This window comes from Erinaceus europaeus, chromosome 13 (assembly GCF_950295315.1).
Source record: "Erinaceus europaeus chromosome 13, mEriEur2.1, whole genome shotgun sequence".
Taxonomy (NCBI): domain Eukaryota; kingdom Metazoa; phylum Chordata; class Mammalia; order Eulipotyphla; family Erinaceidae; genus Erinaceus; species Erinaceus europaeus.
The window spans coordinates 41,338,694-41,464,610 of NC_080174.1; the positions used below are offsets into that span (position 1 = coordinate 41,338,694).

The following is a 125,917-nucleotide window of genomic DNA, read 5'->3' on the forward strand; positions in this document are numbered from 1 at the left end:
AGTGTAAGGATCCCGGTTTGAGACCTCGTTCCCCACCTGCAGGGAGTCGCTTCACAAGTGGTCTTTCTCTCTCTGACTTCCCCTCCTCTCTCCATTTCTCTCTGTCCTATCCAACAACAACAACAGCAACATCAGTAACAACAACAATAACTGCAACAATAAAACAACAAGGGCAACAAAATTGAATAAATAAATATTTTATATATATGAACCTAAGGCCTGGGAGGTAGCACAATGGATAAAGTGTTAGATTCTCTGACATGAGATTCTGAGTTCAATCTCAGGCAACACATACACCAGAGTGATTCTCTGGTTCTTCCTCAAATAAGTAAATAAGAGGACTGAGCGGTGATGCCTGTCCCATTAAGTACACATATTACCAACTGCAAGGACCTGGGTTTGAGCCCCAACTCCCCACCTGCAGGGGGTCTGATTCAGGAGTGGTGAAGCAGGTCTGTAGGTGTCTTTCTCCCCTTCTATCTCCCTGTCTTCTCTCAATTTCTCTCTGTCCTATCTAATAAAAATTAGAAAGAAAGAAAAACAAGAAGTGCTCTGCACTGGCTCTCTCATTAAAATAAAATAAATGGGCTTCTGGCAGTGGGTTAAGCGCTGGTAGTGCAGTGAGTTAAGCGCTGGTGGCACAAAGCACAAGGACCAGAGGAAGGATCCCGGTTCAAGCCCCTGGCTCCCCACCTGCAGGGGAGTTGCTCCATAGGAGATGAAGCAGGTGTCTGTCTTTCTCTCTCCCTCTCTGTCTTCCCCTCCTCTCTCCATTTCTCTCTGTCCTATCCAACAATGACATCAACAACAACAATAACTACAACAACAATAAAAAAACCAGGGCAACAAAAAGGGAAAAAAGAAAAAAAGTTAAAAAATAAAATAAATAAAAATGTTTATCCCAGGCATCTACAGTGAACTGAGAATAAATGACTTTCAAGGCTTCATCCGAGTTCTCAGTTTTCACTGAAAGAGGCTTAGTAGCATAAAGCATCAGCATGAAGGACAGGTATCTAATTGAATATTTATTAATCTAGCAACTACTCGGGTCCTCTCCAAGGAAAGAGACTGGCAGGTACCACTTTGTATTTGCCCTCTACCTCACTCTATCTCATAAAATCTCCCAGAAAATAACTTACACTCTCTACAAGAACCTCAGTTATTGCAGTTGACATGAGAGCACCATTTTAAGTTGGCAACCGAGCTAACTAGTAGGGCTGATGCCTTCTTTTCCATAACATTGTAACCATGAGAGAGAAAAAAATTAATAAATAGTTCTTAAAAAGGAAAAAAATGTTTATAAATACATTTTTTAAAGTATTTATTTATTCCCTTTTTTTGCCCTTGTTATAGTTATTATTGTTGTTGTTGTTGGATAGGACAGAGAAAAATGGAGAGAGATAGGGAGACAGAGTGGAGGAAATAAAGCTAGACACCTGCAAACCTGCTTCACCACTTGTGAAGCTACTCCCCTGCAGGTGGGGAGCTGGGGGTTAGAACCAGGATCCTTAAGCCAGTCCTTGTGCTTTGCACCACTTGTGCTTAACCTGCTGCGCTACTGCCCAACTCCCAAATAAATACATTTTAAATGTTTTAAAGATATTGAACCAAAGTGGAGCAATAGCTCATCCAGTAGAGCATGCACCTGACCATGCACGGGACCCTGGGTTCAGACGTGCCGTTACATGTGCCAGGAACCCTGCCAAGCACTTGAACATCCTTTGCTTCATGCATGGGCACAATGACCTCCAAATGGACTCTATTCCCATTTTACAGGTGAGGAAAATGAACCTCAGAAGTCTTGGTGGCTGGCTGGAGGTCACATGACCCAAACTGGATCTGTGACACCTTGCAAGGGAAGGAGAGTTGGGGGAGAATTGTTGGAGGGACACCAACGAAGAGATAATAAAAGCAACAAATGTAGTAGAGTCAGCATTCCATCAGGGATCAAAGGATCAAGATGGACAGAAATTCAAATTAAAGACTGTGGGAATGAGTTGAAAAATGATGCATCCTGCATGCACCCCCAAGAAGCTGGCATTGATTCATTCACTTAGTTATCCACGTGTTATTTTATTTTGCTTTTCTTTTTTCTAAATTTTTATATTTATTTTTTCCCCTTTGTTGCCCTTGTTTTTTATTATTGTTGTAGTTATTGTTGTAGTTATTTATGTCATTGTTAGGACAGAGAGAAATGGAGAGAGGAGGGAAGACAGAGAGGGGGAGAGAAAGATAGACACCTGCAGACCTGCTTCACTGCCTGTGAAGTGACTCCTCTGCAGGTGGGGAGCCAGGGGCTCCAACTGGGATCCTCCCACTGGTCCTTGTGCTTTGCGCCACGTGCACTTAACCCACTGCGCTACCGCCCAACTCCCCTGTTTTTCTTTTCTTATTATGGTGCAAGGGATTGAACCTGGGACTTCAGAGCCTCAGGCATGAGAGTCTCTTTGTACAAACATTATGCTATCTACCTCTGCCCACTTTATTTTCCTTATATTTGACAGGACAGAGACATTGTGAGGGGAAGGGTGGATAGAGAGGAAGAGAGACAAAGAAACACCTACAGCACTGTTTGACCACTTGTGAAACTTGGCCACTGCACATGGTAACCAAGTGCTCCACCTCCAGCCACTTCATCCACACTTTTATGGATTGTCAACACTGTATCAGACATTGGACCAGTTGCAGGGAATATGAACTGCTGGAATATAGCACAGGCCTTGACATTAACAGGCTGGTTATCAGACTTGCACGTTATCAGGGAAATAGAAAGTGATATGCAATGATCAGGCTTATTACTCTCAGGATAGGTAGGGGTTCATGGAGCAAAGTAGAGTGGGGCATTGGGAAGACTGGTGGAGGAAGAAAAAGAAGCAATGAAACCAGACAGAACCCTACTTCCTCTTTGAAAACTTCAAAAACTTCTCCAGTCTGTGCTACCGCCAACATTGAAGCCAACCAACATTGAAGCCGACCCAATCAACTCTACATGTAGGTTCAGGGGCTGTGTTGTGGAGATACTTTGGAGGGGCTCTGGGAGCACCATTGGTTCAGATGAGTTAATCAGCTGTGTGATGTGTGACTCAGGGCTGAGCTGAGGGTAGGGAGTTCAGCCTAGCCCCTATGCTGTCTCTCTCTCTCTGCTGTGTGGTTGACACCTCCCTCCCTTCTGCCTGACACCCACTTATCTCATCTCACAGGACAGCCCTGTATCAGTCTGTCAGATGCAATAAGTTGGCCTTTGGCTTCACACCTCTAGGTGGGGAGATCCTGAGATAGGGGCACCAGCCGTCACATTTGCAGCAGGGGCCTCGAGATCCTTGCATCTTCCCCTAGCCACCTGTGACCTTCTATGTCCTGTGGACAGAATTTCCAGTTATATCTTCAAATGACATCTGAGGTTATTATTCTACTTAGACATTTATCTCAGCTATTCCAAGAGAAGGAAAACAAAAGCCACACATCTTAGATTGAAATTCAGTAGAGATAATATATAAATATATTGTTAATATATTATGTTAATGTATTCCTATTAATACAATATTGAGGGAGTTGGGCTGTAGCACAGCGGGTTAAGCGCAGGTGGTGCTAAGCTCAAGGACCGGCGTCAGGATCCCGGTTCGAGCCCCCGGCTCCCCACCTGCAGGCAGGTCCCTTCACAGGCGGTGAAGCAGGTCTGCAGGTGTCTGTCTTTCTCTCCCCCTCTCTGTCTTCCCCTCCTCTCTCCATTTCTCTCTGTCCTATCTAACAACAACGACATAAGTGATAACTACAACAATAAAACAACAAGGGCAACAAAAGGGAATAAATAAATAAAATAAATTAAAAAAAAATACAATATTGATACATTATACTAATATAACATATTTGATATGTTGTAAATACTATATATTTTTTAAATTTTTTATTTTATATTTATTTAAAATTATCATTTTTATTTTTTTATTTTATCTTTTTTATTACACACATGTTACAATATGCAAGGACCTGGATTCAAGACGCTGGTCCCCATGTGCAGGGCAAGAGCTTCATAAGCAGTGGAGCTGTGCTGCAGGTGTCTCTCTCCGTCTATTTACTCCCCTTCCTCTATTGCTCTGTCTCTATCAAAAAAGAAAGAACAGGGGAGGAGATGGCCATTAGGAGCAATAGATTCATCATTCAGGCACTGAGCCCCAGCAATAACCCCAGTGACAAAAAAATTAAAAGGCAAAACTTACAAGGTTTATTTGTTTGTTTTTCCAGAGCACTGCTAAATTCTGGCTTATGGTGGTATGGAGAATTAAACATGTGGCCTTAGAGCCTCAGGCATGAGAGTCTCTTTGTGTTGTCATTATGCTATCCCTCCCACCTTTACAACGGTTAGAATTTATTTTATTTTATTTTACTTTATTTTATTTATTAATGAGAAAGGAGGAGAGAGAGGAAGAACTAGACATCACTGGGGTACATGTGTTGCTGGGGGTTGAACTCAGGACCTCATCCTTGAGAGTACAGTGCTTTATCCACTGCGCCACCTCCGGGACCATGAATTTATTTATTGTTTATTTTTTAATATATTATTTTATTTATTTATTATTGGATAGAGACAGACAGAAATTGAAAGGGGAGGGAGAGATAGAGAGGGAGAGAGACAGAGAGACACCTATAGCCCTGCTTCACCACTTATGAAGCTTCCCTCCTGCAGGTGGGGACCAGGGGCTTGAATCCAGATCCTGGGTTCAAACTCAGTACTGCACGTGCCAGAGTGATGCTCTGATTCTCTGCCTCTCTCTCTCCCCTCTCTCTTTCTCTCATTAATAAATAACTAAACCTTTTTTAAAAAATAATATTTTTGATTTTTTTTTTTTTACTTTAGGACAGAGAAATTGAGAGAGGGAGGGGAGATAAAGAGAGAGAAAAAGAAAGAGAGAGAGAGACCTTCAGCACTGCTTCACTGCCCATGAAATTCTCCCCCAACCTGTAGGTGAGGACCAGGGGCTTAAACCAGGGTGCTTGCAGATTGGAACTTGCATGCTCTACCAGGTACACCACTGTCCAGCTCTCTTTCCTCTTTCTTTCTTTTTCTTTTCTTTTTTTTATTTTTAAGTATTTTATTTATTTTTTTATTTTTGAGTGAAGTGAAGAGAGAGAAAGACACAGAGAGAAACACCAGAGTACTATTCAGCTCTGGCTTATGGTGGTGTGCGGGATTGAACCCAGGACTTCGCAGCCTCAGGCATGAGAGTCTCATTGCATAACCATTATGCTATCTACCCCCACCCTCCTCTTTCTTTCTATAGATACAGATGCAAATGTCTCTCCTAATATAGACACCGATTAAAGGTATGAATAGTTCAAATTTCATCAGCAGATAAATGGATAATTTTATACTTATAGCAATTTATTTATTATTGAGAGAGAACTAACCAGAGTATCTCTCTGGCATATGTGATGCCAGGAATCAAACTCAGATATTGGTACAGTGCTCTGATGTTTCTTCATTTCTTTGGTTCTCTCTTTCTCTGTATATCTGAAATTAAAAAGCATGGAATTTTTTTTATCATGAGCAGTAGAACTCTGCATGCTTCAGGCCCCAGTGTCGAAAAATAAAGAAAGGGGAGAGAAAGAGAAGGGCAGGGGAATCCGGGAGGTGGCACAATGGATAAAGCACAGGCCTCTCAAGCATGAGGTCCCAAGTTCAATCCCCGGAAGCACGTGTAGCAGAGTGATGTCTGGTTCTTTCTATCTCTTTGCCTATCTTCTTCATGAATAAGGTATTTTGGGAGTCAAATGGTAGTGCCGTGGGTTAGGTGCAGGTGGCACAAAGCGCAAGGACTGGCATAAGGATCCTGGTTCAAGCCCCTGGCTCCCCATCTGCAGGGCAGTCACTTCACAGGTAGTGAAGCAGGTCTGCAGGTGTCTGTCTTTCTCTCCCCCTCTCTGTCTTCCTATCCTCTCTCCTTTTCTCTCTGTCCTATCCAACAACGACAGCAATAATAACTACAACAATAAAACAACAAGGGCAACAAAAGGGGATAAATAAATAAATATTTTTAAAAGATATTTTTAAAGGGGGGATAGTGTAATTGTTATGCAAAAACCTTTCAAGCCTGAGGCTCTGAGGTTCCCAGTTTCAATCCCTGGCCCCACCATAAACCAGACCTGTGCAGTTTTCTGGCCCCTTTTTCTTTCTCAGTATCTTTCTCTGTATCTACTCTTTCTCATTAAAATAAACTAAATAAAATTAAAGAAAGAAAGAAAGAGAGAGAGGAGAAACAGAGAGAGAAAGAAAATGGCAGAGCATCCTATGGCAATGAAAGCTGCTTTTGTGATATCAGAGCCTGCTGATACTGCACCCATACCTTATGCCTACTTGGGTATGCCAGGTAAGAGCCTGTTCCCCACCATCTTCTACCACGGGCTCTTCCTGAGCATTGGTTGAACTTCTGGTTTTGTGGTTTCCCTCAGTTAGCTGTCACAGCAATTGGGGGTGCTCAAAGGCAGGAAGGCTTTAGAAGGGCCCTGGTAGGCACGGAGGAAGGTGTCACCTTCCAAAATAACCCGAGGAGACCAGTGACCACTTTGAAGTTGACTCTCATAACACCACCTAATTTCCAGGAAGCCCTCAGTGGCTGAATGAAGGGGGGTGGGAGGGGTGGCAGGGTTAGGAAATGTTGCCTAAGGGAGCCGGAAGGAGGAGCAGCATTGATTGGGCTCTCAAGCATAAGGTCCTGAGTTCAATCTCTGGCGTTGCATGTGCCAGAGTGATTGTCTGGTTCTCTCTCCTAAATAAATAAAATAAGTCTAAAAAAAAACAAGAAGGAAAAGAAAGTAAAAAGGTAGACTCTGGTATTGGTACTTTGGTAGTAAGCATGGTATGGCAACAAGCATCAGGAAGAGGTATGAAATTATAGCCTTAAAACACAAAGGATTATAAACCATTACTTAAAAAAAAAAATTGAGAGGGGTCAGTTGGGTGGTGGTGCACTTAGTTGAGCACATGTGTTGCTATACACAAAGACGCGGGTTCAGGAGTCCAGCAGTAGCACAGCGGGTTAAGCGCAGGTGGCACAAAGTGGAAGGACCGACCCCAGCATAAGGATCGGGGTTCGAGCCCCTGGCTCCCCACCTGCAGGGCAGTCGCTTCACAAGCGGTGAAGCAGGTCTGCAGGTGTCTTTCTATCCCCCTCTCTGTCTTCCCCTCTTCTCTCCATTTCTTTCTGTCTTACCCAACACGACATCAATAACAACAACAATAATAACTACAACAATAGAACAAGGGCAACAAAAGGGAATAAATAAATATTTTTTTTTAAAAAGTGGTGGGGGGAGGGTCGGGCGGTGGCGCAGTGGGTTAAGCGCATGTGGCGCAAAGCGCAGGGACCTGAGTAAGGATCCGGGTTGGAGCCGCTGGCTCCCCACCTGCAGGGAAGTCGCTTCACAGGCGGTGAAGCAGGTCTGCAGGTGTCTTTCTCTTCCCCTCTCTGCCTTCCCCTCCTCTCTCCATTTCTCTCTGTCCTATCCAACAACGAACAACATCAACAATGGCAATAATAACCACAACGAGGCTACAACAACAAGGGCAACAAAAAGGGGGGGGGGGGAAATGGCCTCCAAGAGCGGTGGATTCATGGTGCAGGCACTGAGCCCAGCAATAAGCCTGGAGGGGAAAGAAAAATAAATAAATAAAAAGGTGGTCCGGGAGGGGGTGCAGTGGCTAAGGCACTAGACTCTCAATCTCAAGCATGAGGTCCTGAGTTCGATCCCCGGCAGCACATGTACCAGAGTGATGTCTGATTCTTTCTCTCTCTCCTATCTTTCTCATTAATAAATAAAATCTTTAAAAAAAAAAAAAAAAAAGATTGAGGTTCAAGCCCTCAGTCTCCACCTGTAGGGAGGAGGCTTTACAATTGGTGGAGCAGTGCTACAGGTCTAGATCATAATGCTGGGGTGTCCCAGGAGGTGGCACAAAGTAGAGCTATGAGTCTACAAGCAGGAGGTTCTGAGTTCAATCCATTGTGCCACATATGTTATAGTACAAGTACTACTCCAGCCAATCTAGGTCAGTCAAATCTTAACTCAGGACCTCATGCTTGAGAGTCCAATGCTTCATCCTCTGCACCCCCTCCCAGACCATGCTCAGTCAAATCTTTAAAAAAAAATTATAATGTTGAGGACTGGAAAGATAGTTCACATTGTACAGAGACCTGGTTTCAAGCCCCTAGCCCCCAACTACAGGAGGAAAGCTTCATGAGTGGTGAAGCAGGGCTGCAGATATCTCTCCATCTTTTCCCCTCTCTTTTACCCCTGCCCCTCTCAATTTCTCTCTGTCTCTATCCAATAACCAATAAATAAAATATTTAAAATTTTACTTAAAAAATAAAAGATAAGGGGAATCATGCTAGCATGAGCGGTAGCGCAGCAGGTTAAGCAAACGTGGCACTAAGAGCAAGGACTGGCGGAAGGATCCCAATTCAAGCCCCGGGTTCCCCACCTGCAGAGGAGTCGCTTCATAGGCCTTTCTCTCCCCCTGTCTTCCCCTCCCCTCTCCATTTGTCTCTATCCTATCCAACAATGACGACATCAACAACAACAAAAAAGGGCAACAACACGGAAAATAAATAAATGTTAAAATTTTTTTTAAATAAATAAATAAAAGATAAGCAAAGAGACTCTCATGCCTGAGGCTCCAAAGTCCCAGGTTCAATCCCCTGCACCACCATAAGCCACAGCAGAGTAGTGATTTGGTTAAAAAAATAATAATAATAGTTCACATGGTAAAGAGTCAGTAATGCCATGTGCTCCTGGCACCACATGGGAGTGTTATAGTCCCAGAGGACTCTCTGGTGCCTGATGCTATGGTGTCTCTGCCTCTCTGTCTCTATGTCTTTGTCTGAAAAACTCAACCCAGTACAGATGTACTTGTATCCATAAGCAAGGGGCAATCATATACCTCAAAGTAAAAGTGCTAAATAGCCCTCCATTATTAGACTTAGACTTAATAAACCTGGGATTCTAATAGAATAACATAAAGAAAGCATCATAAATTCTCTAACCAATTAGACTTAGATCTAATAAGCTTGGCAATCTAGTAGAAAAACTCAAAAGAAGGCAGATGCCATAAACCTAATACCCTTTGGATACAACTGGTGACATTCAACACTTTAACAACCAAGCTCAGATAAAGAAAGAACTACTAAAGCTGGATAAGGGCAAGAGACTGGATCACTTAGTGATAGCCATTTTGGTCAATACCAGACCACCCCATCATCTGGGGCCTTCATCAGGGAATCCTTGGATTCCCACACAGATATGATAGGCCTAGACCTCTAAAAGATCCTTCTGGGGGGGCATTTAGCATAATGGTTATGCAAAGAGACTCTCATGCCTGAGGCTCAAAGTCCCAGGTTCAATCCCCCACCACACCACCATAAGCCAGAGCTGAGCAGTGTGTTGGTGTAAAAAAAGGGAAAAAATCCTTCTCTCTGCTATCACTGATCACTTTCATCAAGAACACCATCATAAGCTCTGTGTGGGCACTCCAGGAACATACCCTCAGTATAAAATAGCAATAGTAACCCCACTGGACCTTGCCCTCAACTTGGATCAACAAGGCTAGAGAATGTTCTATCCTCTAAAGGGAGGCTGGACAACATACTCTATGCTCCACCTGAGGAAGATGGGTCCTGATATTGGGGCAGCTTGGAATGTTCCTGCTGATGACCACAGAATGTGAGCTCAGATCTACAGGGATGCAGAGGTCACATACACTCCTAAGCTGAATATGGGCCCCAGATCTCATCAAATCGATGGGGTTTACAGTCAACAATATTTATACACCTTTCCCATATTTGGGAGCTAATCTCTTCCCTAATGCAGTTTTCTGGTCCTTTTTCCAGCCATGACATCATCTCCCCAGACAATAACTACCATCCACCTGCATATCAGGCTCAACGGGGAAAAAAAAAACTAGTATAGCCACAGGCCCTTTGGAATATAACTAAAATATGCCTACTAGCTATCTACAAAATGGAAGACACCCCCCCCAACTTTTCATCTGCACTATTCCAGCCGTTAGGTCCATGATTGCTCAACAATTTTTTTGGCTTTGTATGTTAACTCTCTTTTCAACCACCAGGTTCCAGATGCTAGCATGATGCCAACCAGACTTCTCTGGAGAGACAACCCTACCAATGTGTCCTAGAGCTCCACTTCCCCAGAACCCCGCCCCACTGGGGAAAGAGAAAGGCAGGCTGGGAGTATGAATTGACCTGTCAATGCCCATGTTGAGCAGGGAAGCCAGATCTTCCACCTTCTGCATCCCATAATGACCTTGGGGTCCCAGAGGGTTAAAGAATAGGAAAGTGAGGAGTCGGGCAGTAGCACAGTGGGTTAAGCACAGGTGGTGCAAAGTGCAAGGACCAGCATAAGGATCCCTGTTCCAGCCTTTGGCTCCCCACCTACAGGGGAGTCGCTTCACAAGCGGTGAAGCAGGTCTGCAGGTGTCTATCTTTCTTTCCCCCTCTCCATCTTCCCTTCCTCTCTACATTTCTCTCTGTCTTATCCAACAACAATGACATCAATAACAACAATAATAACTACAACAATAAAACAACAAGGGCAACAAAAGAATAGGAAAGCTGTCAAGGGAGGGGATGGGATACGGAGTTCTGGTGGTGGCAATTGTGTGAAATTGTACCCCTTTTATCCTATGGTTTTGTCAGTGTTTCCTTTTTATAAATAAATAATAATAACAAAATAAATAAAAAGAAAAAAATAGCAATGGTAGGGACTGCCCCATTCTCTGAAGGGAGGCTGGGTCATCCTACTCTGCCACTCAAGGAACACTGGTCTGAAATGAGTGCAGCCTAGAATGTTCCCAGCTGTGACCATGATCTGTGAGTTCACATCTACAGGGACTCAGAGGTTACACAAGACTCCTGTGCTAATTATGAATACATATGGGCCCTAGTTTAAGTTAATGGGATAAATAGTTAATTTTATTCATACACTTACTTTTTTAGTATTTTATTTATTTATTCCCTTTTGTTGCCCTTGTTGTTTTATTGTGGTAGTTATTATTGTTGTTGTTATTGATGTCGTCATTGTTGGATAGGACAGAGAGAAATGGAGACAGGAGGAGAAGACAGAGAGGGAGAGAGAAAGATAAATACCTGCAGACCTGCTTCACCGCTTGTGAAGTGACTCCCCTGCAGGTGGGGATCCAGGGACTCGAACCAGGATCCTTACACTGGTCCTTGCGCTTTGCACCACCTGCGCTTAACCTGCTGCACTACCACCTGACTCCCTATACTTACTTTTTTAAAAAAATATTTTATTTATTTATTAATGAGAAAGATAGGAAGAGAGAAGAAAAAGAACCAGACATCACTCTGGTACATGTGCTGCCAGTAATTGAACTCAGAACCTCATGCTTGAGAGTCCATTGCTTTATCCACTATGCTACCTCCCAGACCACTTCATACACGTTCTTCAAGTTTGGGAGCTACTCTATGCTGTAATCCAACTTTCTAGCCTTATTCTCTTTTTTTTTTTTTTAATTTTTTTACATTTATTTTCCCTTTTGTTGCCCTTGTTGTTTTTCATTGTTGTTATAGTTATTATTGTTGTTGTTATTGATGTCGTCGGTGTTGGATAGGACAAAGAGAAATGGAGAGAAGAGGGAAGACAGAGAAGAGGACAGAAAGACACCTGCAGACCTGCTTCACCGCCTGTGAAGCGACTCCCCTGCAGGTGGGGAGCCGGGGACTCAAACTGGGATCCTTATGCTGCTCTTTGAGCTTTGTGCCACGTGCATTTAACCCACTTCAATATCACCCAACTCCCCCCCTATTCTCTACTCTGATACCATCTTCCGAAACAACACTTTTGTACACCTCCATGTTAGCTATCAAACTCAAGCAAAACCTACAAAAGTCAGGGGCACCTAGGAACAGACCTAAAATAGACTCCCTATTCTCCTCTCTCTATTCCTACTTTTTGATTCCTGTGCATTAGTCCTTTTGTCCTGTTTTATATCTTACTGCCTTTCAGCCATCAAATTGCAGATGCTATCATGATTCCATCCTGACTTTCGTGAGCAAATGATCCCGCCAGTGTGTCCTGGAACCTCACCTCTCCAGAGTCCTACCTCACTAGGGAAAGATAGAAACAGGATGGGGGTGTGGATCAACCTGCCAATGCCCATGTCCAGCAGAGAAGCAATTACAGAAGCCAAAACTCTCACCTTCGGCAACCCATAAAGAATTTTGGTCCAGAGCCAGGTGGTGATGCACCTGGTTAAGCACTCACATTACAGTGCATAAGGATTCTGGTTCAAGACCCTGGTCCCCACCTGCAGGGGAAAAGCTTCACAAGTGGTGAAGCAGGGCTACAGGTGTCTCTCTGTCTCTCTCCCTCACTATCTCCTCCTCCTCTCTCAATTTCTCTCTGTCCCTATCCAATGAATAAATAATTTTTAAATCTTTTTTTTAACTATTTACTTATTAGTGAGAAAGATAGGAGGAGAGAGAGAAAGAACTAGACATCTTTCTGGTACATGTGCTGCCAGGGATCAAACCTAGGACCTTGAGAGTCCAATGTTTGATCCATCTGCGCCATCTCCCGGACCACAATAATATATATATATATATATATATATATATATATATATATATATATATATATATATATATAGAAAGGGGTAGAGATATAGAGAGCCACCTGCAGCACTGCTTCACCACTTGCAAAGCTTTCCCCCCTGCAGGTGGAGACTGGGGTTCAAACCTAGGTCCTTGCACATTGTAACATGTGTACTCAACCAGGTGAGCCACCACCTGGCCCCAAAAATGCATAATTTGAATCAATTATGAGGAAATACCAGACAAACTTTAATTGGAGGATAGTCTACAGAATAACTCACCTATTTCTTAATTTATATTTAATATTAAAAAGCAACAGGTCATAAAGGAAACTAAACCAATAAACCAACCCAGATGAAAGAGACTTGAGAAATTAATGGATGAATGATAGGGGGTTGATTCTAGATGAGAAAGGATATTAGAACCTTAATAAGACAATTGGAAGACTCAAGGCTCTCTTTGTGCATGTTTTACCAGAGAGAGGGCTATAAAGTTCAGGCTAAAGTTGAATGTACCTTTATGTAACCTTCTTCTATTCCCTCTGATAGGTCCCTAGTCTTTCCTGTTTCAGGGTCTTTACTTTTTTTTTTTTTTTGCCTCCAAGTTTATGGCTGGGGCTGGGGCTGGGGCTGGGTGCCTGCACTATGAATTCACTGCTCCTGGAGGCCATCTTTTTGCTGCTGCTGTTGTTATTGGATAGGACAGAGAGAAACTGAGAGAGGAGGGGAAGACAGAGATGGGGAGAAAAAGAGAGACACTTGCAGACCTGCCTCACAGTTTGTGAAGCAATCTGCTGGAGGTCAGGAGCCAGGGGCTCAAACCTGGATCCTAGAGCTTCATACTACGTGCACTGAACTCATTGTGCTACACACACACACACACACACACACACACACACATGAATACACACACACACACAAATACATACACACACACACCTCATTAAAATGTAGGCACCTCTAAAGTCTCCTTTTTTAAAAAGTCTAATTTCTCTTGAAAGCTTTGCTTGATTCATTTTCCCCTCGATTAAATTCTTACTACTATTCACTCACAAAGTCTGATTACCTATTTGCGTGTTTTTCTCGCTTGTGTCTGCACTTTTCCAGTCTGTAGCACAGTGCCTTGCACACAGTGCCACCGGACAACATTTGCCAGTAAATGAAATAAACAGAAATTTATGGTTGGTGAGGAAGAGAAATGTGGGCGTAGAGCGCCCCCTGTTGGACTCTGGGAGTACCGGGGCTTCCCAGGGCTGGGAAGATTAAAGAAATGGTTAAAAAATAATAATAATATTATTATTAACTTATTTTCCCTTTCCCTATTTTCCCTTTCCTTTTTAATATTTATTTATTTTCCCTTTTTTAATATTTATTTATTTATTTGTCCTTGGGTTTTTTTTTTTAATTGTTGTAGTTATTATTGTTGTTATTGATAGACAGGACAGAGAAAAGGAGAGAGGAGGGAAGACAGAGAGGAGGAGAGAAAGACAGACATACAGACCAGTTTCACCGCCTGTGGAGCGACTCCCCTACAGGTGGGGAGCCGTGGGCTCGAACCGGGATCCTTATGAAGGTCCTTGTGCTTTGCGCCACGTGCGCTTAATCCACTGCGCTACTGCCCCACTCCCGGTTAAATTTATTTTTTATTTATTTTATTTATTTATTATTTTTAACCTGTGGGTTAGTATTAGAGACCCCAATCACATAGCAAGATTCTTACCGATTGTTTATTTTATTTATTTATTTTCCCTTTTGTTGCCCTGTTGTCTTTTTATTGTTGTAGTTATTATTGTTGTTGTTATTGATGTCGTCGTTGTTAGATAGGACAAAAAGAAATGGAAAGAGGAGGGAAAGACAAAGACACCTACAGACCTGCTTCACCGCCTGTGAAGCAACTCCCCTACAGGTGCGGGGCCAGGGGCTCGAACCGGGATCCTTAATCCAGTCCTTGTGCTTTGCACCACGTGCGCTTAACCCACTGAGCTACCACCTGACTCCATTCTTACCGTTTTTTACCTTCTCACCTCCCTCAGTTGTATCAATTCTCCCTCTAACCTTCAGAGCACAGTCAGCGCCCTACACTTGTCCTCCCCCACACCATGGACCATTTCACCCCAAGCTCTGCAGTGACCGACAGAAGCTCCTTTCTACAATTAATATCCCTATCCAGACCTTCAGCTTTGAATAGAATAGGCTCAGATTCCTCCATCGATCCTCCCTCTTCCCTGCCAATCAGTCAATCAGAAGTCACTATCTGGGGCAGTGAGATGGGTGTGGGGAAAGCCTGGTGGTCAGAAGTATAGAAAGTTGGTGGGGTGGGGGTGGGGGTGGGGTGGAGGAGCATGCTCTGGCCTGAACAGGATATTTGCTTTTGGTGGGGACAGGGAACAAGAAGAGATCTGAGATGGGATTTTTTTTTTTTTAAATTAATTAAGGATTTGATAGTAATTTGCAAAATTAAAAGATTATGGGGTATAATTCCACACCACATCTGATACCAAAGTTCTGTGTCCCCACCATCTCTGTGATAACATTTTAGAAAATAGTTAATAAGGAGTTCCTTTCCACTGCCTTAACTGTAGAAAGAAAGAAAGAAAGAAAGAAAGAAAGAAAGAAAGAAAGAAAGAAAGAAAGAAAGAAAGAAGGAAGAAAGGAAGGGAGGGAGGAAGGAAGATTGTATCCAGATTATACAAGGCCAGCATATGAGAAGGGGGCTGAAAGAAATACAGTTCAGTGAGGGAGGGCAGAACTCAGCACACAGAATGGAGGCAGCGGAGAGGTTAGGGCTTGGGTGAGGGATTCGCTAAGTCTGGATACCAGACAATGTGGAAGGGGATAGTGAGGGGGAAGGTACACAAAGCTGATGTGGGCTCAGGGAGAACTAGAGGTTGCTCCTCCACTGGCAGGGAGCCCCAAACCCACCACACCTGTGTCTCTCCACCAACAGTCCCCAGTCCTGACCCTCCCCCATCCAAGCCCCCAGTGGGGCTGGTGAAGAGTGACAGTTACTTAATGACCCTGAGTCCTGCTAGCTCTCCCCAGCAGCCTGTGGTCATTGGAAGACTAAAGGGAGTTGAAGCCAAAGTCCAGGTTACTGATCTTTGGCCCCAAAGGTCAGCTGCAGGGACAGAGTTAGTGATATTGCCACACTGGGATCCTCAAGGGGCCCCACAGCATAACGTTGTGCTGCACAGCCTGGTTTTCATGCCTGCATCCTTGGCTTCCTGTGGGTGGTGTAAGCGTGCACACTTTATGCATCCATCCATCCCTCCTATCCCACTGAAACTTCTGCCTGTAAGATATTTTGAGTACATTCCTGGTGTCAGAAAAACTAAGAAACTAGAGAGCTGGAAAACAGGGATTTGGATACAATTGCTTAGGGCTATACCACCACCACCACCATCACAACAAAGCCCTGGGCCTCCATGAACTCATCAGGAAACTCTGGGAAAACTTCAGTCTGGTAGTCAAGAAGGACAGCCACAACTCTCTGTGTGGCCTCTGGCAAACGGCTTCACCCCTGTAACTCTTGGTTTTCTTATCTATAAAATGTAGGGGGTGACTCAGATGAGTGCTAATGTCCCTGACAGACAAGTCATCTAAGATTCTAAGGAATTTAGTCATGATAGGACCTGATGGTCAGGATTAGGGGCAGGAATTAGATTAGATTCAGGAGATGATAAAAAGAATTCTTGGAAACAGATTTTCATTCCTGAGACATCAGAGGTCCCAGGTTCAACCTCTTACACCACCATAAATCCAAGCTGATTAGGGCTCTGGTTTTAAGACAAAATAAAATAAAATAAAATGGGGTATCTAGACATGTGCTAGAGTGATGTCCTGATTCTCTATCTTTAAAATTATAAATAAATAATATATAATTAATAAAGCACTTCATATAATTTATTGCATACAAATAGTATTATGTATAATAAATTGCAATAATAAATTATAAATAAAATGGGGCTGACATAATAGCTCACTTGGATAGTGTGATGCTTTGCCATGTGCAGGACCCGGGTTCAAGCCCCCGTCCCCACCTGCATCCAGTAAAAAAAAAAAAAAAAACTTAATTCTAATAACCGCATAAGACCAGTTATACTAAAGGCTTGATCTGATCAAGGTCAGGAGTAGATAACATAATAGTTATGCAAAGAAACTCTCATGCCTGAGGCTCAGAAGTTCCAGGTTCAACCCCCCTGCACCACTATAAGCCAGAGCTGAGCAGTGCTCTGGTAAAAAAATAAAAAAAGGTAGATACAATGGAAATTATGTTTTTCTGAAATGTTGCAGAACTGTTACAACAAACAGAACAGGGACCTTCAAGGAAAAATGTCACTGTGGGCTCCTTTTTGACCACAGCTGCTAAATGGAAGCAGCTGCAGCTTCATAAGGGCCACAGTGAAACAGTTTTAAAAAAAAAAAAAAAAAAAGTCTCTTTGCAGAATCATTATGCTGTCTCCCCTGTGCCATTATGCAATCTACTCCCACCCCATTTCACATTTATTAAGTATCAACTTTAATCTAGGATTTGTTTTATGCTTTTTTTTTTTTTTTTTTTTTTTTTAACCAGAGCACTGCTCAGTTCTGGTTTATCATGGTGTGGAGGACTGAACCTGGGACTTCGGAGCCTCAGGCATGAGAGAGCCTCTTTGCATAACCATTATGCTATCTGCCCCAGCACTCTGGAATTTGTTTTATATGTCAGGCACACAGTGAACAAGACTCTAGTCTCTTGGCATTTTTTATTCCAGTGGCTGCTGGGAAAGAAAGACAAACATATATAATAAAGCAGGGCAATTATCTTATCAGAGAAGAGCTGGGTGTGGGCACTAGAGAAGGGGTGTTGGATAGACAAGTATCAATAGTTGGTAACAAAGACATATCTAGACAAAATGTCATCTATGTCGAAGTCTAAAAAATGAAGAGAGTTAGGGAGTTAGCATAGTGGTTATACAAAAAGACTTTCAGGGGGCCGGGTGGTAGCACATAGAGTTGATCGCACATAGTGCTAAGCACAAGGACTGGCATACTTAACCCTCTTCGATCCCCTAGCTCCCCTGCAGGGGGGGTCACTTCACAGGCGGTGAAGCAGGTCTGCAGGTGTCTATCTTTCTCTCCCCCTTTTTGTCTTCCCCTCCTCTCTTGATTTCTCTCTGTCCTATCCAACAACAAGAGCTGCAATGGCAACAATAACAACAAGGGCAACAAAATGGAGAAAATGACCTCCAGAGCAGTGAATTTGTAGTGTAGGCACATAGCCCCAGCAATAACCCTGAAAGCAAAAACAAACAAACAAACAAAAATCAGCAATTTCAATAACACTGAAATCATCCCAAGCACCTTCTCAGACCACAGTGGAATTAAACTAACGTTTAATAATAAACAAGGGCAGCGGGTTAAATGCACATGGCACAAAGTGCAAAGACCGGCACAAGGATCCCGTTTTGAGACCCTGGCTCCCCGCCTGTGGGGGAGGAGGAGTTGCTTCACAAGCAGTGAAGCAGGTCTGCAGGTGTCTATCTTTCTCTCCCCCTCTCTGTCTTCCCTTCCTCTCTCTATTTCTCTCTGTCTTATCCAACAATGATGACATCAATAATAACAATAATAATAACTGCAACAACAATAAGACAACAAGGGCAATAAAAGGGGTAAAGAAGCAAATTAAAAAAATAAGAAAACCATACAAAAGATCAATGACAGTAAATGCTGACTCTTCAAAAGAGTAACCAAAATCGACAAACCTTTAGCCAGACTCACAAAACAAAAAGAATACCCAAATAAATCGAATTGTAAATGGAAGAGGAGATATCACAACAGATACCATAGAAATTCAACATATCATGTGAGGCTTCTATGAACAACTATATGCCACCGAGCTAGAGAACCTGGAAGAAATGGACGAGTTCCTAGATGCCTACCAACTTCCAAAACTAAGTAAAGAGGAAGTAGATAACATGAACAGGTCCATCACAGTTAATGAAATTGAAACAGTTATCAAAAACCTTCCCAAGAATAAAAGTCCTAAACCAGATCGTTTTACAATTGAATTCTACAAAACCTTCAAGACGAGTTAATACCTCTATTATTACAACTTTTCCAAAAGATTGAAGACACAGGAATACTCCCTTCTAGCTTCTATGAAGCCACATCACTCTGATACCAAAAGCAGACAGGAACAAAACCAAAAAAGAAAACTATAGACCAATCAATATCTCTGATGAACATAGATGAGAAATTATTGAACAAAATTCTGGCCAACCGGATACAGCAGTATATCAAAAAGATTGTTCATCATGACCAAGTGGGGTTTATCCCAGGCATACAAGGTTGGTTTAATATATGTAAATCAATCAAAGTGATCCATCACATCAATAAATGCAAGACCAAAGACCACATTGTTATATCAATAGATGCAGAGAAAGCCTTTGACAAGATCCAACATCCCTTTATGATCAAAACACTACAAAAATGGGAATAGATGGAAAATTCCTGAAGATAGTGGAGTCTATATATAGCAAACCTACAGCCAACGATACTCAATGGTGAAAAACTAGAAGCATTTCCCCTCAGAACAGGTACTAGACAGGGCTGCCCACTATCACCATTATTATTCAACATAGTGTTAGAAGTTCTAGCAATAGCAATCAGGCAGGAGCAAGGAATTAAAGGGATACAGATTAGAAGAGAAGAAGTCAAACACTCCCTATTTGCAGATGACATGATAGTATACATAGAAAAACCTAAAGAGGGGCCAGGTGGTGGTGCACCTGTTTGAGCAGAGATGTTACAATGTGCAAGGACCCAGGTTGGAGACCCTGGTCCCCACCTGCAGGGGGAAAGCTTTGCAAGTGGTGAAGCAGGACTGCAGGTGTCTCTCTATCTCTCTCCCTCTCTATCTCCCCCTACCCTCTTGATTTCTGACTGTCTCTAATCAATAAATAAAGATAATTAAAAAATTAAAAAATTTAAAAACCTTAAGAATCCAGCAAGAAACTTTTGGAAATTAGCAGGCAATACAGTAAGGTGTCAGTCTAAAAAATTAACATACAAAAGTCAGTGGCAGGAGTCCAGAGGTAGTGCAGTGGGTTAAGTGCACGTGGATGGCAAGGACCAGGGGAAGGATCCAGGTTGGGCCCAGGCTCCTCACTTGCGGGGGAGTTGCTTCACAGGCAGTGAAACAGGTCTGCAGGTCTATCTTTCACTCCCCCTCTCTGTCTTCCCCTCCTCTCTCCATTTCTCTCTGTCCTATCCAACAACGACAACATCAATAACTACAACAATAATGACCCAACAATAAAACAAGGGCAACAAAAGGGAATAAATAAATAAATATTTTTTTTAAAAAGTGGCATTCCTTTATGCAAACACTAAGTTAGAAGAAGAAATCCAGAAATCAATACCTTTTACTATAGCAACAAAAACAATAAGATATATTAGCATTAAACTAAGCAAAGAAGTGAAAGACTTGTATACTGAAAATTCTGAGTCACTATTCAAGGAAATAGAAAAAGATACAAAGAAGTGGAAAGATATTCCATGTTCATGGGTTGGAAGAATTAACATCATTAAAATGAATATACTGGCAGGGGTAGATAGCATAATGGTTATACAAACAGGCTCTCATGCCTGAGGCTCCGAAGTCCCAGGTTCAATCTCCCACACCACCATAAACCAGAGCCGAGCAGTGCTCTGATAAAAATAAATAAATAAATAAATAAATAAATAAATAAATAAATAAATATAGTGGTCCAGAAGGTGGCGCAGTGGATAAAGCATCAGACTCTCAAGCATGGGGTCCTGAATTCAATCCCCAGCAGCACATGTACCAGAGTGATGTCTGTTTATTTCTCTCTCTCTTCCTATCTTTCTCATTAATAAATAAATAAAATATTTTTAAAGTAAATTAAATAAATAAAATAAAATGAATATACTACTCAGAGCCATATACAAACTTAATGCAATCCCCATCAAGATCTCAACCACATTTTTTAGGAGAATAGAGCAAATGCTACAAGTCTTTATCTAGAACCAGAAAAGACCTAGAATTACCATAACAATGTTGAGAAGCAAGAACAGAACTGGAGGCATCACACTCCCAGATCTCAAATTGTATTATAGGGCCATTGTCATCAAAACTGCTTGGTACTGGAACATGAACAGACACACTGACCAGTGGAATACAGTTGAGAGCCCAGAAGTAATCCCCCACACCTATGGACATCTAATCTTTGACAAAGGTGCCCAGAATATTAAATGGGGAAAGAGAAGTCTTTTCAACAAATGGTGTTAGAAAAATGGGTTTGAAACATGCAGAAGAATGAAACTGAACCACTATACTTCATCAAACACAAAAGTAAATTGCAAGTGAATCAAGGACTTGGATGTTAGTCCAGAAACTCAAATACGTAGAGGAAAATATTGGCAGAACTCTTTTCCACATAAATTTTAGAGACATCTTCAGTGAAATGAATCCAATTACAAAGACTAGGGAGTCGAGCAGTAGCGCAGAGGGTTAAGCGCATGTGATGCAAAGTACAAGGACCAGCATAAAGATCCCAATTTGAGCCCTGGCTCCCCACCTACAGGACAGTTGCTTCATAGGCAGTGAAGCAGGTCTGCAGGTGTCTATCTTTCTCTCCCCTTCTCTGTGTTCCCCTCCTCTCTCCATTTCTCTCTGTCCTATTCAACAACAACAACAACAATAATGACTACAACAATAAAACAAGGACAACAAAAGGGAATAGATAAATATTGAAAAAAAAAACAAAGAATACTGAAAAACAAACAAATGGCACTACATCAAATTAAAAGAATCTGCACAGCAAAAGAAACCACTACCCAAAGAGACCCCTCACAGAATGGGAGAAGATGCCATACATCAGACAAGAGGTGAATAACCAAAATATAAAGAGCTTGCCAAACTCAACAAAAAGAAAACAAATGACCCCACCCAAAACTGCGGAGAGAACATGGACAAAATATTCATCATAGAAGAAACCCAAAAGGCCAATAAACATATGAAAAAATGCTTCAAGTCATTGATTGTCAGAGAAATACAAATAAAGACAGCAGTGAGATGCCACTTCACTACTGTGAGAATGTCATACATCAGAAAAAGTAGCAGCAACAAATGCTAGAGAGAGTGTGGGGACAAAGGAACCCTCCTGCACTGCTAGTGGGAATGTCAATTGGTCCAACCCCTATAGAGAGCAGTCTGGAGAACTCTCAGAAGGCTAGAAGTTTACCTACCCTATGATCCTGCAATTCCTCTCCTGGGAATATATCCTAAGGAACCCAACACACCCATCCAAAAAGATTTGTGTATATCCATGTTCATAGAAGCACAATTTGTAATAGCCAACACCTGGAAGCAACCCAGGTGTCCAACAACAGATGAGTGGCTGAGCAAGTTGTGGTATATACACAGTGAAATACTACTCAGCTATTAAAAATGGTGAATTCACCTTTGTTACTCTATCTTGGATGAAGCTTGAAGAAATAATGTTAAGTGAGATAAGTCAGAAGGATGAATATGGGATGATCTCATTCACAGGCAGTAGTTGAAAAACAAGATCAGAAGAGAAAACACAAGTAGAACCTGAACTGGAATTGGCGTTTTGCACCAAAGTGAAAGACTCTGGAGTGGGGGGTGAGGGGTGGGAGAGAATACAGGTCCAAAAAGGATGACAGAGGACCTAGTGGGGGTTGTATTGTTATGTGGAAAACTGGGAAATGTAATGCATGTACAAACTTGTTGTGCGCAGGCCGCGGAGAAGAGAGAGAGGGGGTCCGGAGCGAAGAGGAAACACGAATCTTTATTTGCACTGGCATCTCAGAGTTGAGTGCTAGAGAGGCAGGTTGGGCCACGTGGAGGTAGCCATAATGGTCGCCTCATGCAGTAACCTTTCCTGCATCTGAACAATGGAGTGAAGCGCTGGCAAGAGAGTGAGGTGCGGAAGAAGAAGGGCTTTTATAGAAGTAGCTTTCGCGAGAATGGGAAGGGGGAGGAGTAACCATAGCACTCCAGGATAGGATAATAACTCTCGTGAGAATGGGAGGGGGGAGGAGTAACCAAAACACTCCAGATATCGGGGATATAGACAATGCCCTGAGGGCACAACATGGCTGAACAGGCACTCCGAGAATGTCCCAACTCTCGCGGGAACTAGCAGTAGCCTGAGGGGACAACATGGCAGATGTGACTGCATCTGCACAATTTCCCAGCACAAACTATTGTATTTACTGTCAAATGTAAAATACTAATAATAATTCCTCAATAAAGAAATTTTAAAAAGTGGTGATTTCGGCAGTAGCACAACGGGTTAAGTGCATGTGGCACAAAGCACAAGGACCAGTGTAAGGATCCCAGTTTGAGCCCCTAGCTCCCCACCTGCAGAGGAGTTGCTTCACAAGTAATGAAGCAGGTCTGCAGGTGTCTATCTTTCTCTCCCCCTCTCTGTCTTCCCTTCCTCTCTCCATTTCTCTCTGTCCTATCCAACAACAATGACAACAATAATAACTACAACAGGAAGACAACTAGGGAAACAAAAGGGAATAAATAAATATTTTTTAAATGGTGATTTCACTGTTTTCAGCCTATCTTGGATGGAGCTTGAAGAATCATGCTAAGTGAAATAAGTCAGAAACAAGGATGAATATGGGATGATCTCATTCACAGGCAGAAGTTGAAAAACAAGATCGGAAGAGAAAACACTAGGCAGAATCGGGACTGGAGTTGGAGTACTGCACCAAAGTAAAAGACTCTGGGGGGGGGGGGATGGGTGGTGATACACCTGGTTAAGTGCTCACATTACAGTATGCAAAGACCTGGGTTCAAGCTACCCAGCCCCACCTGTGGTGGGAAAGCTTCACAAGTGGTGAAGCAGGGCTGCAGGTGTCTCTCTGTTTCTCTCTCTCTTGCTGTTTCCTTCTTCCCTTTATACTGCTCTCTGTTCCATCAAACAAAATAAATAAAATTAAAAAATATTTTTTTTAAAGATTCAGGAGGGGGGCTACAGGTCCTGGAAAAGGATGACAGAGGACCTAGTGGGGGTTGTATTGTTATGTGGAAAACTGATAAATGTTACCCATGTACAAACTATTGTATTTACTGGTGACTGTAAAACATTAATCCCCCAATAAAGGGTATCTTTTTGATGTACTGCTGTATCCGGTTGGCTAGAATTTTGTTCAATATTTTCGCATCTATGTTCATCAGAGATATTGGTCTGTAGTTTTCTTTTTTGGTTGTGTCCCTGTCTGCTTTTGGTATCAGGGTGATGTTGGCTTCATAGAAGCTGGCAGGGAGTATTCCAGTGTCTTCAATCTTCTGGAAGACTTTTAAAAGTAGAGGTATTAGTTCTTTGAAGGTTTTGTAGAATTCATTTGTAAAACCATCTGGTCCAGGACTTTTATTTTTGGGGAGATTTTTGATAACTGTTTAAATTTCGTTAGCTGTGATGGGCCTGTTCATGTTATCCACTTCCTCTTTACTTAGTTTTGGAAGCTGGTAGGTATCTAGGAAATGGTCCATTTCTTCCAGGTTCTCTAGCTTGGTGGCATATAGTTGTTCATAGAAACCTCGCATGATATGTTGAATTTCTGCAGTGTCTGTTGTGATATCTCCTCTTTCATTTACTATCTGATTTATTTGGGTCTTCTTCCTTTTTTGTTTTGTAAGTCTGGCTAAAGGTTTGTCGATTTTGTTTACTCTTTCGAAGAAGCAACATTTACTTTTGTTGATCTTTTGTATGGTTTTCCTATTCTCAATGTTATTTATTTCTGCCCTAACTTTAGTGATTTCTGTCCTTCTGGTTGCTTTAGGGTTCCTTTGTTGTTCTTCTTCTAGGTCTTTAAGATGTGCAATCAGGCTGTTTATTTGTGCTTTTTCTTGTTTCCTAATGTGTGCTTGTATAGCTATGAACTTCCCTCTTAGGACTGCTTTAGCTGTGTCCCAAATATTTTGATAGCTTGTGTCTTCATTTTCATTGAACTCTCGAAACATTTTGATTTCTTCCTTGATTTCCTCTTTGACCCAGAAGTTGTTAAGAAGTGTACTGTCCCAACACAACGATTGCCACCTCAACATGCTTCACTTCAGACTGTGTCCAGAGACTTCACGTGTGGAATGACAACCCTTCAGCTTCAGGTCTCAGGTGAGACCTTTCCTTTCATAGTATACTCTAATTCTATCTCAGGTGGTTCACTTTCTAACAAAGTCCCAAAACCTAGATATACACCAGTTTCTGTGAGAGAGAGCATATGTTCATACATATCTGTAAACTACTGCAAAATATATACCTGAAAGTAGAAGTACACTAGAGTTTGCAGTGAGTACCCCCCTAACACTTCCTCTCCACTATTCCAACCTTTGGGTCCATGATTGCTCAACAATTTGTTTGGCTTCGCATGTTAACTCTCTTTTCAGTCACCAGGTTCCAGATGTCATCAGGATGCCGGCCAGGCTTCCCTAGACTGAAGACCCCACCAATGTGTCCTGGAGCTCCGCTTCCCCTGAGACCCATCCTACTAGAGAAAGAGAGAGGCAGACTGGGAGTATGGACCGACCAGTCAATGCCCATGTTCAGCGGGGAAGCAATTACAGAAGCCAGACCTTCTACCTTCTGCAACCCACAATGACCCTGGGTCCATGCTCCCAGAGGAATAGAGAATGGGAAAGCTATCAGGGGAGGGGGTGGGATATGGAGATTGGGTGGTGGGAATTGTGTGGAATTGTACCCCTCCTACCCTATGGTTTTGTTAATTAATCCTTTCTTAAATAAAAAAATGATGAATGAAATAGTGGGGGTTGTATTGTTAAATTGGAATCTGGGGAATGTTATGCATGTACAAACTATTGTATTTACTGTTGAATGTAAAGCATTATTTCCCCAATAAAGAAATAAATTATTTTAAAAAATTTAAAAAATAAATAAATAAAATAAATATTTTTAAAAAATTAGAAAAAAAAAAAAGAAGTATACTGTTGAGCTTCCACATTTTGGGACTGTTACTAATCTTTTGTTGATTGTTAAGTGTTAGTTTAATTCCACTGTGGTCTGATAAGATGCTTGGGATGATTTCAATGCTCTTGAACTGGCTGATGCTGTCTTTGTGGCCTAACATATGGTCTATCCTTGAGAATGACCCATGTGGATTTGAGTAAAATGTGTATTCCAGTTTCTTGGGATGAATGACTCTGAAAATGTCCAATATTTCTAGTTTATCTATCTCTTCATTTAACTCCCTTATGTCTTTATTGATTTTCTGCCTGGATGATCTGTCAAGTTGAGAGAGTGGGGTGTTGAAGTCCCCTACTATGATTGTGTTACTGTTAATATATTGCTGTAGCTCTTTCAGTAGAAGTTTGATATATTTAGATGGCTTCTCATGGGGTGCATAGATGTTAATAATTGTTAAGTCCTCTTGATTGACTGATCTTCTGATCATTAAGTAGTGTCCATTCCTATCTTTTATTTATTTATTTATTTATTTTTTTAATTTACTTATTCCCTTTTGTTGCCTTTGTTGTTTTATTGTTGTAGTTATTATTGTTGTTGGATAGGACAGAGAGAAATGGAAAGAGGAGGGGAAGACAGAGAGGGGCAGAGAAAGATAGACACCTGCAGACCTGCTTCACCACCTGTGAAGCGACTCCCCTGCAGGTGGGGAGCCAGGGGCTCGAACCAGGATCATTATTTGGTCCTTGCGCTTTGCGCCACATGCTTAACCTGCTGTGCTACCGCCTGACTCCCCCATTCCTATCTTTTTTAATCTTATCTATTTTAAAGTCTATCATGTCAGATATGAGAATAGCTGCTCCTGCCCTTTTTTGTGGGCCATTGGCTTGTATGATAGTTTTCCATCCTTTCACTTTAAGTCTGTGTTTGTCTTGTTGAGTTAGGTGGGTTTCCTGTAGACAACATATTGTTGGGTTGTGTTTTCTGATCCATCTTCCTACTCTGTGTCTTTTAATAGGTGAATTCAGGCCATTGACATTTATTGATATTAAAGATTGAAGATATTTTAACGCCATTCTTGTAGAGTTTAGAGTGTTTTGATATATGTCCTATTTGTGGTGGTCTGAATGTTTATAGGAGACCTTTCAGAACTTCTTTCAGGGCAGGCTTAGTGATAGTTGATTCCTTCAACTGTTGCTTGTCTGAGAAGGTTTTGATGCCTCCATCTAGTCTGAATGACAGTCTAGCAGGATATAGTATTCTTGGCTGAAAGCCTTTCTCATTGAGCACTTGATAGATATCTTGCCATTCTCTTCTGGCCTGTAGTGTTTGTATGGAGAAGTCTGCTGTTAATCTTATGGGTTTTCTTTTGTAGGTGACTGTTTTTCTCTTGCAGCCTTGAGGATCCTTTCTTTATCCTTATTCCTTTCCGTTCTAAGTATGATATGTCTTGGTGTCTTTAGGTCTGGGTTAATTCTGTTTGGGACCCTCTGGGCTTCTTGAATCTTTATGTCTTTGATGTTGTCTAGACTAGAGAAGTTTTCGGCTATTATGGCCTGGAAAATGCTTTCTTCCTCTCCTTCTCTTTCTTCCTCTGGTATGCCAATAATGCGTATATTGTTTCTTTTGAAGTCATCCCATAGGACTCTGTTGTTGTTTTCAGCATCTCTTAATCTCATTTTAAGATCTCTTACTTCTTTTTTAGTTGTCTCTAATTCATCCTCAATCTTGCTAATTCTGTCTTCAGCCTCATAGATTCTATTCTCTCTGCCCTCTACTGTTTTCTGGAGTTCATCTATTTTGTTTCCCTGTTCTGATACTGTTTTAGCTTGTTCAACTAGTTGCATTCTTAGCTCAGCGATTTCAGCTTTCAGCTCTCTAATAACCATGAGATAATTAGTATTTTCTTCCATATTCTCATTTGTTGTTCCTGTATTTCTAATTACAATTTTTTCAAATTCTTTACTCACTCCTGTTATTATTTCCTTAGCTAATGTTTGGATGTTGAACTCATTATTTTGTGCTTACCCTCTGGAGGACTTTTAGCTGGACTCTTGTCCTGGTTCGAGTCTCCAATATTTTTTCTTGTTGTTCTAACCATTTTATATATTATGTTATGAGTTCCCTTTATCAGTACTTTTCAAATTATTGGTCACTATTGCCTGGATTGACTTGTGTCTAAGTAAGTTAATTAAAGGGTTCACAGTAGTGGAAGTTAACAGTTTTTTCAGTCCCTGAGTTGGAGCTCAGTGGTTTAAAAGCCTCTTTTTTTTCTTCCCTGTAGGCTATGGGAGTCTGAGGGCTTTTAAACTATCAGTAGGATTCTTAGCTTAATCACTGATTCCTGACCAATAGATAAAGCAGGGTGTGGCAGAGATAATCCAGTGGTTATGCAAAGAGACTTTCACAGCCCCTCAGCTATGCCACTGAGGTATAGGTCTTCTCCTGAGTTTCCTGGTTAGATCTCTGTCCCCTGGTGTCCCTCCCTGTCGCTGCTCCAGATTCCGAGAGTAGTAGCAACAGAGACTCAGAGTTGCACTTGGTGAGTCTCTGGGGAGTCCTCTCCTCCCTTAAACTGTCTCCTTATTGTGAGGAGCAGACTGAAGGTGGTGTCTCAACCCATAAACTGCTGAACTGTTAGCAGTCACTTAATCTCTCCTTAGGCTCCTCTCTCCTCTCTGTCACAGCCACACGTGTTTGTACTCACCGGTGATTTACTGGGTTCCTGTGGTCATTCTAGTCCTGTCTTGTTTCAGTCCTGGGTGTTCTCCTTTGGTATTCCTAGTTGATCCGGGAGAGGAGAGGAGAGAGAGCGATCTGCTGCTCGTAGCTCTGCCTCTGGAAGTCTGATGTCTGGTTCTTTCTCTCTCTCTCTCTCTCTCTCCTCCTATCTTTCTCATTAATAAATAATTAAAATATTTAAAAAAATAAAATATCTGTTTTCTCTATTTTGATAACAGGGGTATACTTCCATACAATTTCTTTATTTTTAAAAAATTTATTTATTGGGGCTGAGTGGTGGTGCACCTGGTTGAGCGCACATGTTACAATGTGTAGGGACCCGGGTTCAAGTCCCCTGTCTCCATCTGCAGGGGGGAAGCTTCATGAGTTGTGAAACATGGCTGCAGGTATCTCTCTCTTTCTCTCCATCTCTATCCCCCCTTCCTCTCAATATTTGGTTGTCTCTATCTAATAAATACATAAAGATTTTAAAAAAATTAAATGCATTTATTTTGTTTGATGAGACAGAAAGAATTTTAGAGGGAAGAAGGAGATAGGGAGGGAGAGAGACAGAGAGACAACAGCAGCAGTGCTTTACTGCTTGTGAAACTTTTTCTCTGCAAATGGGCAACAGGGGATTGAACCCAGTTTTTTTTTTTTATCAGAGCACTGCTCAGCTCTGGTTATGGTGGTGTGGGGCAATTAAACCTGGGACCTGAGAGCCTCAAGCATTAGAATCTGTTTTCATAACCATTATGCTATCTCCCCCACCCTGAACCCAGATTCTTCTTGCACACTGTAATGTGTGCACTTAACCAGGTGTACTGCCACCCATTCTTTTTGAAAAATAATCTTTCTCTCACAATACAAAAATGGGGGCATCTTTTCTCTGAACCTCAGGAGACTGTTTTTGTTTGTTTGCTTGCTTTAGAATAGCAGCCCAGAAGGTGGCACATTGGATAAAGCATTAGATTCCCAAGCATGAGCTCCCGAGTTAGATCCTCAGCATCACATATCCCCCTGCCCTGTCCTCTCTCATTAATAAATAAATAAATCTAAAAAAAGAATAATCAGGATGGAACTTTAGGAAAAAGGTTCTGGGGCAGGGGTAGATAACATAATGGTGATTCGAAGAATCTCTCATGCCTGAGTCTCCCAAATCCCAGGTTCAACTAGCTTTACCACCATAAGCCAGAGTTGAGCAGTGCTCTGGTGTAAAAAGAAAAAGGAAGGAAGGAAGGAAGGAAGGAAGGAAGGAAGGAAGGAAGGAAGGAAGGAGAAAGGAAAGAAAGAAGAGAAATCTCAGGCTGAGGAGATAGCATAATGGTTATGCAAAAGATGTTCATTGCTCAGACTTTGAGATCCTAGGCTCAATTTCCCATACCATCCTAAACCAGAGCCAAAGAATGAGGAATGGTCTGGAAGAGGAAAAAAGAAAGAAAGAAAGAAAGAAAGAAAGGAAGAAAGAGAGAAAGAAAGAAAGACAGAAAGAGAGAAAGAGAGACAGATTCTATCCTAGAATACTACTTGGAAACATAGCAGGCATTTCCATAATTATGATAGTGCTAGCATTGGTTATTGATGTTGTTGAGAATGATGATTTAACTGTGCTGAAAGGAAAAGGGAAAGGGAAGTTGGGTCCTGAAAGAGGTAAGTCCTCATCCTCTGTAACAGGAAATCAATAGATAATATCTAAAATTGGTAAATCAAGGAACAGAGGTACATGCATGTTATGCAGAGATACAGAACTATCCCCCAGAAGTAATGATTTAAAGAGTGGTTACCCATGGGAGAAAAGGGGGTAGGGTGGTCAGGGAACTGTTGTTTTTCATTATAATTCTCTCAATACTAATTGATTTTTTTAACCACATGCATTAATTACTTCAACTGTTTTTTTTTAAGTAAAAAAAAAAAAAAGAACATTGGGAAAGATAGATCTGAGATGCATTCTTTGTGATCAAGCCTAGGTCATTTAATCCCATTAAGTCTCAGTGTCCTGTCCCATAAAATGGGGATTGCATCAAGTCAGTTAAGTAGAAAACTATATAGTCACAAATTACTTAATTTGCACTTGGTATATAACCAATTCCCAATAAACAGTAACTCAGACAGGGAAAAGCAAGTTAGATGACAGCATTTTGCTAGATACCCTTTTTCCTGTGTTCCTGCTATGTGACATTGATTGGACACATACAAATGGATACCAGGTAAATGACAGCTGGATGAATTGTGACCCACAGGCCAGTCTAGTGTTACAATGCAGATCACTGAAAAGACTGGCTGTCATGAGGGAAAATGCAGTTGGTCATACAAGTTTCCCTGCAAGAGGACACCAGGTGAGTTACAGTTGCTGGACAGGGGCTACAGCAAGCTCATAATTTCCTCCTCTTGCCTATACCTTGTGGGGGATGTGTCAGAAGGAAAAGATTTAGAGGCTGTCAGGGTGAGGGTCAGAGGTCAGCTGGGGTCAGGAAGTCTATTTCACTGAGGTCACTCTCGTCTCCTTTCAATGTAATGAAGCCATTATTGGTGAAAGCAAGTGCCTGGCGTCTTGCTCTGTGAAGCAAGGCCCTCATGGGGAGCAGGACTGAAAGAAGGAAGGAGACTCCCTTGGCTCATCCTCCTTCTGCCAATTCAACAGGCCAAAGAGGTGAAAGGTGCACAATCCTGCTAGATGTAGGAAGCCCTGGTCCCTGGAGGAGGATGAAGATGACAGCATGGGGTGAAAACAGATTGTTTTTCAGTGTAATTAGGAATGGAGAATCTCGCTCTCTCTCTCTCTCTCTCTCACCCACACACCATCTTCTTCGGATTGTCTAACCTGGAAGAAATACTTATCTAAAAACTAACTCTCTCATTTTACTTTTAAATATTTTTATTTACTTTATTTATTTGGGATAGGGTCAGAGTCATCAAGAGAGAAGGGGGGATATTGAAATGGAGGGAGGGAGAGAGAATTGCAGCACTGCTTCACTACTTAGGAAGCTTCCCCCCTGCAGGTGGGGACCAGATGCTTGAACACAGGTTCTTGAACATGGTTGAGTATAAAGCTTCAGTGATGTAGTGTGTCTGTCATTCTCTCTGTCTCTATTTGAATACAAAAAAGAAAAAAAAAAAAAGATTCAGGATTGTAAAACTGCATATGTGCAAGGTCCTGGAGCCTAAAATATTTCTAAATGATACAAATGTAGGAACTTTGTTAAAACAATAAACTGGAGGCCAGGAGGTGGGTCAGTGGTATAGCATCTGTCTTCCTATGTGTGGGGTCTTGGGTTCAATTTCTGGCACCAACTAAGGGCAATAAAGTGAGTGAACTCCATGGATTCTGGAGCAGTGCTTTGTGCTTCCTCTCTCTTAGGGAATAAATGAACAGGTCCTGAAAAATGCAAGGTGGTAGTGCACCTGGCTGAGCACACAGTGCACAAGCACTGGGGTTCAAACCCCTATTTCCCACCTGTGGGGACCTACCTCTCTATCTCCCCCATCCCTCTCTACCCATTTTCTTTGTCTCAAACCATAATAAATAAAAATGTAAAAAAAATATTTAAAAGAAAAGAAATAACTGGGAAAGGAAGATTGTTCTGTGGTAGTCATGCACATATGAAACCCTGAGTTCACTCTCTGGCAATGCATTAAAAGAGGTACCAGGTAATCTACCTCTCAGGACTCAGTAACTAAATGACATAAAATGTTAAGATGTATTGATTATTCCAGATTAGTGTCCTCAGGGGTACATTGCAGGAAATCTAGTTTAAAATTTTTTTATCAGTGAGTGAGTGAATGAATAAAAGGATAAAGAGAGAAAGAAAAGTTCAGCTCTGGGTGATGGTGCACCTAGTTGAGCACACATGTCACAGTGTGCAGTGACTGCAGTTCAAGCCCCTGGTTCCCACTTGCAGGGGGAGAGCTTCACAAGTGGTGAAGCAGGGCTGCAGGTGTCTTTGTCTTTCTCCCTCTTTTTCTCCCCCTTTCCTCTCAATTTCTGCCTGGTTCTATCCAATAGATAAATAAAGATAATTAAAAAAAATTTTTTTTAAGTGAAAAAATTCAGATCATCATTCTGGCACCTGCAATGCAGGGAACTGAACTTAAGACCTTATACTTGAGTGAGAGTTTAGCATTTCATCCACTAGCCAAATCATGGGCCAGGTAATATACTGAGAAAGCCGTGGTATATATACATAATGGAATACTATGTAGCTATTAAGAACAATGAACTCAACTTCTCTGACCTATCTTGAATGGAGCTAGAAGGAATTACATTAAGTGAGCTAAGTCAGAAAGAATATGGGATGATCCCATTCATAAAGAGAAGTTGAAAAAGAAGAACAGAAAAGGAAACTCAAAGCAGGATTTGACTGAATTTGGAGTAGGGGGTTCCGAAATAAAAACACTGAGGTGAGGGTGAGGGTGGATGTTCGCTTCCCAGGGCAGAGGGTGGGGTGGGGGTGGGAGGAGGTGGTGGTGGTGGATGGGATGGGACACAGTCTTTTGGTGGTGGTAATGGTGTTTATGTACTCTCCTATTAATTTGTAGTCATATAAATCACTATTTAATTAATATGAGAGGGGAAAATTGATTGTACGTCTCAAACTTTTTAAAGCACATACCGAGTCTTTTTAATACATAGGCTGAGTCTTTGATATGTTGACTCTCTCAAAAGCCTAGACCAGGGGAGTCAGGCGGTAGGTAGCACAGCAGCTTAAGTGCAGGTGGCACAAAGTGCAAGGACCGGTGTAAGGATCCCTGTTCGAGCCCCCGGCTCCCTACCTGCAGAAGAGTCACTTCACAGGCGGTGAAGTAGATCTGCAGGTGTCTCTCTTTCTCTCCCCCTTTCTGTCTTCCCCTCCTCTCTCCATTTCTCTCTGTCCTATCCAACAATGATGACAACAATAATAATTGCAACAAAGGCAACAAAAGGGAATAAATAAATTAACTAATTAATTAAAAAAAAAAGCCTAGACCAGGGAGAACAGAACCAACCAGTGGCACAGCTATATACAAATAATGTCAAAGGACATAAATTATGGTGACATTGTGTATGATATAGTAAATCCTAACAAAGGGATTTTTCAAAGTTAACCCAATTGCTAAATAATTATAGCAATAACTATCTATTGTCTTCTTAACCCTAAGACAGCAGGAACCTCCCACTTCCTCAATAGAGCCTATATTTCCCCCAGTCCTGGAACCTCCATGGTGGGGCTCACTTTCCTGCATGCTTCTGTCAATTCATACCAAATGATATTGCATCCGCTGATCCCAACCTAATCAATGCAACAAGTACCACCTCAGCATGCTTCACTTCAGACTGTGTCCAGATACATCAGGTATGGAATGTCAACCCTTCACCCTCATTACTTGGGTGAGACATTTCCTTTCATAGCATTCTCTAATTCCATTCCAGGAGGTTCACTTCCTAACAAAGTCCCAAAACCTAGATATAGACCAAGTCCCGTGAGATAGAACATATGTTCACATAAATCAGGGCAAAATATATACCTGAAAATAAAAGTACACAATAGTCTGCAGTGAGTCAATATAAAGTTCCTAATGAAATAGTGTCTACTTAGACTTAGATACCCTCCTCACCTACTTCCTATTACAGTTCTCTCACTCTCTCCAAAGCTAACCTTATCATAGCAAGGACTGCAAAAGCTGAATAAGGGCAAGAGACTGGCATACTTTAATGATGATTCTTTAGTCAGAATCAGGCCACCCCATCAGCTTGGGCCTTATTCAGAGAGTCCTGAAATTCCTGAACAAACATGATGGACCTAGACCTCAAATAAATCCCTTTCACGTTGTTACTGGTCATCTCTATCAGGAACAACAAAATAGACTCCTTTGTGGGCCTCCCATAGGATTTGCCCTCAACTTGTATCAACAAGGATAGAGAATGTTCCATCCTCTGAAGGTGGGATGGACAACATACTCTATGCTCCACCTGAGGAAGATGGGTCCTGATATTGGGGCAGCTTGGAATGTTCCTGCTGATGACCACAGAATGTGAGCTCAGATCTACAGGGATGCAGAGGTCACATACACTCCTAAGCTGAATATGGGCCCCAGATCTCATCAAATCGATGGGGTTTACAGTCAACAATATTTATACATCTTTCCCATATTTGAGAGCTAATCTCTTCCCTGATCTAGTTTTCTGGTCCTTTTTCCAGCCATGACATCATCTCCCCAGGCAATAACTACCATCCACCTGCATATCAGATTTCAGGCTCAAGGGGAAAAAAATAGTATATCCACAAGCCCTTTGGAATATAACTAAAATATGACTATTAGCTATCTACAGAACAGAGAGCTCCCCCACCCCAACTCTTCATCTGCTCTACTCCAGCCTTTAGGTTCATGATTAGTCAACAACTTGTTTGACTTTATATGTTAACTCTCTGTTCAGCCACCAGGTTCCAGGTGCCAGCGTGATGCCAACCATACTTCCCTGGACAGACAACCCCACTAATGTGTCCTAGAGCTCCACTTCCCCAGAACCCCGCCCCACTAGGGAAAGAGAAAGGCAGGCTGGGAGTATGGATAGACCTGTCAACGCCCATTTCAAGGCCGATCTTCCTTGAGTGGCAGAGTAGTATAACCTAGCTTCCCTTCATAAAGTGAGGCAGTCCCTACTATTGCTACTTTATTTTTTAAATATTTATTCCCTTTTGTTGCCCTTATTGTTTTATTATTGTAGTTATCATTATTGCTTTTATTGATGTTGTTGTTGGATAGGACAGAGAGAAATGGAGAGAGCAGGGGAAGACAGATAGGGTGAGAGAAAGACACCTGCAGACCTGCTCCACTGCTTGTGAATCGACTCCCTTGAAGGTGGGGAGTCAGGGGCCCAAACCAGGATCCTTATGCCTGTCTTTGTGTTATGCTCCACATGTGCTCCATGCTGCACTGCCCATTATTGCTATCTTATAGTGAAGGCATGGTCCTGGAGAAGTCCTCAAAAGGGTTTATGATGATGTTCCTGGTGGATGTGACCAGTGATATTGGAGAGAGGGGTCTATTAGAGGTCTAGGGCAATCATATCTAAGGGAGATTCCTAGGATTCCCTGAAGTGGAATCCTAGGATTCCCTCAAGTGATGGAGTGGCCTGGTTGTGACCAAAACAGCCATCATTAAATGAGCCAGTCTCTGGCCCTTTTCCTAGTTCCTTATCTGATAAGCCTAGATTTTCTCCCAGCTATTGAAGCGTTGAGTGTCATCTGTTCATAAACTCTTTAAAAAAAAAAAAAGAGAGAGAGAGAGAGTTACCTGAGTTGGTTGGTGGCATACTCAGTAGAATACACAGTGCTCAAGAACTTGAGTTCAAGCCCCTGGTCCACATTTGTGAGGAAGAAACATCAGGAGTGGTGAAGCAATATTGCAGGTATCTCTTTCTCTCTTCTCCTATCTTGCTCTTCCCTCTTAATTTATCTCTGTCTTTATCCAAAACCAGTTAGTAAGTAAAAAAATAAAATGATTTAAAAACTAAAGCATTCCCAGTGGTCTGGGAGGTGTCACAGTGGATAAAGCACTGGACTCTCAAGCATGAGGTCCTGAGATCAATCCCCCAGCAGCACATGTACTAGAGTGATGTCTGGTCCTTTCTCTCTCTTCTCCTATCTTTCTCATTAATAAATAAAATATTAAAAAAAAAACTAGAGCACTCCCCTTTTTCACTTTTGACCTAGATATTATTATTCCCAGAAACCAAAAGATAAGAAATTTACAAGTCTTATCCATGCAAGATCTTATCTCCCTAGCTAGATTATCTCCCTAACTCCTCTAACTTCTTAGAAGTTACAGGGAATATTTAGAAATTTAGAGAATGTTTCTTCTTTACTTTTGGGGGGTACTTTTTTTTGGTGCTTCTTAGTAAATATTCCTTAATTAGCCAAAATTATAAATTAGCAAAATGACTGAATTATAGTAGGAATTTAAAAACTTTTTACTAAGACTAGGAATCAAGAGAAAAAAGTTTGATCAGGAGTCCCCATTCCACATATGGAAATAACCCATAGGTGAGGAGGAATTAGTTATGTTGGGAGTCATGTGTCCTACCCATTCTGAGATTCCTCTGTCTCCGTGTACAAGATATTAGTGAGGTGCAGAACCCCTGCTGGATTTGTTTAGACTAAAAAGAGGCAGTCTAGGAGATTAAGTATTATGGCATTTGTAATAATATTCATTACTCAAGAAACTGGTTCTGCATATTTTCTATGGCCCAAGTACTTTAAATTTTTTTAAATTTATTATTATCTTTATTTATTGGATGGAGACAGTCAGAAATCAAGAGGGAGGAGGGTGATAGAGAAAGAGAGAGAGACAAAGAGACACCTGCAGCCCTGCTTTACCACTCGTAAAGCTTTCCCTCTGCAGGTGGGGACCAGGGGCTCAAACCCGAGTCCTTGTGCATTGTAATACATGCGCTCAACCAGGTGTGCCACCTGGGTCCCTGGCCCAAGCACTTTACCACCTAGTGGTAAGAACGTGGAAGAAGATGCAGGAAAAAAAAAAAAACACATAAATGGTCCCAGTACATGGGGGAGCAAATGATTCAGCAGAGTCTAGATGATGAAAAATAAGCATGAGTAGTAGCCATACTAATTAGTGATCTACACTATTAAGTGTAATTACACTATTAAGTGATTTACACTATTAATATGATGGGAACTATTTTAAAAACTTTACTTATATAACCTCTTTATTTATTTATTTAGGCCAGAGTTATTACTGGAGCTCAGTTCCAGCACTACAAATCCACTGCTCCTGGCAGCCTTTCCCCTCCTCCTCCCCCCCCCCCCCAGTTTATTGAATAGGACAGACAGTAATTGAGAGAGGAGGGGAAGACAGAAGAGAGGAAGAGATAGAGACATCTGTAGACCTGCTTCACTGCTTGTGAGGCGGACCCCCTGAAGGTGGGGCATTACCTTCATAATACTCCTGACAGCTAGAGATTTTATTGTTTTTTTAGAGGAGTAAATTAGGTGCAAAGTGATCCAGAAGGTGGTGCAGTGAATAAAGTTAATAAAGTTTTGAACGTTCAAGCATGAAGTCCCAACTTTGATCCCCAGCAGTGCATATACCAAAGTGATTTCTGGTTCTCTTTCTTTCATTCTACTACATAAACAAACAAAAATAATTTTTTAAAAAAGAAAAAAACAACACCGAGTTTGTTAAAATTTATAGAATGAAAATCTCAAACGAACAGGGCTTACCATGTCGAATTAGTCAGTCACAGAACTTAGCTAGTACAGAGGAGAGTAAAGCCAAATGACGGAAACATTTCACTCTTGAAGAGAAAATTCTGTGCCCCTGGATCCAGCTGTGCCTGAAGCTAATATATCCCCTGGACTTTTTAGTTATGTGAACCAATAAATACTTTTTTTGCTTAAGTTAAAAAAAAGAAAAAAAATCAAATATAGAGAGGTTAAAGAAATTACCCAGTTCATAGAAGTGTATGTAGCGGAGATGATAATCATTGGGCAAGCTGATTCCTACACCTGTGTTCCTATGAAAAGTGCTAATAATCGGGAGTTGGGTCGTAGCGCAGCGGATTAAGCACACGTGGTGCCAAGCGCAAACCAGTGTAAGGATCTGGGTTCGAGCCCCCAACTCTCCAACTGCAGGGTAGTCGCTTCACAGGTAGTGAAGCAAGTTTGCAGGTGTCTATCTTTCTCTCCCGCTCTCTGTCCTCCCTTTCTCTCTGTCCTATCTAACGACGACGACAACAATAGTAACTACAACAACAGTAAAAACAACAAGGGCAACAAAAGAGAAAATAAAATTAAAAAAAGAAAAAAAAGAAAAGTGCTATAATTAGGGAAGTAATTTGAAAGCAGAGGTTAGCCTCTTTTCTACTGTTTATTTATTTATTTTTATTTTTACCATTGCTAGGGCTTCTCTACTAGGAGCTGACTTTTTCACATATAAAGAGAGAGAAAGTAAGACAGAGGAAGGAGAAAAATATGCCACAGCACTGTAGCTCCCTTTAGTGCGATAAAGGCCAGACTTGAATCTGGGTTGTGTGCAAGACAAAACAGGTGTGCTAGCCAGGCGAGCTAACTTATTTATTTATTCATTTTCCCTTTCTGTTGCCCTTTTTTAAATTGTTGTAATTATTATTGTTGTTATTGATGTCTTTGTTGTTGGGTAGGACAGAGACATGGAGAGAGGAAGGGAAGAGAAAGATAGACACCTGCAGACCTGCTTCACCACTTGTGAACCGACACCCCTGCTGGTGTGGAGCGGAAGGATCCTTACGCCAGCCCTTGGCGCTTTGTGCCGCTGCGCTACCGCCCGACTCCCCAGGCAAGCTAACTTACTGACTCTGATCTTCTTTGAATCAGAAATTATTCCTATTTATTCAATTCTATATGACCATACCCTCCCCCCACACACACACATATTTACTTATCAGAGCAGTTTTCAGCTCTGGCATATGGTGGTACTGACGACTGAATCTGGGACCTTGTAGCCTCAGTCATGAAAGTCTTCTTGAATAACCATTATGCTATCTCCCCAACCCAGCCTTTATAATTTTAATAAACTTTATTTATTTATTTATTCATTTATTTATTTTATCAGAGCACTGTTCAGCTTTGTGACTTTGGAGCCTCAGGCATGGGAGTCTCTTTGCATAACCATTATGCTACCTACCTTCACCCTATAATTTTTATTAAGAAATGTTTCAAGGGCAACAAGGGCAACAAAACTGGGGAGGAAAAAAATGGCTTCCAGGAGCAGTGGATTCTTTTTTTTTTAATTTTATTTATTTATTTACTATTGGACAGAGACAGAGAGAAATTGAAAGGAGAGGGGGGAGGCAGAGAGGAAGAGAGACAGAGAGACACCTGCAGCCCTGCTTCACCACTCATGAAGTGTTCCCCATGCAGGTGGGGACCAGGGGTTTGAACGCTGGTCCTTGCACATCGTAGTGTGTGCGCTTAATCAGGTGCTCCACCGCCTGGCCCCTGAGCAGTGGATTCTTAGTGCAGGCACTGAGCCCCAGCGATGACCCTGGAGGCAAAAAAAAAAAAAAAAGTTTGAGAGGAGCCAGGCAGTGGTGCACCTGGCTAAGTGCTCATATTGTAGTGTGCAAGGACCCAGGTTAAAGCCCCTGATCCCCACCTGCAGAGGGAAAGCTTTGCAAATGGTGAAGCAGGGTTGCAAGTGTCTCTCTGTCTTTTTCCCTCTCTATCTCCCTCTCTCTTATCAATTTATCTGTCTCTATCCAATAATAAGTAAATTAAATTTTAAAAAGAAGGGCTTGTTACACTTGATATAGTACATCAAATGCTTGATGTAGTTCTCACAGAATTATGTTAAGTTGTAAATACCCCCCTCCTTCTCTTTAACCAGAGCACTGCTCATCTCTGGTTTATGGTATTGCAAGTACCTAGTAACCTGATAGCCTCAGGCATAAAAGTCTTTTTCATAAATACTGTTTTTTCTATGTTGTTATTGCTGTTCTTTAGCGTTAAAGAAAGTCCCTTCATTTGTCTCATTTGTCACTGCACAGGTGGCAGCGGTGGCGGTGGTGATGGTGGTAAGGATAACCAGGTTTTCTGGGAAAAACTTGGGGAAGGAAATCTCAAAGATGGGAAACAGGAATCTGAAAAGAAAGGCTTTTTTCAGCACCGTGGACAGAGCTTGAGGCACACTCAGGACCCTGGACAGAGAAACTTGTATCTCCTGTTGGGCAAACAAATCTCCCTGGAAAGCAAACCAAGCAAAACAGCGCAACACTCCCCCCCCCCCCTTTTCTCTAGTCAGACTTTGCTCACCCGTCCTTGAATCTTAGAAACAAAAATACAGGGAATGGATATATTTTAAGGGCGCTAGTAATATGGGGGAACAAGCCTCTTTGATGAGGAAGGTTGTGGTTAAAATGGCTTTCACTGATTTAATTAGAGAACAATTGGGAGATCTAAATTAGGGTCTTCAAATAAGAGTAGGGCATTGTTAATATTTGTTAATGATATGTTTTTCTTTTAGGTTAAGTAGCAATGGGTCACAGTTACCTCTTTCGTTACTGTCTTATCCCCGCATCCCTTGCACTCAAGATTTAGTTTCTTGCAGAATGCGGCATGTAGGAAAGAAGCAATCTCTTCACAACCTCTTTCATTCCTCCCCATCTCTATTTCCCCCACCCCACCCTCATTCCTCCTCTTTCTTTTTTGTTTTTCTTCCTCATATACAAACGTGTACACACAGAGACAGATGCAGGGTGACAGTCACGAAAGGTTCTGCACACTTGATGGAAAAAGACTGAATTCAGAGCAAGCCTATGCCCCCGAAAGCAGACTCTGTCCCTTTAAATGGGTTGTTGCTGTAGGGGGAGGGGAACTGGCCGGAGCTGGCATTGTCCAGTTTGAACTGAGCACCGGAAGTGAAGGGGCAGGGCTAGGGCCCGTGCTCTGAGCCCCGGGCCATTGTCCATCTCCGACCAGGGCACTAGCCATCCATCCCCTTGGCCAGCCCTCTTTATCTCCTAGAAGGGGAGGCTACCTCCATAAATGAGAAGACCCCCTACTCCACTCCCCTCATCAGCTCAGACGTGGGGAATGACCTCCAGCGCACTTTAGGAAGGAGACTGTCCGGAGAACTAGGGAACATGCCTCCATCCACCTACTCACCTAGTCTCTCTTCCAGCAATGGAGGGGGACAGGGTGGGGATGGGATGGGGGCAGGAGGAGAGGGCAGCTAGGGAAAAGGATCACACTTCTCAAGGATCACTTTCTTCCTGCTTTCTCGGGGAGCTCCATTAGGGTCACTTGTGGACACAGATTTGGAAGGAAAGAAGGAAGAATTCCTTACACAAAATCCATGAGGGTCCCTTTGAGAGATTAAGAAAAACAGTTGAAAAGTCTGGGAGGCGGAGAGAGTCAGAGACCAACTTTGAGTGGTGGTGTCCTGGCCAGGACTGGAGATCAACATTGCTGGGTCTCCAGCCTCCCCCCAACCGCTCCCCCACCACAGGCTTCCTAATGTCCTGAACTCCAGGTCTGTCCCGGTGGCGGTAGTGGGAGGGGGTGTGTGTGAGAGCGGGTCAGCGCCTAGCAGCCTGGTCAGCGCGGAGGCCTGAAGGGGAAGGGAGGGGGAGGGGAGGGGAGCTCAGGGCTGGGGGAGGGGGAGGGCTCATCCATTTCTCCCTTGACAGGTGGTTTGTGTCTCTGATTGGCCAGCGCTGCCAGGCTCACACCTCCCTCCCCCAACTCTCTGGAATGTATAATTATCTGCACGGGGGGTGGGGGTGGCGTGTGAGTGTGTGTGGGAGCAGTCACGTGGTTTTAAAACTACAAGCCCCCGGAGCCCCCCACCTGTACGCTGCTTTGGGGAGCCCCACGGAGTCCCTTAAAGTGCAGGGTACCAAATCTGGGGGTACTCAAGACTTGTAAGGCTGACGGACCCATCTCCAGATGTGTGTGTGTGGAGGGGGGGTGTCAAATCTCCAGGTTCTGAGAAGGGACACCCCAGAGGTGTCAGAGACGGCAAGGGTGGGGGAGGGCCGGAGCAGGATCTGGAAGGGAGGGGAGGGAAAAGAGAGGCAGGGGAGGGGAGGGGGCTGCCCGTGGGGGGTTGGGTCATTGTCTTTTAGAATTTGGGAGCCTTTGAAAAGCCGTGGGCCCTCCCACCGCTATTGTGCTGGGGAAGATGTAGCAGCCTCTTCTCCTAGCCACCCCTTTGCCTCCGGACTTCTCTGGGGCCAGCAGCCGCCGGACCAGGGGCCCGGGGCCGCGGGCTCAACAGACTACCATGGGCTCTGTGTCAAACCAGCAGTTTGCAGGTTCGAGCTCGGGACTTGCTGGGACACCTTAGGCTGCAGGGGTGCCCAGGAGACACATAAAAAGGGAGGTGGGGAACAGTCCTGCAGGCTGGCGGAAGGACCCTGGGTCTGTGCGACCTCCTGCTTCAGGGGACCGTCTCTGGAACCAGGAATCCTGGTGTCCCAGCGGCGCTCACGCCGAGGCTACAGGGGCGGGGGTCGGGGGGAGAGAAGAGGAGGGGCCTGCCTGCCCGTCTGTCCCCGGGCAACGTGTTGTGGGAAGAGGAGCAAAACTTTCGGGGCACCGCTGACCTTAGTATAAGCTTGGGGAGCCGGGGAGGCGGGCCAGATAGGTCTCCTCGCAGCTGCTTAGTGGCTGCAGCCTCCTGGGTGTCCGCCCGCCCTCCCTCCAGTCCGCGGGCTGGGCGCTCGGGTCTCCAGCAGGGTGCGGAGCGGCCCCTCCGAGCCGGTGCCCCCCACCCCCAGCTGAACGGCCTCTTATCTCCAGGTGGCTGCGCCAAGGCGCCGGAGGAGGCGCGGGAGGACGCGGCCCGGGCTGCCGAGGAGCCGCAGCTGCTGCACGGAGCCGGCATCTGTAAGTGGTTCAACGTGCGCATGGGGTTCGGCTTCCTGTCCATGACCGCCCGCGCCGGGGTCGCACTCGATCCCCCAGTGGATGTCTTTGTGCACCAGGTGAGACATTCCCGTAACTTTACCAGGGAAAAGGGCGGGAGGGGGTTAGCTGGCACGCGTTCCCAAAGGTGGGCCAACGGACAGCGCTTGGGCGGAGGGAGGTCAGCGGCTCGGTGTGCTTTGCCATCTTGCGTGCACCCCGCTTGAGTCCCCGTTAGCTCCTGTGGGAGCGGAGCGGTGGTGCGGCGCTAGTTATATCGGCACCCCCACCTCCTGCCAGGAGCCCCTCTGGCTTACCACGTGTCTGTTACCTCTTTCCCCTGGGAAGGGGGCAGGGGAGGTGACCCCATGTGGCAGAAACTAAGGTTGTATTGTGCTTGCCGGTGGGGGGAGGGCGAGCAGGCCCGCCGGGGAAGCGCATGCCTGGCCTGAGCAGGGCCCTGAGCGCCCAACGCCTCTCACCAAGTGAATGGAGTTCTCTGGTGGGGAGAGGGAGGGGTGCAGCTCCGGGACTCATGGGTGGTAGCTCAGCCCAGCATTCCTACCTAGGTGGTCACTAAAAACGTTGGGGGCCCATAGATATATTGGGGTGTGTGTGTTTGTGGAGAATGTTTACAAATCCCCCCCCCCCCCGGAGGTCCCATGTAGAGCACTGCAGTTAACTGGCCAGGCTATTGCTGTTCCTTTTCTACCAGAAAGGAAAAACTAGGAAGCTAGATTTTAGACCTGGGCCAGCCTGGGAGGAAGTTCGGCGCAAACCCAAGTTCTCCGTTAAAGCAAGGCAGCGCAGTGGGGGTGAAATTCAGTGTCGCAGGGCAGGGGGTGGAGGGAGGCCAAACTCTAGACCTATTCTCAGCTTGGCATTTATGGCCCCAGACAACCATTGATTGCTCTACTAACATTCCCGGCCTCCAACAAGAAGCCCAAGACTTCTGGTTTCCCCCTCCCTTGGCCTCCCCTTCCTCTGGCCACTTCCTGAAAGTCTTAGAAATACTGCGGTGGGCCTGGAACTGGGCCTGGAACTCTGGCCACCCATAACAACCACGCAAAGGACTTCCCTGCTGACACCCCTTCCACCTTTGGAGATTGGGTGCTGGGCCTGGGAAGAAGAAATTACTAATACCAGCCCAATCAGTTGACACCCTCGCCGGACAGGGAGGGGTTACTTCAGGGAGGTTGGCTTTTGGAGCTGTGGGGGAGGGGTGAGGAGGATGTGGGGATTAAGGGTTGGAGCCTGAGGGATGGTATTCTAGAGGGGGAGGGGTAGGAAAGGGAGATGTTGGGTAGACTGGTTGCAGGCTGCAGGGAAGTCTTTGAGCATTGCCCTCCCTGAGGGAGGAACTAGAGAGAAGATGCAGTGCAATGGGGATTCCTCGGTAGGTAAAGTTTGGGGCACTGGGTGCCTAGTTACCCCCTTGCTGTGCCCAGTCCCTCCCCCAATTCCCTCCAACAGACATCTAGTTCTGGCTGGTGGCTTTGCCCCCTCCCTGTCTCATTTACATATGTGAATGATAACCCACAGGAAGTAGTTGTGGGAGAAAGAAGGGAATTGTCCTCTTTAGATCTATTAAATCACTTTATTACAGGAACCAGCTTTGAATGGCCCTCCTCAGCAGGGTGGCGAGCTCCCCCACTTTCCCATTTATCTGATCACAAAGAGATTAAAATCTCTCCTGGTCTGGAGATGGACTAGACAGCTTCCCCAATTTGAGAAGACTTAATATAAAAGTTAGACCCCAAATTTTCTTGTCTCCCTGCTGAAGGCCATTTAAATAAGAAGACTTTATGGATTGTGGTCCCTCATCATCTTGCTTCTTTGGTGATAATCAAACCCCAACAAAGTTTTTCTGGAACAAATTCACGTAGCCATAGGTTCATAAGCAGCTGGAAAACTTGGATGGCATAGAGGAGAGCAGAGACCTCTCTGTTTGGGCAATGAAGTCTGAATCATGTTGTTTCAGATGAGTCATCTGGTCACGATCTGAACTTAGGGGTCTTGGAATGTCCAGGCAGTTTCTGCAGTTGAGTAAGTCATCAGGAGGTTGTTGAGCTGGAATAAGAATCAAGAATTTGTCTTAACACCACTCAGTCTGTCATAGAGGACAATGACTGGGGTAAATTCCTTGAACTTTAATTTTGTAGTTGCCAAGACTTGGGCTGACTTTCAAAGTCGACTTCAGCAGTAAATTAGACTAGTGATTTCCAGTTCTTGTGCTTTCAGAGATTTTGAACTATTTGGGGATCCAGTAGAAGGAAGTTTAGTAGATGCATGATCCCTAAAAGTTGACCTAGAAGAAGAAAATGTTCTTAAGGTAGAGACTAAGACATTTCTCTTTAATAAGAAAAATGGCTGCTGTCGGTAGAGTTGGGATGGGGGTGGTGAGAAGGATAATTGTCTTAAGATAACATCTGCCAGGGAAGGGGTCAGAAAACTCCTTCCCAGGCAAAGGAGTGGGTAGCAATTTAACATTTTATTTTCCATTCCAAGGTGGGTCTATTTGCTTTCCAAACACACTCATCACAGCTGTTGTGGTGGTATTTCCATAAATCCAGGAGTGAAGGAATGGGGGGAACATCACTTTGTATAAGGATTATGCAAAAAAACTACTCAGGTTCCAGAGTCCCGATTAACCCTCCCCCATGACACCCTAAGCCAAAGCTGAGAAGTGCTCTAGAAAAAATAACAACTTTACTATAATTTTTTCAATAATTTTTACTCAGTGATGGGTTTTTGCCCCTAGGGATTGGGAAATTTAAGAATCTTAATAATGTCCATCCATCCCTTAAGTCAAGGTTTCTCAACCTCAGCATTGTTGGCATATTTTGACCAGGAAAATCTCTCCTCTTGAGGATCCCTCTGTTGGGACAATAAAATATTTCCAAAAATAGAAAGAAAAAAAAAAAGCAAGGTGAGGGTAGATTGCAGAATGGTTATGCAAAGAGACTCTCAAATCTGAGACTCTTATAGTCCAGGTTCAATTCCTTGGCACCATACGCCAGAGCTGAGCAGTGCTCTGGCTAAAAAAAAAAAAAAAAAAAATTCCAGTTGAGAATCAGGAAAAACGGAAGCCAGAAATAATTAAAACTCTCCTGTTTTCCTGAAATTCACCAGGAATTCTTAAATTCCCATGGTCATTTAAATTTTTGACTTAATGTTTTCTGTGGTTCAACTTCCAAACCCCCAAGATGGTAACAATAGTTTTCTTTCATAGCTCTCAGGATCCAGACTTATTTAAAGTGGTATTTTGGTTAAAATGCTACATTTGAAAACTTGGAAGCAAAAGCAGAGCCCTGATTTGACCTAAGAAAAAAGTAAGAATAGAAGGGTGATTGAGGGTGGTATGAGCAACTGCTGGAGGGGATGTGTGTGAGTAAATGGGTCTTTACAACTTGGTTTCTAAACTCTTATTACTTACCTCTTGGTCTACTTCTGTGTACATGTCATCTCCTCTCCTAAATAACTTGTAATCTCTTTGAAAAGTAGGACTAGTATCTGTTGGTTAGTTTTCTGTTGTCTTGACACTTAGGGGCTAAAGGAAAGACTATGAAGAAAAAACCAGAAGGTGTCTTCACAGTGAATAAAGCTATAAAATTTTTTAAGGACTCATATATTCTTTTCTTAAAAAAATTTTTATTATCTTTATTTTTATTGGATAGAGACAACCAGAAATTGAAATGAGAGGCGGAGATGGAAAAGGAGAGACAGAGAGATACCTGCAGCCCTGCTTCACCACTTCTGCAGGTGGGGACTTGTGGCTGGAACCCGGGTTGCACACTGTAACACGCGCTTAACCTGGTGCGTCACCACCTGGCCCCCAAAGCTATGAATTGTAGACATACCTTCCTAAGTTTGATCCCTGGCAGCACTCAAAAATGATGCTCTGGCTCTCCTTCATCTCTTATAAGTTTAGAGAAAAGGGGGGGGGGCAGAATAAAGGGCTCCCAAGCAACCAAAAGTAGGCTCTTAGTTTGGTCTTTGGCAGCAGAGATCTTTTTCTAGAAAGCATAGTGATAAGGAATGCTAACTTTTTTTTTTTTGGACTGTTGCCTAGAATAGGGCCTGACATTTAGCTTACCATGAAAGTTTGGAGAGTGAGTATCAGTGAACCAAATGTGTTGAACCTCTTGTTTTATTTCATTGTCATTATAACAGTGATTAACAGGGAGAGAAATGAAGGGGTTAGTTTTGAGCCTTGTGAGATCTTCTGGGAACATCACTAAGGAGACATGATTTCCAGACAATGTGCCAAATAAAGACTGTTACTACCATCCAGAGCAAAATCCACCACTGCGAGAAACTTCTGGAGGACACTACTGCCTGCCTCGCAGTAAATTTTTTTTTCTGGGGCACATTCCCTAGGACAAGATTGATTCAAGAGCATTCCTAATCAAGTTATCACACTTCACCCTACTGGAATTCTTAAGTTTTTAAAAGAAATCTCCCTAGGCAAAATATATACCCTAACCCCTTTCCTGAAAGCTGGATTAACAACTACAATTACTATCTGTTAAAGCCCTCTGAGGTCAAAGAGGGTTAGAGGAGAAAACTTAGAGAATCGTACATAATTAGTACAGGCTTAAAGTTAACTCAGTTTTGAGTTACTTAATTCCAACTGGAGTTCAAAGTCCAAGGAAAGTAAATTCTTTTGTAAACAATAGAGAAAGAGGGTTTCTGGGTTAAAACTATCCTCCATACTGGGCAGTGCCTGGTGAGAAATTAGCTCCTTATCCTTAGAGGACCTATTGGGGCGGGGGATGGTGGTGGTGGTGGTCTCTTCACAAGAATTAAGTTCCTGCAGCCCTGGAGGTGGCTCAGTTGATTAAGCATTGGATTCTTAAGCATGATGTCCTGAGTTCAATCCTTGAAGTTGCATGTACTAGGTTCCTTCTCTCTCTCCTTCTCCCCTACTCTCTCACATTAGATTAAATATTTTGTTTTTAAGAAGTTAAGTCCTCTTGAAATTCCATCTTCCTGAAGACAAGAATATGCTTGCCCCAGGGGAAGAACTGAACACTTCTGCTCACAGTTCTGAACAAGACAGCCTTACTTCCAACTAGCTGTCTTGTGCAGAAAGGCTGATGAGCAGCGCCATCTGGTGGCAAACTCTAGACAGGAGCTGGTAGTTCTGGCTGAGCAGAGATAAGCCGAGAACCAGGGCTGGGGAGGTTACCAGCCCCTACCGAACTCTAGCTTCAGAAGCACAGTTCAAAACTGAGGGCACCTTGGAAATGAGCCAATAAAATTAAATCCACGTGCTTTTTACTTTTTTTATTTTAAAGGAACAAATATTGATTTTCTTTTTTTTTTTTTTTCTGTATTAATGAGAAACAAGAGGAGAAAGAGCCAGACATCACTCTGGTACATGTGCTACTGGGGATTGAACTGAGAACCTCGTGCTTGAGAGTCCGATACTTTATTCACTGCGCCACCTCCCAGACCACTGCTTTTTACTTTTTTTTTTTTTTTAAGTGGCTACCAGGCCCGCAAAGTAGCTTATTTGAATAGTGTGTTCCTTTGCTTTGTATACAACCCAGGTTTGATCCTGTACTCCGCTACATTGATAGAAGCTTTAGTGCTTTGGTCTCTCCAACTCTTTCTCATTACTTGTCTCTATTTAAACAAGGGAGGTGGGGGCTACTGCAAAAAGCTTTTAAATGTCTATGTGGCTCACATCATGCTGCATAGCCATTGTCATAGAATCAGTCTACTTTAAAAGGTGCTACATCGGGGCCAGGTGGTGGCGCACCTGGTTAAGCACACATTACACTGAGCAAGGACCCAGGTTCAAGCACCTGGTCCCCACCTGCAGGGGGAAAGCTTCACAAGTGGTCTAGCAGGACTGTGTCTCTCTGTCTCTCTACCTCCCCTTCCCTCTCAATTTCTGTCTCTATCTCTCCAATAATAAATAAATTTTTTAAAAGGTGCTACATCAATGCAGTTCTGCCTCATCATCTCACCATGACTTTAAGCAAAGTAATTATCTATGCTGCCTCCATGGCTTCAGCTATCACAGGGAGGTCATAGTAAGGCCAACCTCACAGGCTAGACATGAGATTTAAGATTTATTTTACTTATTTCATGAAAGATAGTGGGGAAGAAAGGTCAGATATACTGCTTAGCATATAGTAAATATCTATAAAAAGGTATCATGCTGGGGACACAGCATATTAGTTATGCAAAAAAGACTTTTCTGAAGCTCTGAGATCCTAGATTTAATCCTCAACACCACCATAAGCCAGAGCTGTGCAGTGCTCTGGTGTGTAGTGTGTGTGTGTATGTGTGTCATTAAAAAATAAATAGCCATTTAGTGATTGTAGAGAACTTAGTTTCTTCCACAAATGTTTCTATACTACAAGGCACTTCAGTACTTAGTGGTGGATTGTCTTCAGCTGGACTGGCTTTAGGTGTTATAGAAAAGATGGGAAATGCTAGCTTTAATCCCTGGGCAATGGGGCCAGCAAAACAGATCCTTTGGATAGTACACTATTTTGCCATGTGTATAACCCAGGAGTTGGAAGGAACTCACTCATTAATCTGAAACTCTGCTTTTGCAAATGATTGAGAAACCTCTTGCCCAGCTTTCAGAGAGTATGTAGAGGAAGCTGAGTTTTCACTCTATCTTATTATCCTAAGTGATTCCTAAGTCCCTTTCTATCTGTAAACAAACACACATATATATGTGTGTATGTGTGTTCAGATATTAGGATATGAAATACTTGATATGTGGGAAGGCTGAAATAAGCAGCAGTGAGGTATTAAGAGAACAGAATTATTAAATGTTTTTATTATATTTTATTTTTAATTTAGTAATTTACAATATTTGAAGATTATAGGGATATAGCTCCACATGGTACCCATCATGAAAGTTCTGTGCCCCCCCTTACTTCTCAAATGCTTAACAGGTCCTCAATCTTAACCACAAAAGAAACAAAGCAGAAATACCTTTTGCAACTATTTTCTGTCTGATTAAATGCCACCTTCCACTATCCAGTTGGGGTCCCCTAACAGTAGGCTGCCTTGAGCAAATCAGGAAAGGGGACTGGAAAGCGTTGTCCCCAAACCCCCTTTCATCTTTAAAACAATCTGACTGAATAACCCTAATGCAGGTTCCTACATAAAGGGTCCAACTGAAGGACTGATCTTATACATCTCCATCTCTGGAAGGGTAGGATGGAGGGTCAGAGGGGGGAAGATGGCTGCTTGCCATGACTTTAGCAAATCCTGCAAGCTTGACTTGGGGAATAAAGGTGTTTCTCTATCCATTTTTGTCACCATGACCATAACCCCTACATAAAGAGGAAGGAAGGAACTGATGATGGAGGGGGCAGGGGCAGTGTGTGTGTGTGTGTGTGTGTGTGTGTGTGTGTGTGTGTGTGTGTGAAAGGGGGGGGTGTGTGGAATCTGCAACCTCTGGAACTCCAGGAATCTGACCACCAGAACCTAGCAGTGTCAATTCTTTGTTTCCAGGAGCTGGTCTCTATTGGGGAAGCTCAAACCTTGCCCCTCCCCCCAGGCCTTTTCTTTCTGTAGGGGATGGGGAGAGGGGCGGGCCCTGCTTTGTGTGTGGTGGGGGTGGTAGCCAGAATTTCAGGCTTTTTCTGATGCTCTCCCTGTGAGGCTGGCTCTGTGGGGCTGCATGCTGATTACCTATCTGATAAGAGAGGAATTCAAACTATGTGTTTTGGAGAGGGGGGTGGGGAGCAGGGTGCCACCCCTGGAGACCACCAGGCTAAATCTTGACCCCTACCATAAGGTGACTTGTGTAGGATTTTAACTGTGTTTTTCTTTTCTGTTTTTTTTTTTTTTTTTTGACTCTTTAGGATTGAAATTTGTAAACAGACCACAAATCCTTCTATGAAGGAGTAGCTGATAGAGGATTGTGTGTGTGTGCGCACACGCGAGTGAGTGTGTCCTTCCCCCCCCCCCCCAAACCAGAGCACTGCACATCTCCAGCTTAAAAGCTTGTAGTAAGGCTGGGGATTGAACCTACGCCTCAGGCATGTAAACTCTTGAATAACCACTATGCTATCTCCCTAGCCCTGTTCCCATTATATTTTCAGCATATAAGGTGTGGAGGAGCATTCCAGTTTCTTGACACTTTGGTTCTCACAGTTAAGATGAAGGGCTAGCAGATAAGATGAAAGACTACCACCCATTAGGCCCAGGGGTGGGGGATGGATCCCCCACACTGCATGTGACAGAAGTGTTCTGCTTTATCTAATGAAAAAACAAACTGTGACTCTCCCCCCTCCCCCAAATAGCTCAGCTGTCAGAGCTGGAATTCCTGAGGCTCTGTTTGTTCCTTGCTTCCACCTTATATTTCATATAGAATAAGTATATCTCCAAAATACTGACAACATATAGCATCAACATAAAATTTGGTTTTGCTCCATTTGATGGTTCATGCAGAAAGAAAGGAACAGATGTTCAGGCTTTAAGCCCAGCTCGGAATCACAGCAGAAACTGGGGGTGTCCAGCAGCCTGAGTCCACTGGGCAAATGCAAAGCCTAGGCTACTTAGATGGAGAATGTTCTTGGTCTCTTTCCTGTAGCACCTCTTGCCTCTGAATGAATTCTTCTATCTCCCGTCCTGCTTAGAAAGAAAATGTCAGATCTTAACTTCAAATTCAGTGTAGTCTTTGTGCAAAAGGAGAGCAAAAATCCTTCATCACTCTGCAGTGTTTTAGTGTTCTGTTTATCTGATGTTCTACTCCTCTTCCACATCAAAATTGAGGAGTCCAAGCCCTGGCTGCGCCCATGGGTATCAAAAGAAGTGAGATGCTCTGCCATTATAATATTTCTATGGATGGATACAAGTAATATGGAACATTTGCTAACCACATTTTCATGCCCACATAATCTTCACTAAGAGCTACAGTTACCCCATTTTCTGAAGATAAAGGTGAGTAGATAGTGAATAAAAACAGTGACTAAGGAGGCTGGATGGCAGTGTACCAAGCTGAGCATACATAGTGAAGACCATAAGGATCCTAGTTGGAACCCCCTGGTTCCCCATCTGCAGGGGGGTTGCTCTTCTGCAGGTGTCTTTCTCTTCCCCCCTGTCTTCCCCTCTTCTCTCAAATTCTCTCTGTTCTATCCAACAACAATGGGAAAATGATGGCCTCTAGGAGCAGTGGATTTGTAGTGCAGGCACTGGGCTCCAGTGATAACCTTGGAAGCAAAATAAATAAATAAATATGACTAAATAGTGAATAAATGATCGCTCAAGGTCATGCAACCAGAAAATGATAGAAGCAGTATTTTCCTGAACCAGGTTGTATCTGACACTTGAGCCTGTACTCATAACCTATAATGCCTAAATAAAAACATTACATTAATTAAGAGATTGAGAGTCTCATCTGGCTAAGGAGCCTATTTTATCCAAGTTCCAATTTGATTTATTTTAATTTTTTAATGCCCCCCAAGTTCCAATTTGAAATATGCGTACATGCACTGAATAAGATGTTAATATTGTGACCTGGGAGGTGTAAAAGTGCAAAAGGCCTTAGACTCAGACAGGAAGCACCCCAAGTGCCAGAGTCTACTGTTGGTTCTCTCTCTGCTTCCCTCTTTCTCCTTCACAAACAACACTTTAATGTTACTGATGTTCCCTCAAGCCAGGTCTAGGCACACAATGACCCCTTTTGCATCTCTGAATCCCATTTTCTATGATGACTGTATGACTGCAACTGTTGACTTGACATGCTCTTTGGATATTTTAGTAAATTAGTGGAAACAATATAATGACTTTAACTTTTTCTTTAAAAACTTACTTGTTACAAGAGAGGAAGAAGGAACTAGACTATTAAATTAAGCTCTGGGATAAGGTGGTGTCTAGGGTTGAACCAGTGTCCTGGAACCTTCAGCATGTAAGTTGGTGCTCCCCCTCTGGGAATATGGACCAGAATTCTTTATGGGGTGCAGAAGGTTGGACTTCTGGCTTCTGTAATTGCTTCTCTGCTGGACATGGGCATTGGCAGGTTGATAAAATACCCCAACCTGTTTCTATCTTTCCCTAGTGGGGTAAGGCTCTAGAGAGATGAGTTCCAGGACACATTGGTGAAGTCATCTGCCCAGGGAAGCCTGCAACTTGGTGGGTGAGAGACAGCAAGAAATAAAGCAAGGGTCGGACAGTAGTACAGTGGTTTAAGCACACATGGTGCAAAGCATAGGGATCCTGGTTCAAGCCCCCGGCTCCCCACCTGTGTGTGGGGGGGTCACTTCACAAGTGGCGAAGCAGATCTGCAGGTGTCTTTCTTTTCTTTTTTCTTTTTTTAAGATTTTATTTATTAATGAGAATGATAGGAGGAGAGAGAAAGAACCAGACATCACTCTGGCACATGTGCTACCAGGGATCGAACTCAAGACCTCATGCTTGAGAGTCCAAAGCTTTATCACTGCGCCACATCCTGGACCACAGATGCCTATCTTTCTCTTCCCCTTCTCTGTCCTACCCAACAACAATGACACTAATAACAACAATAATGATAACCACAACAACGATAAAATAACAAAGGGAACTAAAGGGGGAAAAAAATAGCCTCCAGGAGCAGTGGATTCGTGGTGCAGGCACCTAGTCCCAGCAATAACCCTGGAGGTGAAAGAAAGAAAGGAAGAGAGACAGAGAGAGAGAGAAAGAGAGAGAGAGAGAAAGAGAAGAAGGAGAAGAAGAAAATGATTAATGAATAGAAACTAAAAAAATAGGAATAGAGTAGATGAGAATAGAAATTTTAGGGTTCAGAGAAGCTGGGGAAACTATTTTAGGTATGTTTTGGGGCCAATGACTTTAGCAGCTTTTGCTTGAGCTTGATAGTTCACATACAGGTGACCTAAAAATACTGTCTGGGAAGATGGTGTCAAAAGTGAGATTAGGGCTAGCAAGTGGATTAAGGCAAAGCACTGCTCAGCTCTGGCTTATGGTGGGGTGGAGGATTGAACCTGGGACTTTGGATCCTTAGGCATGAGAGTCTCTTTGTATATCCATTATGCTATGCCTCTGAGAGGGAAAATAAACCAGAACAGTATTAGAGATTCCATTAACACTTTACCCAAATTCATCAACGTGTGTGTGATATATATATTACAATTAATTGTTTGCCCCATCAAACTGACCAGGGGCTCATATATATTCATATTTAGCACAAGAACCTATATAACTCCAGAGTCCCTGTCAGTCTTAAGCTCACGGTTCATGGTCTCAGCTGGAAACATTCTACGTACATTCATTTCAGGACCAGTCTTCAAGTGGCAGAGTAGGCTGACCCGGCCTCCCTTTGGAGGGTAGCAGCCCTTATCATTGTTAGTCATGATTTTCAAGCCTCCCTCAAATATCTTATTTATTTTAATGAAAGAGAGAGAGCACTACTCAGTTCTGCTTTATGATGGTACTGGGGATTGAACATGGGACCTCAGCCTTGGGCATGAATGTCTTTTGCATAACCATCCTGTCTCCCCATAACCTCTTCCTCAGACTACTTTATTTCCGTGTGTGTGTGTGTGTGTGTGTGTGTGTGTGTGTGTGTGTGTGTGTGTGTGTGTTTTATGAGGTTTTATGAGGAGGAGAGAGAAAGGAAGAATTAGAGCATCACTCTGGCACATACAATGCCACAAATCAAACTCAGCACCTAATGCTTGAGAGCCCAATGTTGTGCTATCTTTCAGGTCACTTCAGTCTATGTTGTCTCAAACAGGCTCACTCATTTACGTAATTTTCACTCCAGTGCTTATCAGTGCTGACTGTCAGATAGAGGGGATTAGACACCACAAGACAAGGAGTCGGGTGGTGGTGCAGTGGGTTAAGCGCATGTGGCGCAAAGTGCAAGGACGGGCATAAGAATCCCGGCATAAGAATCCCGGTTGGAGCCCCTGGATCCCCACCTGCAGAGGGAGTCGCTCCACAGGCGGTGAAGCAGGTCTGCAGGTGTCTGTCATTCTCTCCTCCTCTCTGTCATCCCCTCCTCTCCTCATTTCTCTTTGTCCTATCCAATAATGACATCAACAACAATGACATCAATAATAACTACAACAAGGGCAACAAAAGGGAATAAATAAATAAATATTTTTTTAAAAGACACCACAAGACAGAAGCTTCCCCCTGTGTGATGGAGGCTGAGCTGTATGCATGGCGAAGCAGGCACCTTCCCATGTGAACTATCTCATTGGCCATGGTGCTGTTTTCTTCGTATTACACAACCCATTATGTTCATTACTCCATCGAGCTTTGCCTTTCCTGATCTTGACATTTGGAGGTAAATGAGACTATTAAATTTTGTCATTTTTATTGCTCTCTTATAATTGATGTGTTTAAGTCTACCTCTGCCAACCAAGCCTGGGACTGGCAACATGTGAGTATATGACTTTCAGGCACTCTCTTTCTCTCTCACTGTGCACATGTACTCCGACATGAGGGTGTTCTCAATTTTCCTGAATAAAGTTTAAAATTCCTCAAAATAAATAAATAAATAAATGCTATGTTTGAGTAAAAAAATATCAAGTCATCTATTATAGTTATCTTTGAATAATTATGTTTTTGAATGAACTTGGTCTGCCAGCAAGTTCATTTTCTTATTTTCTATTATTGGGGTAAGAGGGAAGCAGGGGGTCGGGCGGTAGCACAGTAGGTTAAGAGCACGTGGCGCAAAGCACAAGGACCAGAGTAAGGATCCTGGTTTGAGCCCCCAGCTCCCCACCTGCAGAGGAGTCACTTCACAAGCAGTGAAGCAGGTCTGCAGGTGTCTATCTTTCTCTCCCCCCTCTCTGTCTTCCCCTCCTCTCTCTATTTCTCTGTCTGTCCAACAACAACATCATCAGTGACAACAATAATAACCACAATAGTGATGGAACAACAAGGGCAGCAAAGGGGAAGAAAAAAACAGTCTCCGGGAGTCGGGCTGTAGCGCAGTGGGTTAAGCGCAGGTGGCACAAAGCACAAGGCATAAGGATCCCGGTTCAAACCCCGGCTCCCCACCTGCAGGGGAGTCACTTCACAGGCAGTGAAGCAGGTCTGCAGGTGTCTATCTTTCTCTCCTCCTCTCTGTCTTCCCCTCCTCTCTCCATTTCTCTCTGTCCTATCCAACAACGACTACAACAATAAAAACAAGGGCAACAAAAGGGAATAAATAAATAAAATAAATATTTTTAAAAAATAGCCTCCAGGAGCAGTGGATTCGTGCACCAAACTCCAGCGATAACCCTGGAGGCCAAAAAAAAAAAAAAGAAAATATGGAAGGAGGCAGGAGAAAGACAGAAAGGAGATTTCAAAGAGTAGAGACACCACAACACTGCTCCATCATCCCCAGACTGCTGCCCTCCATAGTTCGTGCATGTGGGGCAGGGCCTTGTGCATGGTAAGAACTGTGCATTACTGGCTGGGCTGTCATCTATTACTTCTTTTTATTTCATGAGAGTCCTGAGCTTGTTCCATTCAGTTTTCTTGACCTACTTGTCTTAATTTTTAAAATTCTTTACTTTATGAGAGACAAGCCAGAGCACTGGTCTACTCTGGCACATATGCTCGGGATCCAATTCAAGTTCTCTACAATGTAAGCCCTGTGCTCTACTCACTGGGCCGCCTTCTTGGCCACTACTTGCTGTGGTCTTTTGAGTAATGATTGCTTTTTTGCTCAGTGGAGCTTCACTGCTCTGAGCTGATTTTTTCCGGCAGAGAGAGAGAGAGTGAAAGAACAATATCATAGTATCAGAGCTTCCTCCAGCTCAAACATGGGTTGTGTGAATGACAAAGCAGATGCACTATACAAGTGAGCTACCATACAGGCCATGATGGTTTCTTTATTAATAAATTAGAAATGCATTTCTCAATTTTTGTGGGGTTTTTTTATATTTGTTTATTTTCCTTTTTGTTGCCCTTGTCGTTTTATCATTGTTGTGGTTATTATTATTGTTGTTGCTGTCGTTGGATAGGACAGAGAGAAATGGAGGAGGAGAGAAAGATAGACACCTGTAGACCTGCTTCACCACCTGTGAAGCGACTCCCCTGCAGGTGGGGAGTAGGGAGCTTGAACCAGGATCCTTAGACCAGTCCTTGCGCTTTGCACCACATGCCTTTAACCCGCTGCCTTACCGCCCGATTCTCACAATTCTCAATTTACAGAAATACATAAGTACAATTTTTGTTTGGGTTATAATGAAAGACTGATGTTGCAATCTACCATGTCTCCTTCCTCTAGAGTAAGCTGCACATGGAGGGCTTCCGGAGCCTGAAGGAGGGTGAGGCCGTGGAGTTCACCTTTAAGAAGTCTGCCAAGGGTCTGGAGTCCATCCGAGTCACTGGCCCTGGTGGAGTGTTCTGCATTGGGAGTGAGAGACGGCCAAAAGGGAAGAACATGCAGAAGCGCAGATCAAAAGGAGACAGGTACAGATCGAAAGAAATTGCTTATTGGGATGGTGGTAAGGGGAGTGCTCTCCCCAAACTTGACCCTTTCTTGGACCAGGCTACCATAGATAAATTGAAGCCTTGTTCCTTGGCAACATCTTCAGGTGCCTTCTAGAGATGTGGGAGATGGTAAGGGTACGTATATGATGAAGGCCCTTGAACAGCATCTTTTTTTTTATAGTGTATGTTTTGTTTTTTATTTTATTTATTTATTTTTGCCTCCAGGGTTATCGCTGGGGCTCGGTGCCTGTACTATGAATCCACTGCTCATGGAGGCCATTTTTTCCATTTTGTTCCCCTTGTTCATTGTTGCTCTTGTTATTGCTGTTATTACTGTTATTGTTGGATAAGACAGAGAGAAATCAAGAGAGGAGGGGAAGACAGAGGGGGAAAGAAAGATACCTGCAGACCTGCTTCACCGCTTCTAAAGCGACCCCCTGTAGATGGGGAGCTGGGGGGCTCGCAGCGGGATCCTTACTCCAGTCCTTGTACTTTGCACCATGTGCACTTAACCCGCTGCACTACTGCCTGGCCCCCAAACAACCTCTTTTTATAAGTAATTGCCTCTGTTACATGAACATAATAATAAGTCCTCACAAGAGTTTCAACCTTAAAGGAAACCACAGATGTAGAAGTGCAAGTGGAGCTTTCTCCCTACAAGTGGGGCCCAGAGGCTTGAACCCAGGTCCTTGAGCACTGTAATGTGTGCACTTAACTGGTATACCATCCACTATCTTTTTTTTTTTTTTAAGATTTCACTTATTAATGAAAGGTAGGAGAACATGAGAAAGAAACATGACTCTGGACCGCATGCTTTATCCAGCTCCCAGATGGATTTTTTTTTTTTTTTTGTCATGGTGACTCAGTGGCTTTTTTTTCTCCTTTTTTCCCTATTCTTTTTATTTATTATTATTATTATTATTGGTGCTTGTTACCTGCGCTACAAATCCACTGCTCCTGGAGGCCATTTTTCCCCATTTTATTGCCCTTGTTGCACTTGTTGTTATTGTTGCCACTGCTGTTGTTGGATAGGATAGAGAGAAATCAAGAGAGGGAGAGAGAAAGACAGATACCTGCAGACCTGCTTTACCACCGGTGAAGCAACCCCCACCCCTGCAGGTGGGGAGCCTGGGACTTGAACCGGGATCCTTACTCTAGTGCTTGGGCTTTGCGCCATGTGCGCTTAACCCATTGTGGTACCTCCCAGCACCACCACCCCACCACCCCTTTTCCTATTCTGTTTTTTTTTTTTTTTAAGATTTTATTTATTGATTGATGAGGAAGGAGGAGAGAGAGAAAGAACCAAGCATCACTCTGGTACATGTGCTGCCAGGGCTTGAACTCAGGACCTCATGCTTGAGAGTCAAGCGCTTTTTCCACTCTACCACCTCCTGGACACCCTTTTTCATATTCTTTTTTTTTTTTTAATATTTATTTTCCCTTTTGTTGCCCTTGTTGTTGTATTGTTGTTATTGATGTCATTGTTGTTGGATAGGACAGAGAAAAATGGAGAGAGATGGGGAAGACAGAGAGGGAAGGAGAAAGACACCTGCAGACCTGCTTCACTGCTTCCCCCTGCAGGTGGGAAGCCAGGGGCTTGAACCGGGATTCTTACGCTGATCCTTGCACTTTGCACCATGTGTGCTTAACCCACTGTGCTACCACCTGACTCCCTTTCCTATTCTTATAGAGACAGAAAAACAGGCAAGGAGGGAGAGAGACTTGCACCAGCATACTCCACTGGTGGTGAGGCTTTTCCCCTAGAAGTCCAGGGACTTCTAGGCCTAATTCCTCAAATATGGTAATGTGCATACTCTACTGTTTGTGTTACTGATTAGATTTATTTTTTTCAAGATTTATTTAATTTTTTTAATTAATTGAGAAAGAAGGCGGGAGGGAGAGAACACACACCAGAGTATCATTGAGGCATAAAAGATGCCAGGGATTTAAATGGTGTGTGTGTGTGTGTGTAAATTAATTATATATTCTGTGTTTTTAATGAATGACAGGTTTTTTTTTTTAAGGATTTGTTTTTAATTAACATATAAAAAGAATTTCACATGAGAAATAGGAGAGGGAAAGATGCCAAAGTACACTCTGGTATACATGGTGCTGGGGACTGAACTGAAACATCTAGCATTCAAACCAGTTGAACCATTTAGATTTATTTATTATTCCATAATAAAAGGAGAGAGAAAAACAACCAAAGCATCACTCTAGCACATGCAATGCTAAGTTTAAACTCGGGACTTCATGCTTAAGAGTCCAATGTTTTGGGGTTTTTAAAAATAATAATTATTATTATTACTTTTACCTCCAGGATTATCACTGGGGCTCGGTACCTATTCCAGGAATCCACTGCTCCTGGAGGCCAAGAGTCCAACTTTTTAATCTACTAAACTGCCTCCTGGGCCAGAAGAGATACATTAAAAAAAAAAAATTGGGGGCGGGAGATTAATGGTTTATAGTAAATATAGTTATTGATACATGTGTAAAGTTTCTAATTTTTTTTTTTTTTTTTTTTTTTTTTTTTTTTGCAAAACACTCTCAGTTCCAGCCTGGTCTTTCTCACTAGCATGTACCAAAAACTGAAAGCCTCCACCCCCCAGAGTTCTTTACATTGGTGCAATATATATATATATATATATATATAATTTTTATTTATTAGATAAAGATGGAGAGGAATTGAGACAGAGACACCTACAGCCCAGCTTTACCACTGATGAAGCTTTCACCTTGCAGGTGGGGACCAGGGGCAGGGTTATGGTAGAGTGTAGACAAACAGTAGGTTTGAAAAGAACTTAGATCATTTAGTCAGAGTCCACTCTGTTTAAAAACTGGGAAACTGGTGTCCAGGAAGGTTAACTAAGTATAAGATTCACAAGACATCAAGTAGAGACCAGCTATACTCATTCAAGGGGAGACTTGACTTCTGATCTCTTCTTTTTTTCAACTTCACTTTTTTTTTCCCTTTTACCAGAGAACTGTTCAGCTCTTGCATACAGGGGGGTTGAACCTGGGACTTCCGGAACCTCAGGCATGAAAGTCTCGTTGCATAACCATTATGTTATCCCCCACCACCAACCACCACCTCAACTTTACTATCTTGTGTATTAGGTGCTACAACTGCGGCGGTCTAGACCATCATGCCAAAGAATGTAAGCTGCCACCCCAACCCAAGAAGTGCCACTTCTGCCAGAGTATCAGCCATATGGTGGCTTCCTGTCCACTGAAGGCTCAGCAGGTGCCCAGCTCACAGGGAAAACCAGCTTACTTTCGGGAAGAAGAGGAAGAGATCCATTCCCCTGTGCTGCTCCCAGAGGCCCAGAATTGAGCCACATTGGATGGGGGCTATTCATTTGTGATCAGGAAGTTTTGAGGAGCAGGCATCAATCGGCAGAGTGGAGAAAGTGGGGACAGGGTGGGTAGGGGGCAGCTGGCACTGCCATGTTTCTCAGGTTTCAGTCCATAGCTTCATCCCCTCTTCCCTCTTGGTGGGGGGATGGAGTGAGGCAAAGGAACTCCCAACCCTGCTCTATCCAAATGCATGTGAGGGCTTTGAAGGAAGCCCTGTATGCTTTATCAGAGTCACTATCCCCAGAATCACCAGCTTTGGAAAATGCCTTAGAATGGGAAGTTGGTTTCCTTTTAAAGAAGGACATGCAACTATGTCTCATGCTAGAGCGCAAAGGGTAAACCTGAAACCACTACATTCTGTGGGAAGGCATCTCTTTAGGGATAAGCAGGGTTTTTCCACACCTCCTCTCTTCATGCCCCCATTCTTGGGTTAGGGTGCTGAGAACTGTCCCAAGTAATGGCTTGTGCTGACAGGCAAAAGAGGTGATTAGGGGAACAGCTGCACATCTGCTGCTTCTAAACTCACTCTCCAATTCTAGACAATATGATTTTATTTATTTGCTCCCTTGGACAACTGCACCTTGGGTCCCACTTTCTCCAGGATGCCAACTGCACTAGCTGTGTGCGAATGACGTATCTTGAGCATTTTGACTTTTTTGTTGTTGTTGTTATATAAATATTCTGGTTTTGTATTTTTGTGTGTTTTAATCTAAGGCCCTCATTCCTGCACTGTGTTCTCAGGTACATGAGCAATCTCAGGGATAAGTCAGCAGCAGCTCCAGGTCTGCACAGCAGGAATACTTTTTCTTATTTTATCACTAGGGAGATCAACTATTTGGATTGTATAGCCTATTGAACTACCTCATTTTTGCCAACTAGAGCTGGCTTTTCTGTCACAGTGTAGTCTTAACCCTTCCACCTTCAATGGATTGATAGAAGACTTAATTTTAACTAGATTTCCACATGACTTGATCTACTAGCTTATTGGAAATTGGTCGGAACAGAGAAGGTGGTACAGATGGGTTAGGAGAGGCTGGGCCAGGTGAAAGGCACTAGGAGGAGCAACTGAAGATTGATGAGGTTGTCTAGAGGTGTGATAAAGAATTCCTGTTCCAGACCTTCAAATCCCAGGGCATGGGACTCCCTTTACATGTCAGATCCATCCTTCACTGGATTGGGCTAGGCCTACCATGCACAACAGAGGGTGTGTGTGTGTGTGTGTGTGTGTGTGTGTGTGTGTGTGTGTGTGAGATGTGGGTTGTTAAGGATAAGTTTTAAGACAATTTTTCTGTCCACCTTGAGCTGCCCAGGTATTTGAGACAGGGACTAAAATCCTTAACCATTTAACAATTCTGGGATTTTCCTCCTTGGCTTCCAAAGACACCATAAGAGATGGCTTCCTCTGGTGCCCAGAGCCAGTGTATCCTGTCCTGTGGCACCAGTGATTCATCATAGTAGCCAAAGGAGAAAGGGGGTTTCGTTTACATGCTGTGAGATCACTGCTAACTTACCTCACTGTATTGAGACGGGGCAAATGCAATAAAACGCATTGGGTGATATGTGTCTGATCCTGAGTTGTCTCCCTCAACTGCTGCCCCCCTCTAGTTATTGTATTTGTCTGGCTTTTGTAGGTCTTCATGAGTAGCTGATTTGGTGATTGCTAGGTGGCCTAGTTAGTGTAAATATAATGTCCGTTGGTCTTCTCCATGTTGTTTTGGGGTTTTATTGTTTACAAACTTTTTTGTATGAGAAAAAAATAGCCAAAGCATCTTTGACAAAAAGTTCTGCACCAAACAAAAGGATCTGAAACAATCTTGGGGACTCTTCTGGGGGTGAGGGGGCTTGAATCATGCTTTTGTGTTCCCCTGCCCCTACTATTTTGATAGGATCTTCCATTTCCCAAACTTCTGCTCCTCCCCCTCCACCTTTTAACATCCCAAAAAGACTTCTACACAGTAAATTTTTGGCTTGTCACCATAATTCTTAATTGAATTGGGGGAGAGGGGACCCACTCTCATTTACTCCCAGTCTCTTGAGTCAAGACTATTTCTTGGTGTGATTCATGCCAAAATACACACTGCCATATCAATTAAGTCCTAAGGTGGAGAGAAGCAATGAAGGGTTTTTCCATGAAGAAAGTGGGGTCAGGAGACCAAGAGAGGGAACATGAATGTATATCCAAGTCACTCAGGAACTTTTAAGCAGGTGCAAGAAACTTAAAGTCAAAGTGGCCACAAGATTGTTTAATAGGAGACGAACGAATGTAACTCCATGTTTACTGCTAGAAACCAAAGTTTTGTGTGAAACCTTGAATTTATGGGGAGTGAGGGAAAGTAGGAAAGCATGTACCTGTTCTTTCCCTGATCCATTCCCCTCATTCCTGAACTGCAGGAGAATTGAGCCCTGTTGGGCTTTGGTGACCCCATTACTGGGAAATGTTTATTTGATGACTTTGCTGTGCCGGGTACTTCCTTTTCCATTTGCTATCATTTTGTTACACAATGCTAACCTTCTCCCCATCCCTTCTCTTTTCCTTGGGAAAATACAATGAATAAATAAAGAGTTATTGGTATTGAAATTGTCATTTCCTTGTTAGATGTTTAGGGTGCTTTCTCCCATAATTCCCACATTCATTAAAGTTTTCTGTTCAGACATTTTGTTTGGAATGAATCTTGAAAGTGCAGTTCTCTTAGCACCCCATTACAGTGCATTTTTGTTTCTAGTTAATGCTTCTTGTCCTTCCCTTGGAAGCTGCCACATTCAAGAGGGGATTAGGAGCTTGGCATGCATAAGAATGGGGTTGCCTGTGCCACTAGCTGGGATGAAAGGAAGAGGCCATGACTTGGGGCATGCGACCCTAGTACTCTGTCCCTTGGTCCTCAAAGCCCTTAACAAAATCTTAATTAATTAACCATTGTAGCTTTCTAGGGAGGGAAATATGTGGAGCTGGGGAAAAACAAAGGCCATAAACATGTTAACAGTTTATTTGCTAATCTTATGATCATTGTATTTAAAAATCTAGCTCTCCCTAAGGATAGGAGGGTTTAAGAAGGAAAAATCTTGATTGGAGACATACCAATTATTACACAAGGGAAGCAAACAACAGAACAAGAGTAATATGTTTCACATTTCCAGGCCAGGAACTTTGTACCAAAAAGTCAAAAGCTGAACATGAGAACTGTTAAAAGCAAACAGTCTTAATGATCTTCCTGCAAAATTTAGTCACTGATCAGAAACTTCCCAGTACACAAGAAGGATAAACATTTTTTTAATTTTATTTATTAATGAGAAAGAGCCAGACATCAGTCTGGTACATGTGCTGCCAGGGATTGAACTCAGGACCTCATCCTTGAGAGTCTAGTTCCTTAGCCACTGTGCCACCTCCTGGACCACAAAGGATTTTTAAAGATTATTGGGTTACTCATTTCCAGGGTTTTCTTTTATTACAATACTGGGTTAAAAGTTATATATATACATACATATATATATAAATTTTTTTGCTAGAGAGGAAGAGAGACACCTGTGGCACTGCTTCACCAATTGTGAAGCTTTCCCCTTGCAGGTGGGGACCAGGGGCTTGAACTTGGATCTTTGTTCATTGTAACACATGCATTCAAACAGGTGCACCACCACCTGGCCCCAAAAGTTTTTTTTGTTGTGTAAGTACCGCAGGCTAACATTGGGCCGCTGAAGCTCTTTTTTTTTTTCACCAGAGCACTACTCAGCTCTGGCTTGTGGTGGGGCAGGTGATTGAACCTGGGACTTTGGAGCCTCAAGCATGAGAGTCTGTTTGCATAACCATTATGCTATCTACCCTGACCAGGCTCGCAGTAGTAGCACAGCAGGTTAAGTGCACTTGGCCCAAAGCGTAAGGACCAATGTAAGGATCCTGGTTTGAGCCCCTGGCTCCCCACCTGCAGGGGAGTTGCTTCACAGGTGGTGAAGCAGGTCTGCAAGTGTTTTCTCTCCCCCTCTGTCTCCCCTTTTCTCTCTGTCCTAACAATGACAACATCAGTAACAACAATAGTAACACCAACAAAAAAAACAAGGGGAAAAAAGGGCAACAAAAGGGAAAATAAATATATAAAATAAAAATTTTTTGCTTTTTCTTTATATTTTTATTCCCTTTTGTTTCCCTTGTTGTTTTATTGTGGTAGTTATTGTCGTAAAAAGGTTTTTTTGTTGTTGTTGTGTTGGCCTTTCAGACTTTTTTTTTTTTTTGCCTCTAGGGTTATTGCTGGGGCTCGGTGGCTGCACTAGAAATCCACTGCTCTGGAGGCCATTTTTCCCATTTTTGTTGCCCTTATTGTTGTTGTTGTTGTATAAGACAAACAGAGGAAAGGAAAACAGACACCTGCAGACCAGCTTCACCGCTTGTGGGGCGACCCGCGCTTCAGGTGGGGAGACAGGGACTTGAACCCAGATCCTTCCGCTGGTCCTTGCGCTTCGCACCATGTGCACTTAACCCGCTGCGCATGGAAGCTTCCCCCAGTGTAGTAGAGGCCAGACTCAAACCTGGGTAGCAGTACAAGACAAAGCACTACCCTCCCAGATTAAAAATAGCTTGCTAGTTGGAATTACCAGTGTAGCATCTCTTCCTTTTCCTGGTTTACTTGAAATCACAATCCAAAGTCAAAAACACAGTAACAGTGGTCCAGGAGGTGGCGCAGTGGATAAAGCATTGGCCTCTAAGGGGAGTCAGGCGGTGGCGCGGCAGGTTAGCCGCACATGGGGCAAAGCACAAGGACCCCTGTAAGGACCCTGGTTCCAGCCGCGCTCCCCACCTGCAGGGGAGTCGCTTCACAGGCGGTGAAGCAGGTCCGTAGGTGTCTATCATTCTCTCCCCTTATCTGTCTTACCCTCCTCTTTCCATTTCTCTCTGTCCTCTCCAACAACAACATCAGTAACCACAAGGGCAGCAAAAGGGGAAATAAATAAATATTAAAAAAAAAAAAGCATTGGCCTATCAAGCGTAAGATCCTGAGTTCAATCCCCTGCAGCACATGTGCCAGAGTAATGTCTGTGGTTCTTTCTCCTCCTATCTTTCTCATGAGTGAATAAATGAAATCTTTAAAAAACATATAGCATTCTTGTAAATTATAGTTTTATTTATTTTTTATTTATTTTCCCTTTTGTTACCCTTGTTTTTTATTGTTGTAGTTATTGTTGTTATTGATGTCGTTGTTGTTAGGACAGAGAAATGGAGAGAGGAGGGGAAGGCAGAGAGGGGGAGAGAAAGGCCTGCAGACCTGCTTTACCGCCTGTGAAGCGACTCCCCTGCAGGTGGGGATCCGGGGGCTCGATCGATCGGGGATCATTAGACCAGTCCTTGCGCTTTGCACCATGTGCGCTTAACCCGCTGCGCTACTGCCCAACTTCCTTATAAAAGATTTTTTTTAATGCTTTCCTTAAAATACTTTGAAAATGGGCCACTAAAATAGCTTATGTGATAGTGTACAGCTTTTGTCATGCCTTCTACCCAGGTTTGAGCTTGGTTCCCACTGCATTGAAACTTTGCTGCTGTAGTCACTTGCACTCGTGTCTCAAAAAAAACTCATTTTCATTTTTATAAACATTTATTATCTTTATTTATTTATTGGATAGAAACAGCCAGAAATCGTGAAAGAAGGTGGGGATAGGGAGAGAGACAGAGACACCTGCATCACTGCTTCACTGCAAAGCTTTCCTCCTGTAGGTAGGGACTGGGGGCTTGAACCCAGGTCCTTGCTCATTGTAACATGCACTCAACCAGGTGTGCCACCACCCAGCCCCCAAAAAAAACTTTTTAACTTGAAAATACCATCCTCCCCTTTATGATAGACCACTCACTACATTGTTCAATTCTTGCATACAGTGGTGAGATAGGAAATGGACTGAATCTGAGACCTCTGGCATGAAAGTTTGGTGTGCAACAAATAAACAAATTCCAAGCACGTTAGTGTTTGTTTTTTTTTTTTCTTTTAAAGAGTCATGAAAAATTCAACATGAGAACCAGAGCATCTCTGGCATATGTGTTGCCAGCAATTGAACTCCAGACTTCAGGTTTTTGTTTGTGTTGTTAAATTTTGCCGCCAAAAGCTATTACTGGGTCTCACTGCTCACACAACTCCTCCACTGTTAACAGTGGCTGTTTTTATTTTATTTTTCCTTTTTCTCATAGACAGAAACACTCCTTAAGCACTGTTCTATTGTTCTTGAAGCTTCCCCTCCCCTCTTCTGGTGGACCTGGGGCTTGACCCTGAGTACATGCCCATGGTGTGCACTCTACCTGGTGCACTATCTCCTGAGCTCAGGATCTCATGCTTTTAAGTCCAACGCTTTGTCCACAGTGCCACCTCCCAGTAGGCTTTACTGCTCTTTTCAATCTTGAGAGAAGTTCACAATTTCTTTTGTGTCAGTGCTTCTAATTCCAGCAACAGGGAGTCAAGTGGTAGCACAGCAGCTTAAGCTGAAAGGATCCCAGCGAAAGGATCCTGGTTCGAGCCCCCGCTCCCCACCTGCAGGGGAGTCGCTTCACAAGCAGTGAAGTAGGTTTACAGGTGTCTATCTTTCTTCTCCCCCCCACCCCACCCCCCGTCTTCCCCTCCTCTCTCCATTTCTCTCTGGCCTATCCAACAGCGACGACATCAATAACAACAATAACTACAACAAGGGTACCAAAAGGGAATAAATAAATATTTTTTTAAATAAATTAAAAAAAAATTCCAGCAACAGTTTGCCTTACAGGCTTGGTAAAGAACTAATGTCCCTATTTTTATTTTCTACCAGTTATTTAATGACTTTTCTGTGTTTCAGAAGTCATTCTTAAAACAGTTTTTCTGCCTCGTTTTGAGCCCTTTAGTTCCAGAGGATTTACAAACCCTAAAAGCTGAATGCTGTAAATCTGCACAAATTGGGCTGACATTAAATATATCTGTTAGATTGCCTGGAGCTAGAAACTTTCCAAAGCGATTAAAACTACCAGATAAGACAAACAATGGGGAATATATATATTTTAAAAAAAAAAAAAAAAAACCCAGCACAACTCAACTCTGGGTCATGGTGGTCGAACTTGGGACCTTTGGTGCCTCAGCCATAAGTCTTTTTGTATAACCATTATGCTATTCCTCGGGCCTAGGAATATAATTTTTAAGATATTAGGGTTCTAAAGTCACGTTCTGAGATTTTTCTCGCTAGCAGGGCACTCACTGCCTATTACATTTCAAAGCAGTTCTAAACTGCCAGCAGCAACCTTTGCATTTCTGAGGTGGGATTCCCCGCATTCTTGCTCTGTAATGTACATCCCTGCCCCCCAGGTCTCCCTAACATTGAATCTGCAGAGCTCTCGGCTACAGGGTCCAGCCTCGCCCAGCCAGCGTCTCCGCTCTCCAGCCGCCCAAGCTCCTCAGTTACCGCCCCTTCTCCCAGCCACTACAGGCCCCGCCCACCAATGACCCGGGGGCGTGTCGCAGCGCCCAATGATGACGTGTTCTCCTAGCGCCACGTCGTGAGGAAGTGTGGGCCCATTGGGCCAACAGTTTTGTGAGCTTTGACAGAGCTGATCAGGTACGGTCCTGGGTTCAAAGGGTGGACGAGAAGAGAGATAAATGGACGTGAAACAGCTCTAGGAGAGAAAAGGGGACAGTGTGAGAGTCGAGTCAGGAAATATCTGGGAAGCACTGAGGCAGGAGGTAACGGGTGCGGCCACCGCAGGGGTTAGTGACCTGGAGCGCACTGCGGAGTGAGAGACGGCGGCGGGGGGAGGGGGGAGGGGGAGCCGTGGAGATGGAGAAACGGGGAAGAAATACAATATAGGCATAATGGTGTGGCGGGGTGCCTACTATGATATTTATTTAAAAATCAGTGCAAATACTTAGGCAAAGAATGGAAGCAAGATCCAAGCCAGGAGAACCAAGGAAAGGCCTCAGTCCCCCAAAGGTCCCATTGGCTATAAACTGGATGGCGAAAGGTTCGAGGTTTATACCATTGTCTTTGGATTCTAATGCTGGCTACTCTCCACGGGTCAGATGTGTTTCTAGAAATTAGCTCTAGCTTTTTCCAAGTCCTGGCAGCATCTGATTTTCTTTCTTGTTTATCCAGGGTTATTGGTATCTTCTTGTTCTGACCTCATCGTCTGCCAGGGCAAGAATTATGTCATGGATCAAGGAGGGAGAGCTGTCCCTTTGGGAGCGCTTCTGTGCCTACATCTTAAAGGTGAGGAGTGAGTGGCCTATATAGCACCAGTTGGTCTTCTGGTCACCTCTCAGTGATCAGATACAAGGCCTATGTTCTTGTATCAAAACCTGTTATTGGGACACAGGTAGTGGCGCGCCCGGTTGAACACACGTTACCATGCTCAAGGACCTGGGTTCAAGCCCCAGCTCCCCTCCTGTAGTGGGGGGGGGGGAAAGACCCATGGGAGCCGTGGATTCATAGTGCCAGCAATGGCCCCAGCAGTCACTGGTGGCAATAAAAAATTAAATAATTTCAAAAAACCTGTTATTAAAGATAAACATTTCATAACCTGCGAGGTGATTCTGTGGATGAAGCTTTGCCCTCACAAGTATGAGTTCCTAAGTTCTATCGCAGGCATAAACATGCACTTGTGTGGTGCTCTGGTTCTTTCTCCCTCTTGCTCATTTACAAATTAAGCCTTAATAAAATGAATACTCCATGAAAGTTAGTAATGGAATCAGTGAATATATTTATCTATTTACTTAATTTATTTATTCCCTTTTGTTGCCCTTGTTATTTTATTGTTGTAGGTATTATTGTTGTTGTGATTGATGCCATTGTTAGATAGGACAGAGAGAAATGGAGAGAGGAGGGAAAGACAGAGGTGGGGAGAGAAAGATAGACACCTGCAGACCTGCTTCACTGCCTGTGAAGCGACTCCCCTGCAGTTGGGGAGCCGGGGGCTGGAACCGGGATCCTTACTTGGCCCTTTTGCTTTGAGCCACTTGTGCTTAACCCGCTTTGCTACCACCCGACTCCAGGAATCAATGAATCTTAAAATGGCAAGATACTGTCCAGGTCTCCATTTCTGGCAGATTACTATCCTGTCACATTCTTAGGGAGTGCAGGACTCCCAGTATCACTAAGCAACACATATTGTTAGGTTTTCCTTATAAAGAACTGAAATTTGTTTTCCTTTTTTTAAATACTTAATTATTGAATAGAAACAGAAATTGAGAAGGGAGAGGAAGATAGAGAGGGAGAGAGACACAGATACCTGCAGATTTGTTTCAACACTCAAAGCTTTTCCCCTGCATGTGGGAACCAGAGGCTTGAACCTGGGTCCTTGCACACTGTAGTGTATGTACTTAACCAGGTGTGCCACTTCCTGGCCCTCTGAAATTTGTTTTCCTGAACTTTGATCTAGTATTGCTAATACTATTTTCTGGGATTTAGATAAAACAATTTTAACCATTTAAAGCATGATGACTAAGAGTTTGGACTCTGGAGGTAAGCAAACATGAATCAAAGTCTTACTCTATTGTTTCATAAACATATCTTTATATGGTTGTTTCTGGAAATATACAAAAAGCACTTAGCAAGGGGTAGATAACATAATGGTTATGCAAAGAGACTCTCATTCCTGAGGCTTCAAAGTCCCAGGTTCAATCCCTCCAGGCCATCATAAGCCAGAGCTGAGTAGTGCTCTGGTAAAACAAACAAACAAAAAACTAGAAAGCACTTAGCAAATGTCTAGCATTTTTTCGTTGTTATTAATATAAGGGCTGCCATGTTTAGCAGGGAAGCAATTACAGAAGCCAGACCTTCCACCTTCTGCACCCCATAATGATCCTGGGTCCATACTTCCAGAGGGATAAAGAATAGGAAAGCTTGGGAGTCAGGCAATAGCACAGCTGGTTAAGTGCACATGGAGGAAAGCTCAAGGACTGGCGTAAGGATTCTGTTATTTATTAATGAGAAAGATAGGAGAGAGAGAAAGAACCAGACATCACTCTGGTACATGTGCTGCCAGGGATTGAACTGAGGACCTCATGCTTGAGAGTCCGATGCTTTATCCACTGTGCCACCTCCTGGACCACTATTTTTTATTTTTTAAGATATCTTTTTTATATTTATTTATTCCCTTTTGTTGCCCTTGTTTTATTGTTGTAGTTATTGATGTCATTGTTGTTGGATAGGACAGACAGAAATGGAGAGAGGAGGAGAAGACACCTGGAGACCTGCTTCACCACCTGTGAAATGATTCCCCTGCAGGTGGGGAGCCGGGGGCTCGAACTGGAATTCTTAAGCTGGTCCTTGCACTTTGCGCCATGTGTGCTTAACCCGCTACACTACCACCCGACTCCCAGATTTTTTTTTCTTTCTTAGTTTACCTGTGGATGACAAAAGTAGAAAATTTTGGAAGCAGTCAGAGAAGAGCTCTTCAGTAAGCTACACAAGATTGCTCTAAGCAATCCCCAGTACCACCATAAGCTAGAGCTGAGTAATGCTCTAAGTGGGATATGTTTGTTTTTGCACTCAAAATTTCTTTTTTCTTTTTTCCTCTTTTGTTGTTTCTTCTTTTTTGGTGTATATATATATATTATTAGGGGGGTTAATGGTTTACAGTAAATTCAGTTGTTGGTACATATGTAAAATTACTCAGTTTTCTGCAAAACACTCACCCCCAGCCTAGGTCCTCCTCCATCATCATGCACCAGGACCTGAAAGCCTCCACAACTTTCTTAGCCACTCATCTGTTTTTGGACATGTAGATTGCTTTGTGCTGTTTGAACATAGGTATACATAGACCGTTTTGGATGGGTGTGTCAAAAATATCTTTTACTGTTTTCTTTGAAATGGCTTTTTTTAGGTCTGGATAGTGTTGCAGTGGATTAAATGTTGGACTATCAACCATGAGGTCCCAGCATTTCATATATTAGAGAAATGCTTTTGATTTCTCTCTCTCTCTCTTTTTTTTTTTTTTAGACAAAGAGTGAAAAATGGTGTATTGCACCAAAGTAAAAGACTCTGGGGTGGGGGAGAGTACAGGTCCTGGAAAAGGATGACAGAGGACCTAGTGGGGGTTGTATTGTTATGTGGAAAACTGAGAAATGTTATGCTTGTACAAACTGTTTTATTTACTGTCAGCTGTAAAACATTAATTCCCCCAATAAAGAAATTAAAAAATTAAAAAAATAAAATATAACCCTTCTATAAGAGTTTTTCTTTAGATATTTTTTTGTATTTATCTTTCCTTTTGTTGCCCTCATTTTTAAAAATTATTATTATTGTTGCAGTTATTGTAATTGATGTCATCACTGTTGGATAGGACAGAGAGAAATGGAGAGAGGAGGGGAAGACAGAGAGGGGAAGAGAAAGACAGACACCTGCAGACCTGCTTCACCGCCTGTGAAGTGATTCCCTTGCAGGTGGGGAGCCAGGGGCTCAAACTAGGATCCTTACGCAGGTCCTTGCACTTTGCGCCACCTGCGCTTAACCCACTGCGCTACCACCGAACTCCCTACAAGAGTTTTTTTAATTAGGATCTATCTCATCGCAAAGAAAGACATTCCAAAATAAAAAAATAAAAAAGAGAGAGAGAGTGAAAGAGACCATAGTACTGAAGCTCAGACTTGGTTCGTGTACATGGTAAAAGCAGCATACTACCCAAGTGAGCTATTTTGCCAGCCCAATAGATCCTAAAATGGCTTTTTTTTCTTTCTTTCTTTCTTTCTTTCTTTCTTTCTTTCTTTCTTTCTTTCTTTTTCTTTTTTTTTTTTTTTGTCATTGCCAGGGCTTTATCATTCTGGGCCAACTTTTTCAGCTAGGAGATAGAGAAAGAGAGGGAAGGATATTACAGTGGCAAAACATCCTCCAGTGCTATAGGGGCTTGGCTTGAACCTGGGTCTCATGCATGGCAAAGCAAAGCACACTATCCAGGTGAGCTATTTTGGCAATCCTGAAATGGGTCTTTTTTATATATATATATACTTAAATTATTCTCTTTTTTCCAAAATATTTATTTATTCTCTTGTTGCCCTGTTTTTTTCACTGTTGTAGTTATTACTGTTGTTGTCATTGTTGGATAGGACAGAGAGAAATGGTGAAAGGAGGGGAAGACAGGGGGAGAGAAAGATAGACACCTGCAGACCTGCTTCACTGCTTGTGAAGTGACTCCCCTGCAGGTGGGGAGCCAGGGGGCTTGAACCAGAATCCTTGTACCAGTCCTTGCATTTTGCGTCATGTGCACTTAACCCGCTGCGCTACCTCCCCTACTTATTCATTTTTAACCAGAGCACTACTGAGCTGTGGCTTATTGGTGGTGCTTTGTATTGATTCTGAGACCTTGGTTCTGAGGCTCTACCATCCCATCTTATCTATATCTGGGACCTTAGAGCCTCAGGCAGGAAAATCTTTTTCTATCTCCCTGACATCTTGAAATGGCTCTTGAGATTTAAATTTTTATAATTTTTTCTTCTTTCTCTTTTGCTCTCTTTCTTTCTCCTTCCTCCTCCATTCCTTCCTTTGCTTCCTTCTTTCCTTCCTTCTATCCTCCCTCCCTCCCTTCCTTCCTTCCTTCCTTCATTCTTTTTTTTTTTTTAATCTTTATTTATTTATTGGATAGAGACAGTCAGAAATCGAGAGGAAGGGGGAGACAGAGAGGGAAAGAGACAGAAGGACACCTGCAACCCTGCTTCACCACTCACAAAGCTTTCCCCCTGCAGGTGGGGGCCAGGGGCTTGAACCTGGGTCCTTGTGCATTGCAACATGTGCGCTCAGCCAGGTGCACCACTGCCCGGCCCCCCTTCCTTCATTCTTTTACCCAGAGCTCTGATTATTAGTAGTACAGGGTTCTGTGGGCTGCTGCTGCCTATCTCCCCAGCCTCAGTATTTTCTTTAAAAAAATTAGATAGTAGTCCGGGAGGTGGCGCAGTGAAAAAGCTTTGGACTCTCAAGCATGAGGTCCTGAGTTTGATCCCCGGTAGCACATGTGCCAGAGTGATGTCTGGTCCTTTCTCTCTCTTCCTATCTTTCTCATAAATAAATAAAAATATTTTTTTTAAAAATTAGATGATCTGGGGCCAAGTGGTGGCACACCTGGCTAAGTGCACACATTCCAGTGCACAAGGACCCGGGTTCAAGCCTCTGGTCCCCACCTGCAGAGGGAAAGCTTCATGAGTGGTGAAGTAGGGCCACAGGTGTCTCTGTCTCACTCCCTCTCTTTTTTTTTTTTCTCCTAACTTACCCTCTTTCTTTTTTTTTTTTTTTTTTTATTTTAAACTTTTTTTTTCTTTTTTATTTAAGAAAGGATTAATTAGCAAAACCATAGGGTAGGAGGGGTACAACCCCACACAATTCCCACCGCCCAATCTCCATATCCCACCCCCTCCCCCGATAGCTTTCCCATTCTCTATCCCTCTGGGAGCATGGACCCAGGGTCATTGTGGGTTGCAGAAGGTAGAATCACTCCCTCTCTATCTCCCCCTCCTCTCTCAATTTCTCTGTTTCTCTCCAATAATAAATAAATAAATAAATAAAATTAAAAAATTAAATGATCCAAGTATCACTCCCCTTTTTACGTGATACTGATTGAATAAAACTAAGGAGTGGACTAAAACCTTTTATGTGGATGATGCCCTCTGCATCTGACTAACACATAGGTATCCAGTCTTTCCCTTCCATTGGGGACTAATGAAATCAAGGTGATGATCAAGAAAAGATACACTCTAAAAGCACACAGACCTCGGTTTGAATTTCCATTTGCCTCTTAGCCATGTTACTTTGCAAGCCACCTAGCTTTTCTGAGACCAAGTGCTTTGATATATAGAGATAGGTTAAGAAGCACACAATAAAGAAGGTAATATTGTTGACTGACTATTTTTATAATTGAAAAGATGAACTACAAAAAGCTGAGCATAATAGTTGATACATAGTAAGTACTGAATAAAAATGTTTAATACCAAGGTCAGGCACACCTGTTTAAGCACACACATTACAGAGCACAAAGATCTGGGTTCAGGCTCCCTGTCCCTACCTGCAGAGGGGAAGCTTCACAAGTGGTAAAACAGTACTTTCTGCGAGTGTCTTTTTCCCTCCCCATTTTCCTCTTCTTTTTTTTTTTTTTTGCCTCCAAGGTTATCACTTGGGCTTGGTGCCTACACTGTGAATCCACTGCTCCTTCAGCCATTGTTGTTTGTTGTTTTCTTTTCTTTTCTTTTTTTTTGAATAGGACAGAAAGAAATTGAGAGGGGAAGGGAAGATAGATACCTGCAGACCTGCTTCACCACTTATAAGCTACCCCCCAGCAGGTGGAGAGCCAGGAGCTCAAGCCAGGATCCTTGCATAGTTTCTTCTGTTTGCTACTATGTGTGCTTGACCTGGTGTAACACCACCCAGCCCCCTCTTCTTTTTTTATTATGATTTTTTAATATTTTATTTATTTTCCCTTTTGTTGCCCTTGCTGTTTATTGTTGTTGTTATTGATGTTGTCATTGTTAGATAGGACAGAGAGAAATGGAGAGAGGAGGGGAAGACAGAGAGGAGGAGATAGACACCTGTAAACCTGCTTCACCACCTGTGAAGTGACTCCCCTGCAGGTGGGGATCCCTATGCCAGTCCCTGAGCTTTACGCCATGTGCACTTAATCTACTGCACTACCACCCGACTCCCCTTCTTTTTTTTAACTAAATTTTTTTTCTTTTTAATTATCTTTATTTATGTATTGGCTAGAGACACCCAGAAATTGAGAGGGAAGAGGGAGATAAAGAGGGAGAAAGGCAGAGAGATACCTGCAGCATTGCCTCACCACTCACAAAGCTTTCCTCCTGCAGGTGGGAACTGGGGGCTTGAACCCTGGTCCTTGTACATTATAATGTGTACAGTCAGTCAGGTGCACTACCACCCGTCCCCACCCGCCCTATTTTCCCTTCCCTTTCAGTTCCTCTTCATCTCTATCCAAAATTTTAAAAATATTTTTTAAAAATGATAATATTTTAAAGTGCTTAATAACCATTTATTGAGGACAAGATACTCAACTGTCTTCCTCAAGATTTTTATCATAAGTGCAAGCTTGTCAGTTTGGAATATAATGTCTTCCTTTATCCCTGTAGAATATGCAATGTATTAATCACTTGTCTCCTTGCTTCACAGGCAAGCCCAATGCCCAAACACATTGCATTTATAATGGACGGGAACCGTCGCTATGCCAGAAAGTGCCAAGTAGAACGGCAAGAGGGCCACTCACAGGGCTTCAACAAGCTGGCTGAGGTAGGTGTATGTGGCCAGAATGATGGTGAACATTCTGTAGACAATTAGATTACAGCTAGAAAATTAGGCACTGTGTTTGCTATGATTTATGGGTGTTTTTAATAGCTATCTGTTTTATTGCCTTGCCAGCTTACTAGCTGTAGGTCTCATATCAGTATTAACAAAAATTAAAAATTAGAAATAATAGAGAATTGGCTGGTAGTGCAGTGGGTTATGCACACGTGGCGCAAAGCACAAGGACCAGCATAAGGATCCCGGTTCGAGCCCCTGGCTCCCCACCTGCAGGGGAGTCGCTTCATAAGCGGTGAAGCAGGTCTGCAGGTGTCTGTCTTTCTCTCCCCCTCTCTATTTTCCCCTCCTCTCTCCATTTCTCTCTGTCCTATCCAACAACGACAAAGACAATAGTAACTACAATAATAAAAAACAACAAGGGCAACAAAAGGGAATAAATAAATTAAATAAATCTATATTAAAAAAAAAAAAAGAATCCCTGTTCCAGTCCCCAGCACCCCAACTACAGGAGAGTTGCAGGTCTGCAGGTGTCTGTTTTTCTCTTCCCCCTCCCTGTCTTCCCCTCCTCTCTCCATGTCTCTCTGTCCTATCCAACAACGATGACAACAATAGTAACTACAACAATAAAACAACAGGGCAACAAAATGGAATAAATAAATATTAAAAAAGAAATAATAAAATTGTCTTAATAAATCAACAGTTCATATATTTTTCTGTGCCTCACCCCATCCTTGTAATATGTTCCAGTATGACTTAGCATTATAAAATGACATTTATAGCTTTGGCAACCTTTTTTTACTAGAAGTTCTGGCAGATACTGGTTTATCAGAAAAATCATTTATTTTTTCTGCTTTTTAAAAAATTATTATTATCTTTATTTATTTATTGGATAGAGACAGCCAGAAATTGAGGAGAAAGGGAAAGAGGCAAGAGAGACACCTGCAACACTGCTTCACCATTTGTGAAGCTTTCCCCCTGCAGGTAGGCACTGTGGTCTTGAACCTGGGTCCTTCAGCATTGTAACCAGGTGCAGTACCACCCAGCCTCTTTTAAATAGTCTGTTATTCTATGTAAAAATGCATCATGATTTTTCTGACAACCTAATATTTTTGTAGGTTGATATAACCTTTCTAACAATATTTTTCCTTAATTTAGTTATAGTTTTATTTATTTATTTTTGGATAGAGATAAATTGAGAGGAGGCAGTCATATCTCTTTATTTGTTAATTATTTGTTTAATAATTAACAAATAAAGAGATATACCTACAGCACTGTTTCATTGCTCATGAAGCTTGCCTCCTGTGGGTGGGGACCAGGGTCTTGAACCTGTGTCCTTGCACATTGTCATGTATTCTCTACCTGGATCACCTCTGATTGGCCCCAACATTTTTAAGTTTCTCAGAGTGAAATTTGGTTCATCGTTAGGGCATAAGCACTGATGTTATTGTAGTTTTACCAGAGTTTGTTGAGTGAAGTCTGTCTTCTACCTTCAGCACAGAGTTGAGGCTGAGGCATTTCTTGTTTTCCTTCCCGCCTCTTCCTTGTACACTAGCTCCTTGCCTTCTCCCCTCTCAGACCCTGCGCTGGTGTTTGAACCTGGGCATCCTAGAGGTGACGGTCTACGCATTCAGCATTGAGAACTTCAAACGCTCCAAGAGTGAGGTAGACGGGCTAATGGATCTGGCCCGGCAGAAGTTCAGCCGCTTGTTGGAAGAACAGTAAGCTACTGTCGGAGGGGAGAGTGTGTTCTTCCACAACCTCCATTCTTACCCTGGCCCTCAGCTCTCTCCTATGACACTTATTTATATCCATTACACCCTTCTGTTGCTGGTTAGATCTGTTTTGGCAAGCTACTTTTCCTTTTCTTCTTCTTCTTTTTTTTTTTTAAAGAAGGGCCTTTTATTGACTAGATAGAGATATTTCACAGAATTTGACAACAAGCAAAACTGAAAACAGAAATTAAAATCCATTAAGGTGAGTTTCTTCACATACTTCCTTTTCTCTCTAGACCAAATTTCTCTGCTTCATGAGAACAACCCAAAATACGGCAGATCCCTTAATTGGCATACTTTAGTATCAGCTTTCTGCCCCAGAAACAATAAATTGATAGCAAGGAAGTAGAGTGAGGAAAAATGTTGAAAAAGTCATTTAATAGTACGTAGTCAGTTATTCCTGGGAAGTTATTATACTTCCTCTGCATACCCTCTAGGAAGGGACAGAATGATGCATGAGGAGCCTTGATAGGGAAGAGCCAGACCAGGCTTAGCTGTAGTTTCAGGCCCCTTCTGAGCTGTCATTAAATTCAATTTAGTTAGCAAACCCAGAAGAGGTCAAAGAAGACATTTGATAAAGATTGTTTGCTTCAAAGGGTGGAACTTAATTCCAGTCAGGACTGCCCAAGCTTCATTGAAACTATTCTCTGCCCACCTGTTGCTTGAAGTATGACCAAAAAAGATGAGAAAACAGAATATAAAGCTCCAGTTAAGCTAGAGCTGGGCCTAGATCAGTTCCATCATCTCCTTCTTCTTCTCCTCTCCCTCCACCTCCCCCTCCTCACGGCCTTTCTCCCCCTCCCCCACTAGAGACAACCAGAGCATTATTCTGGCATATGTATTGTTGGGGGATTGAGATGACATATTTGCAAGTTGGGCATTCTGCCTGCTATACCACCTGCTAGGCTGTCAATTCTGTCATTTTGTCCATTTTTTAAAAAATATTTTTATTGGAAGTCGGGTGGTGTTGCAGCGGGTTAAGCGCACGTGGCGCAGAGTGCAAGGACTGGCATAAGGATTCTGGTTTGAGGACCTGGCTTCCTACCTGCAGGGGCGGTCGCTTTATAAGCAGTGAAGCAGGTCTGCAGGTGTGTCTTTTTCTCCCCCTCTTTGTCTCTTCTTCTCTCTCAATTTCTCTCTGTCCTATCCAACAACAACAACATCAGTGGCAACAATAGCAATAATAATGACAACAACAAGGGCAACAAAATGGGAAAAAATTGGCCTCCAGGAGCAGTGGATTCATAGTGCAGGCACCGAGGCACAGCAGTAACCTTGGAGGAAATGCGAAAAAAAAGAAAAATATAGTCGGGCAGTAGCACAGCGGGTTAATCGCACGTGGTGCAAAGAACAAGGGTCGGCATAAGGATGCCGGTTCAAGCCCCCAGCTCTCCACCTGCAGGGGAGTCACTTCACAAGTGGTGAAGCAGGTCTGCAGGTGTCTGTCTTTCCTCCTCTCTGTCTTCCCCTCCTCTCTCCATTTCTCTCTGGCCTTTCCAACAACGACATCAATAATAACTACAACAATAAAACAAGGGCAACAAAAAGGGAATAAAGAAAAAGATATATATATTTATTATTGGATAGAAACAGAGGAGTTGAGAGGGGAGAAGAGAAACAGAGAGACACCTGCAGCCCAGCTTCACCACTCATGAAGTTTTTCCCCCTGAAGGTGGGGACCAGGGGATTGAACCTGGGTCCTTGCACACTATAATGTTTTTGCTTAACCAGGTGCGCCACCACCTGGCCCTTTGTCTTTTTTTTTTTTTTTTAAGTATTTTATTTATTTTACTTTTGAGAGAGATGCAGAGAGAGAAAGACACAGAGGGAAACACCAGAGCACTGCACAGGTCTGGCTTATTGTGCGGGCGATTGAACCTGGGACTGGGAGCCTCAGGCATGAGAGTCTCTGCATAACCATTATGCTATCTATCTCCTGTCTTTTTTTTTTTTTTTTTAACCAGAGCACTGTTCAGCTCTGGTTTATGGTGGTGCAAGGGGATTGAACCTGGGACTTTGGAGCTTCAGGCATGAGAGTCTGTTTGCATAACCATTAAGAAATAGAGAGGAGGGGAAGACAGAGAGGGAGAGAGAAAGAGAGACACCTGCAGACCTTCACTGCCTGTGAAACCACTCCCCTGCAGGAGGGGAGCCAGGGGCTCGAGCCGGGATCCTTACACGGGTACTTGTGCTTTGTGCCACCTGTGCTCAACCCGCTGTGCTACCGCCTGACTCCCTATTTATTTATTTTTTAAAAGAATTTATTTATTGGGGCCAGGTAGTGGCACACCTGGTTAAGCACACATAGTATGAAGTGCAGAGACCCAGGTTCAAGCCCCTGCTCCCCACCTGCAGGGGGGACACTTCACAATGAGGAAGCAGATTTGCAGGTGTCTTTCTCCCTCTCAGTCTTGCCTCCCCCTCTTAATTTCTCTCTGTCTCTATCTAATAAATAAAATGTTTAAAAAAATTATTTAGTGGTCTAGGAGGTATAGCACAGTGGGTGAAGCATTGGACTCCAAAGCATGAGGTCCCTCCCGAGTTTAATCCCCGGCATCACGTGTACCAGAGAGATGTCTGATTATTTCTTTCCTTCCTCCTATGTTTCTCATGAATAAATAAACTTTAAAAATTATTTATTTATTCATGAGAAAGATAGGTGGAGAAAGAGAAAGAATCAGACATCACTCTGGTACATGTGTGCCAGGGATTGAACTTGGGACCTCATGGTTACGAATCCTATGCTTTTATCCACTGCGCCACCTCCTGGATCATGGTTTAAACTCTCTTCAGTTTTATTATTATTGTTATTATTATTATTATTATTATTTTACCTCCAGGGTTATTTTTGGGGCTTAGTGTCTGCACCATGAATCCACTGCTCCTGGAGGCCATTTTTTTTCCTCCTTTTGTTGCCCTTGTTATTGTAGCGTTGTTGTGGTTATTATTGTTGTTTATATCGCTCATTGTTGGATATGACAGAAATCGAGAGGAGAGGGGGAGAGAAAGACAGACAGCTGCAGACCTGCTTCACCACCTATGAAGCGACTCCCCTTGCAAGTGGGGAGCCGGGGGCTCGAACCGGGATCCGTACTCTGGTCCTTGTGCTTTGCACCACGTGCACTTAACCCACTGTGCTACTGCCCAACCTCCCAGTTTTATTTTTTATAAATAATATATATTATCTTTATTTATTGGAATAGAAACAGCCAGAAATTGAAAAGGCAGGGGGAGACAGGGAAAGAGAAAGAGAAACAGACACCTGTAGCACTGCTTGATCACTTGCAGAGCTTTCTTCTGGGGGGGGGGGGGGAGGTGGTGGCACACCAGGATAAGCACACATAGTACAAAGCAAGGATCCTGGTTCAAACCCCTGGTTCCCTACCTGCAGGGGTTGCTTCACAATTTCTCTCTGTCCTATCCTATAAAAAAGTAGAAAAAATGGCCTCCAGGAGCAGTAGATTCATAGTGCAGGCACCAAGCTCCAGCAATAACCCTGGAGGCAAAAAGAAGAAAAGCTTTCTCCCTGCAGGTGGGGACCCAGGGCCTCTGCATTAAAACATGTGCACTCGACCAGATGTTCTACCACCCTGCCCCCTAAACATATATTTACATTAGATTTCACTATTATATTTCACTAGGAGATACAGAGTAACTAATTATGCAGCTCTTGGTCTACCACCCTAAACACACCAGTTCTTGTCTGATCTAAGAAACAACTCTTACCCTTAAGGTGTTTGTTCACTTGTCAGAATAGGACAAACATTACAGAATTTAAATTGCTGGCAAGGACACATGGGGTGATATAGTGTTTGGCAGTTTGAGTTCTCGAGTCATGCAGACCTGGGTTTCATTCCTGACACACTACTTGATGACTGACATTGGACAGTCCCTCTCTGACTGTTGTAGCTCAGTTTCCTGCAGTAGTATGGGGGATGTAATATATTCTTTCAGAATTGTTGGGATGCAGTGACAGTTCCTGACACACAGAAAAGCACTCAGAAACTCATAGCTTCGGATTTAAGCCCCTTGCTCTCTTCAGCTCATGGTTCTATATGATGACCTTATGTCCTTTCCTCCAATCAGGGAGAAGCTGCAAAAGCATGGAGTATGTATTCGAGTTCTGGGTGATCTACATTTGCTGCCTCTAGATCTCCAGGAGCTAATTGCACAAGCTGTACAGGCCACCAAGAATTACAACAAGTAAGTCTTCAGATTTCTTCTTAGGGACATGGACCAGTCTTTGACTCTCTCTGATCTGCATTTGGTGTAGGAGGCAATGAGAGCTGATGAAACAGCTCACGTGGATAGTGTATTTCTTTGCCATGTATTAAATTCAGGGTCAAGCCCAGCCCCCATCACACTGAAGGAAGCTTTAGTGCTATGGTCTCTTTCACTCTTTGTCCCTACCCTAATAACAACAACAAAAAAGAGGCAATGGTAGAATGATATGGATGCTTGCAGATTTCTTCTTTTTTTTTTTTTAATTTTTAAAATTATCTTTATTTATTTATTTATTGGATAGAGAAAGCCAGAAATCAAGAGGGGAGGGGGAGATAGAGACGGAGAGAGACAGAAAGACACCTGCAACACTGCTTAACCACTCGCAAAGCTTTCCCCTTGCAGATGGGGACCAGGGGCTTGAACCTGGGTCCTCCTTGTGCACTATAATATGTGCGCTCAACCAGGTGCGCCACCAACTGGCCCCGAGATTTCTTCTTCTAATCTGCAGGAAAGGCCAGAGAGGCAATGCAATATTACATATGTGAACATTACACATGGAATTTCTCATCCTCAGTGATAGAGGGAAGATGGCCAGAGGGCTCAGAACTCCAATTTCATCACCCAGAGAGAAAAGAGGGAAAAATAAAGGGCATTCAGAAGTAGTGGGTATAGGTGTAACTTAGAAAAGAAGAGAAGCCGGGACCATAGGAAAAAAAAATGGGCAAAAATATATAAATATAGATAGTTATAGAAATAATAGTCAACTCACATCTGTGACCTTGGGAAAACTACTGCAGCTTCCAATGGAGGGAATGGGGACACAGAACTCTGGTGGTGGGAATGGTGTGAAATTATACCCCTGTTATCTCATAATTCTTAAAATCAATATTAAATCACTAATAAAAAATAAATTTAATTAAAAAAACAAGAATTTTTTATCATCTTTGTTCTTCATATACCTACTCTCATGCACCTAGCCCATTACAGTCTTTTCATTTGACAGAGAATGGGGTGAGAATTTAACAGGCATTATCTTATGTCTGAAGGTAGTTTCTTCAAGAAATTATTTTCCTGTTACACTTCTTTCACCTGTGGGAAGTCATACAGACCATAACAGAGTTCCGTCTTCCACATTTCATTATATGTGTATCACCTGTGGGAAGTCATACAGACCATAACAGAGTTCCGTCTTCCACATTTCATTATATGTGTATTTGGAATACAATATATATTTGGTAATGGATTTGTTTCACATCAAATTTCCATTCCTAGTTTTCTTTGCTTATGTGAATATCACAGCGAGTGAATTCACATTCTCTGAATGTTGTTGACTGTAAAAATGGAGAGGATTAGGAAAATAATAATGTCACTTTTTGCTTCATTATAAAGCTAACACCATGTTGACTCAAAAAAAAAAAAAACTTAAAAAACAAACTCAGTCTCACCTTTCAGAGACATCCTTGGTTAACAGTTGGTATGAATTTCTTCAAAGGAAGAAGTCTAATTCCAATTCATATATATATATTTTTTTTTCCCTTTTGTTGCCCTTGTTGTTTTAACATTGTTGTAGTTATTATTTTTTTTGTTATTGATGTCATTGTTGTTGGATAGGACAGAGAGAAGTGGAGAGAGGAGGGGAAGACAGAGGGGGAGAGAAAGATAAACACCTGCACACCTGCTTCACCACCTGTGAAGCGACTCCCCTGCGGGTGGAGAGCTGGGGGCTCAAACCGGGGATCCTTCTGCTGGTCCTTGCGCTTTGCGCTATGTGTGCTTAACCCACTGCGTCACCGCCCGACTCCCAGTTCCAATTCTTGATCCCTGCATTGCTTTAGTAAATTATTGTTCTTTTCATTTCAGGTGCTTCCTGAATGTCTGCTTTGCATACACATCTCGTCACGAGATCAGCAATGCTGTAAGAGAGATGGCCTGGGGAGTGGAGCAAGGTCTACTGGAGCCCAGGTATTCCTAGTTATTCAGCTTGGTAACTGATGGAGAAAAATAGGAACACAGTAAACTGTGAAATCTTTCCCAAGCTATGTATTTAGGCCAACAGTTAAGTCCGAAACACAGATGGAAAGAGTAGGAGGGATGTCCCCTCATTTAGAATTTAAGATTGCTTACAGCTTGCCACAGAATTTCTCTGTGTGCCACACACCATGAAAGCCCAGGAAAATAGCACAACAGATAGCAAAACTGGCATTCAATAACAATGCCATGATGGTGGAGGAGAACTTAAGTTGGTTATAGGAGTGGTATGAAGACATCTATCATGCAGAGTTAAGAAATTGTACTCCACAACAAAGCGCAAGGACCGGCATAAGGATCCCGGTTTGATCCCCCTGCTCCCCACCTGCAGGGGAGTCGCTTCACAAGTGGTAAAGCAGGTCTGCAGGTGTCTATCTTTCTCCCCCCCGTCTGTCTTCCCCTCCTCTCTCCATTTCTCTCTGTCCTATCCAACAATAATAACTACAACAATAAAACAGTAAGGGCAACAAAAGGGAATAAATAAATATTTTAAAAATATATATTTAAAAAAATAAGAAATTGCACTCCAATAACAACAACCGTCTTCTAAATTATTATTTCCTTAATAAAATGATGGTTTAAATACCCTTCTTGGCCCTTTTTGCAGTATTTCCTTAAACTGAAATTTTAGGAATATAGCTCATTGGATGAATTAGCCATTAAGTTTCATGTTCCAGTTTCATTAAAAAAAATTAGATATTTTCAGGGTCTGGGTGGTGGTGCACCTAATTGAGTGCACATGTTACATTGTGCAAGAACCCGGGTTTAAGCCCCTGGTCCCCACCTGCAGGGGGAAAGCTTTGCGAGTGGTAAAGCAGTGCTGCAGGTATCTCTCTGTCTCTCTCCCTCTCTATCACCTCTCCCCTCTCCATTTCTGACTGCCTCTATCCAATAAATAAAGATAATAAAAAAAAATTCTAAAAATTAGATATTTTCAAAAAAAATTTAATCACCATTAGCAACATAATGGAGTTCTAGTAAGTAGAGCTGAGAGTGAGTGACCTTTCCTGTTATTAATGTAACCTTCAGTAATATTAGTAAATTAAGGAAATTTAACTGAACTAAGAAAACAAAAAATATAATAGGGGAGTCGGGTGGTGCAAAGCGCAAGGACCAGCCTAAGGATCTCAGTTCAAGCCCCCGGCTCTCCACCAGCAGGGGAGTCACTTCACAGGTAGTGAAGCAGGTCTGCAGATGTCTTTGTCTCCCCTTCTGTCTTCCCCTCCTGTCTCCATTTCTATCCTATCCAATAATGATGACATCTATAACAACAACAATAACTACAACAACAATGAAAAACAAGGGCAACAAAAGGGAAAATAAAATAAATAAGTAAATATATTTTTTAAAAAATAGGAGTGCTGGGTGATAGCACAGCAGGTTAAGTGCACACGGCGCAAAGCACAAGGGCTGGCTCAAGGATGTGGATTTGAGCCCCCACCTCCCCACCTGCAGGGGGTTGCTTCACAAGTGTTGGAGCAGGTATGCAGGTATCTGTCTTTCTCTCCTCCTCTGTCTTCCCCTCCTCTCTCAATTTCTCTCTGTCCTATCCAACAAGAACAGCAGCTATGGCAACAATAACAACTACAACAAATGCAACAACAAGGGCAACAAAATGGGAAAAATCGCCTCCAGGAGCAGTGGATTCGTAGTGCAGGCACTGAGCCCCAACGATAACCCTGGAGGCAATAATAATAAGAGTAAAAAGTAAACCATGTAATGTGGCCTATGTTTTAAATCATTAATCTCATATGTGTGGTATCCCAGTCTTTTCTCCATTTTATGAGAAAACTGAATTCACCAATAAAATGACTTTCCCAAGGTTATGCTGCTAGTAAGTACCACAGATGGAGCTTAAATCTAAAATTTCCTGATTCCGGAATACGTATCATTTATGTAGGAAACAAAGTTAAGGACTTCAATAGATAACATAATGGTTATGCAAACAGAATCTCATTCCTGAGGCTCTAGAGTCCTAGATCCTAGTCCCCTATACCACCATAAGCTACAGAGCCAAGCAGTGTTCTGGTAAAAAAAATAAAAATAAAAACAAATCTTAAAAAGAAAGAAAAAAGAAAACAAAGCTAAGTATCATGAAGTTGCTTGCTGAGCATGAAATTAGATAAGGAAAGTGAGAAAGGGTTTTATGTTGGTAGTGTTTTTCTTTTCTTTCTCTTCTTTTTTTGCCAACAGACCCCACTGCTCCCAAATTACTGTGTGTGTGCGCGTGAGTGCAGGGTTATCACTGGGGCTCCCTGTGTGCACCACTTTACTGTTCCTGTTGACTTTTGTTTTCTGGATAGAAATTTAGAAGGAAGGGAAATATGGAGGGAGAGACACCTGCAACACTGCTTCACCATTTGTGAAGTACTCCCTTTGCAGGTGGCTTTTTTATTTTTATGTTTGTAAGAGAGGAAGAAAGAAGGATCTACAGTACTACTTCACTACTTGTGAAGCTTTCTTGCTGTTGGTGGGACCTGGGGTCCTGAACCTGGGTTGCTGTGCACAGTAGTATGTATGTTATATCAAGTACACTACCACCTGACTCCAAACTATTTTTCTTTATATTATTATTATTATTATTATTGGATAGAGAGAGAAATTGAGAGGGGAAAGTGAGATAGAGAGGGAAAGAGAGAGATACCTGCAGCCCTACTTTATTTTACTTTACTTGAGAAGCTTTCTCCCTACAGGTGGGGACTAGGGGCTTGAACCTGGGTCCTTGCGCACCATAATGTGGTAATGTGTGTGCTTAACCAGGTGCACCACAGCCTGGCCCTTCCAAACTTTTTTTTTAAGCATACTGCTCAGCTATGGGTAATTGTGATAGTGATCTACTTGCAAACATGAAGACCTGAGCTCAATTTCTCTCTCTCTCTGTCATCCTGTGTCAAAAAGAAGGAAAAGATGACCCCTGGGAACAGTGAAAGTAGAGTCCTGAGCCTCTAGAAATCTTTTTTTTTTTTTTTTTTACCAGAGCACTGCTCAACCATGGCTTATAGTGATGCAGAGGATTAAACCTGGGACCTCAGGCATGAGAGTCTGTTTGCATAACCATTAGGCTATCTACCCCTGCCCTAGGAATCTGCTTTTTAAGATTTATTTTATAAGGGTCATATGAGAAGCCACAGTACCAGTTTCTTACACATAGCATTGGGGATCCATACAACTCTTAACCACTTAGAGATTCCAAAGTCTGCCACTCTTCTTTAGGCACCTTTGGGTAAAACAGATAAACAGAATCTTTTTTTTTTCTCTAGCAGACACTAGCTTTACACATACCCTTTCTATAGGGAAGAAAGCTAAGTGTCTGTCTGCTTTGGAAGGTTTGTATCAAAACCGGAAGGGCTGGTCATTAGAATTTCATGCCTAAGGCTCTATGATATCCCAGGTTCAGTTCTAAGCACCACTACAAACCATAGCTGAACAGTGCTCTGATGTGTGTACATTTCATTAAATTAAAAAAAAAGAAAGAAATTCTTAGAAGTTGGTGAGTGGGGAGACAGCATAATGGTTATGCAAGACTTCCATGCCTAAGACTCCAAACTCCTGGGTTCAAACACCAGCACCACCATAAGCCAGAAATGAGCAGGACTCTGATAAAAAATAATAATAATACTTTTTAAAAGATTTACATGTAGGGGGCCATGCAGTGGCATACCCAATTGAGTACTGTAGGCAAAAATCCAGGTTTAAATGCCCGGTCCCCACATAAAAGGAGGATGCTTCACAAGCAGTGCTACAGGTCTCTCTCTCCCTCTCTCATCTCCTCCTTCTCTCTCAACTTCTCTCTATCCTATCAAAAAAAAAAAAAAAAAGATTCACCCATTAATAAGAGAGAAATAAAACATTACTCTGGCATGCAAGATGCCAGGGGTCAAACCAGGGATCCCATGCTTGAGAGTCCAACATTTTTATTCACTGTGCTACCTCCAGGGCCACAAAAATCAAACTGTTTTAAAAAAATGAAAACATTTTTCAAAGTGTGCATTTAATATATGCAAGTTTTTGATCTGTTTTTAAATGACTTTGCGAAAGTTATTCCTCTTGGGGGTAGAGAGCATAATGCTTATACAAAGAGACTCACACCTGAGGCTCCAAAGTCCCAGGTTCAGTCCCCCACACCATAAAAAAACCAGCAGATTAGTGCTCTGGTTAAAAAAAAAAAAGAAAAAGAAAAAGAAGGGTGGAGATAGATAGCATAATGGTTATGCAAAGAGCCTCTCAGGCCTGAGACTTTGAAGTCCCAGGCTTAATCCCCTGCACCACCATAAGCCAGAGCTGAACAGTGCTCTAGTTAAAAGAGAAAAGAAATGAAAGAAAATTACTTCTCTTCTCTAAAGCTCAGTTTTCTTATCTACAAGATGAGGCTAGGAATAGCATATGTAGTTGTGAGGGTTAAAATCATTAATTTAGCAAACTTTTGTTGAGGACTTGTGTATCAGGTAGTGTTAACTAATGCATTTAATGGTGTTCTATAAGCCATGGGGAGTCACTGTGCAATGAAATAGAAATGCTTATCTTGTCTCTTCCTCACTCTAGTGATATCTCTGAGTCTCTGCTTGACAAATGTCTCTATACCAACCATTCTCCTCACCCTGACATCTTAATACGGACTTCTGGAGAAGTAAGGCTTAGTGACTTCCTGCTGTGGCAGGTATGTAGTTTCAAACCACCATTCTGTTTGTGTTAACCAAAAAGTTGTAACCATACCTACAACGGGACTTTGAGGAACTTGTCTTGCTCTCTGCCACTCTGGCACCAGATAGCTTGGCTGGGAGAGGGGTCATGTCTACAGTCCAGAGGAATGTCTTCTGACTGTGCCTGATAATATTTGTCTTCCCTTCCTCATTGGTCAATGACTTAGGGGCTTGTGGGTCACTCTCTAAAATTCAGGCTTTCCATCTAGAGGAAAAATAAAGACTGTCCAGTTACATGAGAACACCCCTTTTCAAGTACCTGGATTTCTCCCATCCAAGTATTAACCAGGCCCGACCCTGCTTAGCTTCTGAGATCAGCTGAGATCGGGCATGTTCAGGGCTGTATGGCTATAGACAAGTAACTGGATTTCTTTTTATTTATTATTTATTATTTATTTATTTAGTAACTGGGTTTCTATCTTTTCTTCCCTAACATAAACTCATATCCTGAAGGCAGGAACTTGGCCTTCAGTTACTAGTGTCCCTTTTTCAGAATAAAAGGCCATATCTATAGAAGCACATTCTGCATGCTATTATGTAAATTAAATGCAAATTCTTCTTTAGGAGCCAGACATTGCCTCTCAGTTAACTTGTAGTCTGCCCCTAAACTCAGATCCAAGTAAGTTTTTTTCTTCCAACTTATGAGTCTACTTAGGTGGAACTAGGGCTTTTTTCATTCAGACAGAAAGCCAAAGAGAAGGAGGGACACCACAGCCCCAGAATGTCCTCCATTGCCATAACACCTCCCATGTGGTGCCAGGCTTTGGACATGGGTCATACAATACAGACACCCTGCCTGGTAGGCTTATCTCTCTGGCCCCAAATATCAATAACTTTGTTTGCATTGAAAATTTCCCATCTGTTAACTTGGCACCTCTATAATACATGACTTGGTAAAAGTCCTTGTTCAGGGAGTCCGGCGGTAGCACAGCGGGTTAAGCGCACGTGGCGCAAAGTGCAAGGACCAGCGTAAGGATCCTGGTTCGAGCCCCCTGCTCCCCACCTGCAGGGGAGTCGCTTTACAAGCAGTGAAGCAGGTCTGCAGATGTCTATCTTTCCCTCCCCCTTTCTGTCTTCCCTCCTCTCTCCATTTCTCTCTGTCCTATCTAACAGTGACATCAGTTACAACAACAATAAAAAAACAAGGGCAACAAAAGGGAAAATAAATAAATAAATATAAAAAATATATTTTTTTTAAAAAGTAAGCACAATCCAGCTACTGAGGACACTCAGTTTTGAGCTAATGGTTCTGTAGCTCACTCTGCTGGTCAGATCATGTTTGGGAAATTTACTCTGGATACTGATGTGGCTCAGTATTTTTTGTTTGGTTTTTTGTTTGTTTTGTTCTTTTTTTTTTTTTCTCCCCTAGGAACAGAAATTGAGAAGGAAGGAGCAAATAGAGAGGGAAACAGTGCTGCTTCATGCTCATGAACTTTCACCTTGTGGGTGGGAACTGGGGCCTTGAACTTGTGTCCTTGCACAGTTTAACAAGTACATTGCGTTGGGTATATGCAATCACCCAGTCCCTGGGTACTGAGTTTTAAGAGACTATGAGACCATCTGGAATGGCAAGGAATCTGGAATTTATAATCTGCAAGGAATGAATGAAAGGCAGTAGTGTGGTAAAGGGGACCATGATTGTAGTTTATTTTCAGAGAAGTATGTTGTATTCCTTCTTTGTGCTAGGAATACAGAAGTGACCACATTGGAACGAAGGCTTCAGTCTTAAAAAGTTATAGCTTACTGGCTGATACAAGCCATTAAAACCTTGGAAATAGATAAGAATAAGCTCTAATTGGGAGTCGGGCTGTAGCGCAGCGGGTTAAGCGCAGGTGGCGCAAAGCACAAGGACTGGCATAAGGAACCCGGTTCAAACCCTGGCTCCCCACCTGCAGGGGAGTCGCTTCACAGGCGGTGAAGCAGGTCTGCAGGTGTCTATCTTTCTCTCCTCCTCTCTGTCTTCCCCTCCTCTCTCCATTTCTCTCTGTCCTATCCAACAATGACAACAACAATAATAACTACAACAATAAAACAACAAGGGCAACAAAAGGGAATAAATAAATAAAATAAATATTAAAAAAATTAAAAAAAAAAAAAAAGAATAAGCTGTAATCTAGCCCTCAGACATTTAAAAGAATTCCACTTTGAAAAAGAAACAAACTTGTTCCATAGAAAGATTTGAGACCTATGTAGACCTTCTGGGAACTTAACATAACAGACTATCTGGTAAATTAAAGTTATCCCCCATGAGACACTGAATTTCCCACCACAAATGTTATATCAAGCAATAGCTGTCAAGAATGTTCCAAAAGGTTACATCAGTGTTTATTATTAAATTTCACCTGACTCTGCCCTGACTGCTATGGATACATTATTGTGTTTAACTTTCACAGCCCCCCCCAAAAAAAAAAAAAAAAAAAAAGCTCAGCATTCTTATCACCTAGCTATTATAATTGAGGAAATTGAAGCCCAAGGAAGTTAAGTAATGCCTCAGGTCAAGTAGATGGTAACTGGTGGAGTCAGAATTCAAAGGCAGCAAGTCTGGCCCCAGAGCTCATGCTCTTAACCACTGTGCTATAATTCTGCGACTTAAAAATAACATTGGCAACTACCACTTGTTCATTGGTGACTTTTATCAGACAGTGTGTCTCCTTGATGACCTCTAAAGGCCAAGTGCCATTAACATAATCCAGATGTTAATTCATCATCCTAAAATTGGCTCTTGGGAAATCCTGATGGAAATGTTGATCTAGTGTCTCTTTAGAGCTGCCTTATTGCCGGCAGGTGATCTAACTGCCTCAAATGACCCCACCCCTCATTAGTGAATAAATCAGAGCTAGCAGCAGCTGCTGCTGCTGCTTAGAATGCCTATGTCATCTCATCTCTGGGCTCTGGGTCCTGCTCAGCCTGCTCCTTTGGACGCCTGGCCAGGGATGTGTCCTAGCAACATGTTACTTAACCTGACTCTTCCTCCCTGCTTTTCCTAGACCTCTCACTCCTGCCTGGTGTTTCAACCCACTTTGTGGCCAGAGTACACATTTTGGAACCTTTGTGAGGCCATCCTGCAGTTCCAGATGAGTCATAACATGCTTCAGGTAAGAGTTCAGTACTGGCCTGAATAAATGGGATGGAAGGAAAGGTTAGCATTAGTTTACCACTTAGGATGGACTACACACTTGCTAATAAGCATGCTAGTGATGATAATAATAGCCACCACTTACTATTTACTATGTGTCAGCACTATGAACATTTACATGCACTATTTCATTTAATGTGCCCAAGAGCTCAGTGAGGTAGGTATTATTAGCCTCACTTGGGCAAGTGAACAAATAGAAGAGAAATTATTGGGTTGTCAGAAAAGTCATGTTGCATTTTTTGCATAGAAAAATATAGATATTTGGGGGTCAGGTGGTAGCGCACCTGGTTGAGTGCACATGTTACAGGGTTGAGTGCACAAGGACTTGGGTTCAAGCCCCTGGACCCCACCTGCAGGGGGAAAGCTTCACAAGTGGTGAAGCAGAGCTGCAGGTGACTCTCTGTCTCTCTCACTCTCTATTGCCCCCTTCCCTTTCAAGTTCTGGTTGTCTCTACCCATGAAATAAAGATAATGTTTTAAAAAAAGGTGTCTTAAAGAAAAATATAGACATTTAAGAACATACAACCAATAAAAATTGGGATTCAAGTTACAAGTCTTTAATCTCTTTACTACAAAAACCCAGGAAAGAAGAAGGCCGAGAAAAAACGAAATGATCGAGAGACTAGTCATTTTTCATTGAAGGCATTAGCTTAATAAAAGGTTTCTAGGAGTAAAAGTATACAAATTCCAAACCTCTCCAGAAGGAATTAAGATAAAAGACAAAAGCAATACTGTAGGGCCAGGAGGTGGTGCACCTGGTTGAGCACACATGTTACAATGTGCAAGGATCCAGGTTCAAGCCCCAAGTCCCCACCTGCAGGGGAAAGCTCTGCGAGTGGTGAAGCTGTGTTGCAGATGTCTCTCTGTCTCTCTCCCTCTATCACCCCCTTCCCTCTTGGCTTCTGGCTGTCACCAGGAACCCCTTGTAGAATCTGATAATAAATAAAGATAATTTTTTTAATTGGGGGGGAAAGACTTAAAAAAAATAAAAACAGTACTGTCTTTCCACTGTATAAAACTATATTCAGAACCAGCAAGATAGCTCACGGGGAAGGTGCCTGCTTTGTCATGCTTGCAATGCAGGTTCATGCCCAGCCCTACCACATTAGTGGAAGTTTCTTTATGTGCCTTTCCCTCTGTCTGTCTGTGTCTCTTATCTGTCTCTGTCTCACTCTTTTTTTTTAATATTTATTTTATTTATTTATTCCCTTTTGTTGCCCTTGTTTTATTGTTGTAGTCGTTGTTGTTGAATAGGACAAGAGAGAAATGGAGAGAAGAGGGGGAAGACAGAGAGGGGGAGAGAAAAACAGACACCTGCAGACCTGCTTCACCTCCTGTGAAGCGACTCCAAGGCAGGTGGGGAGCCGGAGGCTCCAACCGGGATCCTTCCTCAGGTCCTTGTGCTTTGTGCCACCTGTGCTTAACCCGCTGCACTACAGCCCAACTCCCTGTCTCACTCTTTTTGTGAGCCCAAAGCAGTGAGAAGCTCTGACAATGACAAAAAAAGTTTTTTTAAAGGAGAGTAAGTGGGCTGGGCACTGGCACACCCAGTTAAGTGCACATAGTACTAAGCACAAAGGTCCAGGTGGAGCCCCCAGCTTTCCACCTGCAGTAGGGGATGCTTCACAAGTGGCAGAGCAAGTCTGCAGGTGTCTCTCTGTCTCCCCCTCCTATCTCAATTTCTCTCTGTCCTATCCAATTAAAAAAAAAGGCGGGGGGGGGGGATGGCCACCAGGAGCAGTGGATTCATAGTGCTGACACCAAGTCCCATCGATAACCCTGGTGGCAAAAAACAAAGAGGAGGGGACTAAGTTCTGCCACAACTTCAAGTTTTACTTTCAATCTTTTCAGTTTTTTGATGGTATAAAGGATTGAACCTGGGGCTTTGGGTCCTCAGGCAGGAGCCCTATGCATGACCACTATGTTATCTCCCCTACGTTTTCAATATTTTATAGATTTATTTATTTGAGGTAGAGAGAGGGAGCATCAGAACACTGCTCAGTTCTGGCTAATGGTGGTTTCTGGACCTCAGGCATGGAAGCCTTATGCAAAACTGCTGCACTATCTCCCTAGCCCTTTACTTTCAACTGTGATCACTAAAAAAAAAATTTTTCTATTATCTTTATTTATCGGATAGAGATAGACAGACAATTGTAAAGGAAAGGGAAGATAGAGAGGGAGAGAGAAACCTGCAGCACTGCTTCACCACTTATGACGCTTTTTCCCTGAAGGTGGGGACTAGGGACTTGAACCACTCAGGCCCTTGATCACACCAAATCTTGTAACAAGTTTCATTAGGAGGCAGAATCAATTGCATTTGATTAGCACTCTTAATAATGGTGGTATGTGTTGTGTAGCTAACATAAGGCACTTTTTTTCTTTTTAAAATTTTTAATACTTATTTCCTTTTTCTTGCTCTTTTTTTATTGTTGTAGTTATTGTTGATGTTGTCATTGTATTTATTATTGTTGTTGTTGTTGTTATCGATGTCAGTAGGACAGAGAGAAATGGAGAGAGGAGGAGAGAAAGAGAGACACCTGCAGACCGGCTTCACCATTTGTGAAGCAACTCCCCTGCAGGTGGGGAGCCGGGGGGTTGAACCAGGATCCTTATGCCAGTCCTTGCACTTTATGCCACATGCGCTTAACCCGCTGTGCTACCGCCGACTCCCAAAGTCATAGAATTTTAAACCCAAAGTTAGTGCTGCTGCTTGAGTCTGGAGACACAATGCCCAGGAGGCACTTGGGTAAGTGAGAGTTTCTTAATCTGCTGTCACCAGGAACCCCTTGTAGACATCTGTAGCTCTACTTCACCACTCGTAAAGCTTTCCCACTGCAGGTGGGGAACAGAGACTTGAACCCAGGTCTTTGCATCTGCAAATAGGGAGAGTTTGACTTCTTCTCTTCCAATCTATATCCCTTTAATTCCTTGCTCCTGCCTAATTTCTATGGCAAGAACTTCCAACACTATGTTAAATAGTAATGGTGATAGTGGGCATCCCTGTCTAGTACCTGATCTGAGTGGAAATGCTTCCAGTTTTTCACCATTGAGTATGATGTTGGCTGTAGGTTTGTTATCTATAGACTCCACTATCTTCAGGAATTTTCCATCTATTCCCATTTTTTGTAGTGTTTTGATCATAAAGGGATGTTGTATTTTGTCAAAGGCTTTTTCTGCATCAATTGATATGACCATATGCTTTTGGTCTTGCTTGTACTGATGTGGTGGATCACGTTGATTGGTTTACGTATATTAAACCAACCTTGCATCCCTGGGATAAACCCCACTTGGTCATGATGAACAATCTTTTTAACATACTGCTATATCCGGTTGGCTAGAATTTTGTTCAATATTTTCGCATCTATGTTCATCAGAGATATTGGTCTGTAGTTTTCTTTTTTGGTTGTGTCCCTGTCTGTTTTTGGTATCAGAGTGACCTTGGCTTCATAGAAGCTGGCAGGGAGTATTCCTGTGTCTTTAATCTTCTGGAAAACTTTTAAAAGTAAAGGTATTAGTTTTTCTTGGAAGGTTTTGTAGGATTCATTTGTAAAACCATCTGGTCCAGGACTTTTATTTTTGGGAAGATTTTTGATAACTGTTTCAATTTCATTAACTGTGATGGACCTGTTCATGTTATCTACTTCCTCTTTACTTAGTTTTGGAAGTTGGTAGATATCTAGGAACTCATCCATTTCTTCCAGGTTCTCTAGCTTGGTGGCATATAATTGTTCATAGAAGCCTCGCATGATATGTTAAATTTCTGCAGTGTCTGTTGTGATATCTCCTCTTCCATTTACAATTCGATTTATTTGGGTCTTCTCCCTTTTTTGTTTTGTGAGTCTGACTAAAAGTTTGTCAATTTTGTTCACTCTTTCGAAGAACCAACATTTACTTTCATTGATCTTTTGTATGGTTTCTTATTTCAATATTATTGATTTCTGCCCTAACTTTAGTGATTTCTGTCCTTCTGGTTGCTTTAGGGTTTCTTTGTTGTTCTTCTTCTAGGTCTTTAAGATGTGCAATCAGGCTGTTTATTTGTGCTTTTTCTTGTTTCCTAAGGTGTGCTTGTATAGCTATGAACTTCCCTCTCAGTACTGCCTTACTTGTGTCTCAAATATTTTGATAGTTTGTGTCTTCATTTTCATTGAAGTCTTGAAACATTTTGATTTCTTCCTTTGTTTCTTCTTTGACCCAGAAGTTGTTAAGGAGTGTACTGTTGGGCTTCCACATTTTGGGACTATTACTAGTCTTTTGTTGATTGTTAAGTGTTAGTTTAATTCCACTGTGGTCTGAGAAGATACTTGGGATGATTTCAATGCTCTTGAATTGGCTGATGCTGTCTTTGTGGCCTAACATATGGTCTATCCTTGAGAATGACCCATGTGGACTTGAGTAGAATGTGTATTCCAGTTTTTTGGGATGAATGACTCTGAAAATGTCCAATAGTTCTAGTGTATCTATCTCTTCATTTAGCTCTCTTATGTCTTTATTGACTTTCTGCCTGGATTATTTGTCAAGTTGAGAGTGGGGTGTTGAAGCCCCCTATTATGACTGTGTTGCTGTTAATATTTTGCTGTAGCTCTTTCAGTAGACGTTTGATGTATTTAGATGGCTTCTCATGGGGTGCATAGATGTTAATAATTGTTAAGTCCTCTTGATTGACTGATCCACTGAGCATTAAGTAGTGTCCATTCCTGTCTTTTTTAATCTTATCTATTTTAAAGTCTATCATGTCAGATATGAGAATCGCTGTTCCTGCCCTTTTCTGTGGGCCATTGGCCTGTATGATAGTTTTCCATCCTTTCACTTTTAAGTCTGTGTTTGTCTTGTTGAGTTAGGTGGGTTTCCTGTAGACAGCATATTGTTCAGTTGTGTTTTCTGATCCATCTTCTTACTCTGTGTCTTTTAATAGGTGAATTCAGGCCATTGACATTTATTGATATCAAAGATTGAAGATATTTTAACGCCATTCTTGTAGAGTTTTAGAGTGTTTTGATATATGTCCTATTTATGATGGTCTGACTGTTTATAGGAGACCTTTCAGAACTTCTTTCAGGGTAGGCTTGGTGATAGTTGATTTCTTCAACTGTTCCTTGTCTGAGAAGGTTTTGATGCCTCCATCTAGTCTGAATGACAGTCTAGCAGGATACAGTATTCTTGGTTGAAAGCCTTTCTCATTGAGTACTTGGTAGATATCTTGCCATTCTCTTCTGGCCTGTAGTGTTTTATGTGGAGAAGTCTGCTGCAAATCTTACGGGTTTTCCTCTGTAGGTGACTCTTTGTTTTTTTTCTCTTGCAGCCTTGAGGATCCTTTCTTTATCCTTATTCCTTTCCAATCTAAGTATGACATGTCTTGGTGTCTTTAGGTCTGGGTTAATTCTGTTTGGGACCCTCTGGGCTTCTTGAATCTTTATGTCTTTGGTGTTGTCTAGACTAGAGAAGTTTTCAGCTATTATGGCCTGAAGAATGCTTTCTTCCTCTCCCTCTCTTTCTTCCTCTGGTAAGCCAATAATGCGTATATTGTTTCTTTTGAAGTCATCCCATAAGTCTCTGTTGTTGTTTTCAGCATCTCTTAATCTCTTTTTGAGATCTCTTACTTCTTTTTTAGTTGTCTCTAATTCCTTCTCGATCTTGCTAATTCTGTCTTCAGCCTCATTGATTCTATTCTCTCTGCCCTCTACTGTTTTCTGGAGTTCATCTATTTTGTTACCCTGTTCTGATACTGTTTTAGCTTGTTCAGCTAATTGTGTTCTTAGCTCAGCTGTTTCAGTTTTCAGCTCTCTAATAACCTTGAGATAATTAGTGTTTTCTTCCATAGTCTCATTTGTTTTCCTGTATTTCTGATTACAATTCTTTCAAACTCTTTACTCACTCCTGTGATTATTAGGCAAAAGAGGTTTTAAGCTAATTATCTGAAGTTCCTACTTTTGTGGTGCTTATTATTACTTGAGTAAAAAGATGACAAATAGAGGCCAGTTGGTGGTCCAGTTAACTGCACACACTACAGTGCACAAGGATCCAGGTTCAAGCCCCTGGTCCATACCAGTACACTGAACACCTGGCCCCTTAATCACCAAATCTTTTTTTTTTATTATTATTTATTTATTTATGAGAAAGATAGGAGAGAAAAAAAAGCAAGCGTCACTCTGGTACATGTGCTGCTGGGGATTGAACCCAGACCTCATAGTTGAGAATCCACTGTGTCACCTCCTTGACCACATCACCAAATCTTAAAACAAGTTTCACTAGGAGGTAGAATCACTTGCATCTGATCAGCACTCTTAATAATGGTGGTATGTGTTATGTAGCTAACATATTGAGGGTCCACTAAGGCACTTTTTTAAAAAATTTATTTATTTTGGATAGAGACAGCCAGAAATTGAGAGGGAAGGGGGTGATAGAGAGGGAGAGAGATAGAGAGACACCTGCAGCCCTGCTTCACCACTTGTGAAGCTTCCCCCTGTAGGTGGGGGCCGGGGGCTCAAACCCAGGTCCTTGTGCTCTGTAACATGTGCGCTCAAACAGGTGCGCCACCACCCAGCCCCCCAGGCACTTTGTTTTTAATGTAAGGTTTATTATTTATCCCTCCCAACACACCCAAAAGATTTGGGGTAGAAACTTGATGAGTGAACTAGAGCTTCATGAAAGCTTCATGGGTGGTGAAGTCGAGCATAGCTGTCTGTCTGTCTCCCTCTCTGTATCCCTCTCAATTCTCAGTTTCTCTGGCTCTATCCAAAAATAAAGAGAAAGAGGGGGTTGAGCGGTGGCGCAGCGGTTTAAGCGCACATGGTGCAAAGCGCAAGGACTGGCTTAAGGATCCAGGTTCGAGACCCTGTCTCCCCACCTGCAGGGGAGTCGCTTTACAAGCGGTGAAGCAGGTCTGCAGGTATCTATCTTTCCCTCCCCCTCTCTGTTTTCCTGTCCTCTTTCCATTTCTCTCTGTCCTATCCAACAACAAACTACACCAACAATAACAATAATAACCACAACAAGGCTAAAACAATAAGGGCAACAAAAGGGGGGAAAGGTGGCCTCTAGGAGCAGTGGATTCATGGTGTAGGCACTGAACCCCAGCAATAACCCTGGAAGCAAAAAAAAAAAGAGAGAGAGAGAGAGAAAGAAGGAAAGCTGACATATAAATAGAATGTTATGGTCTGGGGAGATAGCATAAGTTTATGAAAAGGACATGCCTGGGAATCAGGCGGTAACGCAGCGGGTTCAGCACACATGGCACGAAGCACATGGACCAGCATAAGGATTCCGGTTCAAGCCTTTGGCTCCCCACCTTCAAGAGAGTTGCTTCACAGGCGGTGAAGCAGGTCTACAGGTGTCTCTCTTTCTCTCTCCCTCTCTGTCTTCCCCTCCTCTCTCCATCTCTCTGTCTCTGACCTATCCAACGACACATCAATAACAATATCTACAACAACAATGAAAAAACAAGGGCAACAAAAGGGAAAATAAATAAATATAAAAAAATTTAAAGAAGAAAGAAAAAGACATGCCTGAGACTCTGAGCTCCCAGGTTCAATCCCCAAAACCACCATAAGCCAAAGCTGAGTAGTTCTCTGCTTGCTTGTTCTCTCTCTCATTAAAATAAAGAAAATATTTAAATAAAGTATAATGCGTTGGTGAGAAATGAAGAGAGCAAGAAGTACTGAATACAGCAGCCAAGGAAACCCTCTGTAAGAAAGTAACATTAAGCTTTGTGCAGTGGCAGTATTGTAGCCAGTGAGGTTTACCAGAGGTCCAATTTTGCTAATTTAAAGAAGGTGACTTTAAAGCCACCATGTTTAAAATATGAGGGCTGGGGAGACAGCATAATGGTTATATGAAAGACTTTTATGCCTGAGACTCTGAGGTCCCAGGTTCTATCCCCAGCATCACCATAACCCAGAGCTGAGCTCTGGTGTGTGTGTGTGTGTGTGTATCATTAAATAAATAAAATTTATATTTATAAGGGTGGGAAAGATAGCATAATGGTTATGCAAAAAGACTTTCAAGGGGGCCGGGCAGTAATACACCATGTTAAGCCACATAGTGCAAAGTGCAAGGACCCACACAAGGATCCTGGTTCAAGCCCCTAACTCCCCATCTGCAGCGTGGTCACTTTACAAGTAGTGAAGCAGGTCTGCAGCTGTCTGTCTTTCTCGCCCCCTCTCTGTCTTCATTGTCTCTCAATTTCTCTCTGTCCGATCCAACAACAGCAGCAACAATGGAACAAAGATGGCTGCCAGGAGCAGTGGATTCCTGGTGCAGGCACTGGGCTCCAGGCCAAAAAAAAAACAACTGCCTGGGGTTCCAAAATGCCCAGTTCATTCCCTCACACCACTGCTAGCCAGAACTGAGCAGTGCTTTGGTAGAAGGAAGAGGGGAAGGAGAACTAGAAAGAGAGGGGGGGCTAAGAGAAGAAGGAAGAGAGAGAAAAATGCGAAGTAGCCAAATGTGAAAATGGAGAGGAGGGATATTCTGTGCAAAGGGAGCAGCAAGTGCAAGCATATTGAGGTAGCAAATGAAGATGCCGGCAGACCTTCATAGCACCTTGTAACACCTTATGATGAGTCTGAAAAAAATTTGGTCAGGAGAATAACAGGATCTGATTGACAGTTTTTAAAGATCACTCAGAATTTGGGGGGGAGGGAAGAGGTCCAGACTAGTAAGTAGTTCATGTGAGAACCTGTGCCATAGTAGGAGGGTACTGTTGAGAAGAGGAGAGCTGAATGGACTGAGATGGGGAAAATAAACATTAAAAAGAAACAGAGGCCTGGAAATAGCTCGTCCAGTAGAGCGCACACCTTTCTGTACATGAGCTCGAGTTCAAACCAGCTATCACCTGGGACTACCATGATGACACAGGGAAACTCCAAGATGGTGGAGTGGTGGTGTGTTGTCTTTCTATTCTGTCTCTCTACTCGAAAAATAGTGAAAAAGAAAAAGAACGTATAAAAAATTAGGCTGGGGGAGTTGGGCGGTAGTGCAGCAAGTTAAATGCACGTGACGCCAAGCGCAAGGATCCCGGTTGAGCCCCCGGCTCCCCACCTGCAGGGGCGTCCCTTCACAAGCGGTGAAGCAGGTCTGCGGGTGTCTGTCTTTCTCTCTCGCTCTCTGTCTTCCCCTCCTCTCTCCATTTCTCTGTCCTATCCAGCAACAATGACAATAATAACTACAAAAAAAAAAAAAAAACAAGGGCAACAAAAAGGGAAAATAAATAAATATTTTTAAAATAATTAGGCTGGGAATCTATTTAGCAATGTTGTTCTCCATGCACATTAAAAAAAAAAAGAAGAAGAAGAAGGGAGTTAATAGCATAATGCTTATGCAAAGAAACTCTCAGGTCTGAGACTCCAAAGTCCCAGGTTCAGTCTCCACACCACTATAAGCCAGAGCTGAGAGTGCTCTGGTAGAAAAAGAAAAGAAAAGAAAAGAAAAGGAAAAAGGGGAAGGGAGGGGAGGGGAAGGGAAAGAAAGAGGAGCAAATGAAAACTGATTCTCCATTACTAATATAACCCCTCAGCAAAGTATGACTTATTCGAGTTATTGAACTCAGTTCTGACTATACAGCTTCTGAAGCATGTATTTTTATTATATATATCTTTTTAAAAAATTTTTATATTTATTTACAGCTTCTGAAGCATGTATTTTTATCTTATTATATATATCTTTCTTTTTAAAATTTTTTATATTTATTTATTCCCTTTTTGTTGACCTTGTTGTTTTATTGTTGTATTTATTATTGTTGTTACTGATGTCGTTGTTGGATAGGACAGAGAGAAGTGGAGAGAGGAGGGGAAGACAGAGGGGGAGAGAAAGACAGACACCTGCAAATCTGCTTCACCACTTGTGAAGCGATTCCCTTGCAGGTGGGGAGCGGGGGTGGGGGGGCTGTAACCGGATCCTTATGGGTCCTTGCACTTTGCGCCATGTGCGCTTAACCCGCTGTGCTACCGCCCGACTCCCTATGTTTTTTTTTTTTTTTTGTGACTTAATAATCATCAACAAGATTGTAAGATAATGGGTACAATTCCACACAATTTCCATCATCAGAGTTCCATATCCCATCCCCTCCACTGGAAGTTTTACTATTCTTTATCCCTCTGGGAGTATGGACCAAAGATTTTTATGAGGTGCAGAAGGTGGAAGGTCTGGCTTCTGTAATTGCTTCTCTGCTAGACATAGATGTTGGCAGGTTGATCCATACCCCCAGCCTGTTTCTATCTTTTCTTAGTTGGGTAGGGCTCTGTAGAGGTGGGGTTCCAGGACACATTGGTAAGGTCATTTGTCCAGGGAAGTCAGGATGGTGTCATGGTAGCATCTGCAACTTGGTGGCTGAAAAGCTGTAAGGTATAAAGTGAACAAGGGGCCAGGTGGTGGCACACCTGCTTGACCACAGTGTTACAATTCACAAGAACTTGGGTTCAAGGCCCTGGTCCCCATCTGCAAAAGGAAAGCTTCACAAGTGGTGAAGTAGGGTGCAAGTGTCTCTTTGTTTCTCTCCCTCTCTATCCCCCACTCCCCTCTCAATTTCTGGCTGTCTCTATCCAATAAGTAAAGATAATTTTAAAAGAAATTTTATATAAATAAAGCAGAATAAATTGTTTAATAATCAGGCACCTAAAGATAAGAATATAGTAGATGAGATTTGGAGTCTTCATGTTGGGGGGAGCTAGTAGATCTATTTTAGGTATATTCCAAGGGGCCCATGACTTTACTAATTTTGACCTGAACCCAACAGCTAACATGCAGGTGGGCAAAAGGTATTGTCTGGGATAAATGGTGTCAGAGTTGGGAATAGGACTAGAATGCTGGATCAGGGTATATAAATACCATTAACTGTAAACCCCATTGGTCTGACCTAGGGCCCATATCTATTCATGTTTAGCACAGGAGCCTGTGTAACCTCTGCATCCCTGTCAGTCTGAGCTTGCAGTCCACATGGCCACAACTAGGAACTTTAATATATATATTTTTTCCCCTTTTATTGCCCTTGTTGTTTTTCACTGTTGTTGTAGTTATTATTGTTGTTGTTGATGTCATCGTTGTTAGATAGGACAGAGAGAAATGGAGAGAGGAGGAGAAGACAGAGGAGGAGGAAAGAAAGATAGCCACCTGCAGACCTGCTTCACCGCCTGTAAAGGGACTCCCCTGCAGGTGGAGAGCCGGGGGCTTGAACTGGGATCCTTACGCCGGTCCTTGCACTTTGCACCACATGCACTTAACCTAGTGTGCTACTGCCCGACTCCCAACTAGGAACTTTCTAGACTACATTCATTTCAGAACCAGTCTTCCTTGAGTAACAGAGTATGTTGACCCAGCCTCCCTTTGGAGAGTGGGGCAGTCCCTACCAATGTTGACCACATTGCGGACAAGGTCCTATAGAGGCCCACAAGAGGGCTTATAATAATATTTCTGATGGAAGTGACCAGTGATGGTGGAAAGAGGGATCTATTAGAGGTCTGGGCTCATCTTATCTTTGTGGGAATCCCAGGATTCCCTGATTAGGACCCCAGATGATGGGGTAGCCTGGTGGTGACCAAAAGGGCCATCATTAAAGTGTTCCTTGGGAATCTGGTGGTAGCGCAGCAGGTTAAGCGCAGGTGGTGCAAAGCACAAGGGACCAGCGTAAGGATCCCAGTTTGAGCCCCTGGCTCCCCACCTGCAGGTAGGTCGCTTCGCAATCGGTGAAGAAAGTCTTTAGGTTCTGTCTTTCTGTCCTCCTCTCTGTCTTCCCCTCCGCTCTCCATTTCTCTCTGTCCTATCCAACAACTATGATATCAATAATAATAACTACAACAATAACAAAAAAACAAGGGCAACAAAAGGGAATAAAATAAATATTTTTTTAAAAAAGTGTTCCTGTTTCTTGCCCTTACCCAGCATTTGTAATCCTTTATCTGACAAGGTCAGACTTAGAGTGATTGAGGGAAGTGAAATAGGAAGTAGGTGAGGGAGTTTGAAGCATGTATTCTAAGAATAGTACAAACTGGGAAACAAAATTAAAAATTACTTAAAAGATAATCTTGTTGGTGGTAGTGTTGATGTGATTCTAAAGCTCTTTTGGTGTCTTCTAAGATGAAACAAATGAGTACAAATGATGATGTCTGGGCCTGGGCAGTGGGTAAATGGTTCAGGCATTTCCTAGGATGGGATGGCGATTTGAGAGGACCTACTAGAAGAGTTCCAGTTGTGAGGGTAGGCGATGACTCACCAGCAGAGCCTACACGTTACTAGGTCCAAGCCCCCAGCCACCACAGATGAGCACCACACAAAGGTGAGGCTTTGCAAGCAGTGGAGCCGGATTTGGTGTTTTTCCTTCTCTTTCTGTCTTTCACACTATCCAAAAAGACAAAAAAGATTGACTGGAAACAATGGAATTGTGCAGACTGGAAACCAAGTTGAGGGGAGGAGAGTGAGCTGTGCTAGATACTCTGGCAGCAAAAACAAAAAAGCTTCATTTTTAAACAACAAGGGCAACAAAAAAGGAAAAAATAGGGAGTTGAGCGGTAGCACAGCAGGTTAAGCGCACATGGCGCAAAGCACAAGGACCAGCATTAGGATCCCAGTTCAAGCTCCCAGCTCCCCACATGCAGGGGAGTCGCTTCACAAGTAGTGAAGCAGGTCTGCAGGTATCTATCTTTCTCTCCCCATCTCTGTCTTCCCCTCCTCTCTAGATTTCTCTCTGTCCTATCCAACAGTGACATCAATAACAACAATAATAACTACAACAACAATAAAAAAACAAGCACAACAAAAGGGAAAATAAATTTTAAAAGGGGGGAAAATAGCCTCCAGGAGCATTGAATTCGTAGTACAGGCACAGAGTCCCAGTAATAACCCTAGAGGCAAAAAAACAAACAAACTTCATTTGATACCTCTGAACTATAATTGCAAGCATTTATTGAGCCTTTGCACATCAAATATCCTTTACATTGATCCTATATAGTTGTACAAAATATTGATAAGTACTATTCTTTTTAAAAATATATTTATCTTTTTTTAATTTTTTATTATATTTCTTTTCCCTTTTGTTGACCTTGTTTTTATTGTTGTTGGATAGGACAGAGAGAAATAGAGGAAGGGAAGACAGAGGGGGAGAGAAAGATAGACACCTGCAGACCTGCTTCACCACCTGTGAAGCGACTCCTCTGCAGGTGAGGAGCCCGGGGCTTAAACCTGGAGCCTTAAGCCAGTGCTTGCACTTTGCGCCAGGTGCACTTAACCGCTGCACTACTGCCTGACTCCCTATTTATCTTATGTAATGAGCAAGAGAGAGGTACAGAGAAAGAGACCAGAGCACTGCTTTGTTCTGGCTTATGGTGGTACGGGGAGTTGAACCTGGGAATTAGCCCCTCAGGCATGGAAGTTTTTTTGCATAGCCATTATGCTGTCTTCCCCTCCTGATAAATACTATTTAAAAAAAAATTTTTTTGTTATCTTTATTTATTGGATAGAGACAGCCAGAAATCAAGAAGGTGATAGAGAGGGAGAGAGATACCTAAAGCACTACTTCACCACTTGCAAAGCTTTCCTCCTGCAGGTGAGGACCAGGGGCTCGAACCTGGTCCTTGCACATTGTAATGCGTGCGCTCAACCAGGTGCACCACCACCCGGCCCTAATACTATTTTTTATTCCCACTTTTAGAGTGTGTAAACCAGAGTTATTATGGATATATTAGCTGTTCAGAATCCTTTTAAGCAGTCCCCTTAGGAGTCTTGGCCAAGTATCCTCTACTCAGAAACCTTCAGTTTCTAAGAAATCTTAGCACATCAGCAGAAGTACTAAGGATAGAATCCAGGCTAATAACATCCTAACTACTTTGGCCTCAGACTAGAGAGTAGAGCTTTCCAGTGTCTCCTTTTACATACTCTGCATCAGTTTCTTGTTCCAATCCTTTCATTTCATTTCACTTTATATTTACTGTATTTGATAGGACAGAGAAAAATTGAGAGGGGTGAGGGGAATAGGGAGACAGAGACACCTGGAGGGGGGGTTGGGCAGTAGCGCAGCAGGTTAAGTGCACATGACAGCGAAGAACAAGGACCAGCATAAGGATCCTGGTTCGAGGCCCTGGCTCCCCACTTGCAGGGAAGTTGCTTCACAAACAGTGAAGCAGGTCTGCAGGTGTCTTTCTCTCCCCCTCTGTCTTCCCATCCTCTCTCCATTTCTGTCTTATCCAACAACGACAGCAGTGACAACAATAATAACAACCATAAACAAGGGAAACAAAATGGAAAAAATAGCTTCCAGGAGCAGTGGATTTGTAGTGTCAGCACTGAGCCCCAGCAATAACCCTGGAAGGGAAAAAAAAAAAAAGAGAGAGAGAGACACCTGAAGCACTATTTAACCACTTGTGAAGCTTCCTCCCCGAAGGTGAGGACCAGGGGCTTGAAGCGGTTCCTTGTACATGGTAATATGTATGTTAAACTGGGTGCGCCACTACCTGGCCCTACCATCTCTTTGATTTTAAGCTCAACCCAGTATGTCCCAGTTCCTGCAGCAAGCCAAGGTAGAGCTGGGAAGGGGATTCTGGACCTAGAATAACTGATCGGAGGACAGTAGCTGGTACATGCCAAGAGATGCAGAAACTCAGCTGCAAGTTTTGTGGGTTAGAATTGGAACTGCCAAAGGGAATTATCTTGACTCCGTCACAGTAGAACAGATAGAAAACCAGGGCAGAGGGAGTCAGGCTGTAGCGCAGCAGGTTAAGCGCAGCAGGTTAAGCGCAAAGTGCAAGGACCAGCAGAAGGATCCCGGCTCAAGCCCTTGGCTCCCCACCTGCAAGGGAGTAGTCGCTTCACAGGCGGTGAAGCAGGTCTGCAGGTGTCTTATCTTTCTCTCCCCCTCTCTGTCTTCTCCCTCCTCTCTCCATTTCTCTCTGTCCTATTCAATGACGACAACAACAATAAAACATCAAGGGCAACAAAAGGAAATAAATATTTAAAAGAAAAAGAAGAAAGAAAGAAAACCAGGGCAGAGAAGGGATGGCTTGGCAGTGCACAAGTTACAAGCTGCTTCGATGATAGATGCATCCAGGTGATTGACAGAGATGAAAACGCAGTCCATCTAATCTACAAGGATGACATTACGGGCGGCAGGAACGGGATACATATTCACACTAAGCTGCCTTTGATGCATTTGACTGAGATTAGATACCAGACTAGATGACTCAACCATTTCATTTCTAGTGTTCTTCAGATATCCACTAGCTTCTCCTTAGAAGAGGTTAAAAGATTGAACTATTGTGCCAAGCATTCCTTTTTTGTTTGCTTATTTTTGTTTTATTTTCATTAGAGAAAGACAGAGAGAGATTGAGAGAGAGAGGGAGAGGGAGAGAGAGGGAGAGAGAGGCACCAGAGCAGAGAGAGAGGGAAGAGAGAGGCACCAGAGCAGAGAGAGGGAGAGAGAGAGAGAGAGAGAGGGAGAGAGGCGCCAGAGCATTGCTCAGCTCTGGTTTATAGTGGAGCTGGGTATTGAACATGGGATCTCAGAGCTTCAGGCATCAAAATTTTATTGTGTAACTGTTATGCTATCTCCCTAGCCCTGTACCAGACATTCCAGATTTTGAGTCTTGGCACTTCATGTTAGCTATGTGACTGACTGTGATTACTTAACCCTTCAGAGTATCATTTTCTTCATCTGTAAAAGAAGAAGAAGAATGATAATACCATACCACCTGTCTCACAGGTTTGTGATAGGGTTCAGTAAACTAATGCATGAATGGTGCTGAGAATAATTCTGGGACAGAGTTCATTTTCAGAGAATGATGGGACCAGTATTGTTTACCCCCATGTTGCTCCCAAGAAAAGCCATGGACCTGTTGCATCCTATTTATTGTGTCCTGAGTCCCAATATTCCATGCAGGGGAGATCTGGGGGGGCACTTCAGGGCATTATGTTGCTAGCCGGAGGAGCTCTATTTTGGGCAGCCCTCAGAAACAGAGCTACTGACCTTGACATGTTGATTATGGCAGAATGAACTTACAAGAGGACTAGTCACTGACTAACAAGTATTTTGAAGCCTAAAACCTATAGCTTTTCTCCGGATCACAGTAAGGGAGGGGTGGGATTGTGAATTTACATCTTGTTTCCTTAATCTTCTTTTCTAGATACATCTGTTGTTGTTGTTGTTATCATCATCATCATTATTTTACCAGAGCACTGCTCAGCTCTGGCTTACAGTGGTGCTGGGAATTGAACCTAGGACCTTGGAGCCTCAGGCTTTAAAATCATTTTGCATTACCATTATGTTTCCTCTCCAGCCCTCCCTTATTGTTTTGAGGAGAGAATAAGAGCAAAGAAGGTTAACATTCAGAAGAGCTTTAGTTGAATAGATTAGAGGATCAGAGCCCCATTTCTTGCATCAAGGCCTCAAAGATCTATACAAGCATACTATGGAATATTGTGCCAAGGGTAGTTCACCAAACTTTCATGTCTGAGACTGTGAGGTCCCAGGTTTAGTCCCTGGCATCACCATAAGCCAGAACTGATCAGCGCTCTGGTCTCTTTCCCTCTGGTTGAAATGAATCTTAAAAAAAAAAACCAAATAAGTAAAATAAAGAGTCTGGGCAGTGACGCATATAAGTTACCATGCACAAGGACTCGGGTTTGAGCCCCTGCTCCCAACCTGTAGTGGAAATGCTTCAGGAGTGGTGAAGCAGGTCCAAAGGTGTCTTTCTTATCTCTCCCCCACTATTTCCCACTTTTAATTTCTCTCTGTCCTGTCAAATAAAATTAATTTTTAAAAAATTAAAGAGCTACAAAAAAAGAATCTAATTCCTTTGAAACTAATTGATCATTATATAGAGAGAGTAGATTATATGATCAGGGAGATATTGACCATTAAATGGACTTCCATTAGCCTAGATTTTCTGAGGTGTAGTACCTGAGAACTTAGAACTCTGAGGTGGCGTGTTAGATGCAGGCCAAGTGGTGCTGGACAGACAGATGGGTATCCAACTGCAAGCCACTTAGTCAGAGACACAATTCTCACAGACCTCACCTTAGTAGATAAACCAAGGAAACTTCAACCCCTGGTGGGATTCAGGTAAAATTCCTATCTACCTCAGCCTTAGCCTCCTTGTCTATAAAATAAGGATACTGAAGCAGTTGGAACTCCAGCTGCAGGTGAGTTCATTGTCGTAGCAGAAGAGTACCCTTTGGGGGCCAGGCTGTAATGGTTAAGTTCACATGGTGCAAAGTGCAAGGATCGGCTTAAAGGTCCTGGTTCGAGCCCCCAGCTCCCCACCTGCATGGGGGTCACTTCACAAGCTTGAAGCAGGTCTGCTGGTGTCTGTCTTTCTCTCCCCCCTGTCTTCCCCTCCTTTCTCAACTTCTCTCTGTCCTATCCAACAACAACAGCAGTGGCAACAATAACAACAAGGGCAACAAAATGGGGGAAAAAATGGCCTCCAGAAGCAGTGGATTCATAGTACAGGCACCAGAGGCCCAGCAATAACCCTGGAGGCAAAGGGAAAAAATAATAATAACCTTGGAGGCAAAAAAAAAAAAAAGAGTATCCCTTGAATGCCTGGGATCATTCAAGAGCCTAGAGGGAGCATTTTGTAGAATTTTTTTTTCTTTTTTCTTCCTTTCTTTTTTTTTACTGGATAGAGAAATCAAGAGGGAATGGGGAAGAAAGGGAGACACTCAAAACAGAACACTGCTTCACTGTTTTTGTAGCTTCCCTCCTGCAGATGAAGACAAGGGAGGTGAACTCCATCCCTTACAAATTATAAAGTGTGCACTTAATCACTTAATCAGGTGTACCACCACCCAACCCTCATTTTTTTTTTTTTTTTTTGACCTCCAGGGTTATCGCTGGAGCTTGGTGCCTACACTATGAATCTACTGCTCCTGGCGGCCATCTTTATTCCATTGTTGTTGCTGCTGATGTTGTTGTTGGATAGGACACAAAGAAATTGAGAGAAGAGGGGAAGACAGAGTGGAAGAGAAAGATAGACACCTACAGACCTGCTTCACTGTTTGCGAAGCCACCCCCCTGCAGGTGGGGAGCTGGGGGCTCAAACCAGGATCCTTGCACGGGGTCCTTGCATTTTGCACTATGTGCACTTAACCTGATGTGTCACTACCCGCCCCCATATGTCCTTTTTTTTTTTTAAATTTTTAAAACATTTATTTTCCCTTTTGTTGTCGTTTTTATTGTTGTAGTTATTGTTGTTCTTGATGTCATCGTTGTTGGATAGGACAGAGAAATGGAGAGAGATGGGGAAGACAGAGGGGGAGAGCAAGATAGACACCTACAGACCTGCTTCACCACTTGTGATGCGACCCCCCTGCAGATGGGGAGCTGGGGGCTCGAACCAGGATCCTTATGCTGTTGCTTGCGCTTGGCACCACCTGCACTTAACCCGCTGCGCTACTGCCCGACTCCCCCTTTTGTCATTTTTATGCAGGCATCAAATCTTTACTGTGAGAGACCTTGTCTGTCTCCAGGAGATAGAAAATACCACACGGGGAGTCGGGCAGTAGCGCAGCGGGCTAACCACACGTGGCGCAAAGCGCAGGGACCGGCATAAGGATCCAGGTTCGAGCACCCTGCTCCCCACCTGCAGGGGCGTCGCTTCACAGGCGGTGAAGCCGGTCTGCACGTGTCTCTCTTTCTCTCTCCCTCTCTGTCTTTCCCTCCTCTCTCCATTTCTCTCTGTCCTATCCAACAACAACGACAGCAAAAACAACAACAATTTTTTTTTAAAGGGCAACAAAAAGGGGAAAATAAAATAAAATAAAATAAAATAAAGACCACACAGGCTCCATATAAGGGCAAGGTGTTTGTGAACATGTAAAATATTCCCTTAAGGAGTCAGGTGGTGGTGCACCTGGTTGAGTGCACATTGTACAGTGCACAAGGACCTGGGTTCAAGCCCCTGGTCCCCACCTGCAGGGGGAAAGCTTTGCAAGTGGTAAAGCAGGGCTGCAGGTGTCTCTCTGTATCCCACCCCCTCTATCTTCCCCTACCCTCTCAATTTTTCTCTCTCTATCCTATAAATAAATAAATAAATAATAAAACAACTAAAATACTTCAAGAATGAAGATAGTAAAAAAAAAAAATGACACTGTAATGAGGGGCTGGGTGGTGACGCACCTGGTTGAGTGCACATGTTACAATGCACAAGGACCCAGGTTCAAGCCCACAGTCCCCACCTGCAGGGGGAAGCTTCAAAGTGGTGAAGCAGGGCTGCAGGTGTCTCTCTCTCTCTCTCTCCCTCTTTTTTTTTTAATTTTATTTTTCCCCTTTTGTTGCCCTTGTTGTTTATCGTCTTTCCGTCTTCCCCTCCTCTGCATTTCTCTCTGTCCTATCCAACAATGACATCAATAACAACAACAGTAACTACAACAATAGAACAACAAGGGCAACAAAAAGAAATATATATTTTTTAAAAAATAAATAATTTAAAAAGTATGAGGGGAGAGCAGGTGGAGGGGCCACTTCTCTTCATGGCTTTCATGTAACTACTCCACAAGCTATCCTGAATCTTAATTCTGTTTCTGCACATCTTCTACTTCACTCATTTGAAATTATCTATATGTAGAGAAATAGATGTATATGCTAATTTCATAGGACACAGAAAAAATGAGAGAATAAAGGGAAATGGAGAGAAAGAGACACACCTGCAGACCTGCTTCACTGCTCATGAAGCTTATCCTCTGCTGGTGGGGACTGGGGCTTTGAACCTAGGTCCTTGTACATGGCAACTTGTGTTCTCAACTGCATCTGCCACCTCCCAGTTCCTCCCCCCTTTTTTTAGATGAGGGGCGAGAAGGAGACACTGTAGCACTGCTTCACCACTTGTGAAACCTCCCCCTCCCCAGCCCCCAAGTAGTGCTTCTATGTGGTAGCTGGAGGACTTGTGCATGGTAGTGTTTGCACTACTAGATGAGCCATGTCCCAGCCCCAAACAGCTTATTTCTCTTAACACTAATACCTATTCTGTAGACAGAATGCAGTAAGTGGCTTAAGAGATCTGAACCTACTTGTTTGAATGTTCATCAGAGGGTAATTTGCTTAAAGAGTCAGATTGGTCTCCATACAGGAGCCAAGACTGGAGTCAGGCTCTGAAAAATAGCTTAGGGGATTGGAAAGATAGCACCTTTAGAGTAAGTAACTAAGGAAAATGAACTGATGGGTCTGACCCTTGAAGCAATAGGACCTTCCTGGCAGCAGAGAATTGACAGCGATAACTTGAAAAATTGCTATTTCTGTTTGAGAGCCTGCTAATATGCTAGAGAGGGTTTTGCATATATTATCACTAATCCTAAAAACCACTCTTTAAGGTAGGCACAGCCCCCACTTTACAGATGATGAAATGAGGTTAGGAAAGGATTTGTCCAAAGCCACAAAGCAAGTTGGTGGAGGAGCTAGAAGTCAGACCCACATTTGTCTCGTTGCCTTCCAAGCACATACCCAAGAAGAATATCAAGTAATACAGATGTTCCCACCCAAAACAAACCAAGATGGATCCAGAGCGACCCTGCCCTGCCTGTATAGTGTGGACATCACCCACCACACAGCTGCCCCCAAGCTTTCTATATCTGGTACAAATGCCATCCTGCACTTGTCCTTCCATATGTCCTGTCCCTTGCCTCCTCCCATCCCAGTTCCACCTGCACCTAAAAATGATCTCCCCGCCTCCATCCCCACTTTTCTCTAGCAGAAGGCCCGAGACATGTATGCAGAGGAGCAGAAGAGGCAGCAGCTGGAGAGGGACCAGGCTGCAGTGACAGAGCAGCTGCTTCGAGAGGGGCTCCAGGCCAGTGGGGACGCCCAGCTCCGACGGACATGCTTGCACAAACTCTTGGCCAGACGAGAAGAGCGGGTCCAGGGCTTCCTGCAGGCTTTGGAACTCAAGAGGGCTCACTGGCTGACACGCCTGGGCACTGCATCAGCCTGAGTGAGGCTGGCCCACTGCCACCTTGCCTTGCCCTCTGCCTCCAGGCCTCCGTTCCTCTTCCTTCTCTTGGTGAAAGGCACCTCCTTCCTGGTGATAAATTGTGATCCCTTTGCTTGGCAGGAGAGCCCCAGAGGCCAGGTCTGCTGGTGATAGATACCTTTGGGCTGTCAAACAGTGACCCCTGGGGAGAGTTGAGGATGTGAGTCTCCCACAACTCATTAAATCCCACTCTGGTTACCTGTAGGTTTGGGGAGCAGAAGCCCCAACTCTACCACTCCTGCTCATTCCATGCCTTTGCTACCCTGACCTGTGCTCCTGGATGCACTTTTATTTTTCTACTAAGCATATCCTTCAACACTGAATTGTGGGGGATTTAGGTTTTCCCCAAAGCCCTAGCCCTTTACTCATCCATCTTAGTCTCCCACCCGACTTTCACAAAAGATTCAGCTCCACCTTGGATCTGCTGGTAAATAGCTAATAGACAACCCGTATTATTTGGGCAAGGAAAGGGGAGGGAGAGACAGAAAGAAAATTTGCCCATCTGCTGCTCCTCCCCCTTGGCTCTCCACCTGGGATTTGCTATTGAATCTCTACCCCCTCCCACCACGCAGTGCTGATTGCTCACTGAAAGGCTCAGCGCCCCCAATGGCGCTAGGAAGCCAGGCGGGTGATTACAATCCAATTACCTATTGTCGACTCAGCCCACACAAGCTTTTCTCCTCCTCTGGCAGGGCATGGGGCCAGGCTTCACTCCCCAGTGAGACCAGCCCCCTCCATGGCTACGGGATAACAGAAGGGCCTAGAGGCCCTGGTGAATCTAATTCAGTACACCTTAGGAGCAAGAGCACAGAAACAAGCACTTCTCCGACTATCTCTGTGCTCACTCTCTCCAACTGTGCTTCCCACCTCCTCAATCTTTTAGACTTCTCACAGCTTTTTGACCTGACCCTCCAAATAGACCCTGAGATGATTTATATGGCAGATTCTCTGCTTGTGAGGACCAAGTTTGCCCAGCAGGAAGAAGGGCAGAGTCAGGGGCTGTGGCCTTCCCTTACTTCTCCCTGCCAGACCTCACTGCAGAGCTATTGAGAGGATTAGTACATTTGAAGAGAGCTCTCTGCCTGAGCAGGTGCCCCCAAGAGGCTAGCACCAGCAAGTAATACCATCCAAATACTATTTAGTCTTCCTAACTTACTTTCTACAATCAGTTTCCCCAAGCACTTCCATCTAGAGGGAAGGTGGGATCTTGCAAGCAGAATTAAAAGCACACCCTTCAAGTTTTCTTTTCCCCTTCCTGTACCTGGCACAAGAGACCCCCTTGGCTGTCATCTCCCAAAATCAAGCATAAATGGCAGACACTTGCGATTGAGAAGCCCATCAATGCACTCTTTGGCAAACCCCCCATACACACCTGGCACTCCCTTCTACCAGTCCCTGGCACAGGGTTCTCAGAGAGCAGGTGCTGTACATTTTCTAGCTTTACAATGGGGCTGTTGACAGCCTTAATTAGGGAGGCATGAATTATGCGACTATAATGCAGAGCCCTACAATTAAGGCGAGAATGGGGGGCTGGAGGCAGCAAATGGAATCTGCCCTGTGAGCATGGCTGTTGAGTCCTGTCTCCATTTTGTGTCTGACTGATATGACGGGTACAGTAGAGGTGATTAATGGGGCTGGTGTTTCTTTAGCCTGGGGTCCTAGATTCTGGGAGAGGGACACAGTAAGATTGGGTGAGGTTGGGCTTCCCCAGGAGACATGGTAGGTTGGAGAGAAAAAAAGGTTAAAGGACCACTTCTACCCGCTAGCAGGGGCTGCAAATAATCTATATGAACTAATGGTTACTTTCTACTGATAAGATGTGTACAAGCTAGCTTCAACCCTTGCTTCAAGCTAGGACCTATTTGTATGCCCTCCCACCTGAGGATACTTATGTTCTTGTGTTCTCCTGAGTGTTAAAATTTTCAAAACTCTGATACAAAACTTGTTTTCGAACAGTGTTACCGGAAGAATACCTTATTTTTACTGTTGGAGATGCCTACCCTCCCTCAGGTGCGATCCTTCACTTTGGGGGCCAGGAAGAGTTGAGCCACTGTAAAAACCCTTTTGCCATCGCAACACCTGTTCCTCTACTTGTTTCCTAATCCCTGGACGCTACCCTCCTCCCCCCTCTCGCTAGTGAAAGGAAACCAGGCTGCCAGTGTGTTAGGAGGGATTTCGCCAGCTGCGTTTGCTGGTAGCCGCCTAGGGTGGGGGCAGCTGAGCTAAAGGTCTCCCAGCCGGGTGCAGCGCGGAGGAAATAGTGCCGGCAGGCCTTGCTGGCGACTGCCCTCCATCGAGCTACGGAGTCCTCAGGTCCATGAAGACGAGGACCTAATGGATCCACCCAACAGGCTTTGGGGGGCTTCTTTGGCATTTGGGGAGGCGGCTTGGCTGGGGGTGCTGAAAGGACAGCTCCTACCTGCCCCATAGCACCCGAACGGCACCTCTACCAATCTCTCCCTCAAATCACGAATTCCCCGCCATCAGCCCGAGTTGATCGCCCTCCAGATGAGGTGCACGAAGGCTGCACGGCAGTATGGAAAAGGATGCACGACTGGCTGCGCCAAGCTGGCTTCCCGGCTCTCCACTTCAGCGACAGCCTTTGCCCTGCTACTGCAGCCTGTGACTCCAAGCAGCGCGCTTCCTCCCGCCTCCGGCGAGAAGCAGTTCGGCCTGGCCTTTCTGGGGGGCCCCGGCGGGAACAGGAAGGAAAGAGACCAAAATGTGTCCTGAAGTGTCGCACGGCTTGGAGAAGTGGGTAGCTCGGTTGCATAAGGTAGAAGGAACTTGGTAGTTTGCAAAAGCCGGCCGTAGGAGCCCGCCGATTTGCAACAACACCTCCCCCATTTTATTACCACCGACGCACGCTTCCCCCACTGCGCCCCCACCCCCAAGGCGCGCCGCCGTCTCGCGCGCCCTCCCCCTGTACCCCCTCCTCACTCCCTCCAGAGGAGGTGAGTTTAAACCCCGCCCACGTGACCCCAGCTGGGCCAATGAGCAGCGGCGGGAGGTGAAATCCGGTTCTAACCGGTCCGGGGCTCCCAGCGCTATAAAAACTTTATAAACCCCCCGGAGCCCGAGCAGTGTGAAGAAGAAGCGGCGAGGACGACCCCCGGACCGACCACAGCCCACGCGCCGCCGTGTCCCCGCGCTCAGCGCCCACGTCCCGCCGCCGTCGCCACCATGCCCAAGAGAAAGGTACGTGGCGCGAGAGCCGCTGCGCCGGGCGCTGCCGCCTCCTCCGCCGCCGCCACGGCCTCGAGTCGGGGCGCGAGGGCCGGACCCGGGCGGAGCAGGCGCGGGGCCTCGAGGCGCCGTCTGGGGCCCGAGCGAGCCCTGCGTGGCGCAGCTGCCCGCGGGCGCCAGAGGCCATATTGGAGGAGCGGCGGCCGCGGCGGGAGGAGCCATGTTGGCGGCTGTTTATCGCGCTCGCCGCGCCCGCCCCGCGCCCCCTCCCCCACCGCCGCTCCCTCCCCTCGGCTGGCGGGTGATTCAAACCCGAAAGGGCGGGAAGGCGGCGCTGGAGGTTGGCGGGCGGGGGAGCGCGCTGCCGCCAAAAAACGGCCGCCGCGAGGGGGCGGGGCCGGCCTCCGGGGCGGGGTTTCACCGCGAGGCCCCGCCGCCCACGGCCTCCGCGCGCGAGACTCGCCCCGGTGCGCGCAGCGCCGCCCACGCGTCCCGGCTGCGCGCGCCGCCGTCTCCCGCCCTCGACGGCTGCCATGGCAACTGCGCCCCGGCCCCGCCCCCGGGGGGGTTTGTTTGCACCATCTGCAGCTGTTGCTTCTGCCTGGCGCGGGCCGCTCCGCCGCGAGCGCCTCGTGTTTAGCCCGCGCGGCGGAGGCTCGGCGGCTCTCGGCCAGGGCTGCAGCGGCGCGGGCGCGAGCGGGCTCCCTGCACCGCGCTGTGCACCTAGGTGTCGGCATGGGAGGAGCTGGGGCTCCGCTAGTCGCAGACTGTCTCCGAAGCTGGTTGTGTTTTCTTACAGGCCGAAGGGGACGCCAAGGGAGATAAAGCCAAGGTGAAGGACGAGGTAAGTCTTTGTATCTTAGACTTACACAAAGGCCTTGGTGGTCCTCAGCCATTCCCAGGCCTGCCCGCCTTGCTTCACTTCGTGCTACCCAGAACACAACAGCGCCAACTTTTATTTTTGTTTTGAAGTGGTCCAACTGACCAGATCTTAACTTTCTCTTATTTTTCACTATAGCCACAGAGAAGATCCGCAAGGTTATCTGCCGTAAGTGTTTGTTTCTTTTCCCCGTGTCCCTAAAACGAATGGCCCTCCGTTTTCTGTGCGCCGCGGCCAGTCAGTGCTGACTTGGCATGGCGAGTGCCGAGTGGGATTCTGATTGCAGAACAGAAGGGATTTGTATGGTTGGGTTGTGGGTTCTCTGGTACTTAACACTTAGTGCTCTTCCCCTTTCTCCCCGGAATAAAAGAAACCTGCGCCTCCAAAGCCAGAGCCCAAGCCTAAGAAGGCCCCTGCAAAGGTAAGTGAGACCAGGAAAGAAGCCTGCCCCTGGAAGTTACTAAGCCTGAGCAGTTTCCTGTCACCTTCGTCTGTTGTCATGAAGTGGAAATTATGACTAGTGGGATGGAAATGTAATCAAAAACAGAAAGTGTGGTCCGGGAGGTGGCACAGTGGATAAAGTGTTGGACATTCATGCGTGAGTTCCTGAGTTCAATCCTGGGCATCACATGTACCAGAATGATGGCTGGTTATTTTTACCAATATGAGGAGGTGGGTTCTGGGAGTGAAGAGCATTTTAAACTGCCCTGGTAGTAAGAAATGAGAAGAAGCCTTTTTTTTTTTCTTCCTATCCTCCTCTTTGCCCCTCAATTTAGAAGGGAGAGAAGGTACCCAAAGGGAAAAAGGGGAAAGCTGATGCTGGCAAGGATGGGAATAATCCTGCAGAAAATGGAGATGCCAAAACAGACCAGGTACACTTACTGACTTCCTTTATATCATTTCAAGTGTGTTCCTTGAATCCAGAACTTGCAGTTTTCCTGTTAGTTTAATTTAAACTAAAAGGTGGTCCTGGAGGTGGCCCAGTGGATAAAGCATTGGACTCTCAACCATGAGGTCCTGAATTCTATCCACATGTACCAGAGTGATGTCTGGTTCTTTCTCTATTTTTCTCATGAGTAAATAAATTATTTAAAAACAAAATATTATGGTATCAAATCTGTTCTTTTCAAAGGCAATACATTCATGCTTTTCCCATAAGAATATTTTCAAGCTAAAAATAACTTCAGCTCCTCAGATGTTGGTGTCTTCCCCAATTTTGTAGTAAGTTTCATAGGGGAAGTAGTTTAGCAAAGTTACCTGTCTAGTAACCCTCAAAAGAAGACCTGAGTTTAATGTTGAATAACCTAAAACCAAAAAAAACTTACAAGGACCTCATGCTTGATAGTTCAACATCCTCTCTACTATACCACTTCCCACACCTTTAGGTAGAATGTGAATAAAAATGGTTTTAAAATGTACATGTTGTGTTAATGTGTCTATTTTTCCTTTAGGCACAGAAAGCTGAAGGTGCTGGAGATGCCAAGTGAAATGTGTGCATTTTTGATAACTGTGTACTTCTGGTGACTGTACAGTTTGAAATACTATTTTTTATCAAGTTTTATAAAAATGCAGAATTTTGTTTTACTTTTTTTTTTAAAGCTATGTTGTTAGCACACAGAACACTTCATTGTTTTTTGGGAGAGGGCATATGTCATTAATAGTGTCTCCAAAGCTAGATTTTCACAGGGGAAAACACCTTTCTCTTCTAGTTTAGAGAGATTTCCTCTGGTTCGAAGAAGGAGGAATTTCTCTATGCTGAGACACATTAACCACCTTGGCCCAAACGCCTTATGGTGTGGAGAAACTAAAATTCGTTTTATGTCCTCTTCTCCCTCTCTGCCTTCAGCATAGACTTGACTCCCTTTAGCCCAGAGACCTGTTGAGCCTGGACTCAAAAAAGTGGTTACCAGTATGTCAGGCAATCTGGACTTCACAGTGTCACCATTGAGATGGCATCCCTCAAAAGAGCTGCGATATATTTTTTTTTCAGATTGTGGATTTTCAGATTGAATAATTCTACCATTTTCATTTAATTTTCTGAAAGTCAGGGTCGGCTTGTGAAAAGTTGTTAAACAACATGCTAAATGTGAAATGTCAACCCTCACTCTAAACTTTCCCTGTTCAGAGCATCGAATGAAGATTTCATCAGGTTTTATAGTGGCTTTCTGATTTTGGTATTCCATTGAAGAAGGGAGTTTGAAAGTTGTTGTATACTGTTAACAGTTGTCTGCCCATGTCCTGCCTGAAATACCATGATTGTTTATGAAAAGTATCTTTAATAAAGCTGGATACAGTTGGCTTGGAATGCTGCCTCTAATCTTTTCCCCAAGTGTAGAATATCCTGGTTTTCTATAAGTCTCAAGATACTTGAACTTTTTTTTAATTTCTTTATTGGGGAATTAATGTTTCACATTCAACAGTAAATACAATAGTAAGAGACTTGAACTTTGTACCTCATAGCACCACCCGACAGGAGCTCTCCCCAGTGTGGTGCACTCTGCAGTGCCAGAGCAAATTTTTACTCTTTTCCTGATTAAAGCTTGAAGCTACAAAGACAAAAAAAAAAGGGGGGTGTCAGTGATTGAATGCAAAGAGACTTTTCATAACTGAGGCTCTAGAGTCCCAACTTCAATTGCTTTAAATGTCGAGCTACAAGGTCCCAGGTTCAATCCCCAGCACCACTATAATCAGAGCGAAACAGTGTTCTGGGTTTAAAGAAAGAACAAGTACCATTTGTGTGGCCTAGGTTGTCTTAAGAAAAGGCACGTAATTACAGAAGCCAGCCCTTCCACCTTCTGTACCCACAGTCCTGGGTCCATACTCCCAGAGGGGTAAAGAATAGGAAAGCTATCGGGAGGGGATGGGATACAGAGTTGTGATGGGAATTGTGCAAAGCTATACCCCTCTTATCCTATGGTTTAGTTAATGTTTCCTTTTTATAAATAGAAAATTTAAAAAGCGGGGGTTGGGCGGTAGCGCAGAGGGTTAAGTGCACATGGAGCTGAGCTCAAGGATCCTGGTTCAAGCCCCCAGCTCCCCACCTACAGGGGAGTTTTGCTTCACACGTGGTGAAGCAGGTCTGCAGGTGTCTTATCTCTCCACCCCTGCCCTATCTAACAATAATAACCACAACAAGGGCAACAAAAGGGAAAATTTCTTTTTTAAAAAAAGGAAAAAAATAGCCTCTAGTAGCACTGGATTCTATTGCAGGCACTGAGTCCCAGCAATAACCCTGGAGGCAAAAAAAAAAAGCTTGTAAGGTGGTGCTTATAGGGCTGAGTGAATGCCTTGCTCTGGTAGGGGGTATAGACTTTTTCTTGGAGGGTGGAGGTGGGGAAGGAAGTAACCAGGACTTTGTCACTCCAGAGTGGCATTCTCAGATAGTAAGAGACTGGAGCTGCTTCCAACAAGGTAGTCAAGTTTGCACATGATGAAGCTCACTATCCAAGTGAGCTATTTTGACAGTATATTGTGAGGTATGTATATCATTCCACTCTGACATGTAATGCCAAGAACTTATTAACCCTGGATTGCATTCTTCCCTGTCACTTCCCCTATCTAATCTACAAAACAAGCTACTCAAGGTCTATTTTCTATTCCTTTTACCTCCACTTTCTTCTTCATTTTAGTGACTGATAAAATCATTCTTTTGTTTCCAATATTTAAAACTTAGATAAGTGGTACAGGAGGTGGCGCAGTGACTAAAGCATTAGAAATCACGAGGTCCTGAGTTTGATCCCTGGCAGCACATATAACAGAGTGATGTCTGGTTCTTTCTCTCCTATCTTTCTCATGAATAAGTAAGTAAAATCTAAGGATCAGGTGGTGGTGCACCTGGTTAAGCACTCACACTACAGTGAGCAAGGACCCAGGTTCAAGCCCCTGGTCCCCACCTGCAGGGGGAAAGCTTCACAAGTGGTGAAGCAGGGTGCAGGTGTCTGTCTCTCTCCCTCTCTATCTCCCCCTCCCCTTTCAGTTTCTCTCTGCCTCTATTCAGTAAATAAAAATATTTTTTAAAAATAAAATGTTTTTAAAAAATTAAATGGGAGTCAGGCGGTAGCGCTGCGGGTTAAGCGCAGGTGACACAAAATGCAAAAGAATCCCGGTTCAAGCCCCCAGCTCCCCACCTGCAGGGGAGTCGCTTCACAGGCGGTAAAGCAGGTCTGCAGGTGTCTATCTTTCTCTCCCCCTCTGTCTTCCCGTCCTCTCTCCATTTCTCTCTGTCCTATCCAATATCGACGACATCAACAACAATAATAACTACAACAATAAAACAACTAGGACAACAAAAGGGAATAAATAAATATTAAAAAAACCTTAAATGGTATAATCACCCTTATATAAAGGTAGCTTAGTACACATTTTCCCACCTTATATGTATACATTTTTATTTAGGGAGAGAAAACCAGAAAAGTCACGGGCACATGGCAGTGCCTTACGATTGAACTTAAAGCGATATATACAAAAAACCATCAGTCTTTTTTTTTTTTATGTCTCCAGGGTTATTGCTGGGGCTCAGTGCTTGCACCATGAATCCACTGCTCCTGGAGGCCATTCCCCCACTCCCCCCTTTGTTGCAGCCTTGTTGTGGTTATTGTTATTGTTGATTTCATTCGTTGTTGGATAGGACAGAGAGAAACAGGAGGGAAGACGGAGAGAGAAAGATACCTGTAGACCTGCTTCACCACCTGTGAAGCTACTCCCCTGCAGGTGGGGAGCCAGGGGCTCGAACCCGGATCCTTAGGCCGGTCCTTGCACTTTGCGCCTCCTGCGCTTAACCCGCTGCGCTACCCCCTGTCCCCATACTTCAGAGTCTTAACACTATACTGTGGTCCGGGAGGTGGCGCAGTGGCTAAAGCACTAGACTCTGAAGCATGGGGACCTGAGTTCAATCCTCGGCAGCACATATACTAGAGTGATGTCTGGTTCTTTCTCTCCTATCTTTCTCATTAATAAAATTAATAAAATCTTTAAAAAAAACCCACTATATACCACCTTCCAATTCAGGTAAGTATACTTCATATACATAGCATGTCATTTAGATTTTTTTTTAAAAGAATTTATTCATGAGAAAGAGAACCAGCTCTGGTACATGTGCTACCGGGGAATCGAACTCAGGACCTCATGCTTGACAGTTTAGTGCCTTAGCCACTGCACCACCTCACGGACCACATTATTTAGATTTTTATTAAGAGAGAGCTAAGGAGCTGGATGGTGGCACACCTGGTTGTGTGCACGTTATAATGTGCAAGGATTGGGGTTTGAGCCCCTAGTCCCTACCTGCAAGGGGAAAGCTTTGCAAGCAGTGCTGGAGGTGTCAGTCTCTCCCCCTTCCCTCTCGATTTCTGGCTGTCTCTATCCAATAAAGATATTTAAAATATATATATATTGGGGGGGTTGGGCGCAGTAGGTTAAACGCACATGATGCTAAGCGCAAGGACAGGAGTAAGGATCCAGGTTCGAGCCCCTGGCTCCCCACCTGCAGGGGAGTTGCTTCACAGGTGGTGAAGCAAGTCTGCAAGTCTCTTCCCCTCCTCTCTCCATTTCTCTCTGTCCTATCCAACAACGATGATATCAATAACAACAATAATAACTACAACAATAAGGGCAACAAAAAGGGGAATATAAATAAATATAAAAAAATAAAAAAGCGGGAGTCGGGCGGTAGCGCAGCAGGTTAAGCGCACGTGGCGCAAAGCTCAAGGACTGGAGGAAGGATCCCAGTTCAAGCCCCCGGCTCCCCACCTGCAGGGGAGTCGCTTCACAGGCGGTGAAGCAGGTTTGCAGGTGTCTGTCTTTCTCTCCCCCTCTCTGTCTTCCCCTCCTCTCTCCATTTCTCTGTCCTATCCAACAATGACGACAACAATAATTACAACAATAAAGCAACAAGGGCAACAAAAGGTAATAAATAAGTTAATATAAAAAAACAGAAAAAAATCTTAAAAAAAATAAAAAATAAAATAAAATAAAAAAGCTAGAGTATCACACTGGCATGTTATGCCAGAGACAGTCTGCAGGGTTTTGTTCAGCTGTTTATTTTGTTGTTAATAAAAGTTTGTGGTTCTGTTCAATAGTTTTTATAGCTTTAGTCTCTTCAAACTTGACTGAGGCTTCCAGTTTAATTTTTGAATTATCTTTATTTGATAGAGACAGCCAGAAATCAAAAGGGAGAGAAGACACCTGCAGCACTGCTTCACCACTGGCAAAGCTTTCCTCCTGCGATGGGAACCAGGGACTTGAACCTGGGTCCTTGCACACTGTAGTGTGTATGCTCAACCAGATGTACCACCACCCAGCCCCACTACCTCCTTTCTATGTTTTCCCCATCAGACCAGTTTTATTATTAGTGATTTACTAATTAACAAGACTGTAAGATAAGGGGTACAATTCCATATAGTTCTGTAGTTCCCACCACCAGAGTTCCATATCCCATCCCCTCCATTGGAAGGTTCCCTATTTAGTCATCTGGAAGTATGGATCAAAATTCTTTTATTTATTATATTATTATTATTATTTATTGTATAGAAACAGCCAGAATTCAAGAAGAAGGGGAGAGCTAGAGAGAAAGAGAGATACTTGCAACCCTGCTTCACCACTTGTGAAGCTTCCTCCTGCAGGTGGGGACCAGGGACTTGAACCTGGGTCCTTGAGTATTGTGACGTGCGCTCAACCAGGTGTGCCACCACCCAGCCCCCTGCACCAAACTTCTCTATGTGGTGCAAACGGTGGGAGGTCTGTTTCCTGTAATTGCTTCTCCACTGGATACGGATGTTGACAGGTCAATCCATACCCCTATCCTGTTTCTGTCTTTCCCTAGTGGGATAGGGATCTGGGGACCGGAAGTTCCAGGATATATTGGTGAGGTTGCCCAGGGAAGTTAGGATGGTGTCATGGTGGTGGCTGAAAAGCACTTAAGATAGTGATCCAGGAGATGGCGCAGTGGTAAAGCATTGGATTCTCTAGCATGAGGTCCCGAGTTCAATCCCCGGCAGCACATGTAACAGAGTTATGTCTGGTTCTTTCTCCTATCTTTCTCATTAATAAATAAATAGGGGTGGTCCAGGAGGTGGCACAGTGGATAAAACATTGGTCTCTCAGGCATGAGGCACTGAGTTCAGTCCCTGGCAGCACATGTACCAGAGTGATGTCTGGTTCTTTCTCTCTCTCCTATCCTTCTCATTAATAAATAAATATTTTAAAAAATAAATATAAAGAAATAAATAGGGGAGTTAGGCGGTAGCGCAGCGGTTAAGCGCACATGGTGCAAAGCGCAAGGACCAGTGTAAGGATCCAGTTTCGAGCCCCCAGCTCCCCACCTGCAGGGGAGTCGCTTCACAAGCAGTAAAGGAGGTCTACAGGTGTCTGTCTCTCTCCCTATCTCTGTCTTCCCCTCCTCTCTCCATTTCTCTCTGTTCTATCCAACGATGATGACATCAATAACAACAGCAACAATAAAAACAACAAGGGCAACAAAAGGGAAAATAAATATAATAAAAAAAGCTTTAAAATAAATAAATTCTTTAAAAAAAAAACAGTAAGATATAAAGCAGTGTGGTTGGGAATGTGGCACAGTGGATAAAACACTGGATTCTTAACTATGAGGTCCTGAGTTCAATCCCCAGCTGCACATGTACTAGAGTGATGTCTGATTCTTTCTCTCCACCTCTTTCTCATGAATAAATTTTTTTTTCTCATGAATAAATTTTTAAACAAATTTTTTATATATTTATTTTCCCTGTTGTTGCCCTTGTTGTTTTTGTTATAGTTATTATTGTTGTTGGATAGAACAGAGAGAAATGGAGAGAGGAGGGGAAGACAGAGATGGGGAGAGAAAGATAGACACCTGCAGACCTGCTTCACTGCTTGTGAAGTGACTCCTCTGCAGGTGGGGAGCTGGGGCCTCAAACTGGGATCCTTATTCTGGTCCTTGTGCTCCGCACCTGCTGTGCTTAACCCGCTGCACTACGGCCAGACTCCCAAAAATTTTTTAATTTTTAAAAATTTTTAAATATTTATTTATTTATTTTTCCTTTTGTTGCCCTTGTTTAATACTGTGGTTGTTATTGTTGTTGTTATTGATGTTGTTGGATAGAACAGAGAGAAATGGAGACAGGAGGGGAAGACAGGGAGAAAGATAGACACCTATAGCTTTCCTATTCTTTTTTTAATATTTATTTATTCCCTTTTGTTGTTCTTGTTATTTTATTGTTGTAGTTATTGTTGTTGTTGGATAGGATAGAGAGAAATGGAGAGAGGAGGGGAAGACAGAGGGGGAGAGAAAGACAGACACCTGCAGACCTGCTTCACTACTAATGAAGCAACTCCCCTACAGGTGGGGAGCCAGGGACTTGAACCAGGATCCTTCTAAGGCCAGTCCTTCTGCTGGAATAGTGCAAATGAAGAGTTGGGGGTCCTCTATTTTGTAGATAGCTAGTAGGCATATTTTAGTTATATTCCAAAGGGCCTGTGGCTATACTAGTTTTTGTCTTTTTTTCCCTGAGCCTGAAATCTGATATGTTGGTGGATCCAAGTTATTGTCTGGGGAGATGATGTCATAGTTGGAAAAAGGACCCGAAAGCTGGATCAGGGAAGAGAGTAGCTCCCTAATATGAGAAAGGGGTGTAAATATTGTTGACTGTAAACCCCATCAATTTGACTTGGTCTGGGGCCCATATTCAGCTTAGGAGCCTATGTGACCTCTACATTCTGTGGTCATCTGCTCTATTCTTACCTTGGGTTCCTGTTTATTAAACAAATTGTCCTGCTTTATATCTTACCACTTTCAGCCACCAAGTTGCAGATGCTACCATGATGCCATCTTGACTTCCCTGAGCAGACAACCTCACCAATGTTTCCTGGAATTCCACCTCTACAGAGCCCTATCCCACTAGGAAAAGAGAGAGAGGTTGGGATTATGGATCAACCCGCCAACATCCATGTTCAGCAGAGAAGCCACTACAGCAGCCAGACCTTCCACCATCTGCACCCCATAAGGAATTTTGGTCCATACTCCCAGAGGGATAAAGAATAAGGAAGCTGTGGCCCGGGAGGTGACTCTGAAGCATGAAGTCTTGAGTTCAATCCCCGGCAGCACATGTATCAGAGTGATGTCTAGTTCTTTCTCTCTCCTCCTACTTTCACACTTAATAAATAAATAAAATCTTTAAAAAAAAAAAAATAAGGAAGCTTAGGGGGTCAGGTGGTAGCGCAACGGGTTAAGCAAACATGGCTAAAAGCCAAGGACTGGCATAAGGATTTCAGTTCGAGCCCCTGGCTCCCCTCTTATAGGGGTGTTGCTTCATGAGCAGTGAAGCAGGTCTGCAGGTGTCTGTCTTTCCCTCCCCCTCTCTCCACTTCTCTCTGTCCTATCCAACAAACAAT

General features: G+C 43.3%; 3 protein-coding genes and 1 non-coding gene across 5 annotated transcripts; 3 read left to right on the top strand and 1 right to left on the bottom strand.

Moving 5' to 3' along the window:
- Positions 1-16,886: 16,886 nt before the first annotated feature.
- On the bottom strand, positions 16,887-17,020 carry LOC132532556 (small nucleolar RNA SNORA16B/SNORA16A family). The gene has a single exon (XR_009544496.1). It is a non-coding gene; the product is annotated as a small nucleolar RNA SNORA16B/SNORA16A family (small nucleolar RNA).
- A 25,040-nt stretch (positions 17,021-42,060) lies between these two features.
- On the top strand, positions 42,061-62,962 carry LIN28A (lin-28 homolog A). The gene is made up of 4 exons (XM_007522553.2): positions 42,061-42,091; positions 42,579-42,763; positions 56,890-57,074; positions 60,213-62,962. The coding sequence occupies exons 1-4, from the start codon at positions 42,061-42,063 to the stop codon at positions 60,427-60,429; spliced, it is 618 nt and encodes a 205-aa protein (XP_007522615.2). The 3' UTR covers positions 60,430-62,962.
- Positions 62,963-67,898: 4,936 nt separating this feature from the next.
- On the top strand, positions 67,899-113,713 carry DHDDS (dehydrodolichyl diphosphate synthase subunit). 2 transcript variants are annotated; one of them, XM_007522549.3, is made up of 9 exons: positions 67,899-67,997; positions 68,532-68,645; positions 75,540-75,656; positions 77,244-77,386; positions 81,527-81,643; positions 83,525-83,626; positions 88,235-88,349; positions 91,380-91,487; positions 112,192-113,713. In XM_007522549.3, the coding sequence occupies exons 2-9, from the start codon at positions 68,583-68,585 to the stop codon at positions 112,429-112,431; spliced, it is 1,005 nt and encodes a 334-aa protein (XP_007522611.1). In that variant the 5' UTR covers positions 67,899-67,997; positions 68,532-68,582; the 3' UTR covers positions 112,432-113,713. The 2 variants fall into 2 exon arrangements, with proteins under 2 accessions (XP_007522611.1, XP_016043404.1); XM_016187918.2 differs by having other exon boundaries at positions 67,900-67,997; positions 112,195-113,713.
- A 1,738-nt stretch (positions 113,714-115,451) lies between these two features.
- HMGN2 (high mobility group nucleosomal binding domain 2) lies at positions 115,452-118,834 on the top strand. The gene is made up of 6 exons (XM_007522548.2): positions 115,452-115,668; positions 116,456-116,500; positions 116,675-116,704; positions 116,907-116,957; positions 117,313-117,408; positions 117,988-118,834. Exons 1-6 carry the CDS (start codon positions 115,654-115,656, stop codon positions 118,021-118,023), a joined length of 273 nt encoding a protein of 90 aa, XP_007522610.1. The 5' UTR covers positions 115,452-115,653; the 3' UTR covers positions 118,024-118,834.
- The last annotated feature ends 7,083 nt before the right edge of the window (positions 118,835-125,917 follow it).

What these genes read in the sequence shown, in the direction of transcription:
- HMGN2 (XM_007522548.2), top strand. An exon ending in GATCCGCAAGGTTATCTGCC is followed by an intron (nt 116,705 to 116,906) that starts GTAAGTGTTTGT and finishes CCGGAATAAAAG; the next exon opens with AAACCTGCGCCTCCAAAGCC. An exon ending in GAGATGCCAAAACAGACCAG is followed by an intron (nt 117,409 to 117,987) that starts GTACACTTACTG and finishes TTTTTCCTTTAG; the next exon opens with GCACAGAAAGCTGAAGGTGC.
- DHDDS (XM_007522549.3), top strand. Translation starts at nt 68,583, where the DNA reads ATGTCATGGATCAAGGAGGGAGAGCTGTCCCTTTGGGAGCGCTTCTGT. An exon ending in GCTTCAACAAGCTGGCTGAG is followed by an intron (nt 75,657 to 77,243) that starts GTAGGTGTATGT and finishes CTCCCCTCTCAG; the next exon opens with ACCCTGCGCTGGTGTTTGAA. An exon ending in GTGACTTCCTGCTGTGGCAG is followed by an intron (nt 88,350 to 91,379) that starts GTATGTAGTTTC and finishes TGCTTTTCCTAG; the next exon opens with ACCTCTCACTCCTGCCTGGT.
- LIN28A (XM_007522553.2), top strand. Translation starts at nt 42,061, where the DNA reads ATGGGCTCTGTGTCAAACCAGCAGTTTGCAG. An exon ending in GTCAAACCAGCAGTTTGCAG is followed by an intron (nt 42,092 to 42,578) that starts GTTCGAGCTCGG and finishes TCTTATCTCCAG; the next exon opens with GTGGCTGCGCCAAGGCGCCG. An exon ending in CGCAGATCAAAAGGAGACAG is followed by an intron (nt 57,075 to 60,212) that starts GTACAGATCGAA and finishes CTTGTGTATTAG; the next exon opens with GTGCTACAACTGCGGCGGTC.